The sequence below is a fragment of the Thalia democratica genome, chromosome 6 (genome assembly GCF_965202585.1).
Source record: "Thalia democratica chromosome 6, ktThaDemo2.hap1.1, whole genome shotgun sequence".
Classification (NCBI taxonomy): domain Eukaryota; kingdom Metazoa; phylum Chordata; class Thaliacea; order Salpida; family Salpidae; genus Thalia; species Thalia democratica.
In genome coordinates, this window is record NC_139170.1 from 31,516,113 (window position 1) to 31,660,291 (window position 144,179).

Below are 144,179 nucleotides of genomic sequence, written 5' to 3' on the forward strand. Positions count from 1 at the left end.
CCTGCATTAAAAAATCTTTTTGCAATTATTACAAAAAGAAAAAAGCATGGTTACAATACAAGCTAAAACAAACTAAATCAACATTAAAGAATGAGTATAACAAATTAGTTAAGAAGTACCAAACGATTTTAAACACAATATTAACTCTTTCAAAAAAAACTCAAAATAAAAATGCTACTAAATATATGTTGGCAACTCAAAAAGAAGAAAACTTGTGAAGTTTTAAAATAATAAGTTGTACTTTTATAGCAAGTTATTAAAAATGTTATTGGTAAAGCATTTTTGGTACTTTGTATATAGAGTTATAATAGCGGTGGGCAACATAAATAATTGACGGGCCGGATCTAAAATAAATTAGTCCTCAGCGGGCCGGAGCATTTAGAGTAAGTGATCTACCGGATTCAGATGAAACTTTTTTTATATCCGGATCCTAATTTTAAAATATTATTCATATCCGGCTAAATACTATTTATAGACAAAGATCCGGATCTGAATGGTAACTAATTTCAAAAGATTTGGATCCGGCTGGATGCTAGTTGATCGGGTATTTCAGAATTTTGAATTAATTTCTTAATTACCAAGGTTCTCAAGTATGAAATATTATGTTAATTTTTATTAAGTATTTATAATTCTATATCTATTATAACTCTGGACCGAATTAATACTAGTTAGTCTTATAAAAACAATAATTTGCCTACTAAAAGTTACTCGACCCTAAAATTTCAATATAAAACATTAAAAAATTGTTAACTATTCGAAATTGTCTAATGTTGGCAATCTTTGGCTGGAGTTTACATTAATAATATTTTTCAGAAGTTAACTAACATTACAATATTAAACTACTACCTTTTAACTTAAATAAATTAATAAAGATTCATGACATAGTTTTGCACGTATAAAAGAAACTAAACAAGAAATAATTTCGAAACAATAAACAGTTTTACCATAAAAAGCAAAACAAAAATATTAAAATATGCCGATGAAGTTTTTAAGGTTGATAAATATATAAAAATTGGTTAAATCTAGTTGCATGACGGTCTGGGAAAATCTGCAAGTGCACTGGGCTACCGATTAGGTTTGAAATTAGCTCCTTGTTAATGTTTATGGTCAGAAATGTTTGTTTGCAAACGTATGAAGTCTATAACAAAACAACTAGTTTCATGGTCATCTTTTGAACTTGACAAACTTTGGCTTGTTCAATAGTACATAAAATATATCTAAAAATCTACTAAAACCAATGAAATTTATATGCTTGATTTATTTCTTTATAACAACTTATTTACAAAACAGTTAAACCTAGATAACAAAATGATTTGGCTTTAAATTTTAACACTTCTACTTTCAAAATATCAAACAGTTATGAACAACTTATGTAATTTAAGTAAGTTCTGTACTTTAAAAATAATGTTATCAAACATTGCATTTAAAATACTTTTACAAAATTACCAACATAAAAAAAAGAAATATTAAAATAAAAAATAGGTTAATTAAGAATTAATTTAGAAAACAGATAAGCCGTACTCCGGGGTCCAGAAAAAAAATCCAATTAACTACTGTTTCAGACTAAGCTATACTAAAATTTTCAAATACAAAAAAGCTATAAAATAGCCTTAAAATAGTTGTCTAAAGAAACATAAACCAAAACACTAATTGCAAAGCTGTTCTCATTGAGATGGCGAAAAAAAGTTTTAACTTTAGTCTAAATGTCTCTACTACAAAGTATAGTTCATAGGCAAAAGTATCTTTCCCCAGCAGTTTGGCATTTAGCTCGTTCATATGCCCAAATAAGTCAATCATGAATACAAAATCTGAAAGTCATTCCGTATGTTCGAACTGAAGAAAATTCTTTTGCTTACCTTTTATCTCTAAAAAAGTTTGCGGTTTTAATTTCAAAATGCGGTCCAAAACTTTACCTATAATCAACCAGCGTACAGCTGTAAGATAAAGAGTATCATTGTGGTCAGAGTCAGAATTTCGAGAAGCGTTTTAAACTGCCTGTGTTTAAGATTTTGGGTCTGATAACTATCTTTACAACTGGATTTACTGTATGTTGCATATTAATAAGTTATCTACATAACACCTCCTGGTGTATTATGCAGTGTAAAAGATTCAATTCCTTCCGCAACCAACATCTGCAACTTTGTCACCAAGTCTTTTTTGCAAACCAACATTTTTTCCTGTTAATGCTGAACAGCCATTAGTAGTAACACTTACCATATTCTCCCTTGATAAGTTAATTTTACAACTTGCATTAACAACAAATTGGTAAATATCTTTACCAATAGTTGTGCCTTTCATCAACTCCATTGACAGCAATTCTTCTGTGATTTCAAAATTGTTTAAAATAGTTTGCACAAAGACAAGCAGCTGTGCAGTGTCGCCACTGTCTGTACTTTCATCTGATGCCAATGAAAAATGCCGGAATGAAGGTACATGCATTTTAAATTGTAGTGCAGTGAAGGTCTTTACCAATACGATACGACGAGCAACTGTTCGTCTTGACAACCAACTCCTTCAAACTTCTTTCTGAACTGGGGACAGACTTGATCAGCCACATCGAGATTTTTTTAAAAACTCACCATCATTAAATGGTTTACAGTGTTTAGCAATGTTGTATGAAACCAAAAAGCTGGCGTGAGTGTAAGCTTCCTCAGCTGATTTACTTTTTAAAAACATTCTGCTGTGTGGCTAGTCTTTGTCAAGATCTACTGCTCTAGCTTATAATTCAAAAGAGGTTTTGTACAAGTTTTGTATAGTTTACATTGGCTATTCGGATTTCATCTAAATTTTGAAAATGCTTAGCGGGCCGGATCATCCACTCGCGGGCCGGATTCCATTAAAATTTAAAAAAGACTTGGGAGCCGGTCAATTTCACTCCGCGGGCCGTACGTTGCCCACCCCTAAGTTATAACTTACTTTAAATTTAGTATTAAACAGCATTGAAATGCAAAAATTTGAATACTTCTCATTACAGATAGCTTATATTAGAATTAAATTGTAAAATAAAATTGAAAATGTTTGACCTTTCACTTTTAATAAGCCTTGAAAGCTTAAAGAAATAATCTTAGTTTTCACATAAAAATTCACGAAGGGTTCTCTCGTCATAATCCCATAGCTTTCCGATACCTTGAGGGCCTAACGTCGGATGGCTTCTAACTCTCATGTAGTTCAAATTTCTGTTACCATGACCAGGATACCAAATGAAGTCCAGGGGAGGAGTTATGGTGGAACCATCAACTCTCACCCAACGACCATTGACTCTTCTGATGCCAATGGCGAAGTCCTGAACCTTCATATTGAACTGTGCAGCCAACTTTTTTCTAGCAGCGATTGTCTCTAGACCGTAGCTAGCGAGATTTTCTTGGTATACATCAGCACAATATTTTTGAGATTTTAGCCAAGGCATCAACTTGTTAACAAAGTGGTTAGTCGGCTTTTTACAAACGACATTAGTTAAATCGACGAAACCGTCTTGACAGTAGACATTTTGAGAGTTAACTGGCATATAGCCTGGATCACACGTAATCAACGCTTTTTCCCCGTGGACCAAGGGCAATTGCACTGTGCCTCTGTCAAAGTTTTGGTCGACAGAAGTGCAATCGGCGCGGCAAACGAGAGGCTCTTCTTTAAAAGACGGAGCAATTTCGCTGCCTCGACAAGTTCTTTCAACGACATCGCTCGTCGTGTAGCCGGCGTCGCACGAGTAAGTGATCGAGCTGTTAGATTTTACATGGGTTCCCTGGGAGGCGTCTGAAGAGGTGTGATTGATACTAGTTACCAAGCAACCTTGTATACATACCAACGGGTAAAGATATAATGAAGGGACCAATCTTCCCATGAAGCACCGTCTTGTTTTGACGCTTTCAGTGAAGTAACCGGAAACGCATTCATACGTCACAGCTTCGTTATGACGTATTAAAGACGAAACGTTGTGGTTGGCGTTTTTTACTTGTTCGATTAGGCAACTGGAAAGCTGCATAATTTGCTCTTCGAACTCGGCAGTTTTGGCGAGATAGTCGTGGGCGGTGCAGCTTGTCCCAGGCTCCCCTTTTTGACCGGGGAGACCTTTGGGACCGGCTTTTCCGATGGGGAGCGGTCTGTTGTCGCCATGGTTGCTGGGAAACGATGAAGGTTGCTTGTCACCATCGCATCGCACTTCAAGTCGACACTGGTTTTCTGAATCCTAATCAGATGGTGTCGCTCTTGAAGTAACGAAAACTAATGGTAACAAGAACAACAATTTTAATCGAATTTTGTTTATAAACATTTCTTAAACCTAAACTATAACTACAAGGTTTAGATTTTTTTTTTTACTTTCATTATAAGTATGTTAAGTAAAAAAAGTAATAAAGTTGTCGTTATTTTAATTTTCTACATCGTAATCATAATATGTTGATTTTTCAGTGCTGACTAAGGTCGATAAGCAACAACATATTAGTACCGGTAACCACTTTATTTCGTACTAAAAAACAATAAGTTTTATGTTTGACTTTTTTAATAGAGTTTATAAAATATGTTTCTAATATGTTTTATTTATTAATGTTTCAATAAACTTTAAATTTTTGTTGATGATAGTAACATCTCATTATCTACTAGAGGTACATATTAGTAAAGCAACTCATAAGCAAATGTATGCAAAAACTTTCCTAGGTAAATAACTCAAGCTAAATATAAACCTTAAAGTTCTTATCCTTTTAACACGTTATAATTTGACTATGGACTTAGAAAAATTGAAATACTTACAAAAACAAAAATATGTTTGTATCTCATTTATCTGTAGTTGTAATATTATATCTTTAGCTGTGCTTAAATACATCTAAGCCTTAAACTATTTTTTATTTCACCTTTATTCACTTTTAGACCTTTGTTAGTCTCACAAAACAGTTTGACTGCAGATTTCTAAAATTATAAACAAAAATTCTTAAATTCATCAATAATTATATAACCTTAATCTCTTTAAACTTTTTATACTTACCAGTTTGGTTTAAATTTCAAAACCATCAAGTAGTGTTTGCTCAAAAACATTTCAAATGATATATTTAACACTAATTTTTATCAAAGTTTATCTTTAAACTTCTACTTACCCTTAGTCTTAAATTTAAAAAAACTAAAAGTCTTAACATTGGTTGTTATCAAACAAGCCATTCGAAGTTATGAATAAACTTTATAACAAAAGTAGCTAAAGGGTAGCACTTGATTTTTTTGTTATTAAAAAGCAAACATATACTTGCTTTGTGCGAACAGTGTTATATTTTTTATACAAATTAAAATTTCTTTTATGATTTTTTGTATAGCGCAAAGGAGTGTTTTAACAAATACTAATGACTAAACAATTTTTATTTAATTTACAATTTATCTTAAACAATAAAGTTTAAATGTTGAAAAATGTTGGCACTGGTTTCATATGTTTACTAAAGAAGTAATTTCTCTTGAAGAAAAACAGAAAAAACGCCATTGATAAAAATAAGTGTTTGCATACTAATTTATAAAAGGCTACATGATATTTAAAACAAATTATACTATAAGTGTTTTAGATGTTTTTATAGTTATTACTTTTTATGTATTGAGTATTTAAGTTATAAAGTATTGGTTGAAAAATATCATTGCCAAGTTTAAAGTTTAGCGCGTAAATTTGTAGAATTGTGTTTGAACCCTACAAAAATTTTCAATAAAATTTTAGAAGAAATCTCAATTTTAGCATTGAAATTTGTCCTCTACTAAATTTCATAATTACGTCACCGTGCAATTCACTCATCTTCTTTGAAATATAATTTGTTGCATATATTGCTGGTTTTTATATTGTGTTATACTAGTTAAATTGTTAGTTTATAACTTTTATTGACAAAAGTAGAAAGTAAATTTCCAGTTAAACTTATTCTGAGTAAGCTCATAGTAGAAAAATCTTCCCATACTTTGTATGCACTTTTTTTGGGAACAGGTCACTTTTGCACGAGGGGACAATTTTGCATGAAGACACTTTTGCACTAGGGTCAGTTTAGCACGAGGGGACGCTTTTGCACGGCGACTCTTTTGCAAAAGCGTCACTTTAAACAAGGGGCACATTTGCACGGCGTCACTTTTGTACGGAGGGTCACTTTTGCACGAGGGGACGCTTTTGCACGGCGACTCTTTTGCAAGGGCGTCACTTTAAACGAGGGGCACATTTGCACGGCGTCACATTTGAACGAAGGGTCTCATTTTCACAAAGCGACACTTTTGCACGGTGACATTTTTCATAAAGACAATTTTTCACAGCAGCATCACTATGGCAAGCAGGCCGATTAAATCGTTTTTTAGCTAGTACTAAATCTGTACCATAAAAAAAAACTGAAAAGTAAAACTTTATAACAGACACATATCTAAGGCAAAAAATCAAAGAATAAAAATTATAAACAGTAAAAATTAATGTGAGAAACAACTTAACTAAAAGATAAAATAATTTATAAAAGATCATAACAGAAACAAAAATTTTTAATTTATTAAGAAACAAAGATAAAAAAAATACTTTAAGTTTAAGCAAATTATTTTAGTTTATTTTGAACATATTGTATTAATTAACAACTATGTCTTTTTATACATTTTACTTTAACATTTTTTTAATTAACAAATTTTATAAAAAAGCATTTTAAGAAAATTACTTTAATGTTTTATTTATAATGTATTTAATAAGTTTTATTTTATTAATGCTTTTTTACAAATGAGAGTTGTATATTGGTATGCTGCAATTTTCTGTAGAAATAACTAAAAAGTATGAATTTGGGGCTATAATATAAATAAAAGAGTTTAATGATATTATGTTTTTGTATAGTAAAAACATTTTTGTTTGAATCCTTTTGGATATCTTCAGAATGAGAAAAACAACCTTAATGTACAAAATTAGTTATTAGAACTATATTGTAAATTTGTACTATTTGGCCTTATTTCGGAATTAGGAATTTAAGAATAAGGCGAGATAGTACAAAGTAATAACAGTTGGAAAAAAAAATCTTGTACAGAATTTATTCACTAATAAATATGAAAATTAAAAAAAAAAATGTTTCTTTTTTTTTTATTAAATTCGAGCTTAGTAAAAATTGATAACAAAACTCATTTTTTCTAAGGGGCCCCACACTAAAAGTCAAACCCCAATCCAATAGATTTTTTATTAAAGACAAAGGACCGTTCTCTAAAATAAAAATATTTAGCTATTAAGATAATGAAAACAATAAGGTCTAAAGTTTGGACATTTTTAAAAAATTCTTGAAAAACGTTACCAAGCTAACTTCACACTCGTAAGATTATTTATCTTAAAAAAAAATCCTTTTGCCGGGAATTTTTTGATAGTGAATTATTTGACTTGCACTGTTTTTGACCGTCTTTAGTTGTGATGTTTCAAAACTTTTTTGATATATAAGAAAAGCTTTATTTTTTTTTTTAATAAACCGTAAAAAAAAGTTTTAAACTATTTACAGTTCTGATTTGACAACCTAATTAAATTGTTATAATAATATAAAGATTGTGATAGGTTACAATTTTACACGCTTAAATCCTTATAAAAACTACGTATAGTCCTTGTTCTATAAACTTTCGAAGTATGGATAATTTGTTATCAATAATAATAAATTGTGTTAGAATAATAGTATTTAAAAAAATCTTTTCATATTAATTAAATTAGAAAAATCAATAGCTGGAATCTTAACAAAAAATATATGTGTATATAAATCGGCATAGTCTAACAAAACGTTACAAAACTAAAACTTAATATGATGTACAAATAATAAAAAAAATAAAAATTTCTAAAACAATTCTATTTATTTCATAAAACAAGTTTTTCAAAGAGTTCATCTGACGTGTTACTTGGTAAAACCTTAATTAAGTTTAAACAAAATAGTAGTTCATCAAAAACTATTACAAAACTTTTACATTGTTTACATGGGTAAAAAAAATTTAAACTAGAAACACAATAACAACTGTAATGTAAATTACAACAAGAATTTCGAACTACATATCAACAATTTATGAATCTAAATATTATCGTTATTTCTTAAAATAAACCCTGAGAGTTTCTAAATGATCAACTTGTATCAATATAGATTATTAGAAAATATTTATTAATAACTATCAACGGTTGTTAAATTTCAATCTTGTCGTAACGATTTGTTTACTAAAAATATTGCGGTGTTATACAATTAAGTAAATTAAGTTAATACAAAGTCAGCTTAGGAATTACAGTAAACTTGTTTACGCTGTTTGCTGTGTGAGTACCTGATTCTGTTGTCCATTCATCCCTATCCACGTTGTAACACAAATATGTTGCACGATCTCTGTAAAACAAAAGAATTTTGTTGTCCGTAAATACAGCTCCACATACGAACCGAAGTGGGGAAAACTGAACACTTACAAACTTTTTGCAAGTTGAATCGTAAACTTCAAAACCTTGATCCCATTGTCCGATTGCAAACAGTTTGTTCTTTACAGCTAGTAAATAAAGATCATATCTTTCCTTTGTTATACTTGGCATGCACGACCATTCATCAGCTATGTAGTCGTATGATTCAACAGTGTTTAATTGACTATTATTATTAATTCCTCCACACACAACAATTCTTCCTTCAAATGCCGTGCAGGCCGCACCTGATCTCGCTTCCTTCATGCTTGCCGCGTCTCCCCACGTGCAGTTGTTTGTATCAAAGTACCTACAAGCTGCTGTTACTTCAAAGTGCATGCAGCCACCGATGAAATAAATTTTGTCAATGAAGCCACAGACGCAAAAATATCGACGATCTTTGAACATGTCTCCTACAACTTCTAGGGAATCCGCTGCAATTGAGTATTTTTCAATCTTAATTAAATTCTTATAACCACTATACAGACAACCTAAGATATAAACGTGTCCTTTCAAGTAAACAGGTGGTGGACCATCAAATTGAAAATGATGATTTTTTGTAAGTGAATGAACTTTTCTACATCTTATTAAATTTCTACCATCAACTTTGTTTGCGAATCTTATGTAACCATCACCATACTCGTCCATAGAATCTTCAATTACGCCACAGTGCAAAATGTCAAGATTGTTTCCGCTGCAATATCTGGGACAATTCTTTGCATTTTTAAATTCATTATTTTGCGTGATCATTTCACACTGTTTTATGGCTTCATTTATTATAGCTTGGCATTCAATAAAATTTTTAAACGACGAATTCTTGTGTAAAATATGTTTTAATGCGTGCCTAGACAGTAAAGATAGGCGAACTGTTATTAGGATATCTTTTAAATGTTTTTTTCTTTCACTAAGTTTGTATCTTATCCAAGCATCTGCAAAATTAAAAACTTCGATTTCTGAAAATATGTGAATGTTAGAACTCGATAGAACTTTCTTAACTATATCAATATCTAACTCTAAAAAGTTGTTAGTTTCAGCAACTGTTGTGAACCAACAATGAATGTAAGCTTCTGTTTCTTTTGAAAGATTATTAAAACTGAAGAGCTTAGAGAGACGATAGTAGGTAGCAGCATTTTGTGGAGTTATTATGGTTTTTATAAGATTGTACATTTCAGTTTCTACATCTTTATTCAGCTTTATCTGATTTAACTTCAAACTTACAACTATTTTTTTGACTTCATCAGGAAGGTTACCTAGAAAATAAAATTAATTATTTCAAAACTATTGGTTGTACTTTGTAAATTAATTAGAATACTCGTATTTTTTTACTAACCAGTTAAATATAGATCAAATTTATGTATAGATTTTTTATCATTTGAAACTATTGCCAGAAAAAAAGAGTTTAAATACCAACTTTAAAAATAAAAACTTCTATTTGCTGCAGTTACGAAACTTAAAACTATTTTTATGTACTTTCAAGTTACGATTGTAACTAAAATTATTTTACCAGATTGCGCAATTTGATCGAAAGTTTTCAAGTCATCATCTTTTATGCTTTTCGTAGCATTATTTTGACAAACATCCAAGAAAGTCTTTTTGCTTGTGCGAGTCGCATATAAACTGTTTAGTTTTACTGGAATCTTTTTATTTTTTCTCTCACTTTTGTTTTTGTAGAACTTTTGCATTGCATTTATATTATTTTATATATCAAACTGAAAACCTAAAGTTATTAACAAAAAAAAACGTTTTTTTAACTTATCATTAAAACAATATATAGACACAGAAACTTAAACAATTTTTTACTAGAGTACTTGTTTAGAATCATTTAAAAAAAGTTAGATTATTTTAATTAGCTCTAAAAAGTCTTTTTTAATTATTTTAGTTTTTTAAATTATTAATGTTATTTAAACAAAAACGTATTAAATGTATGTCGTATGTTAATAAACTGTTAAAGAAACGCTTAAAAAATTGAGGTTTAACAAATAAATGCATAAAATCACAATTCAACTATTCTAATAAAGTTAATATTAGTAAGTTAGTTAACAACTTATTTCTGATCTTACTTGGTTCAACACTACAATCAGAATTGCTTCAAACAGCCTTCGTATCTGGACAAATTTATTAAAAAGATATATAGAAATAGTAATGGATTGGTCTTAATAACTTTAACCTAGTCTAGTAAAAATCAAAAAGTTATCTACTTCTAATAATAAACAGAACAAAACTGACAATCAGCTTAAACTACAAAAAAGTTTGTATGCTCATGTAGGTCGAGGTTTACCAAAGAAGAAAATATATAGTAAGTCAGTTTAATAGTAAGGTACTAACAAAGAGCTTACACTAGATCATTGATTCTAAATATGAGATAAACTCATTTGTTTTACGGAATTAGTTTTCTTGATTACGCATTATGCCAATTCATTTTATTAATTTCTCTCTCATTTTATATGTTAATATCTAACTGCAATTTTCATAAAACTAAATAACATCTATAAACTACACGATATTTTATGTTTAGGAAGCTTTAGTTTAATATAAAGTTTTTTTATAAAGATTCAGCACTATTTTTTATATTTGGGGTTAATTTGGTAATTACCTTTCAAAAAGAGGTAAACAATAAAAAAAAATTAAGAACCGTCGCACTAGATATTCTAGAGTTTGTATTGAACAGTAAAAGTAATTGGAGGATTACAAATACTTGAGGGCCATAACTATTAAGGCTGCAAAATCTAATCTACACTAGATACTTTAGGCTTTTGGGGTTTGTATTAAATAATAAAAAGGTCATTACAGGGTTGAAAAATGTTTCAAGAAAATTTTCTCAAGATATTAAAATTTTCTTTAGGTTTTTAAAGGTACACTTTTTTGAATTTTTTTATGGTTTAAAGTCAAATTAAAAGTAAAAAACTGTTTAAAATATTATAAAAATATTGAAAAGATACTTTAAATATGATTTTTAATAAAAATTTTTTTATGACGACAATTTATTTTTATCTATGTGATAAATACTTTGTTTCAAATTGAAATTTTACTGCTTGACACGTAAAAATTGTTTAAAATTCCAGGTTTCTCCAGGCTTTTTATTGATTTTTATCCGAAATTCCACGTTTTTTAGCCTAAATTTTAAAGTTCTAGGTTTTTTGAGATTTCCAGCTTTTTGCAACCCTGTCATTACATATTTTTAAATTTTTAATAGAGGATGGAAGGAACATATTTCTAAAAATAAGCCAATATGAAAAATGTTTTTGGGAAACCTTGTTATAGGTAGTATAATAGATTTTATCAAAAAACTTTTAAGAAAACCATAACAGATTTAAACTGACTAATAATTTTAGACAGTAAACTTTTTAAAACTAAACTAAGCAAAAATCTCAAGGTTACATTTCTTTATTATTTTTTCAACCTAAATTTATTTATTATTTTTTAGTAAAACCATAAATACTATATTTAAACAGATAGATTAATACAAATAAAATAAAACTAAGAAGTCTTTAATCTTTTTAAGTCAGATTAATTCAACTCTATATCTATAAAAAAACATTTTTTTTTACTAAATTTATACTTTTAAGTTCAATGTACTTTACCTTTTTTATTTTTGTTTTTTTTTATGGTTACTTTTTCATAAGTTTAAAAAAAACATGTTTGTATATATAATAATTAATTTTATTAAGTTCTTAAGTAAAGTAGAATAAAAGAGAATATGGCTTTTTATATAATTATTAATACTTGTTTATAATTTTTCCGTGAATTCTTCTTAATTAAGCTTTGAGAATATGATAAAATGACTTAATAAAAATAACAATAAATTTAAAATGTAGCAGTAGTATAAACACTAAAATTTGTTTCAAAGTTATTTATTATTGTGTTTAACAGATGTTTAAAACACTTTTACAGGGTTTTCAAAGGATTTTAAAAATTTACAACTTATTTAATTTTCTTCCAGGTTTTTTAAAGTTAAAGTTCATTGCCTCTTATGGTATAAAAGTTTTGAAAAGATTATTTATGCTACTTGAAATGTACTTTATGATAAATTAAAACAAAAGTTAAAAAAAAAACATTATGTATTATACTTTTACGTGTAGAATAGGTTTTTTTATTTTATATGCAAAAACTGTTTAAATTACAGGTTTTTTAAGTTTTTCCAAAATTTTCTCAAACTCCAGGTTTCTCCGGGTTATTTTTGCCTAAATTAGAAAATTTCTAGATATCAAGATTTTTCTTGGTTTGCAGTTTTTTTGGCAACTCTGCTATAACAGCAAAATATATATTTAACTATAAGTAAATTCACATAACTTAAAAAGTATAAAAATCTAAAACAAAAGCTAGTCTGAGAAGTAAAACTAAAATCTGAAGCATGAAAGGAAAAATAAAGTTTTCTATATAAATAATTTGTAGAAATAATTAATCTAAGTTCGAATATTTTTATTTAGTTAAGGTCTAAAAAACATAACAAAGTATAATGCATGTAAACTAAATTTTATCAAACCAATATATATTTTCAATGTTTTCTAAATAATATTTGTATGATTGTAACTGTGTTGAACTTTCTTTCTTTTACAATCAAATAAAAAACAACACAAATGTAAACTTAATTTACTAAGCAACAATTTTATAACATTTGAGTATTCAAAAGTAAGAAACATAACTAGAGAAATAGTCAAAGTGTTGAACAAATTACTTGCAACTAAAATACTTGTAATCTATTATGTGCAATTTTATGAAATTTTACACTTCTGCTCAAACACTTTAGTTAAATTTTCTCTGTATAATTTGTTTTCATAGGATTTTTTTATTAAAGTTTTATAGAAATTCATATATTTTTTTTTTCTAAAGTTAATAAAATCAGTGTTTTATTATATTGTACTATCATCTAAAAATTTTTCTGAAAACTCTGTTTAAACATTATTAAGTTTAAACGCAACTTGATTTTATTGCAAAATTAAATTGAAACATTTATTGAAGTCAAAATATTTTAAATCAAAACTTTTTATTTTATCTAAATTTATAAAGTTCGTTGTATATTGGCTAAAATATAGCATTAAAAGCAAATGAATTCATTATAAAAATAATTAAAAATATTTTAAGATTTTTGAAACGATTCAAATTGTTTATTAAAAATGTTTTACTATAGTTTTCTGAGGTATGAATTTGTTACTGTTTATATAAAAATGATGTAGTTGCCAGATTTCTGTCTGCTAGTAGCCGCATAATTACTCATGCGTTACAATTTGAATAAATTTAAACAGTATTTTGAGTAATATATTTGTTTAATTATGAAAGTTATGCTAAAGGGCGCAAGTTTTATGCAACGTGCTGTTTTGTGAATTTTCAAAATTAAACATTTATTACATGCGTTAAAATATGTTTTTAAGGGTGAAATACTGTACAACAACTTAATAATTTTCAAACTAAATAAATGCCTTCATAAAACTCATTGATTTACCTTCTACTTTATCATGTTTTTACTTTATAAAAAATTCTCTTAATTTTTCTACTAAGTATTTGTACCTAACCTTATGTAATGAGATTGTTTTTAGTTTTAGAAAAATTGTTATAGTTTGTTAACTGTTTGTGATTGTTTTCATCAACAACTAAATTATTAAAATTTTAAAAGGAGAAAATATATATATATGGTTTATTTTTATGAAGTAAATATCTTTTTTTTGTTTAATATCAAAACATAAATTTCTTTGGTTGTTTCAGTACATTATAATATTAACTTGTTGCACTATTCTTTCAACTTTTCAATACACACTGAGTTATCTTGACTAGATGTAGTTAATATAGAAAAATAGGTCTTGGAAACAATAAAACTTATTTTATAATAAATTTTGATGCAAAATTTCAATACTTTTTTTTCTATCATTTCTAATCAAAGGGAAAGATTTTAACACTATTATTAAATTTTATAATTGTAAGTATAGTGATTTTTTTTGCTTTTAGATAGTTGATTGGATATATCTAATATTAGACATAAAATAATTAATTTCAATTTTCAACGGTATTTTAATAATTTATATTTTGATTAAAGAAGTACAATTAATACGATGTTAAACTTTAAGATACTGTGAAAAATTATAGATTGTAGATACTGTAAAAGTATTTAGTACAATATTATTAAAAAGATGTTTTTATCTAGTTACTTACTTTTTTTCAAGACTAACAGTTTAAATTTAAAAGAGTTTAGGAAAAAAATTTCAATTCATTCTAAAACTACATTTTATAATGCAGTTTTGGAACTGCTTATATATAAAGTGCATATATCATTGATATAACATTGAATCATTGATAACAAATTTACACAAAATTCTTAATTAGTTTCAGTTAAAAAATAAATAATTAATTCTCAAGTTTCTAATTGTTCAGCAGCCACTAAATAATGAAACGTTCGTAGAAAATTTAAGACAATTGCCTACATTTGCTATTTGTTATTTTTTGAACAAACACATGATGGTTATAAAAATACTTACTATTTGATATTTTAAGAAATAAAATGTTTTTTTACTTGACAAATACTATGCATTTATAACTTGTATTTACTTTTTTTTGATCATTACTCAGAACAAAAAAGCACAAAAAAAGCAGTTTGAAAATTTGAGTTCATTGAAAGCTGTATTTCCTGTTCATTTTTTCTCAAAACTTGCGCCCACACCTTGGTCTGTTTACTTGATGCTGCAGTGGTATGATAGTTTTTAATCCATTTTATAAATTTCAGGTGTTAAAGCTATTGCTTTTAGTAACAAATCTTCTATTAGCTTAAAAGTAACAAATGTTTAACTAATTAATTTTGAATGTTATTATTAAATATAAATTTACATTTTAAGTACTTTTAATTAATCAAAAACAGAGAACACAACAAAACAAAGTAGAAAGAATGAAAAAGCTGCTTTAAAAAGCTTTAAACATAAGTATAGTGTGCAACTTTTTAGTAAATGTAAAAGTACACTTATTTTACACACTTTTTAATCTCCTTATTAAAAAAATATATATTTTTGTATAATAAAATTACCAAATTTCCCAGTAACTAAAAAAATATATAAGTTAAAAACAGTAACTACTTACAGACTTAACACATTCTAAAGCAAAAAGTTCTAATAACAAAACTAAATAGAAAAGGGTTGCCTGTTATTTTTGGCATTTTTCTTCAGGTTTTCAAAATACTTCAAGGTTTTTAATAATAGTTGTCTTTGGGTCTATATTTAGTTCAAATTAATCTAAAGGTAAAAAACTGTGTTAGATAGTATAACATTCAAAAAATACTGTAAAGCTACTTTTAATCTGTTTTTTAATTAAACAAAAATTGATGATGATAAAAATTCTTTACCTATATGATAATTTTTTTGTGTCGTATTGAAAATTAACTACTTAACATGTAAAAATTGTTTAAAACTCTAGGTTTTTAAGTTATTTTTGTTCAAAACTCTATGTTTTTTTAAGATTTTAATTCAACATCTCTAAAATTTAAGTTTTAAAGCTAAATTGTCAAATTCCAGCTTTTGTGACAACCCTGATAGAAGTCTTAGTCATACTTAGACTATTATTTCGAAACAAAAATCTAAAAATTAAAAAGTGTACGGTAAAATAAGCTACCTATAACTAAGATACTATTGTTAACACCAAATTACTAAGCATTGAGTAAATATATTATCTTTAAATAAAAACTGAAAATCAAAAAAAATACCCCGACATACGTTGAGTTTTGCAACTGAACTTCAAACAAGCTTGTGTTGAGTTGAGATAGCTAGTTAACTTCTATACGAGCATAAAGTTAATTTTATAGACAAATTTATAAACTTTTTCAAAAAAACATAAAACTTTAATGTCAATTATTTTCCTTATGTTAAAAGCTATTTAAAAAATTTTTTTTATCTTAGAGAACGCACCTTTTTCTTTAATTTAAGAAAAAAAAAATTGGTTTAGGGTTTGAACTATTTCATGGGGTCCCTCCAAAAATAAAGTTTTTTTTTTCTTTTTTTCATTCATATTGCCTTATAACCAAAAATAATTTTTTTTTTAAATTTTTTTTTTGATTTCCCTTAGTTTGCATGTTATTTAAACTCTTAAATAGTTATTTTATAAATAATGTTAATATCTTTTACGATTTGGCTCCAAAACAAAATGATGTATATTACACTATCATTTGCCTTGGCCATTTCCTAGATAAAAAAATTGATAAAAGGAAAAAACGATTAATAAGAATGTGAATTACAACAAATTAAATTAAATTATTATAGTTTAATTAAATTTGTTGTAATTTACATTCCTATAAATCGTTTTTTTCCTTTTATCAATTTTTTATCTAGGAAATGGCCAAGGCAAATGATAGTGTAATATACATCATTTTGTTTTGGAGTTGAGTTTAGTGAGAGCTCTACTAATATGAGACAACAGTTAACAAAGCAGAATTTTATACTTAACGTTTGTTAAAATGCACATAGTTTTATTCGCTAGGCCAGGGTTCGACATCTTTTAATCAGTCGGTAGTGAATTTTTCAAGCAAAAGTTTCCTCTTAAAAAAAAAAACTCTTCAAAGATGCTATAAATTATAAAAAAAAACCTCTTGCTCTTAAAATGTTATAATTGTGTAATAAAAAGGCATGAGTAATTTAAAATATTAATTTAGAGCTCAACTATAGTTTTTAACAAGATCTTTTTTTTTGTTGAAAGGTATATTTTTGGCCGTAAGTTTTTATATCTACCCTAGACTTCATTCTGCGGACTTGTAGTAAATGGTAAAAAAATATATTTGTTTTAAACTTTAATATACTAATTTCACTATAGCATTTTGACGCTTATTTACTTTCCCACAATTAATTTAAACTTAGCAAAAACTCAAGGTAATACTGAAAACCAAAAATATAAAAGATTTAAACTTACAAATAGCTGACCATAGAAAATAATAATACATACATTAATCAAATATTTATATATCAATCAAAAAAGTTAATAGATATTTCTTATGTAAAACCTAAATCGAATATTACGTCAACTTTATGTGTGTGTTAAAAACAGATTGTTATAAAAGTTTATAAAGTATCGAATAAACAGATAACAGGTATATAAGCTACTTAAAAGAAGAAGGTTAAAAAGAAAACTAAACATGGGAATGTAGAAAAATGTGCCAAACCTAAAAAAATCTTCAGGCCAAAGGCGAGATTAACTAAAAACAAAATAAAAGTAAATTTTAAAGTAAACAACTTGTATAACGACAGTGATTAATAATCTCCTTTAAATTAGACTAAAAAAAGAAGATAAAAAACGTTGACTTCAAAAGAAACATGAAGAGCTTGAAAATTCCCAGCAAAGTAGAGTAAGAAAACACTAAAAAATAGGAAAAAAAATCTTTTCTTTATAAAAATGATATCTTTAGCAACGGAGCATAGAAGCCAAATGTAGCCGAAACTCGGAAATTTTGTTAAAAAATGAGCTATTTTCCACAACAGCTGTTAGCTTAGCATAAACCTCTTTTAACCTAAATTTTGATTTTTATAGCAGAACGGCCTCAAGGGGCGTCACGTAAACCTAAAAGGGAATCTCGTTGTACAAAACATTTTGAAAAGTAATTTATCAAAGTTTATAAACTTTAGTAACAATGCTTGTAACTACAAGTTGTAAGGTTTAAAATAATAAATTTAAACTGTGACAAGCTAAAACATTATAAAAGAATCTAAAGGAACACTGCTCTTCAAATAAATTAAATTTGGAAATATTTAAAAAATGCTCATGCTTATAACTTTTATAAAAAAAATCATCAGTATTAAAAAGCCAATTTTTAGTATGTTTTAAAATTTCAATTAGATATATATTGTTTTCATTTTTTCAGGTAGAAAATTAAATAATTTATTTAAATGTTAATTTAAACTTATCTAAACTTTTTTATATTGTTTAACGAAAATAAGACGAAATTTTGTTGTTTTTCTGCTTGAAGTACTTAAGAAGTTATGTAAGTTTAAATCCAACTAGTTTTTGCCTATACAGTTTGAAAACTACTCCGAATTCTTAATAGTTTTGACAAAATTTTCTTGCAGAATGTTAGAAAAAAATTTCTGTAAGACTAATTAAGAGAAACTTTTTTGCATTTTTCTTAAACTTTGTTGAAATAGTATTGGAAAATACAATAAGTTATTTAAAAACTTAAAATTTTCAACTTAATATTATTTATTTGATATATTTTCAAAAAAAAAAGTGCAAATAGGCATCAGGATGTTGCTTGTATAAACCTAAAATTAGTTAATTTCCTAATGATTGTTTTATTTTGTAAAATTGTACATAAAATTTATATCATATTTGCTAAAAAAAAAATGAAGATATTTCAGCACCAAGCAGTTGAAATATTCTCTTTTAGAAATACTTTGTAGTATATTACCATAAGTCATCAATGAAATTTTCAAAAGATTATAAGTTTTAAATTGAGAAAATATACACTTTTTTTTCAATTTTTCAAAGAATTCTGACATTTTTAAACACTAAATCAAAGAAATCAAAAACCTAAAAAAGTTTTTATATAAAAGTTTTTAAGGTATTTTTAAGCAGTTGATGTTGGCCTTAATTTTGATAAAAATTTTAGGTTTTTTCAACTTATTTTTCTTTTTTTAAAAAGGAAAAATTTGCTACATTTAAGCTTACATAATTTAATTTTATTCAAAGGCCAAATATGAGATATTTATATAACAATACTTTTATAATTTTTTTTACTGAGAGATTGTTTCTTCCAAAGTATTATAGTCCACAGTTTTCATTTTATAAAAATGTCTAATATTGAAGAATAATATACTACACTTACATTTTTTTGCATATAAAAGCAATTTAAATCTAATTAAATTATATTCGAACATTTTATAAACATGATAAAAGTATTATCAGTAAATATACAATTATTTCTAGTAATCTATTAAGTTTGATAAAGTGTATTTGTATCAAAGTTGTTTTTTATTTTTGTTTAACTTTTTAATTGAAATATTTGTACAAGTTGATCAATTTTTAATGTTTTATACTTAAACAAATTTTATAGCTTTCTACTTTTAATGATATTTTTTGTTTAGTATTAAATGTGTTTGTACTAGTTCAACCTATTTTAAAAAACTTTTTTGACTTAACAGGAATTCATATCACTTGAAGCACTGATTTTAGTAAAGCCAACCGCAAAAAGTTAGTTAAGATTTCGAGAGAATGTTTCAATTTGATAGTGCCTGTTTAAGTTGTAAAACAAGTAGGATTTTAATTGTCCCAGGAGCACTCATCTTTTTAAGTTAGTTTTTGTTTTAATATTTCATTTATTCTAAATAACTCATCAGTGTTTGTAGTTTATCTATTTATTTATTTTTAAACCATCTTTCCTAATTAAAAAGATACTTTGGTCTTTAAGTTAGTTTAAAAAAAAAGTTTTTTACCTTTCTAAATTTTTTTTTTCAAATTAAATAAAAGTATGATTCTAATTTTTCCACTTCATAATATCTATATTGTTTTTCTAACTCTCAGTTTTAAAATGTATAATAATATTATATTTAAATACGATTGATTTTCAAATATTTTAAAAATTATTTTTGAGTGATAAACAAGTTTTTGAAATTCTACTTCTCTGTAAAAAGTTTCAAATACAAACATATGTAAAACGAAGCTTTTGTAGTAATATTTAAAAATTTTAACTAATTTACACAACTTTTCTTATGTTCTTAAACAAAAAACCTTGAATTTTTTAAATATTTTTTTTTGAAATGAAGAAAAACATAAAATTATCAATTAAACTTAGATATAAATTTACTCAAAAATCAACAAATTTTAAAACTTTTGTATAAAGATTTTAATTAGAATGCTAATCCAAGTTTAAGTAAACATTAGAGAATAAAAATACTCAAAGTGCTTTATTTTTGTTATAATTTGCTCTTGCTTTATGTCATGTTATACAACTTTCTGATCAAAAGAACTGTAATTTTTATTTTTGGTTAACTTTAGTATTACTTCATGAATACTGTATCAGTTGAATTGAAGTTTAATAGATGCTAAAGAATTTTAAAACAATGTATAGCTCGATCTTACTTTGTAGATTTTTAAATTAATTTTATGTAGTTTATTTACTGTTTATTTAATTTATTAAACAAAATTTGAAATATAACTGTTTAAAATTGAGAGCACAATAATTTTTAAAATATTTAACAAATTTTAAATTTACAATGATAAAAAATAAAATGATTTAGATAAACATTTGAACTAGAAGAAAAATTTTAAATTAGTTTTAAATATATATATATATATAAAGGTATATGTTTTGTAACTATAAATAGATAAATCTTTGTTATATGCCAGTTATTTCATTTCGTAATTGTTTGAAATTTTACCTATAATACATTAAAAATAACATACTTCACTGCTAGGGTAACTTGAAGTAATTTGTTCTAAATGTTTTTTCAGATAAACTCTAAGATAATAAATTTTTTTAACCTTTTTAATTTTTAATTAGTTCAGTACATATTTATTATTTTATTACTAACAGTTTTATGAAACAAACTTTGCACTTAAATAAATTTAGTTGTGTTCTAAATGTTCACAAAATGTTGTTCTTGTGTTTTTGAAGTTATAGAACTAATAGTTTTATCACTAACTGTTTTGTGAAACAACTTAAGTAATTATATAAACTACTTATTTTTAAATTAAAGTGTGTTCAAAAAATATTTTTTTGTTTTATTAGATCTTTTAAATTTATTTAGTTTTGAACAAAAAAAAATTCTGGTTATTATTTAAAGTCATGTTTATTAAAAGATCTAACATTTTAAAAATTATATACTGTAGCAATTAACTTTTTAAAGTGATGTATATTAAAATATTAATAGTTTCAATAAAAAAATCTTCCTTGTATGGTTTTTTTTTACAATTTGGCGTTATTTTTTAGACAAAAAAATTAATTAAGTGCCTTGAAAATAAAAAGCAGTTACTGTTTAAAGCAATTTGTTTTAATTGCTTTGGCGTTTCTTTATATTTTAAGCCAACTTTAAATCTACAATGTTATTACTGATGTTTTTTCTACTTATTTTTATTAGTTAAGAGTTTATTTAGTTTTAGTCTATCTAAACTATTTTTTACATTAAATGTAAAATTTTACTAACTTAGTATACAAACTTTTAAAAAAAAATTTAAAATAGTAAACAGTTTTTTATTCAGTGTTTCAACTTATGAATTGTTGGTTTTGTTAAAACTTATTTGTCTTGTTGATTTCTGATTTACTAGTTTTTTAGAAATGCTTAAACAAATCAGTTGTATAAACCAAGCTCATGTAACATTTTAAAGTTTTTTTAAATTCATATTGTATTTTTATTAAACCTCTATTTTCGTTTAGATGTTTAAAAATAATTGAATGCTTAAAACTAAGTTAAATTTTTACCTAGTACCTTGGAAGTTTTTTTTTAATAGAACATTTTGGTATTTGGTATTTTTGATCTTAAAATGCACTTTAAGCTGTGTCTTTTTTATAGAGTTTTTTCATACTTAATTTAAAGTTATTCATAATTTTTTTATCACAGAATCTTTTATAGAAATGAAATGTTGAAGCTACAAATGTAAGCTCTACTTTTTATGAGAAAACTACCTTTTAGAAAAAAATAGTGTAGAATTTTTTTGAATCTATTTGATTAGTCTTTTTAATTTTACAGTAGATTATTTGATGTTTTTTGACCTTTTTCTTATTAATTTTTCAAATTAATATTTAAAATAATGACATAAAACATTTAGTTATGAAGCATAAATAGTATTACCTATTATTTTTTTGGTTTAGTTTTAAGAAGTACCAATAGAAGCAATTTAATTCTAATAGCTTTAATCCATTTGTTTTTCATTATTATGTTGAACAAAAAAGATTAAAAGACCAGCTAAAAATTTAAAATAAATTCTTCTAGGTGTTTATATTGTAAAATAAGTTTTACTGTTTATAAGATGTGTTTTTTAGTTATGTTAATAGTTTTGCAGGATTTTAGACAGTGAACTATTACAATTTCTGCAATTAATATTTCTGCAATTACTTTGATTTGTTTTTATTATTTGTATTTTTTATATGTTGACTATGATAAAGCTTTAGTTTTTAATATATTCTTTTTAGCTAGTTTATCGCAAATTTTTTTCAACAAGTTACTTAATATATATAAAGTATTGGAAAAAATACTTAAATTAGCTACAAAAATTTAACTTTAAGCTAATGAATTTTTTACATTTAAAAGTTTTCTGTATCCTAAAGGTAAATGTTCTGAATTTGTATACGTCTAATTATTAAAAAAGATATCTTTTTTTTTTTAAGTTTTTCCAAAAATTCTGTTCACTGTAGGAATAAGTACAAACTGAATAAACTAAAGAGTTTTTTGTTTATAAAATTTGTTATAAAACTGATAAATAACCTTTTCATTAAATACACTTACTAAACTTCACTTAGTATTCAAAATAAAAGTCTAAAACTACGTAAATATTACAGTTCAATACTAAATTAATATATTTTTTAAATTACTCTATTAATAACAAAAAAAATCTTTTATCCAATATTATCGTTAAAATTTAAGCCAACATTTATTACAAAAAGGTTACATACTTTGAAGTTACTGTAAATTAAAAAAAAAAAAATCATAGTCTAAACATTAGGCACAATTTCATTTGCAGATTTTTAAAAGAATCGTTTTTTAATATAAATAAAAAAACAATCTTATAATTTACTTTTTTTCAAAAAAAAGGGTTTATTACTGCTATTTTGAGACTTAATTTACAGAAATATAAAACTAAAGTACTCAATTAAGAAATGAATTGTTTGATTAGAATATTTAGACATTTAAAATACGTTTCGTTTTTCTTTAGTTTTCTAATGTTTTTATATATTTATTTAAATAAATTAGAAAAAAATTACTCATTTAATAATAATATTTTGAAGCAAATATTAAACTTAAATTCACTTAACTTAAAATTGAAAAAATTACATAGTAAGCAATTTTTTTAAATTTTAAATCCAAACTTAAACAGCAGTGCGAACTCAATATTTGCAAATTTAACCGACTGTGCGAATTCAAAAAACGCGAACCTAACTGATAGACTTCTGATTTGAAAATTTTAAATATGAACAAAAACCTGCAAGCAACTTTTTAATCAGCAAAAAAATGATACCGGAATTTTGTACTTTTAGTTTGCAATAATTATTCTTTTAGTATAAAGAAGTTAATTTCAGTAAACTTAAAGTTAATAAGACCAGCACTATAATATAGTGTTTCATTTGTACCCTAATTCATTTACTGAAATTCAAAAAAAGCCAAACTTAGCTCTTGGGCGATACTTAACGGTTAAAAGTTTATATATGTCAATTTTCCTATAGAAGTTTAATGAGGGCAAAAATAGCCGAAAAATTCTGGCAACTATGCAACGGAGTCTCAAAAATACAGCTGACACAAGTGCTTTATAGGAAAGTAACTAAACAAATAAAAATGAAAATTGTCATTCAGAGGACGAAGCTAAAATTCGGAACGGAGTTAGTAAATATTTTATTCGAAGTTTGCCGGAATGTAAAGTTGTGGGCGCTTTTTCGTAAACAAAAAAAAAAACAAAGGTTGTGGATTGAAAGGTTATTTGAGATGTTGAAAAGTTTAGACAGTTTTTTAGCAAAAGAAAAGAAGGTTTCAAGCTGAGGCATCGTTTTGCAACGAAAGTTGTTGATGTCCTTAGTGTAGACAATTCTGAAGATTTAGCAAAACTTAAACGAGCCAACAAACTAGCTGTCGATCAAAGTGAGCACATAGAAAATAAAAGCTCACTTGAAAAGCGAATAAAGTATGAAGGCAACTTAAGGACTCAGTAAAAAAGTTTATGGGAAATATTTGTCTAACAAAGTTTAAAATTACAAAAGAGAAGCTAGTCGAAACCAGTCTTTAAAAAAAGTTGAATGTTGTAATTAAAAGGTAGAAAGACAGTAGCTGAAAAATATGTAGCAAAGCCTGAAGGAGAGAACAAGAATAAATTAGCGGAAATTTTGTCATAAGACATCAGCTTCTAATAGAAAAAAAAACAATAAGTTAAACTATTTTGAAGGAGTATTGTTTAAGAAGGTATCAGAAAAATAACTGATTACTTGTTAGAAGATATCAAACAAAATTTAAAAGAAAAGATTAAGGAAATATCTTTAAATACAAAAGACAAACCTGATAAAACAACTGTATAATTCATGCAGCAAACTCTACTGGCAAAACAGATTAATTTATGTAATTGTGTTTTTTTTAGTTTGGCAACGACTATGTTTAGCAGCATCGAAATAAAAATATAATCCATTATTACCCATCTTTTATTCACTCAAAAAGAATCAAACTTAGTTCCAAACAAGTAAATCATAAAAATAATATTCATAATTCATTAACTAAAAAAAAATTATACAGCAACCTTCCTCTATTGTACCAACATATGTTTCTGTGTGTTAAAGAATCAACACACTTCAATTGGGTTCTGTAAAAAAATTGTTACAGTAATGTAGAAATAGAAGCATAGAATATAGTAGGTGTATACATGTTTTCATTAAAATTAAAATAAAATAATTTCTACATATTTTACAAGTTATGTTAATAATAAATAAAATAATTAATATTAAATCCTAACCCACTTTACCGAAAGTTAGAATTAGAAGTTAGATTTAGAAGTTAACCAAAACTTTCTTTTTTATCTTTGTTTACTGACTAAGCTTTGTTTCAGCTCAGACTAATATTTAAGTATACTAGCCCTTACATTTGATTCGGCAACTTCACTAAAACTAAAACTTTCGATTACAGCTTAAAAACTTCCCTGCCTTAAAAACATTCATTGATATAAGATATGAAATACAACAGAAACTTGAATTACTATAACAAACAAATATCAAAAGTTTATTCAACATTGCTGACACTGTTTCACCTAAATAGATTTTTAGGGCTTTAAGTAACAAACTTAAATAAACTTTTGATAGTTAAGCTCCATACTATTGAGCACTTAAATCCATACATTTTTTTAAACTTATGTAACAAATAAAAAATTTGTTCTTATGATAATCATATTTCATAATTTCCTGTAGGGCTGAAATATTGTTAAACTTAGGTAAATACTTGATGGAAATACTACAAACTTCTAGACCACAAGGATGCTCAAAATGTTTGGTTCTAGGATCTAGTGCACAAACAACCTTTTGGTTATCAAGTCGCACACCACAGATACCTTTTGACTTCTTGTCCAAGACTTTATTACCTTTAAGTTACCCTGAACTTAAAAAGTGTACAACTTATTAGAAGTATTTAAATTATCAACCACTGGGTTTTGATTTTGCAATGTTCAACTCACATAGCTTTCAAAGCTGTTTTCAGAACCTCTATGCCATCAAGCAACAATTTCTATTTTCAAGATTGGTGTTCATTTAAAAAAAGTTATTTTAACATGGTGTAGCAAAAAAAAAAAAAAAAATTACAGTTAAATAGTTTCCACCTTATGAAATAATTTGGTCTGGTTTTGCCTAAAGTCATTATTGTAGTCATTTTGTTGTTAGACATTTCTGGAGTCAGGTTAAGGGTCTTCATGCACTTTGCACAAAGAAAAATGAAAGACTTTGTTTATAAAAAATTATAGTTATTGTAATAAACTTTAAGAAAATTGCATTGTTTATGTATATAAAAAGATAAAAAAAAAAAAACAATGTGTTTATCAAATTATTACAGAATAAATAATATTTGCTAACTCTTACATAAATCTCTAAGTAGAGAATTAAGAAACAAAGAAAGAAAAATGTAAATGTTCACAATTATAGTCAATAAATTGGTGTGGAAAGAGTTCTTTTGGTTATCAAGCTGAACACTATTTGCTTGTTATTAATACTTTGAGCTAATTTTAAAACAATAATGAAAAATTAGAATAAATACAAAAAAATTTTAAGCAGTTGTATGTAATTTTTTTCAGAAAGACTATTTAAGTTATAAATTTTTTTTTAATGATAAGCACCCTTTTTTAACCCATTACGGCTAATATTGACAATGAAAACCATAATCTACCATGGGTTCCACACTGCCTCCTCACTAAATTTAACTTTTTATGATCATTTACATTCACCAGGGTTGGCAAAAAGTCAGGAAATTAGGAAAAACTAAAAAAACAAGGTAAGGAAAAAATGGGGGTTTTTCAAAAAAAGTCAGGAAATTTGACAAAACTAAAAAAAAAAGTCAGATTTTGTCAGTTGAAATTTAAAAAATTCCTTATTTTCTAAAGCCTCCAGATGGTAAAATATTAATTAAAAATCCTTTAAAGTCAGATTTATATTGCAAAATTTTCCTAGAAATTAACAAAATTATTTATTTTCCAGTGCCTTCATATAACTAATATGATATCCTTTATAAAACTGCAAAATTTTTCTTTTATTATATTGAGCAACTACTCTACTTGAACAAGCAGTTTTTGTAAGCTTTTTAGTATTGATGATCTGTAGCAAGCACTTTTCCGTAGTGAAACTCCAATTGTGATATGTACACAAAAGTTTATCTGGGATATTTTAGAATCAAAGTGTTTTTTGTTCAAGTTAAAATTGAGGCACCAAAATTGGAGGTAAAAATAAATGAGTGCAAAAAGAAAAGGAATAAAGCCCACAAATTGTGGCTAGATTTAGAGAAAAGATTCTCTTCGACAAGTGTAGAGGCAGCATATGAGAACAATTTAAATAAAATGAGGCAAAAGGTTTTAATTGTCAAGAAATAGAAGCGGGATGCAGACCAGATGAAGGAAACCATATCTTCATTAGATGAAGAGGTTGAAGTGCTAATAAAGAAACGAAGAAAATAAATTTTAGTACATATAATTAAAAAACAGTGTTTGATTAAGTTCTTTATTCTTTTTAATTTCTAAGTTTTTAATTGTAAAAGTTGGTTAATAATTTTAGGTCTTAGTAGGTAAAAGTTCTTTATATATTGTTTTGTTTATTTAGAAACATTTACGTTAGGAATTGCTAAAAAAATTGTGTATTTTTTCAGATAAGTTGTGTTTATAAGGTAATAATACAAGTATTTTGCTGATAGAGCTGTTTATTGCAAATACGTCAACCATACACAGATGGTTCAAGTGATGTATTAGAAGTTTGATAATTGAATTCAGCAAAAGAATTGTTTTTTTTTTGAGTTTTATTTACTTTTAAGTAAATTATCTCTCAGCTCAAACTTAAATTCTCCAAGATAGTTCTGATCTCAATTTTCTGGGCGATTCTTCCCATAGTTTACAATTAAAAAAGGATAATGACTAAAGACAATTTAGACTATTTACTCTGTAAAATTAGTTTGTTTCTGATTATTTTTTTGATAGTTACGTATTTTATAAGTGATAGGAAAGATAAAATTTAACTGGAAATATACCTCTTTTGAATTTGTGTATAAAAGTTTTTAAGTTATATTTTTACATATTATCAATTTCTAAAGTTTTTTTTTTAATTTTTTTTTAATTTTTTTTTTGTTTAAATTTTCTTTCTTATTTTTAAACAAGACTACATTTTTTTGATCTGTTAGTCTCATCAATTTTACCTTTATAAGCCGTACCCCAGCATGGCAAACCACACCTTCTGCGGCCTACAAAAAGTAAATAAAGATATAATACAAAGATTTTTCATTTGAACAATATCTTGTTATATATCGAATAGCTTTTGATTTTAGTAATTTAGTTTTTAAACTCTCTATTTGTTCAGTCCAATTTAAATTACCATCCATTGTAACTTATAACTGTTTACCTTATTTAGAAATGAATTATCTATCTTAATATCTTAAGTTATGTTTTCCAATAGTCTGTTTTAGTTGAATGAAATAACATGCATCTTGTTTTATCAGTACAGTGCTTATTCACTTATCCGGACAGTTTCAGTCAGAAGAATGTTTAAAAATTTTTCAATATTAAACTCAAACATTTTTGTATGATACAAATATTTAAGCTCTTTTGCTGTAAAAAATTTTAGAGTGATTTTATAAATTATACAATTTTGTTCATTATTATGACGTAATAATACAACTAAAGATTACATTCTATCTTTGTTCAAATCTAGCTTAGTTATCATTAATCTGTAAGCAAGTAAGGTAATTCAGTTTAGAAATTTTTAATTTAGTTTATTAATTATTTAATTTATATTTTCTATTAAATTTATTTTTCAAAATTAATAGATAGGGCAGTTGGAATTACAAATGATAAATTTTACTTGCTTGACCCTCAAAAAAATGTATATTGTTGCAGAGCGTTAGTAAGTCTTCTGTTTTTCTACTTAAAAAAATTTAATTAATTAATCTGAAAATTAAATTTTATTATTTATCATTTTATTACATATTACTCAGAATTACTATGTATTTGTTTTTATTATAATACTTTTATTATGCATTGCATTATATAGGGCAGATATATTATTAATGAAAAAGTTGATTTTTTGTATTTATCCGGATTATTGGTTATCTGGACATGTTTACAGAAAAATCTTGCCCAACGTGTCCAGATAAGTGAATAAGCACTGTATTTAGTTTAAGCCTATTATCCTTTATTAGTTTTGATATATTATCTAGTTCTGAATTTAGGTATGCACTATGCAGTGTCTGTATTTGTAATTAATTTTTTTTAAAGTGGTATATAATTTTATACTTTAGACTGATGATGTTTTGTAGACCATTTACATATATCAAAAAGTTTAGTGGTTACAACACTGAAGCCTGTGGCACTCTCACTTCTATACCCTCAAAGTTCAGTTAATTATTTTCAATAGTTTATTCTTTTTTCCATTTATTCCAATATATTCTAACTTGTCTAACAAAATCTTCCTATCTACACATTCAAAGACCTTGCTCAGATCTAACAAAACAGCACAAACTGCATTTCCCTTGTCAATATAGGATAATTCACTTTCCACAAACTCTGACAGATAATATAAAATCATGAAATCTAGCGTGCTTTACTTTGTAAAATTTTTAACTGTTGATTAAAAAAGTTTTTAATGTTTTATTTTTTGCTTATTTAAAACAGTTGCATATTTCAAAAGTATACTTTACTGCTTATGCTGTACTTGACGTTTGAAATATAAAATATGCAGAGTGTTTAAAAAGGTTTTGTATTTTAGCTATAACTTTAAAAGTTGCTTGACTCAAACAAATTTTTTACAAGTTGATCAATAGCAAAAATGATGTCATAGGGGTGCAGATCAACTTGAACTACCTAGATTGTTGTTTTATATAAAATATGCTGTTATGTTGAAACTATGAATCATATGTTGAAAAATTTTGAAACAGAATTTTACAATAAAAACTGTTGATTTTATTAGATCAATACATTAGACATAAGGATAGCTTAACGCTTAAAAAAGGCAGAGATTTATCCTAAGATACAAATAAACTATAGTTTTTAGTTTTAGTAAAGACCATTACTGTATTTTAGAGTAACTAGATAAATAAATAAGATTTAGTTTAATGTAGTTGTACTTTTAATGTAGCAAAATCATGTCTTTTGTGATAACACTTTGTAGTATATTTTGTCATCTTTAAAATATCCAAAAGTAAATTTTGTGGTTCTGGTTTTTTCATAAGTTATTCAAAGTTAGTAGTAGTATAAAAACAACATACTTTGTTCTAATTTATTGTAAAAAGAAAAGCAACATAAAAAAAAAATGTTGATGTTTTTTCAAAACCTGAAAAACAAATTATAAATAGTTATTTTTCAATGCAAGTTATTGTTATTGATTTAAAAAAATTGAGAAAAGGTCTGTATATAGTAAGCAATTTAGTTTACATGATTAGTTTGTAAGTTGTAAACATTAAATACATAATTTTAGATCAAAACATAACTTATTAAAATTATGTTCTGGAGAACTAAGTTGAGGAAAAATGTATTAGCATCAGTTGCAAGTAAAAATTTGTTTACTTCTGAAAAGTTCTACTCTACTAAAATTTTATCCACATTAGATGGCAAACTTGATGATCTTCATAAACATGTAAGAGAAATAAATAAAGAAAATATGAAAAAGCTCACAAAAAAGTACAACTTACTGATGAAACAAACTCTGGAAGGAGGAGGTAAAAAAGGTGTTGAGAGACACATTGTGAGGAACAAAAAGATGCTGGCCAGAGATCGGATAAGCCTGCTACTTGATAAAGACTCCACAACATTAGAACTGTCCGCTTTTGCTGGTTTAAAGATGAAGTACGGTGAAATCCCTTGTGCCGGGCTTGTAACCGTCATAGGAAAAGTCCATGGGGTATGGTGCTTGATATGTGCAAATGATGCAACTGTGAAGGGAGGCTCTATGTTTCCTATTGGGGTGAAGAAACAGCTGAGGGTGCAGCAAATAGCCGAAGAAAACAACCTCCCAGTGATCTACCTCATTGACAGCGGAGGTGCTTACTTGCCTTTGCAGGCAGAGATTTTCAACGAAGGCGGCAAGTCTTTTTACAACCAGGCCATAATGTCCAGCAAGGGAATCTCCCAAATAGCTCTGGTGTGCGGGTCTTGCACGGCAGGTGCTGCTTACATTCCCACCATGGCTGATGAAGCAGTGATAATACACAAGACTGGAACAGTGTTTTTGGGTGGACCACCTCTTGTGCTGGCAGCAACAGGTGAAAGAGTGACAAGTGAGCAGCTGGGTGGCGCGACTGTCCACTGCACTCAGAGCGGATGCACTGACCATTTTTCATTGTCGGAAGAAGCAGCTATAAATAAAGTAAGAGACATTGTTGCCACCTTGAACATTGAAAATGCTTTGTCAGGTTTGGAAAATGGTAGTGATGTGAGTCCTCCGAAATTCAAAGAGCTTGAACTGAATGAACTGATGCCTGCTGAGCACAAATTCCATCAGCTGGATGTCAGGCTCATACTGTCCAGGCTTGTGGATGGCAGCAAGTTTCATGAGTTCAAAGCCAGCTTTGCCACCACAATAGTCTGCGGCTTTGCCAGCATAAACAACAGTCTGGTTGGTATAGTGGCAAGCAACGGCAGGCTGACCGGCTCCGCTTGTTTGAAAGCAACCCACTTTGTGCAGATCTGCTCTCAAAGACAAACTCCGATCGTTTATCTGCAGCATTTTGAAGGTCAGGAGCAAGTTAAAAGCAGTGTAGAGCTGAACGACTCAACAATCAAGAACAGGGCTCAGCTTTTGCATGCAACCTGCTGTGCAAGCGTGCCGTCGATATGTGTGAGTTACGGAGGCGTAACTGGCAGCCCAGAGTCTTGCGCCCTGGGATCCCTTTCAACTGGCTCCAGGTTCCATTTCATTTTCCCAAACGTCTCGGTTGGGCTCAGCAATCCTGAGTCACTCTGCCTGCAGGTTGCAGAATTAGATAAAATTTCTGACATGGAAGAATTGTATCAAAAGTTTAAAGTTGAAACTGAGTCGTTTTATGCTGCTTATAACAATTTAAATGATGGGGTGATTCTTCCCCAGCATTTGAGAAAAACTTTAAGTACTTGCTTGTCAATATTTAAACAATCAAATATAGTAAAATCATTGAACTGTGTTCCTGAGCAGCCTTTTATTCGTATGTAATTTGTCTTTATTATTTTAAAAACGTTTTATAAATGCAATAAAAATCAACCATTTTAATTTAAAATAGATTAATTTTTGTTATTTAATAATGTTTTAATATTTACAAAATAAAAAGAGTGAAATTATTTTACTAATTAGCTAAGGGTTAAAATAGTTTTTAATAGTTACATTTTAGTTTTGTAGCTCTCTTACATAAATGTTTCAAAAATCTTGCTTTTAAAATGTTAATTGAAGTAATTTTCTTGTGTTTTATATATCAATAAAAAAGTTTTAAAATGCTTTGAAAAACAACTGCTAGTTTTGATCCTATGCTTTAATGAGATTATGCAATTTTTATCTCAAATATGTGTAGTTGTTGTATTTTAAAACAAAACTTTTATAACTAAGATCTTTCTAGTTAGTAAATTTTATCATACATTTATATGCAATACTAATACTTCTTAAACATATTTTTAGTTGTTTATACTAATAGATGTTTAATAAAGCTGTCAAATGTTTTAAGCTCTTTTAATAGCTATTAGTATTAGTGTGTTATTCAACCAATTTATATTTTTTAATCATAGTATCTGTATGAATATTTGTTTGTAGAACTTTGTTTTTTTTTAAATAATATTAACTATAAAAGTTATCATTGTGCATTAGATTGACTTCGGAAAAAATTAAAAGTGTTTTAAGTATATTTAATTTTAGTGGTAGTTTTATTTGTATCTTATTAATTAAATAAGTCAGCATATTGTTGATTGCAATAAGTTTTAGTTAGTTTTCTACAATAAACACTATCATAATTTTAAATTACTACAGAATTACAACACACTACTTTTTTTGTTTTATATGGAGCTCAAGTTATAAATTACTAATGGTTGACCAATCAAGGTAAGTTGTTGATAGAAAACTTAATTTGAGTTTGTATTTATCAATGCTATACAATGTAATACTATATCATTATAGTTCAATGTTTAGTTATTTAAATTGAAGTTTTTTATTTAGATTATTTTTACAGTTTTCAAAGCTTTTCAGAAATACTAGAAGTATTCAGGGCAACAAAAGAGAGTAAAATCAATACATTTTTTAAATAATAATCATATACTGCCTAAGAAAAATTCATTTTGTTTTAAAATTAAAATAATCGTTTTTTGATTTAAAAAACTAGCTGGTATTATTTTTTTGTATTATTTAATAGCTCTAATATTTAAAAAATTACAAAAAAGTTCCTGAAAAGTTTGAGATTACTTAAAAACTATAGTATGAGAAAAATCTGTATTTGGTTTTAAGACTTCTTTATTATAAGATTGTTATTATAACTTATCTAAGTTTACCCAACTTAAAAAAAAATTGTTAGTGGTTTACAGAACACCTGTTATGGCTCGCATGTAAGAATATATGTTAGTTTCTGCAAAATTTTTGAGCAAACAATTAATTTATGGTTAAAATTTTTTAATAAGGTTCTGTGTTAAAGTTGCAAAATAACTTTTACTTAACAACACAAAAAAATAAAAAAATTTTTAGGTTAGAAACCACTTTTTTAGGTTAGAAAGTCAGTAAGTATTTTCATTATAACACCCTACATTTAATAGTGATTGGGACATAGTGAGGGCGACACAGTGTGGTAAATAACATTTATATTTTTTTTTAAATAAAATTTTAAGTGTCACATTTCAACCTTTTTAAACTATTAGCTATACCATTGGTGAAGTATAAGTTTACACAAATACTTGAAAAAAAATATTATAAATCAAAAGCTTAATATTTTGCTGTTTACACAGTGATTGGGACATTGTGCGGGCGACACAGTATGGTAATTACAAGAGGTGCGAGGAACTGGTGATGGGGGAAGGGGTGGACGTGAGGAAGCCTGACAAGGACAACATAACAGTACTTCATTGGGCCGCCATCAACAACCGACTGGAAATTGCCAGGTATTTAATATATGTTTTTAAGTTTTAGAAGCATTTAACGTTGACTACATGTTTGTGGTTTTTTTCATATTTTTTATACTTGCTAACAAATTAAAATTTATTATCTTTATAAAAACTACCAGGTCAAAATAGAGTTGTTATATTTTTAGAATTTATAAATGTTTTTGAAATTGCAAGGTATTGTTTAACAACTTGTTATATTCACACAATTTGTTATGGCTTTCTAAATAGCTACATCAAATTAAAATAGCAAAGTGTTGCATAGGAGAAAAAAAAAACCTTAAACTGAGCTATGCTTTTAAGTTTTAAAATTTAAATTTATTTTATAGTGTTTAAAAATTATCTGACTTTAAAAAAATACACTGTTTTAACTTTCAAAAAAAAAAACACAACGATAAAATTAAATTTGATTGTAGTTGAATTACATACTTGTCTAAAACTTATCACATGCAGTAGTTTGTGATATTTATACATGTTAAACAGGAATTTATATAAAGTATCTATTTCTTTTTGATATTTTGTCTTCACTATATTTGGTTATATTTCTACAAGTATAAATAATTATTTTTATTATTATAAAGATATTTTTGCATCTCCTACAACTATAGTGTACGATAATGAAGCACTTTTTTAGTTTACAACAATTGAATCTGTTTTTACAATGAAATCATGGCTTAATTTTATTGTTAATAAAAAATAAATGAAGTTGTGGTTACTATAATATAAAAAATAACATTATTAAGAAGTTTGATGATTAATATTATTTTTAAGTTTGTCTATGAACTAGTTTGTATCGCATAAATTTAAAGTACATTTTTCACTGTAGTTTTACTACTTAAGGTACTTAAAGCTGTAAATTATGTTCTTAATTTTTAGAACCTATTTAATTTAAACATTGATTACGCTTTATTACAAGGTTGTCTTAAATTTCTTCTGAATTTCTTAAAAAACGCCATCATAATTCTTGAGCTAATCTAAACTTAATTAATAGAACAGTTTTTAAGCGAATTTAATATTAAAGGACTATAAACTAATTATTTTGATGCAAAACTAACTAATTAAATTTTACATAAATAAATTAGATATTTGTTGCTATTTTTTAAGTTTCATTTGTATCTTATTTTCATTGCTAAACAACAAACTTTTACTTTCTTTTATCGCAAAGAACTATTATTATTACTACTTTTACTATGCCTTTTTTTATTAATTTCCCGCGCAACTACATTAAACATTACCAACATATTTGTTACATTCAGTTTTGTTCACTCGCAGGTTCTTCATAACTCAAGGAGCGGTGATAGACGCGTTGGGTGGAGACCTGGTGGCCACGCCCCTCCACTGGGCCATCAGGGAGGGACACCTGCAGATGGTCGTACTACTCATGCAAAACGGGTTGGTTTGTTATGAAAATAGTTAATGTGCTTTTTTTGTTTGAGAAACTTGTTCAAGTAAACGAAATGCACCAGTGGCTGCTTGCAAGTTGAGCTGTGTATGAAAGTCAATCTAAAACTTTCGTTTGTTTCAAGTTAACTTTCAAGTATTTCCCAAAGCTGGACATAAAACGAACTGCAATTGCTTATGTATTAATGCAGCAATTTAGCTTGCTTTTTATTTCCCTGTTTTGCATAATAACCACAAACTGTAAATTAAAATGGTTTGAAATGTAAAACTTGCCTCTGTTGTACCACGTTTTTCAAACAAACAACTTCAACCAACGCAGTGCTGACCCGGGGGTGCGGGACAGCGACGGGTGCGCGGCAGTTCACGTGGCGGTTTCGTGCGGCTACTCCAACATCGTGTCCTACCTGATTGCCAAGGGCACGGACTCCAACCTGTTCGATGCCAACGGGAAGACGCCGTTGATGTGGTCAGCCTGGAGGACTTTCGGGTTTGTTTTTATTTGAACGTTGCAAAGTATAACACAGTTAAAAATTTTTATTATATTTACAACTTCCTTTTTTAACAGTTTTACTGTTGTTTGTTATGTATTGTTCGAAAACAGGAGGTATTTTTGATTTTTCACAATGTAGTACACAATTTTTAAGTTATTTTAGTTGCTTAAAGTTTTGTATAAATTTCTTATTAGTGTAGACAAATTTAATCTTGATTCGTATACAACCATTAAATTTTTTTATGAGTCTGTGATAGCTTATGTTTGACTGAGATGTAAATATTAAAAGTTCTTACATTACTACAAGTTAAAAGTTTTTATAACTTTTCTAATTGATAACTTACTTTTGTTTGCTACTCAACCAAGTCAACTCAAACTGTTTTTTTTTTCATAAATCAGACTAGTTTAAATTTTCACGTAAAAGTCAAGTAAGTTTTTATTTTACTTTTACTTAAATTTATTTCCTCGACATTTTTTATTAATCACAGTTCTTTAGACTGATTTTGGTTTTCACTGTTGAGTTTAACTAGTTCATTTAGTTTAAGTTTTCAACTATTTCATGGCAACAAGTTTATAAATTTTCGTATAGGCAAGTACTTTTTTTTTTCATTTTAAAGTGTCTCCAAACTATACACAATACAAATCACTTATTTTACAATGCTAAACTTTATTACAGTGTGTCCACTTAACCTGAAATTTGACAATTTAGGCTAAAAAAACTTAGAATTTTGAAAAAAATCACTAAAAAAACGGGAAAAAACTCGAATTTTAAACAATTTTTACATATTAAGTAGTAAATTTTTGATTTGAAACGAAGTATCTATTATATAGATTTTAAAAATTTGTTATCATCACATTTTAAAGACACAAAAACGTGCACTTTCAGAATCCTGGAAAAAATTCAGAAAACCAGTTGCCATGTTCCTTTAATAAAACACGTTTCCTGTCAAACACAATTGTTTTGATTTTCAAACAGGCTTCGCTTCTGCGAATCTCCAGCGTTTCAATGAGTTGTAGCTGGTGATAATTTATCAACGCATTATATTAACAGCGTCGATCCGACGAGATCGCTGATATCGCTGCACGCTTCGGTCAACCAGAAGGACCTGCAGTACAGGAACACGCCGTTGCACTGGGCCTGCATGTCCCAGAACACCAACGTCATCGGAATACTGCTGAGGGCGGGCGCCGACATCGAAGCCACCAACTCCGCCGTTTGTTACATTATCGTTCAATTTATGTATTGTCTTAAAACATGTCTGAAACAACAATAGTTAAAAATCTATAATTTTTTAATAAAGTTAAAGCTAAAATATCTGCGGTTCGTATAGTTTTTAAGTGCAGAGTCGATGTCAAAGCCACCAACCCCGCCGTTTGTATAAGTGTTGATTTATTATTAAATTTTTCATGTCGTATCTTAAGAATCTAAAAGTAAAGTACAAATAAGAAGAATTTCATCTACTGTGTTTAATAAAATTAAAACTAAAAGCTCCGCAGTTAGTATATGTTGATTTGAAGTTTGGTTTTTGTTGTTAGGGTTGCCAAAAATTTTGCAAACCTGAAATTTGAGAACTTTTGAAAAAAAACTGAAAAAACCTCAACTTTTGAACAAAAATATTTAAAAAGCGTGGAAAAACCAGGAATTTTAAACAATTTTTACTTGTAAAGTACAAAAACTTTGATTTAACACAAAAAATCTACGATAAAAATAAAAACATTTTCTCTTCATCAATTTTTTTTTTATTAACAAACATATTTAAAGTATTTTTTCAATGTTTTTATGCAATTTGACACAGTTTTTTACCTTAGACTTGACTTTAAACTACATTGACCCAAATATGATGTAATATAGACCCAAAAATGTGTAATTTTAATAACCTTGAGGAAATTTTGAAAACCTGCAGAAAATTTGCTAACAAAAATTTGGCAACCCTGTGTTGTGAACAAGTTTGAAACTAATTTCGAAATAAAAGAAGGATATAGTCTGTTCAATAGTACTAAATTTATAAATAAGTTCTATCAATGTTTGTAATAAATAAGTTTTATAAAACTAGATCGAAAGACTTTGAGATTTGTTAAATTGTTTGATTCTTATTTAATTAGTTTTTAAAGTATGACGTCTTTAGAATAAAGTTTAGTTGTTCATCAATATGAAAGTAATAAAATTTGTATATATTATGCAGTAAAATGAGTCTTAACCTAAAACTTTTATGATAGGAGTATTCCACAAACTTAGTATTACTACAATTTAAATATTTTATTTACATTGCATGCATACATATTTATCGAAATATTTTAAGCAACTGCTTAAAACTTTTTCATTTTAAAGAAAAGTTGAAGAATTTTTGATAGTAAAGTAAATAGTGAAATAATTTTTTATACCACTTTACAATAAAGAAGATCAATTAAAAGTTAGTACATTGTTATATTAATGTATATTATACAAAGCATAAAGAAAAAGAATATTATAAACATACCTTTTTTTTGATATAAGTAGTATTTTTGTATGTCCAAATTTAAACTGTACCATGAAGCGTAGTATAGTATTTTAATTTTCTGGTGCTTGTATACTCAGAACGCAGAAGAAACTTGTTTTTACTAGTTGAAAAATTTACAACGAAAAAAATTCACCAAGTTCAGAAAATAGTCATCAAACGTACTTTTTAAACTCTTTGTAATAAATTCTTCAAACCCGCAATAACATTCACATTGTTGTTTAAGTATACAGTAACAATTAGTTTATTCCAGCTATATTAATATTCATTTATTAACTGTAGGGAGAAACGGCACTGGATATAGCCAATCAGAAGGGAAATAAATGGATAGCAGGCAGACTCATTGGTGCGAGAAGGGAGATGGGGTTGGAAGTAAGGGGAGAAAATAAAATATGGAGATATGTGAAGAACAAAAAAGTTGGTTTTCTTGGTTCTTATAATGAAATTATGGGAACACTTGACTTTATTTCGTTTCATTACTTGAATATGAAATTGTTAGCTAGTATTTGCATAAGTTTAAATGTTTAAGTATTTTAAATATTTGTTTATTGTCTGTAACTTAAACAGAAAGTGTTTAGCTGAGAGTTAAGTGTGTTATATTAAAAACAGTTTTTAATACTGTTCTTAGGTTCTAATCATTTACTATAGTATGCAACGATTTTTTGTGAAGTTATGCTTGATAATTATTTTATTTAAATTTTTAATTTTGTTAATTTGTTTCTTATAGTTTAAAGTTATAATAAAACCATTTAATTGAGGCAAAGAACATTTTATTAGTGGATTAAATTTTGTATAAAAATTAAACTTACTTACTTTTTTTATAGTTTGTTCATAGAGTTTGATAGTTGAATTTTAACAACATTTCTAAACAGACAAACAAAAAGATACTGATGTGTTTGCCCTTTATCGCCATATTTTTTGTCGGATATATTTTATCTTCCAGTATCCAGTCGTGGATGCTCAAAATTGTCATTCTTATTTTGTTTTTCGTTTGCACACGCATTTTTTATAAGTGAGTTTTGTTTTTATGTGCTTATGCTTAAGGAGTACCAGTAGTATTTTGTTATAATTAGTATTGGGTCTTATATAAACAATTTCTTATTTTAAATGCTTTACTCTTTGATGTTTAAGTGGAAATTTGAAAATGTATACTTTAATTGTTAACACATATATTAAAGCTTTACGTTGCACAAGTATCAAATTAAACTTGTAACACTTTTTTTTCTTAAAGAGCTTTTGTATTTAAGTTTGTATTTAGCCTTCTTGTTTTTTATTTTAGGAATAGTTTTTCAAATACATAAAGTATTTTTTCAGTTAATTTTTGATTTTTTCTATTTTTTCACCAGTAAATTACACCACAAAACTTTTTTTTTTACATTTTAGAGACTTTCATGTATCCATGCTTTATTGTAAATTATGGTTTATACCAAAAAAAGCAAATTATAACTTTACACTTTAAAGTTCTTTTAATCACTCCATAAATTACATACTAAAATATTTTTTATTTATTAGTCAAATTACGAAGTCTTTTTCTTGCAGCATCTGCACAATACAGAACGAGACCCAATCCTCCGTTCCCTTTTCAATCTCCCTCGCCACAAAGTTCTGGACTTTCTTCACCTCCTTCTACTTCTACCTACCGGTGACCTACTCCCTTTACACACAACTCGCGTACATATTCGTGTCTCCCTGCATGTTCTACTACTTCTACAAGGTGGTCACCGCCGATCCCGGCTTCATTTGCGTTCCCGATGAGGAAAAGAAGCAGGTTTGAACTTTGTTGTGTTGGATGTACTGTTTTAATTGTTTATTTTGAGTGTAAAAAAATTACTGGTCGGTTTCTTGAAAACTTCTTGAGCCAGCGTTTTTTTATGTTAAAAAGTTTGTTGAATCTAGAACTTGATCTCTTTGAAGTGTATGCTTATGTATTAAAGTGTTTTTAATAGTTTATTAATATTATTATGTGTTATTATATAAAATTCTTTACACCTTTTTGAATTTAAAAAAATTGGTACAGTTTTTAAACTTAAATTATGTTTTTATGCTAAATAGATTTAAATAGATTTTGACTATTTTTTGTAAAATTTTGCAGCTGTAAACATTAGCTACTCTTATTTTTTAATAATTCATTATTTGCAGACAATAGTCCACATGGCAGAAACGAACAATTTTAAAATGGAAAACATTTGTACTACTTGCTTGGTTGGTTCACAACTTTTTTTTGAAATTGTTTCCATTTTCTGATACTGTACAAATCCTATTTTTAAAAATTAAAATTTAAATACCTCTCAGGTTTAGTATTCATTAGATATTAGAAATAGATATTCAAGTGTATATGTGGGTTGTGCTTTAAAAATTTTATATGCATCTTATGAAAGAATTCATTAGAATGACCAAATGTGACTTAAACTACTTATTAATCAATAACAACAAAAATCATCTTCTGCTGCTTAAAAGTAATCTTCACAATCAACTAATCTTATTTATTTTAGATATTTAGTATAACAAAATAGCATCATCGAAAAGGTTTTAAAATAGTGAAGTCAATTTTAAAGTATCAAAGTTTTATTTAGTTTATATTTTATTTCCAAACAAATTGACGATAAAAAACAAATCTAATTAAATTTTATACTAAATTACTAATTTTAATTAATCTAGTATAGTTTAATTTTTCATGTTGATATACACATTTTTTAACTCTTTTTTTAACTTCTTACCTTAATTTTTTTCATAATTATTAATTTATAACTACTGAAATTCATGGGTTGAATTACTAAGAACGCGTTAGCATCTCAATGAAAGTGCCAAAAGTATAAACTTGACTACCAATTTTCTTCCTAATCGAATTCAACCTTTAATGGTCAATATCCATCTAAGTTTGCTTATTTAAAAAATTAAATATAATAACAATTTTAGTTGTATGTAAAAATACCATACCTTTAATATTTATAATTGAGTTAGAGAGGCAAATATTCTCGTAGGGTGCATCGTAGGAGATTAGACATACTTAGATAATGAACAGCAGTGTTAACAAAAGGAATTTTGTCTAAAATTAAATTTGAAAATCTTACTTAAGTTGTCAGCTTCAAACAAAAGATGGCAGCCATATAACACAACGAATTAAATAAAATGTTGTATTGAAGCGTATGATACAAACACAACAAACAAATGCTCTTATAAGTTTTTTATAGATTTAGGTGTCTTGTGATAAACTGACTGTTTATGAAGTTTTTATAAGTATTGATCATTATTTGTTAGTTTTTGTTTCATTTAAAAATCTGTTTTAATTTTAAAAACGTTTTAGTTATGTATATTGTTTTTTTTTTTGCAATGTTTTTTTTTTCTGTAAGTAAACATACAAACTTGTAAGTCTAATTGTAAGTTAAATGTCTAAATTTTATTTAATGATATTTGTCCAAAACTTCTGGGTCTTTATTTTTCAGCCAGAACATATTTTTTTACTAATTTACCAAGTAATAAATTTTATACAATTTAATTTCACTGTCTATAACTAATAATTACAAACTTTTTCACAGTTGTTTTGTTAAAAAATCAATTACAACGGCTCATTCAAAAAAATTATACATTTATTAAACAGTAGGGTGCTTATAAATACAGTTTGCGTTGGGGTGGTTTTCAGATAATCGAATATAGCCAGCATGAAAGTTTCTTCAAATCATCTAAAGTTTTGCACGGGGTGTTTCTGTAGTATTTGCCAAATATCAAAACTGTTTTAGCTGAAAACTCGAAGGTCGCCATATCTACAAGCAACAATCTTGTTGTTTAAGTTTGATCGATAATTAACTTCGTTTTTAATTTGTATCCATCTGTTCGACAGATCCAAAAACCGTTGAGAAGTAAGCACTGCGCGGTGTGCAACAAGTGCGTGGCGCGGTACGACCACTACTGCCCGTGGGTGGTGAACGCCATAGGTGCGGGGAACCACCACTACTTCATCTACTACCTAGGGTCGTTGCTTGGAGTGCTGTGGTGGCACATATTCGCCGCTTTCAATTGTTAGTTGTTTGTTTGTTTACAACGTAATTGTTTTAGCATAACTAATAATTTGATACTTGTAGTGTGGTTTTATGCAGTTTGTATGTATACTGCTTTCAACTTTTAGTTTTATTAGAGAAGATAAAAATGTAGTATAAAGTTATAATATTTAATAACAAGCTCAATATAACTTGTTACAGGGTTGCCACTTAACCTGGAAACCTGGAAAAACCTGGAATTTGACAATTTAGGCAAAATAACCTGGAAAAACCTGGAATTTGAGAAATTATTTTAAAAAAACTGGAAAAACCTGGAATTTTTAATAATTTTAACATTTTTGATATTAAAATCTCAATTTGACACAAAAAATCTATCATATAAATAAGATTTTTTTGTCATCATCAAATTTTTTTTTATTTCAAAACACATTTAAAGTAACTTTACTATGTTCTTTTACTATACATCTTTTCAATGTTTTTATACTATTTAAGACAGTTTCTTATATAGAAATTAGCTTAAAACTAAAAATAGACCCAAAAATGTGTACTTTTAAAAACCTGGAAGAAATTTACAAAATCTGGAAAAAAAATTGAAAAAACGAGTGGCAACCCTGTTGTTAGACAAATCACCAATCTTATAGTCTTAAGACCGCGGTTTTAAAGCACTAAACTAAACATTATTTTTTTTACTGATATACAGTGTACAGTGTATATGTACAGATTGGAGCACGGTGAGTTCTGCGCCCGATGAAGTGACGATGGTGTTGTTGAGAATGTGGCACGTGATGAGCCATTCTCCCTGGGTCACGTGGATATTCATTAACTCCTGCCTGCATGTTTTGTGGGTGTCAGTACTGCTGTTCTCACAGCTTTACAATGTTTGTTATGATCATTTATATCTTATCTTTTGAGAGTAATGTATGTATTTTATTTGGAACCTTTATGTCCATAAACTACTAAAACTATTAGAAACAGAATTGAAAGGTATCTTTTAATAGCTAAGCCTAGCTTCAAAACTACTAAAAACTCAGGATACTTTGAATTTTTTATATAAACCTTTTTTTTATAGTATCGTTTAAACGCTTGTTCACTTAAATATCAAAGTTTATTTGTTGTTTTATACTACTTTACTTTAAAGGACTTGTAAATCTCATTTGTTTACGTTTAGATATGACTGTGTGAGTTTTTTATCAACTAAATACTTAAGATTAACTTTTTCAAAGTTTTTTTATCTTACATATCAGTAGTTGAAAGTAAATTATGTAGTGTTTTGATTCATTACTTTTGGTAATAAAGGTTTTAAGACCTTTGCTGTTTATAATAATAGATTTATACAGTACATTAGAATAACCCAAGGTGTAAAGCAAACAGTTTTGAGATATTATGTTATGTTTCACAACTTAGTGTTAGAAAAAAAATCAAGAATTATATAACTAATATGTTCAAAATAAGAAGGTATTTATTGATAATATTGTTTGGAAAACTGGGCTAGTTATAATTAAAATATATACAGAATGCTAATAAACAAGTATGTAGTAAGTATTGTATATTTAGTCAAATAAACGTTTTTATACTCAAATATCTTTAAAGCTTCTAATTTATTAATTTTATGTAAGTTATAGCAACAAGTAATATAAAAGTATGCTAATTTATGGAGAAATGTTTTCAATTCACTCAGGTGTTTATATTTGTTCAAAATTTACTTATTTGTTCAATTATAATTTCAGATGGTGTACAAAGGAATCACAACAAATGAACAAATAAATGCCTACAGGTACAACCACTTCAAAAATAACTGTCAAGGAAAAAGTCCTTTTGAGTGAGTTTTTTATAAAAAAGCTATAGTTTACCTTTTACAAAATTTAAGATTACCTAAGAGTGTTTTGAATGCTGAGTGTCAAGCTTTCAAGTAATTTTCAGAAATTTAGTTTTTAAGTTTTTTTTTTTTTTTGTTTTCTAAGAAAACAATTAATAAACATATATCCCCTACATCACTTGTGCAGTGTGTAAAAACAAAAAAATTGAAAAGAATGTGCTTTGATAAAATTTTATTTTGACTTTTGAATTAGTTTAAAGTTTTTTTTAAGAAGTTACGAATAATCACTTATTTCTCAGATAATACAAGTAGAACTTAATAAATTTTGTTAACCTGTTTTAAAAGCCAGTATGAAAACAATTTTTTATTTGACCTTTTTTATCAATATACAGAGGCAATCCCTAAGCTTAAAGTTAACTCATAATTTGTAGATTTTCATCCTTGCTTCAGTTTTATAAGTTTAGTAAATTCGATTTTTTTTATTTAAAACATAAATGTTCTTTTAATGAGGGTATTTTAAATATATATACTTATCTCCTTGTTTTTGGTAAACAAATTTGTTGAAGAATTAAGTAGTTTTATTAGTTATCTTAATAAATTAAAAAATATGTATTAATTTATATTTACCTTTATATGTTCTGAAAAAGCTTGTTTCTGTACTCATTTTATTCAAATAGCCGAGGGATTGCGAAGAACGCAGCCGATTTGTTCAGGTTGTTCGGCAGGTCTGGGCACATAAACTGGAAGACAAAGATGAACTTCCCGCCAGAATTCAATACGCCCTGCACATCAGGTAGTGGTTGCGAGAAGAATTTCTACTGATTATATGCAATGTAGTACGTTTTCATTTATTTCATAGTTAGCGGTTTGTTTTAAAGATTTCACAAACTACATGATGTACAATTGTTTTCTAGACATGTTTTCTTTTTTATTTTGCAAAACTTAAAAGGACGTGTTTTAATAAAACAAGTTTTAAGATAACAATTATAGTCGTTGGTTCTAATGCAAAGTATTCACTTTGATTTATATGAAATACTTTTTGTTCAAATAACGTTAAATATTTTTAATATTGGTCTTAAATAGTTGAAAATATTTTTGATTAGTTTTGATAAAGTTTTCCGTGCTTTTTTATTTTCAGTTAGATTGCAGTAACACAATTGTTGTTTTCTTTTCACATTTATATTTTGGTTGTAAACTGAAGTTTATCTTTTTTAAATTATGTATGTTTGTTACTTGTGCAAGGTGTTTTTATACTTAAAGTTTAATGTTTTTTACAAAATATTATAGTTTTATAGTTATAATAGTTTTAAAATAAGTTTTTTAAGGTTTAAAAGACACTGACTAGGTAAGTTTCGAGAAAAAAGTAATTTTCAAGAGATACCCACTTGATATAATTTACAAGTTAAATACTTAAAAAAAAATTTAAAGTATCTTCTTGCAATATGCTACCTAAGATTTTAATTTCTACTTCAGAACAAGTTTTATTTGTATTTGTTCGTTTTTCCTGTGGACATACAATGTAGCTTGTTAAAAAAAGTTGTTTTTCTGACAAGTGCAAATAGTTTAATATTTTTTAGTTGTAAGAAATCTTTTCAGACCAACTTTTAAAGTAAGTTTGCAAAGAATGGGTTTTCTTTTTCTATCTCGCAAAATACTCTATCATGTGCATGTTGTTCTTTAGATTTTTTTTTTCTTCTACTGACCATTTTCTGGTAATTAACAATGTGATTATTTATGAAATTCCACATCAAATTAACCTCTTTGATACTTTAAAATGTTTAAAAAATTTAAAACTTAGACGAAGCAAACTTTTAGCCGTAACTTTCCTTTTTTTCTGTTAGCGTGACACTTTAACACAACTTCGTACTAACGCTTCTACTTATTTTTTTAAATAATTTTTAGTAGAGTTAAAATTAAGTTAAAATTTTGTTCAAGTATGATAATTTAGTATAGTTATTGTTAAGAGCACTAGCATGTAAAATTATTGATAACAATTATTTTGTTTGTAACTTTCAATGTTTATCGCTGTGTATTTAAAAGTCAGTGTCATCAGGTTATTGTTAATAAAAAAATAAAATGTAAATAAAATTTATGTTAGTGTTTTCTAATTTTGTTTTTACTATACATATTTGTGAAGTTTGTATATGCTAAACATGTTCACAATACAAAATATAGAGTTTTTGATTGGTTTTATTATCTTTGTAGCAAGTAATCATTGAAACTTATAATTTTATAACATATACAATCTAAAAATAAATTATTCAAATAAAAGGTTCTAGTTACAATACTAAACCTTTTCCTGAGCTAATTAAGTTTGAAAATCTAAAAAAAAAATCGAACTAGACTATAGTTTAAGTTTTTTAATTAATCTTTTTTCCAGAATTTTCTGCTAGTGAACAGAATAGTTTATTTTTACAAACTAAGTTAAGAATTATTCTTATGGAAAAGTATGTTAGTTTGGTATAAAAACTAGACTTAAATCAAGAGTTTTAAATTGATAGATAACACAAAAAAGAATTGGTGAATAAAACCAGTGATCGATTAATATTTTCGTAAAACTTAAAAATTTAGTTAAAACAAGAAAACGTCAAAATCATTTATGAATTAATTGCTCTTATATATTTTGATTTTTCGAAAACTAATAAAAAGATCTCAACTTCTAGAGGATAAATTATATTTATTAAATTTTATTAAGATATTTTAAAGCACACTTAGTTTCGATCAAAGACCTCTTCTGTGTTTATTAAAAAAATCTTATTCAAATAGAATCAATTATTTTCTTAAATAAGCACTGAAGAGGTCTTTGACCGAAACTGAGTCTGCTTTAAAATATCTTGAATGAATTTAATAAATTAATTACTTGAGAAATCCATTACTTTGCGCGTTCTTATTTTTAATTTAAGAAATCTTCAGCAACAAATGTTAAACGAGAACTATTAACTTAAAATTGTTTAATACCCACATAAACTAAGTAGTATAGTTTGCTTTTACAACCATTTTAAACTGCTATTGCTTAAACTGTTTTTTCATAAAATTAATCAAGTTTTGTTAATATATTTGTTGCAGTTATCAAAAAAAAATATTTTTTTTTAGTTTGTATAAACTTAAAATTTTTTTTTGTATATATAAAACTATGTTTATCAATAGTTATGTTTCACCTTCTAGCAATATTGCCAGTTACAAAATAACTAGTCAAAATATAAATTATACTCGGCAGTTACAAAATATATGTTTAATGAAAAAAAAGTTTTACTATTTATCACTAAAAAGTGCGTCTCAAATGTTTGAGTATATAAATCAACGAACTTTGCTTAGTACTTCTATTAATTGACAAACTATCTTGAAGTAAGTGCTTAAGTTATTTATTAAGCAAATAAGTATTACTACAATTGTGATTTTTTCATTTAAATTATAAACATTAAGGAAGTACATACAACTTTGACAATTTATACTTTTTACATGTACATTTAATGTTTTATAAGCGAAAAAAGAAATTTGTTTCAATTGACGACTTTAAAAATAATGAAAGTAATTTTCCATAAGTTAAGTAAAATACAAATTTAATTGAATAAAGTGGTATATCTTGATCCTTACTTTACATACCTGTTAGGTTAATTAAAACCATTAATTTAGCCTTTGTTTTTTTAGGACTAGAGTTTAAGCTTTATAAATTTTCAGACACTATTTAACTTTTAAAATGTTAATGGTAATAAAATAAAGCAATTAAAGTATTTTAGTAAAAATTAATTTTTACAAAAAAAAAACAATGCTTTTTCAAGTATCTTAACCTTGAAGCTTTTATAACATGTCGAACTGTGTACTTCATTTTTATAAGAACTCAGAAGACATTTTTTTAACGAAAATAATTTGAAATGAATTACATAATTTTTGACCGTTTTATACGCCTTTTTGACATTAATAATAAGAATTTTGCCATGCATAGTTTCACAAACTTTACGATTAAGCAATGTTTACTGTTGTTGTGAAGAACTTCTCGCTAAAAATTGTTCGAGCATGAAACTGTAAGTTTAAGCAAACAAACATTGCTTAACTCAATTTAGTAAAAAATCTATTGTTTGTAAATTGTAGTTATTTTAGTGTTTATATATATATGTATATATTATTTATTGAACTATAAAAAAAGCGCTCAAAAAGTTTGGTCTGAGGACCTGGTGTACGAAGGAACCTTTCGGTTATTGAGTCGCTCACCACATGCTTATAAAGTTTCTCACGAGCTATTAAACATCTTTTTTTTTTATATTTAAAAAATTAGTAATAAAACAATCAATTAAATGAAAGAAAAGAAAATTAAACGAAAATTAAGTGAATTTTGTGTATAAAAATGTACTTAAAAACTTGTGCAAGCTCATAAGTTCTGCTTTTTTAAAACCAATTAGAACTTTTATGACTATTACTGACTCAATCAATTTAGCCACAAACCCGAAGGCCACATAAGCGAAAACAAGTATAAATGGGTGGCATTTGGTATGTGGCTAAATTGAATGAGTCATAAAAATTTAAATTGGTTTCAAAAGAGCAGAACTTATGAGCTCGCATCAAGACCTCGAAGAACTATTTAGAACATTTGCAACCTTTGTTCGTAGCAAAGCAAAACTTGTGATTTCACAACAGCCAGTGAGTGTGAGTTCAGAAATGAGTGAAAAGTTATACGGAAGACGCAACAAACGACGTGATGCTTGCAGGTGTAGGTGACGATGACATAAAGAGAAGTTCTTAGCAGTGAAGATAGCTTGTCTAGATCAATGTTTGAAATGTTGTTTTTATTCGTATTAAAAGCAAGTAAGTAGGCAGACATGAAACGGAGATCTCTCGTACTGTATCTGCGGTATCTTCCTCTTCAATGTCAGAAAAAGCAAAACTTCGGTGTAGGAGATAAAGTAAACAGTTATTCTGTTCATTTAAAGAAAAATGAAATTGTTATGTAAAACCTTTCAGACATTGCTTATCTTGTTTGCACAGTCAGTCAAAGGAGTTTAATGCTGTTCAAACCCAAAATTATAGTTCTTGTTTTATGCAACAGGATACCCAGAAAGTGTCATTACACGCTAACGAGCGAATATGTGAAAGAAAATTATATGTGACAGGAAAACATTATGTGAAGCCGTATCTTTCGAGCATTTACGTGCATACAAAAAGAAAAACTTAAGTAGACATCTTAAATTAAAACTAATAGTAGGAAAACTTTTTGTTGAGAAAACATAGAACTTAAAATTAAACTTTTTTAATGTGGCTTATAGTTTCTAAAGTAAACTTTAGTAGGTAACTTTATAAAACCAATTTTTTAAAGTTCGTAAAAATTACAATTTTGTAGCTTTAATTTCTTAAAGACAACGTTAGAACTAAATCCTTTAGATTAAAAAAGTATCTTTTGTCAAAAAGTTTAAAATAGAATTGTTTTAAAATTATACAGTTTACTAAAACAGTGTTTTTATTAAAATAAATGTACAAAATAATTTAATACATAAAATATTCGTAAAAAAGTTTAATTCTTTTAAGTATTTTTATTAACATCAATGAATTTTATATGAGGTTTATTTGATAAAAAAGTACTGTGTTCGTTTGCAACTTAAAACTTTCGATTAAAAAGTACATCTAACGGGTTAACAACTTAGCATTTAAATTACAAAGATAGTTTATTTCTATGATTTTCATTTTTAAATAATCGATAACAGTTATCTTTACAAAATACTTTTTTGTAAACGTATTCGTTATAACTTTGAGCACTTTAAAGAATGTGTTTTTTATCTTCTTTTAAATAAAGATGTGCAAATTAAATATTTTATTTACTACCAGGTTTCGGTGGCGAAAAATTCCGCCCTTTTCAAGTATAACAAGATAGTAAACTGCCTATCTATAATAGATATTTTTAAACAGATCACTTACTTATCTTTTTTTATATTTAAGTTATAATTTAGTTATTTTATGTCTTAACTCGATATTTCATAAACCTTCGAAGTTAGAAAAAGTATTTAAACTATGCGATTTTTCAAATAACATATGTTTTTTTAATACAATAATTTTAGTAGTAGATAAAAATGGTAATGTTTAGCTATTTACTTTTTATTTTAGAATAGTAGCTTAAATTAACGCAATAAACTAATTTGTTTTTCCAATTTCATAAAATGTTGTCGTAAACTTTAAATCAGGGTTGCTACAAAACCTGAAGTCCTGGAAAAATCTGGAATTTGACAACTTAGGCTAAAAAACATGGAATTTTGAAAAAATATCACTAAAAAACCTGGAAATCAGGAATCTAAAAAATCAGGAATTCTTAAGAACTTAACGTATAATAGTAAAATTTCGATTTGACAAAAAATATTTATCATATAAATAACACTTTTTTGTGATCAATATTTTTTTTATCAAAAAGGTATTTAAAATAAGTATTATTTTAATGTTATCAAACTATTCAACACAGTTTTTAACCTTAAACATAACTTTAAACTAAAAATAGGCCCAAAATCGTGTACTTTTAAAAACCTGGAAAAATTTTTCCACAAACCAGTGGCAACCCTGTTTAAATGTAAGTAATTACAATAAATTCTAAAAGTATGCTTTTAACTTTTTAATATAACTTTATTACATATAATATAAAATTATATTATGTGTTAGTTTAGTAGTAAATAAATCAGGAGTTGGCAAACTGTGGCCGACCCGCGGGCCAAAAACGACCCTAAAAGTAAAAATTTGCAGCCTGCGTTGTACTTTTAAAGTAAAAACAAACTGTTTTCAATTTATAAAAAGTTTTTATCGTATAAACTTACAAGTAGGCTCTTACTTAATGGTTAATAATTATTAATATTTTAATAGTGTATTTTCATAATAAATACTACAGTTATTTTAGAAAAAATTTCTACTCAAAAAGCTTTCATATCAATATTATAACTTGTGATAACGTTTTTAAGGAAATTGAGCCGATTCTTATAAGTGGCTGCCGAATGCCGAGGCCAAATACTTAATTAGAAAAACAGTTTTTTAAGTAGTTTAATGGTAGTTTGTTAAATTGGGCTATCAACAACAAACTTTAGAATTTTGTTGCTATTTTTTTTGTGATAAAGCATTTGCTTATTAAACAAATTGGTTTAGTTCAGCGTGTTTTCTAATTTTATTTGTATCTAACCAAACCCAGTTTTTTCTAATTTACATTTAAACACGTTTCAAAACAGTAAAAAACGTCAAATTAAAAATAGTATATATATTTTAGAACTTTTAAACTTAAAATTTAAAGTTTAAACACATTTTTGTAGAAAATGAAATGTGAATAAAAATACTATAATAAAATACTCTTTGTGTTGTGTAGCCTGTAGAGTCTACCACTCTACACTCTACTCTACACTGCAGACAAAATAAAGTTACTTTGTTTGTTTAACCACAGTAAAACTTACAAGGATCATACTTCCATAATTTCAAGAACATACAGTCAAAATGCATTAATTAACTTTACAGGAATACTTTACTCACCTAAAACTTTTAATAACTAACTACTGAACTATGTTTAAGTTGTGGTAGACCTAATCGAGTAGTATTCGATTTAATTTTATTTTCAAACTGAAAACTGTAATTTCTCATATTTTTCTTAAATAATCATATTAAGTTAAAAAATCAACGTAAGTTTAGTCTTTAAAAACTAAAAGCGGTGAAGATAAACTTCAATAAACTGCAATAACTCCAGAAAAAGTACTTTAGTAGTTATACCACCACCATGCTTTTACCAGAATGTTTCAGATATTTTAGGAATATTGTGAAAGTCGAGCATATAAAAAATTTAAGCCTTATCAATATTTACAATGAATTCAATGAAAACAATGCTTTCAGTTCTTCCTTAAATTTCTCAATAACTAAATAATAGTTGAGTTTGTTTTTTGTTCTAGTAGTTTATATCAATATATTAATTATAATATTAAAACTAGAGTTAATATCTATTCTATTAGAAATAAAGACTTAAGGTATTATTATATTAATTAGTTAAATTTCCAGTAATTTAAGATATCATTTTCAAAACAATGTTTCACTCAAAAAAATAAATCATCAATATACAATAAAATCTTTTTCAAATAGAATTCTTTTGATATAGTTAAGTAATAATGTTATTATTAAAGGGCATAAATAAGAGTTTTAAATTAAGGTCCATAGCTTAATAAACATTTGGGAAATTATTAGTTTTTAGTCAAACATCTTGGAGTTTATTACAATTGCTGTAGTTATTTCTAACTAGATAAGTATAAGTAAAACTTGTTCTGCAAAGATAACAGTCTAGTAGTTTTATTAATAATATATACAAATATTCGATGGTTTTCATATTAATATAGCTTTGTAATAATAAATTAAGTTTTAAAATCTTAAATTCTGATTTCATCCCTCTAAATTTTTTTTTTCTTTGCTTATTATGAACAAAAACTTTATTTTTTTCTAAAGTTTATATGTAAATAAAATATTTATTTTACTGGTCAAAGAAAAATATTTAAGTTCAAATACTAATAAATTAAGTGACAAAAACTTTTTGATCTCTATTCGTGGTGTACTACTCATATGCAAAAGGTTTTTTTGTACACCAGGTCCTTGTGCCAACATTTTTGAGCAATTTTTTTGTTGACATTCAATAAACAAAATGTTCTTTTTATTAGTTTTTGAATAATGCAAATATTGTTTCTTTTCCTTCAAAAACTATTCTTTAAAAACTTTACATTAAAAAAAGTCATTTTTTGTATGTGAAAAATAATTTGTGTGTAAATATTTGTTTTACAAATTTATGCAAAATCGGAATTGTCATTTAAATTTCTCTATTGTGAAATGACCTTTAATAACAAATAATTTCAGGTTTTAAGTATGAGTAGACTGAGAACTACAACTAAAGAATAAGGTAATGGAAACAAAATTAAAACCTGAAGATGACAAAATAAAGTGGAAGTTAGTTGAGAATACTATTTAGAATAGCATAAATAAATTTATTGTTTAACTGGTTACTAGTTTAGTTTTAATAAAAACACTTTAAACTAATAATGATAGTCAGTTTGTATTGTAAAGGACACTTTATCTTGAAACAGTTGTTTTGATCAATTGTCTTGAAAACATTTATAGAAAAACAAGTCTTGTTTTTGTTTATTTTTTCAAAACTTTCTAAACTATTATTTTTCAATTAATAATATAAGCATGTTTATTACTTACATAGGCTATCTTAGACTATTTTGAATGTTTTCTTATAAATCTCTGTTTGTATTTTTATTATTTGTTTTATCAATTTTCAATAAATAATGATTTCCTTCATAGAGAATTAAATTTTTAAATTTGGATTTTTTTTTATAAGTTATTAAAGCTTAGTTATTATTTTTAATTTAACCTTGTAATGCCTGCTTACTTTTTCATAACTATCTTTTAGCTCTACCCATAAACCTTAGCCATTCCATGTTAACTCAGGATATATATGTTTTTAATATATAAGCAAACCTGCATCAGAAATATAATAGTTGAAAAATAAATTAATTTCTATAAATATAAAAGAAATAAGTTATTTTAGTTCTATATTTTTTTTGGTTAAAAGTGTATTTTACTTATGTCTGTTTAACTAGTTGAATTCAAATTTGTACTAAATATCAAACACTTTTTTATAACAAACTGCCTTGGTCACACTTAGATTTATTTTTAAAGATATTGAACTATAGCTAGTAGTCAGTTTTTTGACATAAAAACTGCTTATCAGTTTTGTGCATGCATTTCAAAGTGTATACCTAAAATTGTATAGGTGTAGTTTTGGTAAAGTTTTGATCCATCTAAATAATCAAAAAGTTTGTTTAGAAAAATAGTTTAACAAAACCATCTTTTATTAACAAATATAAATCATACCAACTTTTTATATAAGAGCAGTATTTATATTTTTGTGTAAGTATAAATTTAACTACAAAGTGTCAGAAGTTGAAACTAAACACAGTACATGATAATTTCAACTAAAAAATAAAACATACTTTGTTATATTTTATCCCTACACACTGATGCCCTTCAGGCTAGTTTAGTATCAAAATTATTATAACAAAAAGTCTACTTAAGTTATTAAAAATTAAGTATTTTTGTTGTTATTATGATTTTTTACTATTAAAGCTTCATTAACAGTAATTTTGTTCAGTTTTTAGCTACTTTTACTTCTTCTATTTTATCACTAACTCAACCTTGGTTTTACCACTTAGGCTTGCTTTTTGCTAAAATGTGCAGCAATCATAAAGAAGATCATTTTGTTAATAAAATTATGATTTTGTTAAAGTGTTCAAGCTTGATAAACCGTAAATTTATTCAGTATTTTGCTACAAGCATATATTTTTTTAATTGACTCACAAACTTGTGTTGATTCAGACTAGTTTTTAGTTTCTCAGGCTGGCATTTTCGTTTAAAGAGTGGCAATTCTGTTTCTTTGTTATCCTTTCCCTTAAAATTCTATAGAAGTATCAATATAAAGTTCTTGTCTACTAGCTAATAAAATAAAAAACTATATGGGCTTTAAAAAACAAGATTATAACTACATCCTAAGCTTTATTAAAATTACATTTAGCTATTTTTTGAAATTAAGGTTAAGACTTAATAAATTAATAGCTGTTAGAGTTTTCTAACACTTTAAACTTATTTATTTTTTTAAGGATGATAATCAACAAGATGATTTAAGACTTAATAAAAACGAATATGCTAATTAAAATTTATGTTATATGTTAACAACCTTATGGTTTTTTCATTATAAACTAATAAAATGATACTTTGTTAATTTTTTCCAATTAAACTTCTAACAACTTTTTTAAATGTTTTCTAGTCAGTTTTTTAATTTATTATTTTCCTTTTATTTTTAAGACCAGATTTATAACTTAAACTTTGAAAACTGTTTTAACTCATTTTAACTTTTGTTTCAAAAGCTAAAAACATAGTTTGCACATTTTAAATGCTGTAAGTTTTAAACCCCAAGCTCTAAACCTTTTTTATCTAAAAGTATTTAACTTCTTTAATGCTTTAAACTTCTATTTTAAAAGAGACAGCCAGTTGTTTGGTTGGATTTCTATTAATTTATTAGTTAAAAATATAGTTTGCTTATATACCTGCTAAAATTTAAATATTAAACATTTAAATTTGTCTTATAAAAATTTGAACCAACAAAAAGTAAATTTAAAACTTCTATTTCAAATCAGTGTGTTTTATCACAATTAAAATTTAAAATCCATTCACAGGGACAGACCAGTTGTTTGGGTCGACGGGACAGTGATGGAGAGGCTGGAGGATGGTTGGATTCCCTGCATGGGAAACGGTCATTCCAAAGTGGCCATTTACGAAAGTTGTACCGGCATCCACTACAAGCTGTTTGCCTATCGCCCGCAAGACCAAATGGTGGGTTTCAATTTTTTTTAATAAAAATCTTGAAAAGAAAAGATAGAGCTCATTTAATGTTTTTAAAGTTCTTAAAAGAGATTAGAATAGAATATATTTTAAGTTTTTCAAGTTAAAAACTGCACATATCATTTTTCAAACTTTTAGTAGTTAAGGTATGTATTGAAAATAATAAAAGAGTGTTTATTATTTTAAGATTATTAAAGTTCAATAGTTTATACCTTGTTTGTGGAGGAAAAACAAACATTGTTATTAGACTTGTCTTTTTGTAATATTAAAATTTTAAAAATTTTCTATTCTGTTGAAGATAATTTTAAATATATAAAATAAAATTCTTAAATCAGCCCTGGGTACAGTTAAAGTATTTTTTTAATCTGTCATCAAATAAATACTCAATCAAGAGATTCTTGTTAAAAAAAAAATTTTCTGCAGATCGTATTTAAAAACGTCTAATTAACTATTGATACTGTTTGTTATTTTTTCTAATGTTTTACCTACCTATTATACCATATTAAAGTATTATGACTGTTTAAAATTAAATAGAAAATTATAAAATGAACTTTAATATTCAAAATTTTAACTTAATATTTTTATTGTTTCTGTAAACTTTAATAAATAATTTAAAATGTGTAACTTTGAATTCTTTTAGCTTACTGTCTTGCATACTTTTTAATATTAAAAACTTCAGAGACTACAAACTAATTTTTTCACACCAGTCAACTCTGAATGACCTCATACCAAAGTTTTTAAAACGCTTTTAATGTGTACATTTGACATTTTCTTGCATATATTTCTGCAACTTATCAATAATAAACACTTGTAAGATCAATAATAAATTTCAAGGTAACTCTGAACGACCTCATCCCTCCCAAGATGCCCTTCTTCAGGGGCAACGATATCTTCCAACACTGGCAGATCGGTGTGAAAAGGCTGGGACTGGCGTTCAACGGGACAGCTGATGCCAGGTCCTTTGACAGGGGCATCAGAGTGGCCCTCGAAAATATCGGGAGAGGTTTTTTGCGTGTTTAATTATGCTATTTGGTATTAATTGAATATTTTCTGATGAAACCTCTAACTGTTTACTTACTCAGAATTTAATTTTTAAATTAGTTGCTAACAAAAGTTATTGATAAGTGTTAGCTGAAATCGATTTTACTTGTTTGTTTAATAAAATTGTTTATGAAAGAATCATGTCTTAAGTATCTGTTTAAAATTATTAATTTTTAAATGGGAATCTTTCAATAGACGGCACTTATATGTATAAATTTGTTTGAAATTAAATTATTAAAACAGCTAAAATAAATAAAGAGGAAGATGTTTTTAAGTGTTATAACATTTAAATTTTAAATAACTTATAAGTAGATGTCCTATGTTTTTATCTAAGTGTGTTTTGAAAAATTAACATAAGTTGTTTAAAAACTACAAGTAGAAGTTTGTTTTATAGTAGTTCGAGTAAGAGTGGCTCTTGAAAATATCGGAAGAGGGTTTTTGCAGTTTTTTAATTAATAGAATATACTTTTGTACAGATATTGCTTGTTTATTTTAATGTGTTGGAAAAATTAACTTAAGTAGTTATTGAAAATCAAGTCAAGCAGAAGTTTATCTTGCAACAGTTTGAATTAAAAATGCTGTTTACTAAAGTATAAGTAGTTTTTTGTTCTACTTTTAATATTAAAGTGACAAAATTTTTGCTAACAAGCCTAATGATTAAATAAATGTACATTGTTTAAAAAGTCTTATAAATATGAAATCAAATTTTAGTTGTAAGTTGCTTAGAGAAAAAAGGGTTGAAGTTTATAACAAACTTCAAGTATTATAATCTGACTACAAGTTTTCAATTGAGTGAATTAAATGTTTTGTTACTTTTGTTAGTTATTATAAATCATTAATGAGATGTTTTAAGTATTAAGTTTCTTTTGAAAATTAAATTCAAAGTGGTCTTTACGTATAATCACTTAATTATCTTTATAATACTTCATATAACCAATTAAAAACCTTCATATTTAATTTTTTTTTTTTTTTTCAGTAAGTTCAAGTAAGCAGTATAAGTTAATATTTTCAACAAATGAAGACTTGAAATAAGCTGTAATAAATAACATTTGATAAGTTAACTGACCCAAATGTCTTGAATGTAAGCTTATTTCAAACTACTTGTCAGAACTTAAGTTAATTAAGTTTTTTTATCCTACAACTTTTGTGTTTTATCTAAATTGTCATAAATTAATATGTTAAAAACCAATAAGTCAGTTACAATAAGCTTTAAGTTTTACTATTATACTTGATAATTTTAAAAGGAAGCCCTTTATTTATTTTTAAAACTAAGAAATTGAACATTTGTATCAAGTTAAACTGTTTATATCAAAGATAGAAAGTTTTCAAGTATAAGTTTTTACACATTAATTTATTCCTGTTTATTTTTAAGTTCTTACAAAGATAAGTTTTGTTAGTATCAAGGTTGTATGAGTTGTTATGACTAATAATTAGTACATGAAAAATTACCTACCTATAATTTAAAAGGATACAAAAGCATATGATTCACTCTCTATTTTCCACTTTAATTTCAAAAAAAAAATTCAAATATAATTTACAAAAGTGTTGTGAAGTTGGTGACTCATTTTTTTACTAAAATTGATTTAGTTAAAAAAAAATAACTCTCAAGTTGTTAATGATTGCTATTGAAAATAGTATAATGCATTTTGTGAATAACTTAAGTCCCACTAACTAAAATTTTCTTTTAATTATTTATACTTATTTAAATAATAAGACTAATAAATTTATTTTTTTAGTTCTTTAACTTAATGTAACTAAAGCTTATTCGCTGTTTAAAAAAAATTTAAAATAAAGAAAATTAAAAGAGGTGAATGTTGTTTACAACTTGACTTATACACATTATAGTTTTTTATTGATATATTAAAATTTAATTTTGAAGTAAACTTTTCTTACTAAATTTTTATATATTACATGCAGTTTATTTTAATATTGTTTTTCATGAATTTAAATAGTCAAACATAAAAAAAGCTGAAAAACACTGATTATTAATCATTTCCGTTTTATTAAAACAAACTTTCAACCAGATTTGACCTAAATTATATCGGAAGTGAAAGTTTAATAAGTTTTTTTTTTCTAAAACAAATCAAATAAAATAAGTTTTTTGTAAGAATTTGTTTTTGATTGAAATAAAATACTCACAACACGTCTTTGTGAAATAAGCAAAAATCAACAACCATCATAAAAAGTTTTTTTGTGACAACAAAAAAAAATCACTTTTGTTCCAAAAAACAGCACCATTGTGTTCGAGCTCGAGGAAACATAATCCGTCTACTTTTTCGGTATTTATGACGTCACTATCGCGCCGGAAACGCCACTTCCGGTTCTTCTTTCCGGCTCTCGCATCACCAGTTCAAATCGCCATTTTCAACCGCTCGCAAGCGCGCAAAAATTTTCTCACAAATATTTTCACCACTCAAACTCGCGCTCGCTCGCTCCCGTAGTATTTCTTTCATGCTGCTTGTAGTTCATTCAGAAAAAACGCGCAGCATTTGTGTTTGCGTGCACGAGAATTCGTGTTACAATGATATGTTTTTTACTTCTCATCTGTTGAATACGTTTTGCTTGTTTCAAGGAATTTATTTTATTTACAAGTTTTATTTATTGAAATTAATTAGTTAAGAAACTTTTAATTAAACTCTAATTAAACTAACAAATAATTAAATAGGATTTGTTGTGTACATTTGTAATAATTACAACTTGAGTATTTTACTGCAATTAAAGAACTTTAATCAAATGTCATTTATTTAAAATAAACTATTTTTTATCGTGTAAAAGTTACTTCTTATAAATAAGTAGTTGATTAGTTCATCAAAAAACAAATTTGCTTTTTATTTAAACCCACAAATACTTAAGTATTGTTTTCCACATTGTTAACACTAAAGCTTTGTGCTAAAAATACCTTCACAACAAGTCATGTTTATAACAGTAAAAACTAAATTTTCTACTTAATTTTATTTGTACTACAAAAATAAATTAATAAAAGGTGAAAGTTTTATGGAAATAGGTAATAAAAAAAAATTAATTATTGGTTAATTCATTTCCATTAAATTATATGAAAGCTTTGTAGTTGCACACATCAAATTGCCTTAGAATAACATGTCTAGTTTATCGGTAATGTCTAGTTTTTTTATTTTTATAATGTTTTTTATCTTAGCTTGATGTCGTTATTTATACATACTAAAAATTTGAACTTATTTTACATCAAGGAAGTAAATTTGGAAATTTTGTTTTTACCTTGTTAACTAGAACAAAAGAAAACAATAATCAATAACATTTTTCTTTTTGTTTCAATAAATGTCTGAGGCGTTTCTTTTTTTAAACAAATTTATGGAGAAAAACGAATAAAATTTTATTAAAAGCAAGTCTTAATATAAATTTTTTAATCACCACTTAAGTTAGCCACTGTCTAATCAAAAAACTGAAGGTCTAGTTTTTACTTAAGCAATGTTAAGTTTTGATTTTAATCTAAATTTTAGGAGTTCTTTGTAATATAATCAGAAAAATATAGAATAGACATTATTTGAATCTGTCACCTAACCCTTTTCAAATTTCAAACAAAGATCAGTAAAATGCCTGGAATTTTGAACTAAAATCAATTATAAACCTGAAGATACCTTGAATTTTAAACAATTTTTACATGTTAAGTAGTAAAATTTTGATTTTATTTGACACAAAAAATCTATCATAAAGTTAAAAAAAATGTCATCATTTTTTATTTTATTAATCAACACATTTAAAGTAGCTTTACAGTATCATTTCAATGTTGCTATGCTACATCACACTGTTTTAACCTTAAATTTAACTTTAAACTAAAAATAGACCCAAAAACGTGTACTTTCAAAAACCTGGAAGAAGTTCATAAAACCAGGAAAAAGTTTCTCAAAACCAGTGGTAACTCTGTCAAAGAGAGTTATATAGAGTTTTTAGCCGGAAAATTAATTAAACACAAAATCTTAATCACCACCACATTTTAAATTATTATAGATTTAAACACTAAACTTTTTTTTCTTAATAACTAATTACAAAAAGTATTTTCTCAAGATAAAATCAAAATTAACTGTGTTTAGCATGTTCAACTTCAAACTTTTTACAATAAAATATAAGTAAGATTTATTGCATTTTATTTCATAAAAAGTCAAGAACAAACAAGTTTACTAATACTTTTTTTTTGAGATTTATAACCAATTAGAAGCGTTAATTCACTTAATTTTGCAGTTGGTATGGGTATTCCAATACTTAAGAAAATATGTGATAAAGTTTGCAAGATATTTGAATTACACTTTTTATTATATTATACTTGATTTAAGCTACTTAACATTTAAAAAGTTAAAATTGTTATCACATTTTAAACCTTATTTTTTTTTTTAACAAAACATAAGTTAGCTTTATTGCCTCTTACGCCATAAAATTTACAACAAACTGTCTGAATTATATTTGATTTTGCAACGAAACAGCTACAACAATTAAACAAGTTTTACAGTTCATATAAATATACGCAGGTCGAAACTTATAAGAAGTATGGGGAAAAGTTCACAATAATAAATAATAAAAAAAAATAGTGTGTATGAAATTATATTTGACAAAATTTCAGCTCGCTACCAAAGGAGAAGCAAGCCTCTCGGCAGCAGCTCAAGCGGAGGCCACAACTCGGACGAAACTCTCAGCAGCATTTCTGTTGGTTATGTTTCAATTGTATCAAAAAAAAAATTATGATTTTGAATTTATTGCAACAATGGTCGTAATAATTTAGCACTCTTTATATTTTTCTGACAACGTAACTTTAAATCCATTTATTACTAGGTGAAATAGCATGATAAAAGTATTTCTGTTTCTCGTAAATTATTATTAGTAGTTTTTATGATTCTGTAATATGTTTTAGTTATGGTTGTGTAGTTAGTCTACTTTAAACATAGTTAAAGAAAATATATCTACAGTGTTACTTTGTTGTAATTATCACTTGAAAATCGTTTTAAGTTTTCGCCAAAAATCTTTGTATAAAAATTTTTGAACGAGTAGGTTTTCTTAAATATATTAAGTTGCAAATAGTATATGAGCACAATAAAACCTTCCTGCAGTAAAAATAATTAAGTTTTAAAACTCTAGTTGACACGTTAATAAAACATGTTAAAGAAGTAAGTTGAAATATTTGACTATAAAAGTTTGCGGATTGTTTGTATAAAGTCACATGGTTTTTATTGTGAATTTTTGTTTCTAATATTTTAGTTTACAATAACACTGATTATTAAAAAGTTTTTATTGCTTGTGTGTTTGTTAAGTTACTACTTAAATGTTTAAAAAAAAACTTTTTATTAGATATCTTACTAAAAACAAACGAAATTTAGTACTTATGCTTTTGTTAAAGTTTTTACTCACTGTCATTGTCCCAGTAAACCAAACAAAAAGGCACTTTTAAGATAAAAATATATATTTCTCAAATTGACTATGTTAAATTCGAACGAAGCTTACTTTACACTTTTCAAGATTTGAATAAAGAGGTTTAAATAAGGTCAAGGATAGGAAAAATAAATATTTTGTTTGTGTACTGCTCAGTACAAAAATTGAGTAAACAAGTATTTTTTATTGTGTACAAATAATGTCATTAGCACTTTAGTCTGAGTTCACACTCTCATAAATTAATTTTTGAACATTCTTCAAGTCACGTATAATATAATGATATTTCAAAATGTATAACTTAAAAAAGAACTGTATGCAAAATATATAATAATATAAGAATGTTCTTTAAAACAAGTAAATCTTAAATACCCTAAAAAGTCTTTTGAGGAATCTTCTTTTTAAACCAATTTTTGAAAATCTATGTTTCATCAAAATAAAGTCACCGTACACAAACAAAACAACCTTAAATATCTGAAAATTATTTGCCTTTTAAACATTGTGATAAATACGTTTTATGCTATTTTTTAAAGCTATTTTCTGACTCAAATGTTCTTTCAGGAGTCACCAAATGCCACCTCCAATTTGCCTCAAAAACCATCCACTCTGTACTCCCAACCAAAGAACCGCTTCCACCAGAGCTCCACCTCCAGCGAGAACTCTTCAACGTCGCTGCGCCACAGCAAGGCCCACCCCTTGCCCAATCACAAGCAGGAACACCAGAAACCGGCCAATCAGAAGCCGGACTACAAGAAGCTGGCCAATCAGAAGTCGCAGATGCCGGTGATTCAGATTCCGTCAAAGTTCAACTACGACGTGCCGGTGAGCGACTGGAGCTTCCACAACTCGCAAGGATTAGAAGTGGGTTGTTGTTTTTCAGTTTTAAAATTTTTAATATATTTTTCTAAAAGTCAAGCAGTTGTTTAGTTGCTATTTAGAAAGCCTTGTTTGAAACTTTTTTTTCACAATTAAAGATTGGAGGTGGGTTCGAATGTATTGATAATACTTAGGAAACAAGTTTAATTTTCAATGTTAATTTTGTTTCATTATTAGGTAGGAAAAATTTAGTTTAAACATTTATTGTAAGTTCGTATACGTAGATGAGTATAGTAATAATTAAACTAGTATAAATTTGAAGTTTTAAGTAAATTTTTTATTAGGAAATTTATGTGAAGTTGTTTTTTTTTTGTTTTTTTAAAGATTTTTAGTTAGTTGTATAGTTGAAAGCGAAATAAAAATATAAAACTCAAGAGTAGCCCCCTCTGAAAATCAGCTATAATTTGGAATATTTTACTTCAATTACCTATATTTTAGTGTTCAAAACGAGTTTAGAAGAGATTAAGAAATAGTTAAGATTAAAAAATTTTTTGAACGTGTATACTATGCTTCACAAATAATAACTTATAAGTAAAAGAATATTGCTAAACAATTTTTATTCTATTTTATAAAATGTTCCACTGTAAAACTAGATAGTGTGTTAAACATCAAAAGTTTTGTATACCAATTCTCAAAAAAACAACAGTACAAAATGACAATTAGTCGTTTACATCATAAGTAATTTTTTTATGATCAAAAATAAACAGGAGGAAATCAAGTGCGGGAGCAGCAACATGCCAAAAAATCCCCTTAACCAAGACAAATTTGCCGTTGAAAACGAGAGCTCCTCCCCTCGAACGCCCAGCGACCCCAGAACGAAGCCGCCAAAACCCACCAAACCTTCGCACCGGTCCAAAAACTTCTTCGGCAGGGAGCACAAAAAGTCCCTGAACTGCAACTCCATGAAGCTGAACAGGTCGGACCCGCACTCAACCCTGAAGAAACTCAACGACGCCAGGGTGCAGCACCCGATGACCAAGCACAACTCGTACGTGCAGATTAACAACCGGGGCACAAGTCAGCCCAGGGTGCCTGCGTCATCAGCCGGAACCGACTACAGGTATAAATATAAAATTAGTTTTTTTTTTGTTTTTTCATTCTTGAAATCTAAACAAACACAATTGTGTGGTAAACGCCAAATTTTGGAGATTAATTTTATAAGTTAAATAAATACAAACCTTAATTGTTAGGTTCTGCGTGGGTGGTCAGATGGAGAAGCAGGGCGACTTTCTCCTCAAAAACTCCTCACTGAAAGTGTTAAAGAAGAAGAGCACGGACCTGGGCGAGAGGGTGCGGTGCCGCAACTGCCAGAAGTACTACAGCCACGACAAGAACCACCCGGGCTCGTGCAGCGAGGCGCCCACCGACAAGTGGTTCAGCATATTCGAGCATCTGTCGTGCTACACGTGCGCCAACAGCGTCATTTACAACTGCTTCAAGGACTCCGACGGGGATTACCGGGAATACGCCACTTTGGGCAGCCTGAAATCCCCCGAAGGGAAACGGCACTTGCTGCTGAGGATCGGCCTGTTCTGCTGCATGCCCCTGCTGGTGTTCTACCCGCTCTTCTGGGGTCTGTACAAGTGCGCCATCAAGTGCAGGTGCTGCGGGGGCCGGCATATGCCCCCGTCGCCCTCCCTGCTCAAGGAAGACCCCGTGTAAGTGTTTGGGGAATTTTCCCTAATGAAAGAAACATTTTGAGGTTTTAAAGTTTGGAGGTAAGTTAGTGTTACTGTATAAATGGAAACGTTGCTGAGTAGACTGTTTCTGATAAAAAATCTGCCAACGACTGAACCGAGTTACTGTAGAAAATATTTAGTGAAAACCACTAAGACTTTTTGTTTCATAAAACAATTTTTAAAAACACTCTGATGATTGGCTATAAACACTAAAAGATTTATTGTTTTTTTTTGCATTGTAACAATTTAGAATTTACAAATTTAAACTTTTGTAGTCTATTAAAATAAAAGAAGTGTTTTTATTTAATCTTTCCTACTGACTTGCATGAGTTTTTAAGATAGTATAATAACTTAATGTTATTTATATTGACTTTTAGAAATTAAATTTTATAGTAAATATATAACTATAAAATAAATAAAATTGTTGTTCATTTTAGATCTAGCAGTTTTTTTTCTTGAAACTTGAATAAACACAGATGTGTGCTAAAAGGAAAATCGTTAAAAATAGTTTTAGAAGTTTAATTAATATGTGCCATAGTTGTTTAAAAAAAAAATTCTTTTTCTTTTATTTCGACTGAAATAACTTTAGATATATGTCATTCAGTTGTAATACTAAGAATAGTTCATTTCATTGATTAAGTTAACACAAAAAAACTAGAGTTAACTAATTACAGTTTAAATTTAGTTAGCATTGGTTATAAAAGCATCAAAACCTTATTAAAATAACTGATTTTTTGTTTAAAAAGACTAATGATAATTATTTTTGTTTTGTATTAATCAAAAAATTCATAATTTCCTAAAAGCTTAAAATGTATGTGTTAGATTTAATATTAACACACTTCTAATTTAAAAAAGGTCTAAGTTAAAAAGTTTATTTTTTTTGCCGAAACTAATTGAAACTTGATTTAAGCAGATATTTTAATTTACTTTAAAAGCGTAATTAAAATAAAATTAAAAAGTATGCTAGATGTTCTCTTATATTAAAAGAAAGTCAAGTTCTAAGTTGGATATAAGTTTTTATAACATTCAAAGTTTTACGGTTTTAAGTGTCATTGGTTTTCTTGAATTTTATCATCTTATAGTGTAGCTTATTCAAACAGTCTTACCTCCACATTTCATTTTAATTTTACCATCTAATCATGTTAATCTACTTTGTATTTTAATGCAAGTTTTAATTTTGACAAGCAAAGTTTACACTTAAGTCGATAGTAATCTAGTTATAACGATGAAGTAAATTTGTGCTTGTTGTTCAATTTTATAACAAATAAAATAAACTTTATTTGTACATAACTAAACTTTAAATTAAGCAGTACTGTTTAGTTTTTTTTTTGTACTTAAAATTACTGCTGTTTATTCTTGTTTGTATTTCTTTGTTTTTATGTTTGTACTTTGAAGTAGTCATGTTTCCCGTTTTAGCTAAAATAGTTTGCAATAAAATAATTAAAAGCTAGAAAGTACTTTTTATAACTTTTTCTTTCGAACGTTTACTGAAACTTAAAGGTGCTAGAATTTTTATTTTATGTTTGTGATTCAAAATATGTTTTTAAAAATTCTTTTTCGTATAAAAATTTGGTTGAAAGTGAACTTTTTTTAACTAACGGTTTTTACTAACTTGATATAGATAAACTTTTTTTTATCTTAGTTATTTAACAAAAAGCTTTTTGAGATTGTTTTGTATTATTTTTTTAAATAATAGTTTTCCAAGCCTATAAATGAAACTCTAAATTTAAATATATGTTAATAAATATTTAATGAAACTGTAAGTAAAGGGGCATCTTTACGAAATTACTTTTTAACATAAACATTTACGAATGTCTGTAAAACTACTTAACTTCAAGCAAATAATAAGAAACCGGAAAAAAGTTGTATGTTTTTTAAAATGTTTTAAATGTCAAGTTTTTAATTTTTAACAATGAAACCAAAAGCAGCAATGTTTAAGGATAATTTGTTAAGAAAATATTTACTGAATAGGGTTACCAGTTAAGTTATTTAATTAACAACTCTTAATTCAAACTTTATTTTAAACACCCAACAGTTTTCTGACAGCTTTTGTGTGTAACTGCCTGCTGTTTTAGTTTTAGCAAATTACGACTTTTGTAGACTTACACAAGTAATTCAAAGATTAAGATCATTAAACATGTTTTTACAGAAGTTGTATTTCAATTCATTCAAATAGAGTGCTCATAAACTGTTTGAAATTGGTTGAAACGGTTTTGTTACGGAATTAATTTTGTTGATGCACCCCTATAAAAACATTTTAATAAAGTTTGTCGAGAACGTATTTAAAACAGTATTGCAATTGTGTACTTTTAACAATACTGAGTAGTTTAATTTGTTTAAAATAAAAATTGTTATAAATGGTTATTGTTTTTCAATTTAAAATTTCTACTGTAAACGTGTACTTATCATATATAAAGAGCTTTAGTAGATTTTATTTTGTTTTTTCAAAACGCTTAAGTAGGTGTTAGATTCAAATTTTGTTCACTAAACTTGAATACCCTATTGAAACATGAAAGTATTTCAATTTATTTATACACAAAATATTCTTTACTGCTCATTTTACTCTTTGACCAGGACTTTTTAAATTAATTATTTAAACCAACTTTGATGATAGTTTAAAGCTAGTTTTAGAAATTGATGAAAATATTTTCAACCTAGTTATTTTTGAACTAAACTTATTAATTTTTTGCCACATCAAATTATTTTTTGGTTTGTGGTTGCTTTCTTAATAAGAAACAATTTTTTATACTTGAAGATAATATTATCTTTAAATAGAGTTGTCTTTTATGTTTTGTTGAAGTTGTTGTTCTCTTAGCTATACCTCTGAATATCTCTTTGTACTGATGATTTTATTGTCTTTAATTGTTATAATAAACAGTAAACTCTAATAATATGGTTAAAGTTTTAGTTAAAAACGGTAAATAATTTTTAATTAACAACAAAAATATTTATTATACAAAACAAATTCAAACAAGTAAATTAATGTTAAAGTATTTCTACACATTTGTCTTGAATGTCTCACATGTACATTGTTCAATTTGCATTTTCGCGTTTATACTCGTTCGTTGAATGTTGCACAAAACTGTTTTTTTTTTTCAGAAACACAAATAATTTCAATAAAACATTTTCGCACAACATGAGCGAATGGGAGTACATAATGAGGAACCAGCAGAGGTCGTACGGGTCCTGCGTCAGGTTTGTGGAACGACTGTAGCTCATTTTATAACAATGTTTGTACGTGTTAATATTTACACTTGTTATTGTTTCATTGTTTTTATAAAGTACTTAAAATTTCAAGGCTGAGGAGCAACGACCTCTGCCAGCACGTCGACTACAAGGAGCACGTGGTGACGGAGGAGGACACGCTGCAGGGGATCTCCCTGAAGTACGGGGTGACCATCGAGGAGCTGCGGAGGGTCAACAAGTTGTTCGGTGACTCCATCCACTTGAGGGAGTCGCTGCTCGTTCCGTTGCGGACCTCGGCGAACGAAAATCAGGGCGAAGCGTTGTCCGAAAAGAAAGTCACCAAAGAAGACGACTGCAGTGAGTTTACGGTTGAAGCAAATACAAAAGGCAAGAAATTTGTTGAAACAAATACAAAAAGCAAGAAATTTGTTGAAACAAATACAAAAAGCAAGAAATTTGTTGAAACAATTACAAAAAGCAAGAAAGTTATTGAAAATAGTAAGCCTGAAAAAAAGTGTCTGGAAAAAAATTTGAGCGTGGATAGAAATTTAAGCGCGCTCAACTTTTTGCAAAAAATAGACTCGACGATATCGGAAAGCAAAAAAGCCGTAAACTCATTTTGCAGTAAAAAGCAAGGCGGTGTTTAACATTGCATTTAATAAACATAATTTAATAGTCTAGTCACTATAAACAATTTCGATTTTGTTACTGGATGTTGACTGTATGACTAGGCAGTAAAATATTTCCTTTAAACTAATCACAATTTAAAAACTGTTTTATAGCTGTCTTTTATACTGGAGGTGTTTTTTTTTAAACATATTTTGCGCATGTGTATTTTTTTAAGCTTAACATCATAACAACTTACCTAAACATATCACAATCAGCTTAAAGCTAAGTCAACAAAAAATGCCACCTAAAACAATGAAAAAACTTAAAAATATTAATTAATATTGTTTTTATACTGTTAAATTGGTTGTTTAAAGAAAACTATGTTGTCTTTACAATCTTAGTCATAACTCTTAGCTGCAATTTTTACCTTTATTTTTTTATCTACTACAATTGTGTTAATTAGTTTTACTTCTCCAAGTTGATTTCAGTTTCAGTTTAAAATGGAAAGTAAAAATTAAGAAAAGTGTCTAAATTTTTAGTTATGAATTTTTATCTACTACACAATTTAAATATTCAAATATTATAAGAAACTAAGGTTATACTGAACAAAATGTCATTTTTAAAAATATTATAAAAAAATTAAAAATAGGTGTTGGTTAAGTTGATTATGTTTACTTTGCAGCGCCTGTTTAAATTATTTAAGTTAGATTTTTAAGAAGTTTAAGAGCATTTTTAGGTATTAAAATGTTAAGCTTTTGGTTTTTAATCAATAGAATGCTTCAGAATAAGTTTTAATCCTAAAAATAATAATTATAGATAACTTGCAAGGTAATTAATTTAAATTTTACTGCTTAAGTGTACCATGTTTAAGTCTGGTCAACCAAAATTGAAAAATTACTAGACAACAGTCTAAAAAAACAATTTGTTACCTACCCATTTATAAGAGTTGATTTTCAGAACATTTAGACTATTTTAAATCTTTTGTTGAAAATTTTCTACTAATAAAAAAACGTTAGACATTGTTTATAAAAAGTTGACGGTAAAAATAGCTTCGAAGTATTAAGTATCGTGGTAGTGCATTACATGTACTTCTCTATAGGGTATAAGTGCAAAATATTGGTTGGAAAACTTTCCTTGCTCAAAATCAAAATTCATTTGTACTAATAATGCTGCAGTTTTTTATTGTAAAGATTCTGTTACTATGAGAAAATGGCAACACAAGGTAAGCGGTATATAAGTCGATTTTTCTGCCGAGTATATACCTGTTCTAATTACTATGCATTGTTATTTTCCGTTTTTCTGCTACTTTCTTGTTTCAAGATATGATCTTTTTAAATACTAACATTTATGTGAAAAACAACATCATATAACTTAAATTAGAAATTTAGACATTTTACTTTCTAGTCATTTAGTAGTAGGTCTGGAATTTCTTTCATTAATTATTATGGCTCATTTTTTTTATGATCATTTTTTCCTAAAAGTTTTAAATTGCGTAAATTTTGTTTAAAACAGGGTTGCCACTTTATCTTGAAAAACCTGGAATTTAACAATTTAGGCTAAAATAACCTGGAAAAACCTGGAATTTTGATCAAAAAACCTGGAATTTTTAATAATTTTAACATTTTCAGCTGTAAAATTTCGATTTGACACAAAAAATCTATTATATAGTTAAGTTTTTTTGTCATCATCAAAACATTTTTTAATAAAAAACACATTTAAAGTAACTTTACAGTATCTTTTCAATGTTTTTATACTACTTAACACAGTTTCTTAAATATAAATTAACTTAAAACTAAAAATAGACCCAAAAATGTGTTCTTTTAGAAACCTGGAATAAATTTGGAAAACATGGAAAAAAAATTTAAAAAACGAGTGGCAATCCTGTTAAAATGTCTTTGAATTGTGACTTGCATTTCAAAATTGTTGTTTACTTATTAAAGGTTTCAAAGCCTGGTTTCTTGCAAGTTTTTGGTCTACTTTTCAAGTCAGTCTGTAATAGTTGCAAAAATAAAATTCAAGTGTTAATTAGTTTTAAAAGTTTAAGTTAATTTTTTTCTTATAACAGTTGACCAACAATTATGTTTTCTAGTAATAAGTGATTTTTTTATTAAAAATTTAAACTTTATTTTATGTGTTTCAAAATGGTTTATTCCTTATTGAAACCTGGTTTCTGTTTTTAAAGTTTCCAATTACACCCTTGTAAATTTGTATTAAAAAAAGTCGATTGACTTTGAACTCTTGGTGCTGTGAATATTATTTAAAGTTAGTTATTTTATAGTTTTTCAAAAAAATATTTTTGTCTTTTATCATTCAAAATAACAGTTTCAAGTTTAAGCTGTGACTTCATATGGTTGCATAATTTACAAATTACAGTAATAGCCTTTATTAAATTAGTATTTTCTCCTCAATTTAGTTTTATCGATTTCTAATTTAAACAACATTTGACGAATATGTAAATAAATATTCAGTTCATTAAAATAATGTGATCGTGTTATTTGTTTTGTTTGATGATTTAAAAAAAATACATGGTTTGTTTATGTAGCAAGAAATAAGTTTTTAATTGTAAAGTAACGTCTTGGGAGTTGAATTTTAATTATAAGTAGGCATTTTTTCAATAGTATCAAATTAATGTTATTCAACTTGTATCGAAAAATTATTGAATTCATAAAAATCAGAATGGATTAAATAGTTTTCGCGAAAAAACCTCTTTTTTTGCAGAGAGTTCTTTTTAGATCTACATATTTAGACAAGTTTTTTGAATTCAATTATTTTTGAACTGTTTCTTTTTACGAAAATCGTATTTTACAATTACAAGTGTGTTATACTGCTAATAAACTATATATTTCCACATATTGAACATTATGTTTTTACGTTGTAAAACAAGGTTGTCAAGTTAAAGCCACTATAACTTTTTTAAAGTTTATGCCTACCTTTAATCTCAAACTGAAAAAACTATGATAAAATAGTTTCCGTTTTTTTTATGTTTAAGGCGTACCGATAGCTTTAGTTGTTGTTTTGATTCTACCGACAGTGTTACATAGTCTTTATTTTACAAAAATATCAAGTTTTATATATAGTTGGTGAGTCTTTATTTTAATTGCTAATAATTTTGTGATTTTTTATTGTTTTTTGTGAATGAAAAAATCTAAAGATACAGACTTAAAATTAAGAAATAAAGACTTTTTCTTAACTAAGTTTTTTAATTAAATTCAAAAGTGATTAGTATAGATATTATATTTTTTCAACTTTTTATTGAACATTGGATAATGTTTAAAATTTTTTTTTTCTTGGCTTCAAGATGGCTATAGTCCATAAAATATATAGTATAGTCCTTTTAAGTTAATAAACTTAAATTTAAAAAAGACACTTTTCAGCAAATTAAAATTAATAAAATTTAATTGTTAAGCAGAAAGTTTAAGTTTAATAATAGACTTTTATAGATTTAAAGCATATTTGTATCTATAATGCCAATTTGTAGCAAAATTTCAGATGATTTAAATATTTTGTTACCAATGTTTTTTATTAAGAAAAGTTGAAAACTAAACTTTATAAGAAAAATTTTGTTTGAATAAAAAGTAATAATAAATCATTTAATAAAATATTCTGTTATAGAATGTATCCACTCCTAAATTTTAAGCAACAACTGATTTTTTGTGTAAGTTTAAAAACCATTCTTTTTTTTTAATTTCCCTAAACTATGTTTTTCAACTGATTTTACTTATACGTTCTAAAATAAATTTATTATTTAAAATAAAATAAGGAGAATTGTTTTTTAAGAAAAAAATTTCAATCAATAAGTTTTTATAAATATAATTCCCTTTTCTTCTTAGTTTCAGTAAAATTATTTTTAAGATGTTTATAAAAACGTAATGATTGTTCTTCTCTTTAATTAATAAAAGCTATTGATTATTTATTCTTTATTTTATAGAGCAAGGTTGTCACAAAACATGGATTTCGACAGTTTAGGCTAAAAAACCTGGAATTTGAGAAATTAAAAAATAAAACTGATTTTTCACAAAAAATCACTAAAAAACCTAGATTTTTAAACAATTTTCACATGTTTAAGTAATAAAGTTTTGATTCGACACGAAAAATATATCATAAAGATTAAAAGAAAATTTATCATCAGTTTTTTTTTTACTAAATAACTTATTTATATAGTTTTACAGTATCTTTTAGATGTTATTATACTACAAACACAGTTTTTAAACTTAACTTTATTCTAAAAATAGACACAAAAACGAGTACCTTCAAAAACCTGGAAGAAATTTCTAAAAACCAGTGAAAACCCTGATATAGTGTTAAAGTAAACAACAAGTTGCACTAAAAAATGTTTACTTTATTTCAAGTATTTTGACTTTTAAACTAAATCAATCTTAGCCAGTGTCTTGTATGTTTCATAAATAGATTTTAATTGGTAAGTATTTGAGTTACAAACATAAGTCTTAAAAAAAGACTTACATTTAGTCGTTATGACTTTTTTATTTAATATTATAGTTTATTAAAAAATCTAAAACACAACATTTATTGTTTTGATGTTTTCTAGCATAAATAAAGACTCTTTAAGGACTTTACTATAAAATTCTGCCTTTTTATATTCAAAATACAAGATTAATAAACAAAAAAATTTAGTTTGATCATCCTCTTTAACAAAATCAAAACAAAAATTATCTTAAAATACTTGCGTTCATGATAAAACAATATGTAGTTTTAGCATTATATTAGTATTTAAACTAATGTAAAGTTAAGATATTTTTTTGATTGCCAAAAAAATATCTAGTTTAAACTCCAGCCTCTTAATAAGTTTATGTAGCTGACTGTTCTAAAAACTGTTCTCCTTTGATTTATGAAAAATAAGTTAAATAATTTATACTCAGAAAAAATAACCTTGATTAACTTTAAACTAGTAAGTTTCACACTTTTAGTGCTCAACATCTAGTGAAGTTTATTAGTTATAGCTTATATTTAGGTATAATGCAATCTGATTTCTTAAATTTTCGCTGATAGTCTATATAAAGTAACAGCAAGTTTTCAAGTTAAATGTTATTTATCTATTGAAAATGTTACCTTTTAAAATAAAAAATATTTTATGAGTTTTGCAGTCACTATTATACAGTTAGAGCAACTTTCACTGTAAAAAATAGTATTCTTTAATCCTAAAGACCAGGGGATCCCAAATTCATTCTAATAAACACTTCCTTAATAGAAATTAAAAAATAATCGCCAAAAACTATAAAATATTGCTACTTTAAAAGTTAATTACCAGTTTACTTTTTTCTGCCCTACTAATTAACGACCCTGATAGCCAATATCGTCCCAAAAGGAAAAATAATGCTAAATTTGGAAAAACCTAAAACGAAATCATCTTAAATTGAATAAATCATAAATAAATCTTCAGGGCTTATAAAGCGAAAAAGTTTTACTCAAAAGTAATACAATTTTTTCTGCTTACTAAAACTTGCAACTTTTATTTAACCATAGTAGTCTGATAAAATAACAAGTCGTTAAATTTTAAAATTACACAAGTGCAGAATTCTTATATGGTACATGAGTAGTAACAAACAAAGATCAAAAAATATCTTATATATTTGTTATGTTTTTCAAAAAAACTTTTTAAAGTATAGTTTTCTTACTTAATAAGTTTCCAATATAATATTGTTTTATCATTAGTGTATCTTTTTTTAACATTACTAAAAACAAATCTTCAACTAGTTTATGTTTGCCTCGATATAATCTCTGTAAAATCTTTCGCAGTTTATATGACAAATTAAACCTGTTCCCTCCTTAGAAAAAGTAAACCAAAGAACTGATATTAAGAATATAGAAAGAACAGATAAAATACCAAAAAAAATGTTTTGACGAATATGTTATGTTTAGTAAAATAAAGTAAAAAAATAGTTTAGGCTAATAACGTACATATATTGTTTACTAAAACTTAAATGCAATAAAAAGCCGTACACTATTTTTCATTTTATAAAATGGTACCTAAATTGCTTTACAAGGCATTTTATATTCATTAAAATCTAACTTGACATAACTTTATATCCATTTTAGTTTTTTCATTGTGAATACATTTCTTATAAGTAGCTAAACTTATACTTTTTTTTAAGTTGTTAAATGTACAAGAGTTCAACTGTTATTTGTTTTCAGCAATTAAAAAAAATCTTATACTAAGATTTTTTCTGATAGGTATTGAGTTAAACTACTCAGAGGCACTTAAAAGTCTATGGTATTTAATATATATTTATTTTGCATTATCTAGAACAATAGATAAAACCTTTTTGGATTTTAAACTAGTGTAACAACCTTTGCACGAATAAATTTTTTGAAAATATTGTTAAAAGTATTAATTAGATGTTATTAAAAGTATTGTACACAGTTTTTTATACTTTTTAGTCTGTAAAATTTTTCTTTTAGATTTTTGATGTTTTTATTCGAAGCTCTTTTTTTACATATCATCTAAAGTTTTTGGATTTAATAAAAATTATACGTTTTTTTGAACATTTTTACAGTTACTTATTTTCTTGAAAAAATGGGTTATTAATTTACAACTACTTTAAAAGATAAAACATAGTTTGGTTATTAACAATAAAAAGTATTAAAGAAAACTTTATAAAGAAAGTACTTTCTAGCTAAAACTTGCTATAAAAAACCTTTAACGTTGAAAAATATGTTTTTTAATCAAGCATTTTATCATTTTGAAAATAATCCTATGAAAAAGTTTTTACGGCCAAGTTTTTTACTTTAATTATACAAACTAACATGTGTAAGCCTAAAAGATTCTGAGAATAAGTTTAGGTGAATATTTATAAAAGTAAACTTTTATTGTAAAAGATATATGTTTTTTACTTTTTGGATACTCAAAGTTTCAGAGGTTATTTTTAGTATATAAAGTTAGCAGCAAACTCTTTCTTCTCTAAAATAAGTATTGTTTTTTTATTTGTTAACAAACTAATTTATGACTATGATTTATTCTACTTATATAGTTTTGTTTTGTGCCAACAAAAAAAATGATAATAAAAAGTTCATTTATAAAACAAAAGTTTTGCTGGTTCTAAGTTAGAAACTGTTTCTTAAAAAAAATTTTGAGAAAATCTAAGACTTTATGTTTTAGTCAAGTCTAATATAAGCTGTTTTTTATTAATGTTATAAATAATAAATGTACTAGACTTTATAAATGCATACTAAGCAATAACAGTTATACTGTTTTTTTTCTATCAATTTACAAATGATACAAAAACATTTAAATTTATAAAGCTAGAGTAAAAACTAAACTTTTTAACTGCTTTTTTAAGCTTATTACTTGTAAGATAATATTGGAGTAAACAACAAGTTTTTAATTTTATATTCTTTTAAACGTTTAAAAAACGTATAGATTTAAATTATATCTTAAAAGTATATTTAAAAAAATAAATAAATCTACTAAAATACACTAGAATAAGCTATTCTTTTAATTTTAAACGTAAAGTAGTGTTATTGTTTTTATACAAAAACATTTATAAAATAAAGTAAAATGTCAACAGCTTATCATCTAATTATATTTAGTTTAGTTTAATAAATTAGAGTACAAAAGGACTCATTATTTAACTTAAGTATATTAAGTAAATCAAAGAACGTAAAGTTTTGAGATGGAGTTTATTCTAGGTTCACTTCAAAACTATAGCAAGTATACAAACAGTCACCTACCGGATCCGAAAATTGTATCCAGCCCAATACGTAAAATTAATTTTCAAAAGCTATAATACTAAATTAATAATATACAGTTTTTAGTTGTTTATTGTCTATAATAATGGTAGGGAACACATTACGGTCGATGGGCCAGATCCACAATGAAAGCCTTTGGCGGGAATACCAAATAGTAATTTTGCTTAATTATCGAAAATCATATTTTATATGTTTTTAACAATTTTTCACGCAAAGTTATTTTGGAACCATCATTTTATAAGCACGCTTTTAGTACAGAAAATCAAATTAAAAAGCACATTTGAAAAAAACTGTTGAAAAAAGAACAGTTTGAGTTGTTTTGCAAATATAAGATTTATGTGGCGCACCAGAGTTAAAAGCTTGGCAAGCCTAACCCTGCCTGCATTCCGTACGTTGCTCATCATTTAGCTATTGTAATGCTCTAATTATTAACTAAATTAAATTAGATAACAATTTTATAGTTTGTTAATTTTCAGTTCAATCGATTTCGTCATAGACATGCGGTCTTTAGATTTTGGCCCGTGACTAAACTTTAAATGATAAAACTTTGTTGCAATCAAAAACTAAATAAAAGTTATAAAGCATTATATAATTTTCATTGAAAACAAAACGACCCACGATAGGCTCTTTTGAGTCATATATCTATGAACAAACAGCTTTCACATCTAGCCTAATCCTGTTATAAAACATTTTGAAAGTAAACAGAGATTAATTGAATTAAAGTTAAAAAGCTTATTTAGATTTAAAACAGACTTTGTTACAACTTTTTTTTTTTTATAAAGTTTACAGTATAAATCAGTTTTGTTTCTACAAAAAAAAATACTCTTGCTCTTTTCAATCAATTGGATTCTTAACCAATGATCACTCTAACAACCTAATAAGATTTATGATGCAGATTTTTGAAAACAAAAACACGAACGTAGTAGGAATAGCAAAACAAAACCACAGCTCACATTTTGCCTTCATTTGAAAATTTTTACTTGTGAAAATTTCATCTCGTATTCGTAAGGAAAATTTGTTTCTAATTCGATAAGAAAAAATTTAGTTTCAATTTATCTTAAGCTTCATAACAAACCTAACTATAGATATAAAGCTACTACAGTAATCTACCGCGTAACTTCGCATGATAATCCAGGTTAAAATGCGAAGATGTGCGGCAGGTGCAAAAAAAAACGGGCAGTTTAAAACTTGGGCTTCAAACTTAATGTGACAAGCTTATTCATCATCAATTGTATGTAGAACTTTAATTAAAGAACTAAGCAGTCAAAATGAATATTTAAAAAATGTATATAAAAAATATTACTTGTAAGTTTTGCTAGTAATAGTTTACGAATAGTTTTTTACATAAATAGTGTAACAGTTGTTGACTGTAACAAAAATGAATTAATCGCAAAAAAATTGAGAATTTAAGTTTATTTGTTAGTGAACATTATAAAAAATTACTTAACCAAAGAACAGCTTTAAGCATTAAAAGCACATAAAAAGAACATGAAAAAAGATCGTTTTTTTTTCTTACTGGTTTATATTGTACAAGTGGTTCTATTCTTAAAAAACTAAAAAAAAAATTATATTTTTAGAAACGTTTTTTAACTTTAAAGTTTCTAAAACTTAATTTCTAAAAGCACATCGTTTAAAAACCTAGACTGTCAAGTAGGAACTACAATGAATTTATTCTCGTAGATCAGTAATATAGTGAAAATAATAGCCAGGTTATAAGGCAAAACTTTCAAAATATTCAGTTTGACTTAAAATAGGCGAGAACAATAAGAATGTTGAAAACGAAATAAGCTAAAAAACACTTTGAAACTAAGTTTAACATATAGGAATAACAATTTACTAAAATTATACTTTTAAAATGATAATCGTATAGTAATGTATAGTATAAATGTAAATTTGTTTAATGGTTTTTAAATTTTTTATAAACTAAACTTTAACAGTTTTTAAGTTTAAGCTTGTTATTAAAAACTGTTTATTTAAAAAAAAAAGTTTTGGTAATGCAATTAGTTTATCAAAAAATCATTTGTAGTTTATTAATGTTTTGCAATTTAGAATGGTATTTTGCATAGATGTTTAAAGTATAGTATATTAAAAATTAAATTACCTATAAAAAGATTGAAAATTAAAGTTAACTTGGGTATAAAATTAATGGCTAGCGAAACATAAACCCAAAAAAATAAGTTGAAAATTTAACTTAGTAGATAATTTTACGTGTTAACAGAATCTGTCCTTTTTTCTGTTTTCTTCTCCGTCTGTCAGCTGCATCTCTCCCACCGAACGTGAAGCTTCTTCGACCTCGCTGTCCTCCTCAACAACTGGTCCTTGCCCTCCGCCTACTTCTTGCACAGAACGTTGTACCACTTCATCCTGGCTCGCCTGGATCGGATCGCAACTCAAGCTCGGCTCCACTTTGCAAGCTGCCTCGTAAAGTGCCATAAACAGCTCTTTTTGAGAGTTTTCCACCATCACCGCTACAAAATTGTAGAAGTACTTTAGATCGTGACGAAATACTTCATCCAAAAGCTTGAAAGTTACGTAATAGTCACTTTTTTCTCTCAGCATTCTCTCTAGAGGCTGGTATTGTCGAGTTTTGAAGCCAATGCTAGTGATGTAGTGGCTAGGATCAAGATTTTCACGAAAGTCATTCATGATTTGTTTGTGCGAATCTTGATCACTTTCAAGCAGAATGTTTTTGCAAACTTCTTTAAACTTTCCCTTGCGGCTATTAGAGGTTTTTAAAACATCAATGATTCTTTTGCATTCTTGTTGCAAATTCTCATCATCCATTTCAAGTTAATTTTGCTAAGTAAAAAGATTTAAATACTCTAAAAGTTTTAAAGTTAATAACTCCAGAAAAAAAATTACAAGACAAACTTACTTCATTTACGAGTACATTTAAGGTAATATAATTTTTGTTTTAAAAAAGTATTAATATGATAAAAGTTTTATTTAAGTAAAGTTTTAAGTTTAAAATATTAAATAGTTTTGAAGTAATAAAAGACATTTATTCAAATTTATACGTGAAAATAGTTTAAGTATAAAATTAAAGTCTTAGGTCTAAGCAATTATTGTAAGTTTCATACATGTTATGAGTCACTTTTTAAAGTAGCTATTCTTTAGCTGCATTATATATGTCAGTAAAAAACTGAAAAAGAGTCAAAAAGTCTTACATAAATTCACCTAAATAATGACATTTTCTATTAACTATAATAAGTTAAATTTTGGTTATAAGCTTTAATCTTACTTGGTAATAATTGAATAAAAAAAAGAACTTAACAACTTAATTTAAAATTCTTTTTTCTTGAGAAACAAAGTATAAAGAATATAATAATAATGTTTAATATAAACAAATATTTTTATTAGTACAAATAATTACAGCACTTAACAGCATTAATAATATTAAACAAAAAAATAAAAAACAAATATTTTATAAAAAGTGCTTTTGTTCGTGAAACAAATTTTTGCTTCTATACACCCAGGATTAAAAAAAATTAATGAACTGGAACAACATATTATTTTGTGAAAAACTCTGTACTCATTAAACCTTTATGCTTGCAACTACATTGATAAAAACTACTGTTATTGTGTTTGAAAGTCCCTACTGATGCAAAATTGTTGCTAAATTTTGTCAAACAATCAAAAATAGAGTTTCAACAAACATAAAACACGAAACTTTGGTTTTTCTTTTAAAATCAGTATTTTTCATTACACAGTAAAATTCTTTTAGTTAAAATCGTCAGTGTCAAACGATTCAACTACAATTTCAGAATGTTCTAAAGGTTCCCTTTGCTGATGAGTTCTTCCAGATCTCTTCTGCTGAAGCTGCCTGTGAAAGTTCTGAAGGCTGCCAAAGTATTCAGTCACGTCTCTCGTCAGTTCCTGAAAATCTCTCAACAGCTCTTTGTCAGCGGTGTTGGCTACGGAGAAGTTGTTGGTGCTGCTCGGGTAAGATGTCCGCATGTTTCTATCAACACCCTGTTGAGTTGACAACCCACTGCTGAGGGCAGTGTTTTCAACCGTTGAAGGAAATGCATGTTGGTCAACACTATGAGGAAGCGAAGAGTTGTTGAAGTGTGAATTGCTACGTGAGGATTGGCCCGTTCTTGCCGAAGAATCTACCGGCTGCCCATCGGAAAGAAAACTTGTCGTCGGTAAACTTGAAGCTGGAAAGCCCGGATTGAGCCTGTTGTTTGGTAAACTGATAAAACTAAACGGTACGGGGCGGCGACTTTTTATTTCTTCTGCGAGCTTCACCACCAAATCACCTTGGTTGTTAATTATCAAGTTGTAAAGAAACTGGTAGAACGTGCTTCTTTCATACTTGAAAACTTCATCCAAAAGCCTGATTGTTCCGCGCATGTTGCCGTGGTTCACACAGATGCGCTCTATTTCTTGCCGAGCCAGTTTCGGAATGCTGAGCATGTTCACGATGACGTCGTTAGCGTTCACAGAGTCCCTGAACACTCTCTGTATGGTGGTGAGGTTATCTACGAGCAAAATGCGAGCTTCATTTGAAAACAGCAATGCGTATTGAGAGCGTTGAATGCTGTTCAGCAACTGCTTCTCTTGTGATATTTTTTCCATAAACTTGAATTTTTTTTTGATATTTAAGTTTAAAGTGTTTCCTAAAACAGTTATAGTTTTAAAAAATTTTAGCAAATTTCAATGTTAATTTTGAACAATCAAGTTTAGAAAGTTTATAAATATAAAAATACTTTTACCACAAGAAAGTGAGATGTAAATTACTTATAAACATTATATTTATGTTTAATTTAAGTGAAAATACATTAAATCCGTATATTTAGTAACAAATGAAAAGTAGTTAAAGGTATATTTAAAATAATTGCAATGAAAACACCGAGTAAAAAAAACATATTTTTGCAATTCAAGTTATTAAGTGAAAAAAAAATTTTAAAATTAGTCTACGTGGATGTGTTTAAAGTTTTGATTACTTATTATTTTCATCGTAATCATTACAGCTAATAATTTTTAGGAATAACATCTTATTAAAATCCAAATAAAGTAGTTATAAATATAATTCTAATGTAAAGTTTGTTAAATAACTATGTTAATTAATTCTTTTGCATAGTTAAGAAAGATTTGTTTTAAACTTTAAAGTCAGTTGTAACTTCTAGCATTGCTAGTTTTAATTTTATATTTTACAAACTAATTATTTTACCTGATTTAGACCATTTCTAACTAGCTTAAGAATTTAATAAATAGCTAGAGGCATGAAGATTGTATAACGTTAGTAAAGTTAGTTGACTTAAAACCTAAAAGTACTTTGTAAAACTAGAATCATCTTTAAAGCTAAAATCTATCTTATTTGTGATTTAAAAACTTGCAAACTCAGTAGATAATTAACAGAGAGTAAGAGTTTTAAATTGTATGTAAATATCAGGTGTTAATAAAATCTTTAAAAAATAATTTTTTTAGTTATATGTTGAACAAAAAACTACACACAAAGATTCATTGTTGGTCATTATCAAAGTCAAATGAATTAAAAGCTCTTGGTTGGATTGGATCATCAACATTTTCTCGGACAGTTCTGTCAGGCGAACCATAGAAGTTTTCTACGCTTCCAAAACGCTCTACAACACGCCTGCGAAGGTTTCTCAGCTCGTACAACTCGTTTATGTCAAAATCAGCTGGTAACCTGTTAGATAAGTCTGATTGAGGTCCTGAAACATGCATGTTAGCAGGGCCTTGACCAGCGTTTTGCATCATATGATCTGCGGGTTGTCCTCTTGAAAGATACCTTGGTTGTGATATTTGAGAAGGACTTGTTGAGGATGAGTAGGAATCAACGGGATGATCCACCAATAAGAGGCTTCTGTCAGCTTGGTTTGCGAGTGATTGTATATCTTGATTGTTGCTAGTACCTAAGGTATTAAAGTGACTCTGTATTGATGAGCTTTGTATTGAGTCATCTGCCCGTAGCATTCTAGAAAGATACCTTGGCTGAGATCTATCAGTAGGGCTAGTAGATGTGCCGTAAGAATCAACCGGATGGTCCACTAAAATCCTGTTAGCCTGGTTTTGCTGAGAGAATTCGCTTCCTGAAGGTAAAGACGAGTTAGTTGGGCCTGCGAAACGAAATGCTGAAAACTTTTGATTTCGTTGCTGAACAACAGAAAACAAGTTTGTAAATAAATCAGACTGGCTGTTGTTTATAACTAGCTCCATAAACTCATAAAAAACGTTCTTTTCGTAGCGAAAAACCACTTCCAAAAGCTTTTTCGACCCAGCAATATCTCCTTTGTTTTTGCAAATCCTCTCTATTTCCTGTGTTGCTATCCTCGGAACACTTTTTATGTCACTCAGATAGTCATTTGGACTGAGCCTCTCGACGAATTCTCTTTTTATTTCGCTTGCAGTACGCCCTAAAACTTTTTTTGCCTCACTCGCAAACAGCTGCGCATCACGGGAAGATCTTAAAGAGTTTAAAAGAGACCTAGCGTCATTTCTCGAATCCACCATATTTGTTGTTTAAGTCATTTAAACTAATCAAGTTCTGTAAAATTTTGTTTCTTAAACCTTAGGTATTTTTAACATATTTTTAGACTGTATATTTTTAATTTATGCTTTTTAATATTAAAAATAAGTTAACAAGTGTTTTTAAAGTCAAAGTTGTATGTTTTATATCTTTGTTTTTAAATTATTTTAAGGTTTTTTTTCCGTTTGTTAAATTTTATTAGTGTAAAAACTTGTTTTAATAAACTAAATAGGATTGCTTACAAAATATACAAAAAGACTTCAACTTTAAAAACCAATCATAAAATTGTAAAATACTCGTGAAAAATTTTACTAATATTATCTTGGTTACATTTTTTGTACGACTAATTTTTATTTCAAAGGTAGTTTAAAGTTTTTTAAACAACTGACAAAAACAAGGTTTTTTTTATGACTGAAATAATAATTTTCTTATTAAACTACACCAAATAAAGTTTTATATCACTCATGTTTCGATAAAATAAAAATGTTTGTAATAAAAAAAACTATCTGTAGTAGAAATTATATCTTATTTTTATATGATTTTTAACAGCTCTCATTTTTAGTATTGTAATGTGGATTGTTTAAAAGAAGTTAAAACATTTTACATTATGGTAATAAGCTCAAAACAATGTTATTATTTTATTTTTTTATTAAAACTTTGAATATAAAGAAAGAATTATTCTATAATTTTTTTATTACATATATACGTTTTTAACTCTAAACAATTTCATTGCAACCTTATATAAACTTTGTTTGTGGTTCTTATACAGTTTGTTGCTGTATAATATGTCAATCCAAATTAAAAAAAAACATTTGTTGTTGATAAAATAATCTTAAGCTTCGACTTTAAGTTAATAGAACAATATAAGTAATTTACTGTTAAAAAAAGCTGCTACAATATGCTTCTAACACTACTTTTAAAATTTATTACTTTTTCAACAAAATGTTCTGTTTCGTTAAACTTTTTGTACACGTTTTGATGTATCCTAAGTCTTAGCCAGATTGCCAATATTTATTTTAGCTATAGATATCAGATAATTACTGATGTTTATTACCTTTAAAACTTTCTATTGTAGTTCTATTTATAATAACTCCAAAAATGTATGCAGTACTACAGACATTGTTGTACTACTAACAAACCTTGGTTAAGTTCTGTATGACTTATTATTGCTTAGGATAGAAAAATTATAAAAGAAAGCTAGATTTGTTAAATGTTTTGTATCAACTTTTATACACCTTTTCAAAAACTTATATTGTTGATTAGTGTTTTTTTTATATATACAACACAAATGTATAACTTTGAAAGGTATGCTAAAAAAGATAAAAAACCAAATCCGTTACAAATTACAGCAAATTGTTTACTTATAGCAAAAGTTACAAGTTTATTGTAACATTGGTAGCAACTACATAAACTTAAATTTAAACGATAACAAAATTTGTCTGAGAAACAAAAAGACAAAACTAAGAAAAAACAACTTTCAAACTAAACTTAACAAAGCTTCAAGTTCAACAACTAATGTGTAACTAAAATGAAGAAAATTAAATTTTAGTGAATACAATTTTGATACTAGTTAATAATTAACCATTTTGATGAGTAGTATAGTAGATGTTTGAACAAGCTATTTTTAGCATAGTTTACAACAAAAAAAAACTTAACTACTCTAATGAACTACAACAAAATTTACAACTAAACTAAAACTAACTAACATTTACGAATTGAAAGATTGTAAGAAAATTTGTGGAGTAACACTGCTCTAAAGGCGAAATGTTTACTCAAGCTTAAAGCCTTAAACAAATAGTAGATATTGAAGCTATAATTTTGCAATCATCTAAAAAACAATTTTTATTGTGTTTGTTATATCAAAAGTTTCGCCTTACGTATTATTTTTTAAAAAAGTTATTATTAAATATTTTTTTCAAATAAATGCTGACTAAAACAAATGTTAATAAAACTGTTTCAATAAAAAGAAACAAGACGTTTAAGCTTATAAAAAGTATTTTAATTTAAAACTACTACAATCTTTAATCAAAAATAAATATAAATTTGAGGAAAATCATATACTCGAGCTAAAAATATACTTGAAATAAAAAAATCCAAACTTTTTGTTTAATCTCGCTTCGAATTAAGCTTATTATATTGCTTAAACATAAATACTTAAAATTTTAGCATTTTGTTATAAACTGTTTTATAAAAATGTTAATAATATCAAATAACTTTAAATTTTTCAATGCCAAAAATATATTATATTACTAAGTCTTATATAAGTTTGATAACTGATTTTTCACTTAATATTTTTAATTGAAACGGTAGTTAATTTTTAGCTACAATATTTCTAATTTGTTTTAATATACCAATATAAAGAAAGCTATTTGTTAAACAGCGTAACTACTGTTTGAAACATAACTTAGTAAAGCAATGTACAAAGGTACTGTAAGATAAAGCTGTAAAAGCTGCTACTAAAATTATTACTTTAAAAATAAGAAACGATTTTTTTTTGAGCAATACGATTAGATAACAAAACAACTAATAATTTTTAGCTTAAAATTTTTTATTATAAAATGTAGCTAAATAATATAAACTAAACAATAAAAACAAAAAAAACTACACTTTCTAAAAAGTTATCATTTTATCAAGTGCATTGAGTAAAAATAAAGCTGTTAATAAACTTGTGTCTTATTCTTAACAAAAAAATTTGAAAAAATTGTTTAAATGTTTTCTAAAATGCTGGTTCCTGTATTTACATAAACTTGGTTTTTACATTTTATCAATAGAAAAATTACATGATAAGCTTCTACATGAGTCACTAGCTTTAAACTATTTGATCAATGTAAACTAAATAAAATAGTAGAAAAAATTGTTTGTATTGTTTTTCCTTGTTTTAAACCTTAACGTAACATTACTTTATAGGATTCACTTTAAAAACAAAAAATCAACCTCTAGCTAGATCTTTTTGATTAAAGTATTTAAAATGCTTTAATCTATCTAAACCTTTTACTTTTCAACATACAATGCATCTTACTCAAAGTTCAACAATAACCTTTAAAACTTCAAGGTAATATAAATTGTTAGAACGCTACAAAGTAAATACTACTACTATTCGTCATGCTTTTAGCGCTAAATGAGTTTACTGAAGCATATAAACCCCTTCTTTATCTAGAAACAATTCGAAATTATTGAAATAGATGTAAACAAAAGTTATTATTTTTACAAAGATTTTTATTTATACAAATTCAAGTAAATATGTTTTTGCAATGTATTAGCTATACATTTGTTTTAAACATTCATTTTCAAAACCGTTTGTAGAGTGGAAGTTTAGTTTTGAGTAGCTCTACCTTAATAAGCAAATATTCGCAGTAGAATGAAAGCTTTTTATGCAACAACGCACACTCTAAGCTTGCTTCTGAAAAAAGAATATTTTCTTTTAGCTGAATACAAAAGAAGGGATATGCAAAGTAAGTTACCTTGCAAAGCAAATACCATAAAGCTTTAATATAGCACTAGTCCCTATTAAAGCAAAATAAGTAAATACCTACAACTAAAACTAAAATATTACCCTGAAACTTTTATTGCTGAACAAGTTAACTAAAGACTACTATTTATCAAAATGTGCATCTTTGCACAGTAGTGTGCTTAGAAACTGATTTGCTGTGCAAAAAAAGTGATACGTAACAAAAATTATTTAATGTTTTGTTTTGGTTTGATTTTTAAAGTCTTTTTCAACTTTTATAACTTTTTATTCAAAAAGTTTTAATACTTCCTGTAACAAATGTTTAAAATAAGTTTAAACTTAATCTAAATTACTTACACCTTTTTTAGATAAAAACATGGTATCAAAAAGCAGAAACGTTAATTATTTTTTAAATTTAAGTTTGCTTACGTAAAGCATTGAGAAACTAGAATTAGAGATTGTTTAAACAATGCAAAACTTCTACAAAAAAAAAATTATGCTTTTTATTGTGCTTTACTTTAAAACTTTTTTAGTTAATAAAATTAGCGATGACAGTTTTAATAATCGTACGACAGTACAAACATAAGCCTATGATTTCATTTTTTGAACATTAAATCTATTTAACGTTTTTGAATTTTTCTTAAGGATTATAAAATTGTTTTGCAAAGTCAAAGGACAAACATATTTTGATTTTAGGTATACTGCTAATAACAGTTTAGATTTTTTATGTCCACTTAAACACATTATGGTGAAACTTTAACATAAACATGAACATGTTTTAGTAGGGTAGCTGTCAAATTTGCACGAAGGCACGAAATTGCACGAAGATAAAATTGCACGAAAAAACTTTTGCACAAGCAGACAATTTTGCATGGAGACATTTTTGCACGGGTTGAATTTTATAATTTCTTTATCTTATAATATTTTTATTTACTTAATTTTTTTTTACTGTCACTGTTACCCCTAACCCTTACCCTCGGTCGGTAACTTATTTTTTTATTAATAATTATTGTTTCAATTATCTTTTTTTACTATCACTCTTACCCCTTACCCTCGATCGGTAGCTTTTTTTTTATCATTTTTAATTTTTTTTTATCAATATTATTTTTTTTTACTAACACTATTACCCATAACCCTCGATCGGTAGCTTTTTTTTCTTTATAGTTTTTTTTCTGTTTTTTTTATACTCTCGTGCAAATTTGTCTTCGTGCAATTTTGTCGCCTCGTGCAATTTTTTCCCCTCATGCAAATTTGTCTTCGTGCAAAGTATCTTCGTGCAATTTAGTAACCTCGTGCGATTTGTCTTCGTGCAATTTTAACCCGTTCCCGTGTTGGTGTGCATCTTTAAACTGTATAATAGTATAGAAAACATTAAACAATTAATATTCATTAAAGTAAAATTCTACAGCACTAACAAAAACTTAATTTTGATTTTCGCCTTTTTAGACTATGTATGTTTACATAGGATAAATAATTTTTAGTGAGTTTATATCTTTACAAACCGTGTTTTTTCGTGTTTTAACACGATAATCGCATATTCAAAAACCAGCTAACTTCTGTAATAACCGTGTCTAAACACGTGAAACAGTAAAAAAGTTTTTGTTTTTATCTATACTGGTTCCAGCTCATATAAAATAGTTCTTCTTTTTAAATGTCCTTAAACTTTATTTCTGTTTTTTTAGTTAAAAAATTCTGAAACTAACTAAACAATATAATCCAAGTTTAAATATGATAAACGCTTCGAAAGTTTTTTTTTTCGCAATTTAATATAAGTGTTATGTAAATAGCAAAACCATTTTAAACAGAGCTTCATTTAAAGAAGCTTATTTAACCTAATTGTAAAGCTATTTTAGTCAAGCGACTATAAATATTTTGTTTAAAAGCTATTTTTTAATAAATTTTCATAAAGAAAAAAACGTAGTAGTTTTGCGGCGAAAATACTGAGTTTTAAATTGTATTCCTAAAACTTATTTTATAATCTAACGAACTACTTAAAGGGCTTAAAAGTTTGTATTTGAGTATTGCAACTAGTTTATTATCCTTTCTGGGTAGTATTAAATAGTTATGATACCTATTTAGATTTCGAAAAAACTAAAATCCTTGTAAGCTGTTCTCTAAAGTCAGAAAGGGATGAAAATACCATTTTTTCAAGTGTTAAAGCTTTATAAAACTTTAAAATTTCAAACAACTTAGAATTTATAAAGTTATTTATATTTTTTTATGATGTTTCTAATAACAAATACAATGTACTCTTAGTTAAAGAAAGCTTTTGAAGATTAAATCACACATTTCTTACAACAGCTTTTAATTGAATTTTAGAAACTTGCAAATTTTTTAGGTTAAAAAAAAAAATTGTCCGCTAGCAGGCAATATTGTTAAAAATTTCATGTTAAACAAAATCAACTTGATAAGTATTTCTATAGCTCTACTTTCACTACCTTCAACACTTGGTTTTTAAATATTTTTTAGTATGTGATCTACAATTTAATACACTAACTTTGTATATTTAATTAAAAATTTAAGAATGCTTCACGATTTTGCGTGAAATCTTTTCGCATAAGTAATCTTCTGTGTTTTGGTGTCATACCAGTATAAGCAGAAAGTAAACCATTTGAAGATGGTAAATTTACGGTTACAACCAGTATGTTGTGATTGTTTGCGCGCTAGTAGCTCTTAACACTTTGTTACGAGATAGCTCTTTTTTGACCAGAACTCTGTTTGAAGTTGTACTTCGTGGTGACTAAAGAATTTTTAGAAACTACTGTTCATTAAGTATAGACAAAATTTTGTTGAAATAGCCATTCAGTAAGCATTAGTTGCACTTAAAACTGACTAAGAAAAAAAAAATTATGAATAACTCATAATTTATAAGTAGTTTTGCGAAACCTTTTTTTAAGTTAAAAAACGTCAAGGGTTAGATTTTTTTCTCTTAGCGAACCACCCCAAAAACTAAATCATGTCGTATTCGACAAAAACCCACTTAAGTCTCTCTTCCTGTTTAAAACGTTACCAACTGAAAACCTCGCAAGCTTTTAGTTGTTAGCCTTTAAAGATACTTACCTTTTACACTAAACGAAAGTAAGTTTTTTTTTAAACAATCGTTTCATTTTTCTGCTAAAGTAAGTGTTAGCTAAATTTCTTTTAACTGTTTTAGACTGTTAAATAAAGTTGTCCGTAACGTTGTTTAAAAATAACAGTTTTTTGTTGTGTTTTTATTACTTACTTGTTCGTTTATGATCAAATCCAACAATACTTTATTTCTATGTTTATGTCTTTAATTTGTTAGATTTGCATAGACCGTGTATAGGGTTTTTTTTAAGTATTACGGTACCTTACAAATAAAACACTAGTTTTAAAACCAATATTATGAATTCTTGTTCGTTTTTTGTAATGGAAAAACAAGCTGTTGTTTCGTAGTTTATATAAAAAATAAAAGTTTTCACAGAAAATAATTATCAGAAAAATTTAAGACTGCTATTTCTGCTAAGATACTTTTTAACAAGTATGATTTTTTAACTGTAGTGTAGTTCTACAAGCGAAATTAAGCTATCAGTAATGTGTATATTTTGAAATTATTTTTGTACGTCAAATGTGACATAAATATTCTTCATTCATATTGTTTTGACAAAAAAAAATCAAATTTTAAGCTAAACTAATTATTTTCTTAAAACGCTAATATTTAAAAACAAGTAGAATATATTATTTTTAAAGAAATTTTGTGATTATGACGTCGAAAAGGACTTGTTATTGGTATAAAGTTACACTGTGAGCAGCTTAATTGCCAACTTAAGACTTAATGATCTTACAACTTAGTATAGATGGTTTGTTGAGACTAACTAAGTTATATTCGAAAAAAAAGACCTTAAAGTTACAAGGAGAGCATGATTGTTTTAATATAAATGAGGTATTAGTTTTTATAATCCTCTTAAACTGATTCAAATTTAAATTTATTAAAATCCATTTCTATTAGAACTAGCGAAGTTTGTGTAAAAAGTTTTTATTTTAATACTATCATACTGTACAGTCTTGTATTTGAATATCAGTCATCTTCAATAAAAGTATGCACTTTAAACTTGCAAAACCAATTGTTTGTAAATATGTAACGTCAAAAAAATAGTTTAAAATATAATCAAATAATGTGATTTATCAAAAAATTTCAAAAACTTTTAATTGTTCAACTAAATTTACAAAAACTGTTAAAAAATTTAATATAGTTACTTTTTAGTTTTCACAAGTTTAATATAATGAATTGATTTACTTATCTATAAAAACTCTTTTGACGAAAATACCTGAAAATTATAAACTTTAGCAGTAATTAAAAATAAACAATATTAAACTTTAGTATATGATCGTACAAAAAATAACTTAAAATTTAAAATTATCGACGTACTACATAATGACACTCAAATATCAAGCTGTTCAGAACCTGAACATACGAAATTGTTAACATAACTTTTCGTGAAATCACAAATTATATTTGAAGAATTGCGTTAAAACACAATCCTATATAATAAGATTCGTTTAGAATGTTTGCTACGAATTTTATTCTTAGATTAAATTTAAATGTATTTACCAAACTTTGTACAAAAATCAAAATGTAAATATCATTACAACAAAGCACCTACAATGTTAATTAAGGAAAGTTCTACAATGGGTATGCGCGACTTTCCAAAATCGGACAATTCAAGTTCTTTTAAAAAATATTTAGGAGGATATATCTCAAAAAATTATATATATTCGAAAAAATTCTGTTGTGACTTAATTAGTAACAAAATATTTTTTTACAAAAATTTAAGTATTTTTAAGAATGGCTAAATTAAGTTTTAGAAAATATTAATTTCTAGTAATTTAGAAAGTCCTGTTTAAATAAATATGTATTCCAGTATTTCTTACTATCATCATCTTTTTTAAATCTAAAAGAGATTTTTTTTAATTTACATTACCTTTCGAGTTGTTGCGCTTTAAATATTTTTGAATAACTTAAATTTTCATGTAACCTCTACAAACAGATATGAAACTTTGGTTTGATATCTTTCAATATATCCTACAAAGTTATTTTATATTTCCTATAGGTGGTGCAATTGCGTAATTTCGAAGCTTTTAATTTTATATGTGTTTGTATTAAAATAAACAGTTATCAATTGTTTTTTTTACTATTAATCTGTGTAGTTACTAATAAACTCTACGTTTTAACTAATCTTTAATTTTTCTCTTTATGAAACACTGTTGCTATCTTAGCTATTTTTAATTTAATATCAGGTACTTAATTCAAGTAAATTTGTGCTCAAGAAAATATCTTTTGTAATCAAAATTTTAGTCAAACGAGTAAAAATATGCTTGAAAACTTATTTTATTTTACTAGTTATACAACATAAACTATTTATCTTTACAAGAAAATGTGATATTATTTAGGTAGGAAGCTAAATAATATTAAACTTAAGTTTACTTTTACAATAAAAAATTAATCGATTTAAAGTTAAATGTATTAAAGGTTTTGTATTTCTATAACGAGAATATTTTGTGTTTATGCAAGCATTTTTTATAATATCATACTAAAAAAAAACCTTAACAAGTACTATTAACTTTTCAATGTTTTGTAGATATTGCTTAAAAACTCCTAAAAAGCATTTTAACTAAAACATTTACTTTAAATTTTATACAATAAATTCGTAGCTTTAAATATTATGTTCCGATAAGTATTTTAATAACTCTTTTGTTTTATGCGCTTCTTTTATAATCGATGTATCAAATTACGTTTGAAACACGAAACTGTTTTGATACTGTCGTTTTAAATTTGTTATCAAACTTTAATATATGATACCTGTCAAAATTTTGAATGATTAAAAGTATCAAAAAACGAAGTTATCCATACTGTACAAAAATTTATACTAAATTTGAAAACAAGTAATTCGTAGAATTTACTAAATTAAAAAGTTGAATTGACAAAATTAAAAATTTATCGTATGGTGAACGTCAGATGTGGAGAGTTGAAATTCAACTTCAATGAAATTTAATTTAAAGGTTAACTTATCAAAGTGCAAAGCGTACTTAGCATAACAACAATTGCTTTAAATTGAAATTAACGTTCGTTTTCAAAAAGCCACACGGTAAGGCATTGTGAAAACATAACCATTTTATAGTTGACACAACTTAATAAGTATTAAGTTTAGCATATACAGTGTACTTCATATTAACGGGTTACGCTTTTCAAATTTTATTTGTTTCTTTATATCTAAAAAGTTTTAACAACTTTTAATGTTAAACTTTCCGGAAGTTTTTGTAAATTTTGGTGTTTTCTGTAAAAAAACTTATTTCTTTACTTAAAAATATAAAAATATCGACATTATACTTAATAAAGTATTTCTTAAAATGAAATTAAAACTTTAATTGACTGTAAAATTAAATTTACAATCTTAAAAGTGCTAACTTTGCTTTAAAATGCCAAAGATATTTTCTAAGCGTACTTTTAACAGAGTATTTCTCATTAGATGTAGATTTTCAAATGTGTACAGCAAACTTTCTATCTAAAGTTTCAAAAACTACGTTTTGAGTTATTATTTAAGTAAATGTTACTATAACTTAAGTTATCATTTTATTAGTTAACGATTTTTAAAAACATAATTTACTTAAGAACTTTTACGCTGGCTAAAAGTTAATAGTAATATATTTCATAGATATTTATCAGTTTTTTAAATTAGATATTTACAATTATAACACTTCAAGCTTAACTGGTACTCTTTAGAAATTTTTACCTTTGAATCTTGTCAAAAAGAACGTTGTATCTACAAAATTTTTCTTAAGCATAAACATCAAGAAAAAAATAACAACAATAGTTCGAAAAAAAAAATTTAATTTTCACTAAAACTCAAACTCATGATTATCACAAAACCAAATTTGAACTAAAACGCAAAATAAACAACAGTTCCGCTCCAAAACACGTTTTCTCGAAGTGGGCGAATTTAGCTTTAGAGGGGTAAAATTAAGCGGCTAAATAACTAGTAAATGGGCGATAATAAAGTAAGCGAATACGAAAAATAATGGAAATATTGTTCCAAACAAACTTTTGGCGGGAAAGATCATCAAGTAGAACACCCAAAGCATACCAAACAACAGTTTCCCAAAAGAAAACAATCTATTGGCGGGAAAAGCTTAGTTCTTCTTGAACAGTTTTGTGAATCCCTCCCTAAAAGTCTGGTCCCTCACCTGGTAGATGAAAAAGTTCCACAGGTTGTTGTACACGTAGATGACATTGAAGATGAACTGCAACAACACCTCCTTCCCGCCGTAGAAGTTGACCAGGCGGCGGTTGAAGCCTGGAGGCTGGGGGTATCCCCCGTAAGTGATGAAGTAGAACTGGTAGGAGACGTAGGGCAGGTAGCTGATGGTGTACACTATGAGCATGAGGAGTAAGGTCTTGGCGGCTTTCGCCACCATCTACAAAAATTATTAAGTAAAAATAATAAAAAACGTTAAAATCGCGAAAGATAAGACTTGAAATAAAACGCTGATTTTTCAAAACATTTTGTTGGTCAAACACGGAACTTACTCATTTTTAAATCTAAAAACTCCTGCTAAAACAGTCAATGCGTCAGTGGCTTAATATATATCATAACCGTTTTCTACGCTTCAACGCTAAAGATAAACTAATGGCTAAAATTTAAATAAATTAAGCAATTAAAACAAAATAATTTAATATTTATTCCACAACTTTCTCAAAACCTTGTCCTGCTTGGCCCTTATGGCTACCTGTCGCTGCTGAGCCACCGTCCTCAGCTCGAACCCGCTCCTCTTCTGCTTGCTGCTCTTCATCTTGTTCCTCCTGATGAACACCACGGTGGTGATCGAGACCACCCAGCACAGGAACACCGGCAGGTAGAACAGCAGATCGAGTATGAGCTCCCTGCTTTTTCAATTTGGTGTTACACGTTGAGTGTTGTGTTAGAAAAACTAAACTTGTTCTTGACCATACTTTAATGAATTATATAAGTAATGTTTTGCGTTTTTTTACACAGGATAAGCTCCCTGAGTAACAAAATGCATTTTATGTTCTTGAAATAGAGTTTTTACAGTGATGTGTTGTGTGGCTCTCTTTTTATAAAAGACACGTTGCTGTACTGTCTGGTATATATAAAGTAGATCAAAATAGCATCTGGTATTTGTAAGATAAGTAACTAAAAAAGTTAGCATTTATTTATAAGTAGCAGTACTAGTCAGTCAAGCAGTCAATCTCTGCGTAACCTGTCCCCGTGGTAGTACACCACGTAGTTGGAGTGGACGAAGTAGACCAGGCCCCCGTCGAAGATCGGCCACAAGGTGACGCCGACGAGGAAGACCCACATGAACGAGCAGATGAGCACCGCCTTGGTGCGAGTGAAGTAGACCTTGTACCTGTTGGTTTGAGTTTGGTACATGGTTATTGAGTATGATCACTTTTAAATGTAACAACAGTGATTTTGGGTTTGTCTTTTTGAGCGTTAATTGCTATTTTTGTAAAGGCATTTTCGTATAAAAAAGTATTTTGAACAGCTGTTCGAATTTTAAAATAAATCTAGAACTAATTACTTGTCACTCTAAAAAAGTACTTGCTTTTAAATAACTTTTTTTAGTAGTGTTTTATTAAAATTTTTTAAGTAACATTTTTTTTTGAAAACCTTTCGGTATACAAAAAGTTTTCTTCATCAAGACTTGTATAAAAAAAACTGGTTCAAAATTACTTTAATCTCAGGTTCAACTTTATAAAAACTGCTAAAACAAAAATTGAAACGAAACGATTTCACTCACTTGAACGGTATGGCCACCGCACACAACCTATCAATACTGGCGATGAGGTAGGCGAATATGGAGGCCGCCCCGAACGTGAGGAACATGCAGCCGAACAGGTTCAGTACCCGCTGGTACGGAACCACCAAGTGCAGGTGGCCCAGGATCTTTCCCGCCGTTTCGTTGTAAAATGGCGGGAATTCTCCTTGGCGGGAATCGTAGAAGGAATCGACCGTTTTCGTCAGGTTGCGGTCTTCGGGGCGGAACTGGCGCGGCGTGAAGATAATCATTTGCATTAAGATCTGGGATTTTTCAATACAGTTTTGGTTTATTTTTAAAACTAACTTAAACTGAGTGTTTTTGATGAAAAAGAAAGCGGAGTCTTTACCGTATTTTATATTTATATCTAATTTGTGTATACTTTCAAAAAGTACAAAACTTATTACAAATGTATTTACGTTATTAGTAGGGCATTTAAAATTTTGTTCTCCAACAAGTTAAAATCTAAATGTTGGTTAAATTTAACTACAAAGAAATGCTAAACACGCATAGATTAAAAAAACTATTCACTGTAGCTTGTACGAAGTACATTGTGGAAAGGAAATCAGATAGGGCCAGATTGGTTCGAAAAACCCCGGCAATAGTTCGCAGAGGTTTGTGCTTGTTGAGCACAATTAATGACATAAGATTGAGAAAAAACATGCAGAATGCAGAAACCCCGAAAAACGTGTAAACGAAAGTGTACTTTTGCCGGCACCTGTTTGGATTAAAAATGAGTTAAATAATTTTGATTTTAATAAATTAAATATTTTAAATGTTGTTTTACTTTTACAAAAACTTAAAATTTTGTGTTTTTTTTAACTCTTGGTAGAAAGTTTTAAACTACAAAATAATGTTTAAAAACAAGTACGTTATAAATATTTTGATTGAAAGTAACAAACATTAAAAGTTGGTTTGTTTCAACAAAAATAAAACAATTTAGGTTTAACAAGATGTTAGCTAATCGTTTTCAAACAAAGAAATCGTGTTTAAAAATTACTTTTTAATTAAAAAAATTCTTTTTTAATTTCATAAGTTCTAAGTTCCTGAAATTACAAACAGTGAAACACTTAACAAGTTTCTAACTCGACTTCGTGTTGCTCATTGAAGCAGAACTGAGGAGAAAGCAAATGTTTGTATTCGTCGCTCACCCCACACCAAGACTTTTCGCACAGTGCAATGTCCAAGCACCTTACTTCGTGAAATCTACAATTAAAACGTATTTAATTGGAAAGCTAGTTTGCTGTTCAAGTAAGAAACAAAGATAGTTAATGGAGCTTGGTTGTTTTTGTAAAAGTCTGAAGTAGCCTTTTTACTATAGTTTAGAATTTAGATCAAACTATTTTAAAAAGTAGCTTTCAAAACTTCACTCAAGTCTTTCTGTCCACAAAATGTTATAGACGTTTTCAAGTTTGCATATATTAAAAATTTAAATACGCTTTAGTTGGCTGTGCTTAAAACGTGTTGAATTTATAAATGGTTTACATTTAATTGACATACTTTCTATAAATTCCGTATTTTGCATTTATATTAGTTTATTTATTTCCAATCACAAAAAGCAAAGTTGTTTTCAAGCTGATTAATCAAAAAAACACTTCGCACAAAATTAACTTTAACATTTTAGCAAAAAAACTGTATGACTTTTATTGTTTTTTGCAAATTTTTTCTATAATTTAGGCATCCTTTACATCTTTAAACAGCTAGTTTTTTTAAAGACGTTATCTATTTTAAACAAATGTTCTGCTAATGACGTGCTTGTAACAAAACAGTTTAAAATTTAAGATAAACTTAATCATAGAAGCGGGCAAGCTTACAAATACAGCGGAAACTTGAAAGCGTTTACGTGTGTTGAGCGTTTATTCATGTTGATTCCACTAAAGTTTTAGATAAAAATCACATTAAGATAGTAACAAACTTGTGCTTCATTCTTATTTCTAAACTTTAAAAATGAATATATAACAATAACTACTCAAAATATAAACTCAAGCGTTGGCTAATTAAGATACTAGTAAAGAAAGTTCACTAGAACATATAACAATAACAAATTTAAACAGTATTCTTTCTTTATTACACTAACACATGTTTCTGTGTCTTATGGGTTAACACACTTCAACGGAGCATAGTAAAAAAATAAATGCTGTAAAGAAATTAAAAACTAAAATAAATACTATTTATTATGCATTTTATAGTATTTTTATTTTACAGAGCTCCGTTGAAACCCGTTAACACACAAAAACATGTGTTAGTGTATTAAAGAAAATATACTTTTTAAATTGGTTATTATTTTATTTTCTAGTGAATTTGCTTTACAAGTATCTTTATTAGAAAACGCTTGAATTTATATTTTGAGTAGTTATAATATATATACAACTTTAAATTTTTCAATATAAACTTTAAAAATGCTTTAGATTTTACAGCAAGTCAACTCGAAGTCTAAGTTTTTGTATCTGTACCTAGTTGGAATAAACTTTTTTTTAGTGCTTATTATTTATTTTCTCATTTATCTAACTAAACCACAACCTGCCAAAGCTGTTGTTGTGCTTCGAAAGAACAAAATCGTACATGAGTATTTGAACGCAGTGGTTTTTAGTCTGTGTGAATGTGAGATTGTTGAGTGGAAGTTGAGTTAGTTCGTTCCATGTACTGTTGATATTACCCACACCGACCATCGTTACGTTGTTCAGGCATTTGCTAATCATCGAGTCTCTGTTTTGTTAGCTGATTATATCAAGTTCTTTCTAAGAGTATTGTATTTTAGTGTTTTTTCAATGTTTAACGTATGTGCACATGAGGTCAGTTAAGAAAAAAACTGTTTAAAATAACACTATTAATACTTAAAACCATTAGCACTTATAACATTTGTTAACAGTATTATTACTTGTGTAGAACACACCTAATAATAATCTTTTAACAAGAATATATAAATTTTTCGACTCTAACTATAAACTAATGCCAGTATAACAGCATAAGAAGTTCATAGAAAAACAGTAGTACAACGTTTTTTTGTAAATGCTCAAACAACATCTGTATCTATTGTAGTTTTCATACTTTTACTTTTATCCTTTAAAACACTTCATACTTGTTTAAAATGTTAAAAGTTTATCACAAACATCTAAAAGTATAAAATCTAGGACGTATTTATAGTATAATAAAATTATAAAACTTTGTAAATCTAGATTTTATTTTTCTTTTTGCTACATATATTACGCTGTTTTTGTAACATAAAAAAAATAGCGAAAAGAAGGTTTAAAACTTTTTAAACGTCAAATGCACTTATCAAATAATGCAGTAAAAAAACATAACTAACCTGTCGCAGTGTCTATCGTACAAGAGGTCGGTGAACTCGGTGTAGTTCGCGTATCTGTTACTGCATTCATCTTCCAGTTCGTTTGTGCAGTTCAACTTTGTGAGCAACTGCAAGTAGTTTGAAAGGTAGAGCTTCTCCGATATGAAGTCCACGTAAAACCTGCCTTGCACGTCTTTGCAAGTGTTCAGCGGCCCTGGTTGGAAACTTTTTTACAACGTTTTGGTAAACGGTTGTTCGAAGTACAGAACGTTAAATTATTTAAATAAAACTTGATTAGAAAACTTCCAAAGGTTAAGTTTTTGCTTTTGTTTCGAAAATGTTGTTTACAATCCGTAAATTAAATTGAAGATTAGATTTCAAATGTATTTCAAAACACTCAGCTTTCTTTTAACTTTCAAAACTGTACAGCACTTTTTTTCCAAAATTTTGAGTTATTTTATGTGTTGAGTATTTTTTATTTAAACTTTATCGAGTAAATTTATACTGATATTTCATAAAACTTTTTAACTTTATGCTAAAACTAAATAAAACAATAAATATAAATAACTGGTTTCGTTTACAATTTTAGTATAAAAAAAATTCATCAAATTGTAGGGAAACAAGTATTAAGTAAAATAAAATAAAAATCGCAGTCAAAATAACTTTACGAACATCGCATGTGAAGGCGCAGCGATAATTTCAAAATGAGTTAACAGACCGTGAAAAAAATTGCGAAATTGTGGGGTTTTTGCAGATGCGGCAACGGGTATTCCAAGTTCATGTGTTGTTCTAACGTTTTGTTTGTTTTTTGCTCTTTTAATTAATTACTTTTACTTAAATTATTTGGCTAACTTGATTACTTTTAAATATTTTATTATGGTCCCAAAAACTGGATTTGCATCATAAAAGAGTTTGCTTGGGATGTTGAACTTAAACACTCACTAAAAGTTTTGGCAGCTTTTCAAATCAAACATGCAATTTTTAGATTTGAATTTAAACTTGAACGAAAAAAGTAGAGACTTGTATTTTTACTTAACAAAGCACTGTAATACAAATAATTTTGATAAATTACTAGTAAAACTTTGATAAACTATTTTAGAGTTTAATACAAATAAATATTTGTTATAAAACAGTCTTACCTACCATAATTTTGTAGTGCTACCATTTCTTCTATAGTACTAATTTGAATAGATTCTACTTCTTGACTATGCATAAGTTTCAGTCTGCTTGATAACAACAAAATAATGTAGAAAGTTCCATGCATACTGTGTCTTAATTTTTTAAAGCTGTTTTTGAAAAAAAAAATTGTTAGATATTTTACATACATTGTAATTGGCTTTTTTTTACATTTGTATAAGTTGTGTTTTTTTTTTTCTACTAAATATCTATTTATTTCAACTTCTTATTTTTCACAAAGCTTTTCCATGCAAGCTTTCTAGGCTTATCAAGTGAAAATTAAAATAAAGCTGTAATCTAGTATATTTTTTAATGATACAAAATTAGTATCGAAAAGCTTTAGAAACTTAAAAATTAAAAAGCTTGAAAATAAGCTTTTTTTAAGTTTTAAAGATAATCAAACAGTAAAGTAATTATCATTATTTTCATTTTCTGTTTTTACTAACAATGTTAATAACTATGTAAGAAAATTTATAAGATAGAAAATCACCAGATCACTAAACAATACTTAAAGTATTAGCTATTTAAAGCAAAATGAATAATGATTTGTGTTTCCTTAAACATTTCTTTAAACTTTATTTTTATGTCATATATAGACTATTTTTTTCAAAATAATTAAAAAAAACAAGTGCATAATTTCATTGTGAAATTACAAAATTTAATTAAGTAAAAATAAAATATTTCGTTAATATATTTTTGCTAGGTATGGCATATAATATGGTTTCTGACATTTTTTTACTTAATTTTTTTTAAACTAAAAAAATACCTTGCCAGTTTTTATCAAAACTTTTAACTCATTCATTTCAACTCTTAAAAAAAAGTTTTCGTAGTCCTAAAAACAATACAAATTTTGAAATAAATAGCTTGCTAAACCAAGTAACAATATCTAAAAATATTATCTGAAATACATACCAACTAAAAACAACGCAAAAAGACTTTCAAATAGAAGTTTCTCAAAAATTTAAACCTCATTTGCTTAATAGAAAAAAATTAAAACTTTTTTCAGCTTTAATTGTAGAGCAACTTTTCAAACCCACTTCGAGCTAAATGAAGTGAGTGTAAATCATATCAGCTTAAAACCATTGCCAGGAGGCGTTATAAGAGAAAGTAAAGTTGTTCGATTAAAAAATGCTTAAAAGTTGTACTGTAAAACAAATGTTATATTTTGTGATAAACACAATTTTTTGAGTACTTATCATATTTAAACATTGTTTTAAATAAAGGTAAAAACTATTAAATTCATATAAATTTTTTTGGGTCAAAGTTGTTTGTTTTTAAGTTTTTGGAAGTCTTAATTTAAACGATTTTGAAAAGAATAAGTTTTTTTTCTAATAATGTGGTGTGCGACTCGATAATCGAAAGGTTCTTCGTGCACCAGGTCCGAGAACCAAATATATTGAGCGTTTTTTTTTTTTGTCTTTCAATAAACTAATAATAACAATAATGAAGCTATAATGATATTATTAGCTAACTTTTCAAAACTTGATGACTAAAGAGTTTATTTAATGTTTCAGTAGTAAAAATAAGTTAAATAGCTTTTTGGTCGACTAATATATTTGTTAAGACGTTACTGAATTATTTTTATTTTTAAGTATGCAGCAAACTTCAACTTATAAAACTTAAAAACACATACTTTTTTTTTTTGATATTTACCAACAAAAAGATTATTACTTTAAACTAGACTACAGTCTTTTATTCACCGAGACTTGAACAAGTTGAACATACTCTTTTTGTTCAGTGTTTTATTAATCCACTAGGGCTTATAATTACCAACAGTTTGTAACGATATTTTTATATAAATTAGTGTGATACCTTTACAGAATATTAAACGTTATAGAAACTATTTCGTGTAGTAAATTCACTATTGATAACGCCAAACAATTTTTTAGCACAAGTGTGCATGTTTTCGAGTTAAAAAAAAGTTTTAAAATTCAATTATTCTGCATTCCTTTACGTAGACTTCAATTTTTTTCCATAATACTAAACTTCTTCTTTAATACAAAAAGTTTTATACAAAGGGTTACTTGTGAGAAAATAAGCAAACTTTTTTTTTTTAACTCAAAGTCATTTTTTAAGCCGCTATATAAAACCAAGCTACGTATTAATGTATTTAACTTTCTTATTTGGTTGTGAATTTGCATAACGTTTTTAATCAAAACTTCTTTGGTTTTTAAAGTTTTGTGGGATAGCTTCGTATATTTAAAACATTTTTTGTAAACTATACTTTAAAATAAAATATGTTTTAAGTACGCTATAAAGTTATCAGATCATAATATTTTTGCTTTTTTTTAAACGGAGGTTTCTGGGAATGCTGTAAATCAATACTGTTTACTTCTTCTTACATATTCACCTTTTTGTATCAGCTTTACAATAAAAATTTTAAATTAGATCTAGTTAAAGTAACAATTTTTTTTAAACAAAACAGCATTAAAGTGTGCTAGTTTTTCAAAGGTTTATTTTAGCTATTCAAATAAACCTAAATCATAATTAGCCACTAGTAAAAATAAAAATTTACAGCAAGCACAAAGGATATTGGATTACAAAATCCGCTTAATTAAGTCTATATTTGTATTTGCTGATGAAACTGTCAGTTTATATTTCACTTAATTAGGCATAAAAAGCGTTGAACTGTGCAGTACTTCTTGAAAAATTTGAAATCGCTGCTTTACGATTTTTAAAAGCTTAAAGGGAAATAAAAACAGAAAGGTAATGTTTGATATGTGTTAACTACAGGAAAGCGTTGAAGTTTTGTCAATGTAAGCATTTTTTTGTGACAATCAAAAAAACAAATGTTGTTTAGTTACTTGTTAAGTACTTTCAGGTAAAATTAAAATGAGTTAAACTAATCATTTATGAGTGCTATTTTCATTTGCTAAAATAAAATATTCTGTTTGAACATCTTGTTAATTGATATTTAAAAATAAGTGAAAACTAAAAATTAATTTTTCATAAAACAAATAATTAGTTTTTATATTATCTTACAAAAGGTATGAACCAAAAGTGTACACTCTTTTTTTTTTAATCTGTACCTGACTTATAGATTTTAAAATTTGCCTATTTATAAAGTTTAAAAACTGCGTTTACTTTAAAAACGTGTATTTTTTCATTTACTCACGAAAGTGATGTACATGATAAACTCTTCAGCTGATTTAATTTGTCTACTTATTTATATAATCAAATAATACAAAAATAAAATTAATTATAAAAACTAATGATTAATGTGTAAGCAAACACTCAAAAAAATTCTAAAAACTAAATAATTTTTTTTGTACATGATCAGGTTTTAAAATCCTAGTTAAAAACAGCTTAAAATAGTTTTTATTCAAAAACTATTAAAGTTTATGTGTATAACGATTATAAAAACTGTTCAACTTTGTACTACGTGTTTATATACTGTTAAACATTAAAAAAAAAGATATAAAATAAACATTTAACTGAGATTAGGTCTTAAAATTGTCAGTATAAACAATTTTTCATAAACGTGTAAACAGTTTCTAAATGAAAGCATTTCGTTTATTATGCAAATTCAGTTTGCTGAGCTTTCTACTGAAAAGAATAAACTTCGAAATGGACTTGGGCAAAAATTAGACTATAATAAAAGGTGATGCGTTTAACTAATTAATAATTTTCGTTCAATCTCCACTTTGAGCTCACCTTTTTGAATGTGGCATTGTGCGGGCTTGAACTCAAACAGTGGGTTGAACCAGGAAAATACCAAAAAAAAAATGTGCTTAGTGATTTTGATGAAAGTTTCTAGAAACAAAGTGCTATTTTTTATTTTACTGTTTAAAAAATAAATTTAGTACGTACGCCTTCTAAAAAACAACTACTTTGTTAAAGAATTAGTTAGTACTTACATAACTCAATCGAGAAGCATTTAAACTACTTTCAAAAGATGGTTATCAAAGCTTACTCAATACTTAACTATTTCTTAATGTTTACAGTTGTCAAACGAACAGGTTACCAATATTGTGGAACAAAGATATGTAACAAAATTAACTTGAATTTTTTCAAAGGTTTACTTAATCTTTGTGTACACAACACAATGAAAATGAATAAACATTTCTTGAAAATGTTTGTAATTCTACTCAAATTTTAAGCTATATCTAATGTTTATTGAACGTCAATAAAATAGCGCTTAAAACAATTAGTCTTAGCAACTGGTGTACGTAAAAACCTTTCGGTAAGTATTTATCTTCAAATAATTAATTAAACATCAATAGAGTATTAGCGTTTTGATGTAAAAATCAGAAATTACTTTGCTCATATTTCGTTATATATTATATAAAATTGTTATTTTTAACTTGTGTATTTTATTAGTTTCTATTAAACTCTTGGAACATATTGATTGTAAGTTACTAGTGGTAGTTTTGCTACTATAAAAACTCAGCTTTTAAAACTTAACAAAGTTTTAGAGATACTACGCTTATAATCAGTAGTAATTACTACAACGAAAATAAATTATTAAAAACACAAACAAATAGCAATAAGCTCGAACTGATAAATTTGTCAACTTTAACTAAAATCTATGTATAAACAAAAAAAAAGTACATTATATTGTACAACAATTTTGTATAAAACTTTTTGTTAGAGTAAATTAATACGTCAGTTTAAATTCACTTGTTTCTAACCAAATTCACCTGTAAATTTTTACATAACACGAGTCAATTAACTTTTTAGTAAAATCTTACTTAACCATATTCCATTTATCTTAAACAACATCATACAAACATATAGTAGTTTCTGTACGTACTTCATTACAGTTATGAAAAACAACAATATTATTTCCAATGCAAAATGCATCAGACCACCGAAACTTTATACCAGATTTAATTATTGTAAATTTTCTTGAGAAACCATCAAATACTTCACAGCTTGTAGTACTAATTCCGCCAACAACAAAAATTTTATTACCCATGCTAACTGCAGCATGAAAGTATCTTCTTTCAATCATATCAGGTAAATATTTCCATTTTTTTTCATAATAGTCATATGTTTCTACTGATTTTAAAATTTGGGTACCACTACATCCACCAGCAACAATAATTCTACCTTCAAAAACTGTACAAGCAGCTGAGTATCTCTTTTCATTTAAGTTAGATATTCTATTTCATATATTGTTTTTAATATCGTAAGTATAACACGTACTAAGACTAGTGCCACCGCTTTCTATCAATCCACCGATTATATACAATTTACTCATGAACGAACAAACAAAATAATCAATTCGTTCATCAAACTCTACATGTTGATGAGTCCAAGTTTCAATGTTTTCAGATTAATTTCAACAAATAAAATTGACTTACCTAAGTTTTTATCTAATTCTGCATTGTCACCAATAGCGACTATGCTAGATTTAATTGTAGATAACTCAAAAATATAATGTGGTTTAACCATAGAAGGAAATTTGTTTACTTCAAAAGTAAGTATTTTTAATTCTAAAACGTCGTTTGTAACTTTACCATTTCTGTCTTTTCCTCCACAAACTAAAATACTGAAGCCCTCTTGGTTACAATACCTATTCTCATATAATATATTTGGTACATGAAAATAAGTCGATTAGTTTTCATCAAATATCATAGAAATTTAGTAAAAAAAGGTATATATGAAATCTAAATATTTAAAATAAAGTAAATTTAGATAAATGAAATCAAAAAAAAACGGCAAATCAGAAAAAAACATTTACTTTTTTAAAATTAGTTTTATATAAATAGCTTAAGTTTAAAACAACGATATTGAAAGTTAAATCTGTATTAAAAATAATATTTTTTTAAATATCTGACTATACATTGCTAATTTTTTTTTGTATAAACCTTAAAAAGTTTTCTAGATACCAAAATAGGTAGGTGTCAGAAAAGCAGAGCGTTTATTTAGCACGGCTCGTCATTTTAGTACAGAGTGACGCTTTAGCACAGTTTTTAAAAAAATGTAACTTTTGCATGTACTTACATTTAAGCACGGTCGATACTTTTTAGTTAAAAATTTAAATAATAATTAGGATTATATTAAATAAAGCATTAAAAACTGAACTTAATTGAGTCAGCATCCTGTTGAAATGCATTTTAGGAGTATTTCAAAGTTGGTATTTAAGGTAAAGAACACTTACTAACGTTATTTATTGAAATTAAAACTTTTCATGTTACTTAGTAAACTATTACGCTTAACACATTAAAAACAAAGTTATAATAAATATGTATTATTTAATAACAATACAATTGCATTAGAAGTCAAATACTTATACTAGCGTTTTGTATTTTTCGGTGTCCAAAACTAGATTGCACTAATTGTTTAGACAGAAAACAATAGTTGCGAAAAGAGCTACATCGGTCAGACTTCATGGCACTTAAAAAACCAGGATAAAAGAACATCTACCTGCTTGTGTTTTGAAATTCATTGAAAAAGTACCTGAAATTAAGACAACGGCAACAAAAAACGCAGCAAAAAGATCTTCAGTTGCAGAATATCTAATAAATAATAGAGATGGAAATATGACATATCCAGATTTAGAATAATCCATCATTGCAATAGTGTATTTGATCTCGTGAAGTTGGAGGCTATCTCCATATTTTTGGAGAAACCAGAGCTGTGCAAACCAAAGGAATTCGACTACAAAGTGTATTTATTTACTTAATTTATCCATTTTTCATCCGTTAGTAGTATTTGAGTTTAATCATTAATTACCTTACACTTGTAATTTATTGCGCTTATTACTTTGTTAGTTTTACTATTAAATTTTTGTTTTGTGTAAAAACTATTCATAACTTTAAATTTGTTCTACTGTTAAGTTCTGACGAAAAGTAGTGTAATACGTATAAACTATCACAGAAAAACTTGGGAGAGTGTTTTATATATCTGTTATGCATTTAAACAAAGGTTTTATTAAAAAATAAATTAAGAATAATTAATTCACTGTATTTTTTTTTTAATTATTCGACTTTTTTTTATTAAGATTCTTTAAGTGCAAACGGCTTTTTTTTTCACTTTACATATTTTTAAGCAAATAAGTTTTTTTTTTGTTTTTTTGTTAGTTTAGGGTCAAAAATCGAGTAGTACTTTCTACAATCGAATAGTACAAAAAGCTTATCATATAGCTGAGACTATTTTGTCATTATCAAAAATATAATTATTAAAACACAGTTTACATTTCAAGTATACTAAATTAAAATAACTGCTATAATAACCCGGGCCCGACCAACAAAAATCGCACCTAAACTACAATATCAACCGCTTTTGGAAACCCTTGGAAACCAATTTCTAAGCAAGAATGATACTTCTAAGTTTTAAAATGCAAGATTGTTTTTTTAAACAAAAAAACTTTAGCGTTTCAAATTGATAAGCTTAACTTAAACCTATGCAAGCCCATCAGCACTAAATTATTTGCAGAAATAGCTTGTTTCAGATTTTATTGCTAAAAACATCAGCGTATAAATCAGCACAACAAATTGAAAATCGACTCGATTGGCCCAAAAGTTTTTGTCAAGATCATTAATAAAAAGCAATTTTTTTTTTAATTTCTAAAGTTTTATTAATAAAAAATTAGTAAAACTGAAATTTTAATCCGATAAGGGTACATACTTATTTATGGCTTATTGTCCTGACAAAACGTTAAAAGGTATCCAATAAGCGGGCGTCTGGATAACCGAAAAGTTTTTTCACCAGGTCCTAGAACCAACTGTTTTGAGTGGTTTTTTTTTTGTCGTTCAGTAAACAATAATATAGCAGCAACAAAATCTAGTCCTGCAGCCGTTACTTTTAGTTTAAAGTACAGAAAAGTTAAATTTTTCACATTATAAATATCTTAGCAACTTATGTAGCTAAAGATGATTTAAAAAAAACTTAATAGAATAATTAACCAACTTTTAATATATATTTAAAAGGGATAAACAAATAACTGATAATATTTATCTGGATAAAAAAGTCAAGTTCAAATTTAATTTTGTACTGAAGTAAGAAAATATTGATAATTTGTTTATATATTACAAAAACTAGAACAAGTTCAGTTTAAAAATAAAACTGGGACATGCTATTGAAAGAACATGTCTTTAAACTACAACAACCAACTACTTTCAATAAATAATTTAAGGAGAGTTTGAAAACTAATTTAAAATTTATTAACTGTAGTATTGATAATAGAAAAACTAACTATAATTAAGTTTTAATCTGTTTTATCACAAAGCTTAATATTTGTTTTAGAAGCAATTAAACTACAATACACTTTTAACACAATATAAAGTTTTTCAAAATAAAATGATTATTTAAATTTTGAGATATATTAATTTTTGTAAAAAGTTTTGGATACAAAAATAGACCTAGCATTTTTTATTGTCAATTTTATTTTAATTTAAAATTTTACAAAATTTCTATCATTTCTTTCATTATTTAAGACTAAGACCTCGTTTTTAAAAAAAAAATCCTTTTATAATTAAATGGGTTATAAGTGTTAAAGTGTTAAATAGTATCAAAATAAATATAAAGAAAAGTTAGAAAAAATAGTTTTATTTTTTCATTAAATTAAAAACTTTAATATTAGTAATAAACATACTGTAAAAAATTGTAGAATGTTGGTTAGAAAAAAAGAAGAAAGTAAATTTAGATAAAAAAGATATTTTTTGAATAGTGCTATTTATAATAACCTATTAAACTCACTGAATTTGAAGGCTTATACTAGGATAGCTACTTTGAATTGTGTCATGTTAAAAGCTTCTGACAACTAATATAAAACTTTAAAAACAAGGTCAATTTTAAGAAAATAAGTTGGACCCTCTACAGTAGGGTTTCCCAAACTTTTTTTCAAGTTGTTCCCTTTAAGAAATTTAAAAGGTTATTTCCCACTCCAACAAAGCTACTCAAAAAACTATTATTTAAAACACCTAAGACTTTTTTTTTGCTCTTTATCTGCAACTCAAGAAGATCTAGTGTAAATTTAAAAAATTTTAATTGTTCAAAATTTTTAAATCCCCCCCTTTCACGCCTTTACTAATTATTGACCCCTAAGTACTTAAATCGTCTCCAGGGGGCGATATCAACCACTTTGGATATAGATTTTTTTTTTATTTACTCAATTATACAAAGTTGCTCAGTATAAAACTCAGGATTTTTATACCACTTAAATTTATTGGATTTTTATTTAATTGATGTTTTTTTGTTTTTGTTAGAATTATTTTAAAGTTATCTTTTCTTGATTAAGTTTTATAAATTATAGGTTTTTTATAGTAAAAAAGAATAGTTTTTGTTTATTTTATTTAAGTTTTTGCTACTACCACTTATTAAAGTTATTTTATTTTACTTTTACTAATAAACTCAAGATACTTAATGTGGTAGTTCTTTTTTTATGTACTAAACTAATTTATACATTAAACAATTTTATTTTCAATGTATGCTGCTTACATTACATAACTTTTTTAAGTTAATTTTGAACTTTTCAATTAAATCAGTGTTTCATTTTTTCATTCCAATATATTTCGTCAAATTCTATTAATTCAAAAATATTTTTTTTTAAATTTGAGTTTTTTTTTATTCATTAAAAAAATATAAAATTAAGTCTGATGTTTAAATTAAAATTATTATTAATATTAATAGATATTAATTTTTTAATTTAAAATTTTTGTTTTATATGGTGAGCAATAAATATTTATAAAAATAAGCATTTATTTTTATTAGTTTTTTAGTTATAGAAAGTGCAGAATGAAAATGAATATTTAAAAAACAGCTAGATTATATTATTGAAGTTTTAAAAAAAAAAAAGAGAACTAGCTAACAAATCAGGCTGATCATAAATATTTGTGTGATTGTTACACTTTATTTAAATAATTAACAATTTTGTTTACGTTTTTCAATTGGTTTTTAAAGGAAACACTGTACAACTTTGTCCTTGTTTTACTTTTTTATTGTTGGTATATAACCGTATTTAACTTGCAGAAACAAAATGTATCAATAAGCTGGTAATGATTAAATTTGTAAATATTATTTTCATTTTGAAATATAATTAACAATAAGTTGAAAAACTGTTTTTAAAAAGTTCAATCTAGTTTTTTACAACTTTAAAAAAACTGTTGTATGTGTTATAAAGTTATGACAAAAATAAAAATGAAAAGTCTTTTAATTTTAACTGCACGTATATATACAATTAATAGGTTTTGAAAATATAAATTTTGTCAACATGAAATAAAACTTTATAAAATTAGAAGTTTTTTTCTTGCAATTTTGTAAGCATTTTTTAAACTTTTTCAATGGTTTTGAAACACCTAATAGTCTTTTTTCACAAAAAAAATATTTTTTAGATAATTAAAATACATTTTTTAATCAAAGTTATATATAAACAGGGTATGAAAAATCAAGACTATTAAAAAGCTAGAATTTCCAGAATACCTTGTCATATTTTATATTCAATAATTGTTTTTTAATTAAGGTTTTTTGTTTGTTACAGTTTAAGTTTTTGTAAGTATAACATAGTTTTTTAGGTTGTAGTATTATTAATTTTTAATAAACTCTTAAAAGTTTATTTTTAGTATCTTGTAAAACTAGAAGCGTAGCTAAAGTGCTTTATTTTTACTTATTTTTCTTTCTGTATCACTGGTAGTTTTATTTAATAAACTTTTAATGCTGCTTATCAATAACTATTTTAAGAGAATATTATAAATAAAAAGTTTAATAGTTTTTTAAAACCTTACAATGACTTTTTTATAACCTAAAAGTAATATTTTGTTAGCAGTAAAATTAAAAAATACTTAAGAAATTTAGTTTTATAAACTGTTCTTTAATTATTATAAATCTAAGTATACTGATTTAAATATCATTACCAAAAGGTTAACTACTTATTTTTCTTTAAATACTGTTTTTTACATTCTTTTTTAAAGCTTATTTTTTAAACTTTAATATATACTTTATTTATCACATAAAATTATTGAACTTAAATCATAATTATGTGAAAAATAGTTTTGTTCTTGTGTGAACAACTAAAAGTTATAACTTTATTTCTATTTGGTAAACAGCTTAAAGCAAAGGTTTTTAAGATTTTGTGATAAAAATTTAAACTAAAAAAGGCTGTAAATGGTTATACTTATTATTCTTCCTTTTTTCAGTTTGTTGTTTTTTATTTTGTTTTATTGACATCTAATTCTATATCTTGGTCATGCTTAACAATATATTTTGGTATAATTTACATCATACATCTATTCTATTGCTGGAAGTATTTTAAGTTGTAAAATTATAATTTAATAATTAAAATTTGAAGTATATAAAGTTAGTTCTTAAATGAAATAAAATACTCTGTGTTTTATTTTTATCAGAAAAAGCAATTTGTTGTGTAGGTATGGCGAAAATTATACAGCAGTGTGTAAAAAGTTATAGAAATTATTTTCTTTACCAGAAAAAAAAAATCCATATTTTTAATTTCCCAAAAATTTATTTGACCTCTACTATTTATCAATTTATAAATTTTTTAAAAGTGTTGTCTGTTTTCTTATAATTTCTGCTTGTGGTTTCAAGTATTTTGTTTAGTAAACTATTTCAATAGTTTAAGTTATTAAATTTTACTTATAACACCTTATTCATTAATTTTTTTTAAGTTTAACCATCAAGTACAAAGAGATTTTAAATTAGTTTTAACAAATATAAACTTAATTAAATATGTATAAGTCTATATATTTTGTTCACAAAAAGCTACAATTAAAATAAAAATGTTATAATGTTTGCATTAATAGAAGAATATAGTTGAACAAATGTTAATTATTTATAACTTTTTAGGTTGCTAGCTGGATGCTTAGGGGTGAGTTTTCTTAATGAATATCTATTTATAAGTTATTAGAAAAAACTTTTTTTATTTTACTAATATCATCAGTAAATTTCTGTAAGATGAATTTTTTAAACAACTAAATCTTAAAACTATAAGTGTTTTTACAACAATAGTTTCAAACTAGAATGTTGCATTGTAATAAAAAACTACACTTTATAGTATTTTCATTAATATATCTTTTGTTTCTGACTTTCTCAAACAGAAATCTTCTGCACTAAGATAAAAAAAACATAACAACAACTTAAACTATACAACAACAATAAAACTAGTTTAAAACTTTCTCCAAAATATTTATACAGGTCTACTTGTCTACAGTTTCAATTTAAAAAATATTCTCATTCTTCTGATAAAACTTTCGTTTAAATAGAAACAATTAAAATCAGTTTCAGATATTTTTACTGTTTATCTAGTTTCAACCTTCATTTAAACTTGTAAACATATATAGTTTTATCTGAAAGTAGTAAATAAAAATACCATTGAAGTTTGTAATTTAGATAAAATTGACAACATTTTGACAAAAGTTATAAGTTTTTAGCAATTACAGGTTCCTTTTAGACCTTCGCAAAGTTTTGACTTTTTTGTATGCAAGTAACCTTAATTGTTTTTATCATCATTATACCTTAAATCTAATGAATAACTGCACTATCTTAATAGTTTGTCATAACACATAGGCCTTAATTCCTGAACTATTTTACTTTAACCCTTTAACTTAAAGTTAAGATAAATCTCCTTAATCATGAATTTAATCAATAAATACTTTTTTACTTTATTTTTTTAGTATTTAATATCCAAACTGTAACAGTAAACTAAAGCATAACTTAGCCTCAATATGTAAAATATACAAAAATAAGATCTTATGAGAAAGTTTAATTTATGAAAAAAAATAAACTATGTGACTAACCTATATAGTTCGATAGTTAAGTAGCTTAATCAAAATATGCATCATAGTGAAAAATTTTCCAAAATTAGAAACAATCCTATTCCCTAAAAATGTATTTACAATTTGCTAGTGTATATTATTATCTGTTTTTGTACTTTTTTCGGGCTAAACAATTAGTTTTAAGTTACATAAAATTGTCTCAGTTTTGATAGATCCAAAAAATTTTATTATTTAAACAAACTGAAATTCAATTAACCTCATCAAGTTATTTTTTTTTAATTTAAGTTTTTTTAAATGCAACTATAACCTTTGAATAAGTTAAAAATTTTGTCTTGAACAAATCTTCAAAGATTTTCTTTTTAAAAAACCAACTGTTTATTTATTTTAAAAAACAATGATGCTACCCGTCGTTCAAAATATTCATTTGTATAACAATCTCAACACACTAGTTTTTAAAAATTATCTCGTTTAGCCTAGAACATTTATTGTTTTATATATTTAAGTTGAATAACAAAATTAGAAAACAAAGTTTGCAGTGCTCGTAAGTACTTTTAAACTCATTTAACCCTATGAGTAAAAAAGTAAACTACTTTTTTAAATCTCCTGTCTGTGAGTGTTTTTGTTTGTAATAATAAACAGTAAGGAGCAAACTAACATATTTTGATTATCTACTCATAAAACATTTTTTTGTAGTTTCCTAGGGACTTGGTACAAAGCACAGTTCCTAATCATGTTTTTTCAAACCAGTCAATTTCTATAAAGGTAAGTTTTTTATTTTGTAACAAATTTTGTTTTTTGTATAAATCATACTAAAACAATACAGTTACATTACAACTGAGTTTTATTAAGTATGTAAACTTGTGAAAAAATTAAACAACATTTTACCAAAAATTAAATTTTGGTATTAACAAGTAAAGTGTTTTTTAAATTAAAGCTACACAAAAATCAGTTATTTAATTTTAACTAGAAAAATAGGAGCAATTTAATTTAATCAAAAACTAAAAGTAAACAAGTAAAGGTTTTTAAAGTTAACGTTATTACTACTATAAAGTATACAACTAGAATATTTTACTTAAATTTTTTAAGTTTTAAAAACCTAAGACTGTCTTTTGACTATCATATTAAAAAGTATTTTTATATAGTTTAGTTATATTCAGATTAAAAATAAATTGTTTTTTAACTAATTCTACTTATGATTATATGTAACTAGTTATAAGTTTATTTTTTATAGAGTTGACATCAATGTCTAAAATATTTTTCACTGTTTTTAAACTTTATCAAGTATTTCTTAAAATTTGCCATACATAAAGAACAATACATTAAAGTTATGCATCATAATTTTATTTCAAATCAAAGTACATTGCTTAAAAACTAAGCATAGAAGATGATAAGTAGAGTAAGGCATTATATAAAAAGAAAGTTAAAATTATTAATAACAGTTTATTTTTGTTTATTAAAGATTTATCGTAGTTGTTCCTTTAACTTAAACTATAATTAAAATTAAAATGTTTAAGATAATAACCTAATAAAGCAGGTAACATGATATATTTGAGTTTTCAAAGTTTTTTTTTCCAAATAATAGTATCAAAAAAACTTGAAAATTCAAATATATCATCTTATCTGCTTCATTAGGTTATTATCTTAAATACTTTAATTTTGAATAAGTTACAATAAAAAATTTTTGAATCATTTTAGTATAACTGCCAAAAACTTGTAGTTTTTATCTTATAAGATGTGAAAAAAAAGTTAAAAATTATTTTGTTTAGTTTACTTTCAGCAATTCACCTTACAATAAAAAGTTTTATATTTTTTCACTTTTAAATTTGTAAACGTTATAGAGCTGTTTCATATTTATTTTTTATTAAAGGTCCAAGGTATTTATCTTTAATGCTAATTAAAATACCATTCAAACAAAGGACTTGTGCCATTATTCCGATGAGGGGTTTTTCACTCAAAAGTTGCATTTAACCTGCAACACGAAAACAGGAACTTACAATAGCAAGGTGTTTGCTAAATGTGCCCAGCTCTTGTCAAAAGCTGTTTTAACGTGAGTTTCTTGCTTCCAATTCTGTGATGTTAAGTTAACAACTTATATGTTTCAATTAGATAGATGTTTTGATAAACAGAATACAACTCAATTCAATCTTTTCAAGTTATGAATAAAAAAACTGATTTTAAACTTTTTTATCTTGAAAAAACAGTAAAAGTAATTGTAACAATCTCTAGCTGTTAAGTCGAACCTTCAAAAAAGTATGAGCTACAATAATGATCTTTTTAACAAATAATTAAACATGTATAACAACATCAGAATCGAAGAAATACGAGACATAAGGATGATTTTCGAAGCTTTCGAAGAGTTTGACCAGAAGGGAATGCTTATAAACCAGGGAGATAAAATTTTGAAAACTTTGAAGATTGCCGGCTGGGTCATTGCGCCTGACAAGCTGGTGAAAAAAGTAACTTGCTTTCATTCATAAATATCTTTTTCAAGAGTATTTTGTTTTAGTGGATTTTTTATAAACTGTATTTATAAGGATAGCAATTTAAGTTATGCGAAACCGTGTAAAGTCTGTTTTATGAAGCTGGTTTGATAAAGCTGAAAGGCAAAATGTTTTACTTTGAAAACTTTAGACGTTTTGGAAAAAGTGTTTTTACTTTATAATGTTTTCAATTTATATACTTGGTTTGTTCTATTTTTCATGTAAATTTATAATCACTAAAAGATAAGTGAAACTTTTTTTTCTTGTTCTACCACTCAATTTTAAGTATATAATTTTTTAACTAAATAAAGTTGATTAATTTTGTAAACTTTGTATATGTATTGAGAAAGTTAGTTATATTAAAACATTATTATTTAGACACAAATAATAAAGATGATAATAAAAGTAACAAACCTGAGTATTTTCTAGAATTCATTTATTTATATACTTTTTTCATAAAATAGGCTCTATTATTGTAACCATGTCAGTTAAGTTATTTTTTCAATTAAATCTGCTTTAAAATTCATTTCAAAAAAGTATATCAAGATTAATTAGTATAAACAAACTTTTTTATTTACTAAATTTGTCTATGTATTAGTTATCAATACTTTTTTTTTGCAAATTTGATGATGTTAAAGAATTTTTAAATTGATATTATACTGCAATGAAATATTTGTTGTAATAAATTCATTCAAACTGATCAAGCAGTTTTGTCTACTTTAAGAAACTTTGTATAGTATTAAAACTATTTAGAACAATTTCTAAGTTTATATTAAACTGCTTTTTAATGATAATAACTTGAGCCACTATACTAAAACAATATATAAAAAAAATATTATTATGAGTGTCCGTAGAATAATTAGAATATAGCTCATTTTAGTGTTTATGTTTATACTTGTTTCATTTCATTTCAGATTTTACATTGTTAATAAATTATTAAACTAAATTGACAAGGAGTTATTTATTCTTCATGTAAAATCTTTCTTTGTCAATAACTCCTTGTCAATTTAGTTTAATAATTTATTAACAATGTAAAATCTGAAATAAAACGCACTAAATAAATCCAAAACAATTCAAATTCATGCATTCCACGCTGAATCCTCCTACAAACCCTTTTGAAAAAATAAATAAAAACTGCAATAAAACGCATTAAATAAATCCAAAACAATTCAAATTCATGCAATTCCACGCTGAATCCTTCCTGACTCAGCAATTATCACTATCAGCAGCAATTGAACACTCAGCACCAACTGTTGTATAAACAGGAACAAACAGACTTCACTTACGGTGATTTCTACTTTGGAGTACTCCACTCTCAAGCTTCCCTGAAGTATTGAAGTCTTTCAACCTACGCAAAGCAAGCGGCACCTTTTTTTTTGGGAACCATAGGAGCAGGAATGTACTCTTCCTCAACCTCTTCATGATCCGCTTCAACCTTACTGGTTTTACCAGTATTGGCACCGTTGAAATCCTCTGTAACCTTTACAGAAGAATCAGGACGTTGATGATCAACATTGCACTCATGTGAGCTTGGTAGATTACTGCTCCAACCTTGGAAAGTTTTTGCTTCAATGCTTGTTGAGACTGGGTTGTACATCCTTAAAAACTTTCTGTTCCTCTGAGTAAGTCTCCGTGAACCATCAACTCTGACTACATACTGATCATGTGGAAGCACCTCCACTACCACTCCGCTTCTGTCCCATTTACGTGGATGAGTCCCACTCTGGTTCTGTAGTAGACACCTACTGCCAACATAGAGAGGTCGCAAATCCCTGGCTCGCTGGTTAAGTACTTCGGAGTTCTTAACAAATCTTGTACGGAGCGCCTCTTGTTTAAGCTTCCATGCTTTTCTCCACATGGGTCGCACATTAGGATTGGAGAATTTGTCAAGTTTGTTCAAGAATGAGAAGCGGAGTGGTAATGTCAAGAATGTTTTTATTTATTTTTTTGTTCGTCAAATAAATCCCTTGTTTAAGTTAATTGAGCTTTGTTAATGCATAAAATTTAGTTTCATCTTAGTAAAATATTTTTGTTACTTATTTAAATCCCCTCTTGACGAGCTATGTCATTGCCTTAAACTTTATGTTTATACTTGTTTCATTTCATTTCAGATTTTACATTGTTAATAAATTATTAAACTAAATTGACAAGAGAGCTATTCTTCAGTGTCATTAAAAGTTTAGTTATAAAAGTTTTTTGATTTTTACTTTAATTGTTGAATATTTTACAAAATTCATCACTTGTCAAAACTAATTTCTCTAAACTAATATCAGTATAATAAATAAACAGTAGTAAACAGTAATAGCAGTAATAAACAGTACTTCGTACTTAAGCCCGCTTGGTTAGATCACAACAGCGGTTTCTCGCGACTGTTTCTGCCTGATGAGTCCTAATTAGGACGAAACCGGTCGTAGGATTGTCTCAGATGCTGTTGTTGTTGATCGTGCGGTGAAGTTCATTGTTTATATCTAAACTAGTAAAAGATATATGTATAGTTTCTATCGATTTTCTACATTTCTATGAAGTTATGTAATGTACACAAAACCTTTTAAAGCTTATTTCTCAGTAAATATTCTATACCTAACTGTTGATTACTTTTTATGAAGGTTAGATGTCAATCTAAAACTCTTTTTAAACATCTTACAGCTTCGCCATGTAAAAGTGTCGTACGATGAAAAAGAAAGAATCCAGTTGTACGAATTTCTCGACCTCATACCATTGTAAGCGTTATAAAATACTATAAATTTTGTTTTTGATTGTTGTTAACATCTTTTATTTTTGATTTAGGTGTGAAAAACTTCCTATTCCCTTAAAACAAGTTCATAAACATTTGGGAGATGAAAAAACAAAAAGAAGTGTTTACAAGGTTAATTAAACTTAAAACTATTGGTTTTTTGAGTCATTTAAACAATAATCAAATAAAACAGTTTTTGTTTTTTTTTTCTCGAATAACCAAAAAAGCATGTAAAGCTCTACAAGCTGAAATGTTTTTTTGTTTTATGTAAAGTTACTTTCCACTTGAGTACTGAATTTGAACACAGATTTTATTGATAAAAAAAGCGTTACTAAAAGGAGGTGCGTCCTTAAATGGAAGAAGCTTATTTGTGTTATATAAAATTATAAAAAAAAGTGTTTACTGTACTAGTTTTTTTAATCTAATATTAACACAAAAACTGTATACAAACTCCAGATAGACGCGCTGAGAGAAGTGTTGAAAACAGAGGACAGCAGAATGTACGGATATTTGAATCACCTGTACGAGATGCAGCAATTACCACTCGATTATCCGGCCTTTGTATCCGATAAAGATTACGACCCGAAACTCAACTTAGATTGTTTTGAAGATCAAGTGAGTTTTGATTAACTTTTTATTTTAAAATTTGAAAGTTTTTTAAACATAAATAACAACTTGTGGTGTATTTGAATATTTTTTTAAAACTTAACTTGGATTGTTTTGAGGTTCAAGTTAGTGATTTTATTTTTTTTTGAAAAACTTTGCAATTTTTTTTACTGTAACACTACTTTTGAATTTTTCGATTACTTATTATTGATTTTTTTAATGTCTTGTTTCTATAACTACTCTTTGCTTCTGGCAATACTTCAAGTTTTAACTATTAAGTTAAAAGTTCTGAATATTTTTTTTAAACCTAAGCAACTACTTTTGGAATTTTAAGTATTTTATAATTGTTGATGTATTTGAGTTTTCTGAATGTTTGAAACTATGGTCTCTCTTTGCTTTTTTATAAGACTTAAGATTCTATTACATTTTTATCAAAAATTGTCATATGATTTTTGCTGATTAGCTTACCAAAACCATCTGTTTTTAAATTTATTCTATCATTGTAATATGTGTACAAAAGGTTATAGTTTAATAAAAACAAAATATATAAACTTTATGAAGAGATATCAAAAAATTTGAAAAAAAAATTTAGTTATTTAATTAAGCTGTATTTTTATTCTCATCATGTCAAAGCATTAAAGGTATTAAAAAAAAACTTTTAGAGTAATTTATTTAAAGATTAGTTGTTAGTTCTTAAAGTTTTGGTTAAACATAAAAAACTTAGTTTAGCTTAGTCTTACAAAACTTGCAAATAATTGTCGTAGAACTTTTTTTGGTTCATTGAAAACTTTAAAGTTTATATGGATCGTTCTAAATTTATTGTTAAGCATCAAAATTTAGTTTAATTAAACCTAAAACTATTGGTTTAATTACGATTAAATAAATAATCTTAACGATTAATGTTATACAAACAATCTTTTTTTTTATAGAAACTAAATAAAATGCTTGAGACAAGTGCTAGTACTTTATATGACACTTTTGAATTTCTTTTGCGCACAGTGATCTATCGCGAGTCCATGCTCTTTTTTAGTTACACATTTTATAATTATCAAAAAATTAAAATTTAAAATCTTTAGTATTGTACAAACTAAATTTATTGTACATATTGAATTAACAAAATATTTTTTTACCTATTAAAATGCTAACTCACCTCTCTACTTCTGTTTCTATTCAAATACTTTATCAGAAAACCGCCAGAAGTAGGTATATTTGCTAGCTTTCGTTTTAACACGCATTTTTGCTATGGACGCAATATGCGTAGATTCGCGAGATGTTATTGTTTAATTTTTTCAAAACAATTACTTTCTTGTTTTATTTACAAAACATATTTATAATGAACTCAAAATAACTGTTTGTAAATAAATTTGAAATGTAATTATGCTTAAAACAAATTGTACCCAATTCTAATCCCTTACTTTATATTAAGTAATAATTCGATTTGTACTTATTTTTTTATTAGTTATTTTCTTAGAAGCGTTTACTTATATTTAAATAAGGTTTTTTTTTTAATTCAACGTATTGAAACTTAGTTAACATTACATTAAAAACTTTACAGCTTAAAAAAAGTGCAGAAAGTAAAACATTGATAAAAAAAGAAGTTCAAAAAAATGATAAGCAAGTAAGTTTGATTTTATAAACTTTAAGCCTAATTTAAAACTTATAACCGATTGCTAAAATTTCAGTTGAGAATTTTGAAAAACAACACGTCATTCGGATCAAACACCAGCAAGTTTTCACAAAACTTATCAGGTAAAAATAAACTGAGAGTTTAAAAAAAGAAAAAAATTAATCTTTGTCATGTTTTAGTTTTTATTTAAGTTTGCTTTATTGAGAACTTTCTTGACTGGCCTAAACAAATTTAATTTTAAAAATATGAGCGTGATATAAATTTAAATATCATGTAAATTTTTTAGTTCTTAAGTTTTTTTCACTGACACGTTAATTTTTTTTATACATCATTAATACTGTTATAAGTATTGACTATTTTGTTAAATATCAGTTATAGTTATAAGACCTTTTAACCTAAATCAGCAAGTTTGTAAATTTAAATTTAATCTGTTATTCCTACTTATTAGCAATTAAATGTTAGAATTACTAATCGAATTCTTTTTTGTTGTAAAACGTTTTTGAACAACTTAAAAAAAGTTTTTGTAATTTATAAAAATATAAGACTGTATAGTTGACGTCTTTAATTGTAATATAAGTTTTATCACTTAACTTCTATCTTTACAATATTTTTTAATAATTAAAGTTCTCTTACTGTGATTTTAAAGACCGTGTACAATTTTCAATGGATTTACAGTCTTTAAATAAGTTTTCATAACATTCTAGAAATAAACTAATAAAACTTAATACAAAATATATTTCCACTAAAAAATTGTGTTTAATCATTTTACTTTGAACATTATTTATTTACAGAAAGAACGTTTAAAAAGGTTTTTGAAAAAAAACAAAGAAAAACTAAAACTGTTAATCTTTCAACTAAAAAAAATGAAAAAAAGTGAGTAGTTTAGAAAAACCGTTTTTAAATTGACATTACTTCAAAATAATTGTAAAATCATCTATGAAGATTAGTACAACCAGTTTTGCTTAGATATTGTGCTTTTTTCTAATTGTTATATTGATGTAAAGCATAATAATGATAGTGACTATTTTACATCAATAAAAACAGTTTTAATTTGCTTGGACAATAATAAAATGCTTGAATTACTAAAAACTGAAAAGTTTACATATGTACAAAATCAATGGTTTTTGTTTCATTTTAGTAGAGTTACACACAGTCATTACATTTTAAATTCTGTGCGCACTCGGCAATAAATAAACAAATTTTTAAACACACTATTTTTTTTTTTGCTACGAAATACAATAAATCTAACAAAATACAAGAGCTATCAAAAACTGACTTTCAAAAAGAAATACTATACGGTATATACCTTATTGTAATATTTTTGACTACTTATAAAAATTTATGTTAGAATAAAATTAGTTTATGTGCACACTTTGAAAAAGACTGTTCTTAAATGTAACAAGATTTTGTTTCACTACTGAACAGTTTTAAAAAGTTTTTTTCAGACCTTTTAAATTGATTAAATACAACAATAGATTGATTTTATGCAAGTAAAATAAATTTATACGATTTCTTTAGAATAAGACTTAGTTTGTTTATAATTTTGTTAAATTTGTTTAATACTTGTTGAATTTGTATTCTTAAACTTATGTATTTAATTTATTTTTATTTTTCAGCAAGACCCACATAACAGAAAAAATATTGGGTAGAAAATCCGGTCTACCAACACAAAATACAAAAAATGTAAAGTTTTAGTAAAGTTCAAACTAAAATAACACAATGTATCATAAAAATTTCCAAGTTAAAACAAGTTTTTTTTTTGCCTCATATCTATATGCACTATTTACTTTTAATTAAAACCATACTCTTTAGCTAATTTATACAGTTATAGCTTAAAAAATGTTATCTTTGGAAAACATTTAGTTAAACTAACGGCGTTTTTCTGCTCATTAATTATGAACAGCTCAACATATTTTGTAAAAATTAACGTACATTAGAAACAAAATGAGCGAAATTTTGTGTGAAACTTGTTTTTATGTAATAGGTTACTATAAACATATACTAATAAGTTATAAATACAAACAAGATATAGAAATTTATCTAAAGTAAACCTATATTTATACATTATAAAATAAGATTGAGTTAGGAATAACCATTTAACTGTATAATGTGAACTTCAAAACAGTTCTAATTGATTAGTTTTTCGAATTAAAACAGAGCTACAAAAAAGAGAAGCACCAAAGTATTGAAAAAGAATCTGGTTCAAAAATATTAGATGAAGCAAAATACTCAAATAAAGACCAAAAAAGCTTGTTGATCAAAAACACTGCTACTACATCACAAAATGACAAGTAACTACAGTTTTTTTAAAAATAATAAGCTATTTTAGAATTGTTTTAAATTACACTTAAAAGTTTACTAAAACAAAAATTAATGTGTTTTTAACTCAATTATTTATATTGTTTAACATACTGTATACCTTTTTATTTTTGCATATAATTTTTAAATATTTACAAAAACAATTATTTTTTTAGTATCGAGGCCGGAGAAAATAATACAATTTATTCTATGGATACAATTATTTCTGAACATAAAGTAAGACCACACAAAGATTTCAAAAAGAAAAGCACATTTGAGGTAAATAGAAATGTTCATTCATTATGCGAATTAAATTACTTATTTAATAAATACAAGCTGATCAAAAATTTCGACATAATATATTTTAGCTGATTAGATATAAGTATAAACAAAATTCAAAACTTAAGCTTCACTATTTTCAAAACTGTTTTTGTTTCAACAAATTGCTTTTTATCAAAGTCACTGCTAGTTTGTATTCCAAATATATTTACTTGAATATCATTTTTATCTTTAAAACTTAATTTTGTTACACCTTCCTGAAAATAAAAAAGTTTTTGATAGAATGCTTTAATTGAACAGCTGTTATGATGCAATGATCAGTTGTGTTAGCTTTATTTAGTTATCTTAAATTTTCTTAAACACACTACAAATGTTACATGTTATAAAAAAAATATTATCAATTTTATAAATTGTTTTATTCAAGCTTCAAGTTTACTTAGCAACTGAAGTATTACTTTTTGTATTTGTTTTGATTTACTTGACTCATTTTACTACTTATTTTCTAGGCGTTTATATCACTTCAACGTACCAACCTCACTTACTTCATATTTTAAAATGTATCAAAACAGCTTTACAGAAAAATATTTTCCAGTCAAATTCAATATCTCGAAGAGCAAGGGTGTTAGGTGAATACAAAAGAGACCAGGCGACCCAAACTACTGAAAACACAGCTTTCGACAACTACCTGAGTCAGGAATTCAGGTTTATTATTAGTTTTTATTTAAGTTTTTAAACTAAAAGTGTATTTTTGAAATTATTTCTATAAAGTTTTAATTTTTAATGTTAATTATAACTGATTTTAAAACTGAATAATTTGCGACTGTTTAGAAAATATAAAGTTTCAAAAACAAATTGATAGTTTGTGATTATTTGAGTGAAATTTCTTTAACAAATCAAGTACATATGACTTTTAATTAACAAGGTATAATTTAATAAAGACTGAATTTAAAATGTAACGTATTCATTTTATACTAAGTTTGCTTTTTTTAAGCTTTTTACTTTTTAGTGTTAAAAAAAAAAAATTTTGTTTCAGTAGCATAATTTCATAACTTGAGTAAAAACAAGTACAGTTTTCAATATAAACATCATTTTGTTATTCTTAACTTTTTTCTTTTGAACCTACATTTTCAAGTATTTAATTATGGTAGTTTTGTTTGCATTATATTTAAACTTAATCAAATAACTTGATATAGTACTATATTTTTTTTTTCATAATTTAAAAATACGTAAGTTTAAGCTGTGTAATCTTGCATAAATTACAGAGTCAACCGAAGTTTGTGTTATCTAAATAGCTATAATGAATTTAATTATACAACTAATAGGAGTTTTCGAATACTTACTTCAAAGAGGACTTATATAAGGGATAAAGTTATTTTCTTACATTTGTTTTAAAAAACCTTTTTTAAGTTTATTTGTTTTGATTTTTTTATCCAAAAGTTCAATTATCGTAAATAAGATAAAAATATGGCTCAAATAAAATTTTCTAGTTGACTTTTAAACTTTTATTATTGTCATTATTATAGCCTGTAAAATTTCTATTAAGTTGCCATGAAACCTGGAAATACTTTAAATTTCACAATTTAGGAAAAAAACTAGAAAAACCTTGAACTTGAGAAATTTTTATAAAAACCTTGAAAAACCTGGAACTTAAAAAAAAGCTTTTATATGTTAAGTAACGAAATTTATATTGAATACGAAAAATCTATCATATACAATACTTTTTTGAATTATGTAAAATTGTATATATTATGAAACTGGTTTAAAGTGGCATTACAGTACCTTTTCAACATTTTTTTACTACTTAAGACAGTTGTGTACCATAATTTCACTTTTATATTTAAAATGGCAAAACTATTGTACTTTCAAAACTCTGGAAGAAATTCAAAAACCTGAAAAGTTTTTCAAAAAAAACATGGCAATAATTATTTGTTTAAAATCAATTGATAAGGTTATTAGATTTAACAATATTTTTTAAACTTTACTCAAGTTTCTAAAAATTAAGAAATGTATTTTCAAACTAACAGCCTTGAAGATTGCCGACATAGTAATGAAATAAACTTATCGTATGCTTTGAATAAAGAGATTTGTCATCGCAAGCAAATAAACAGGTTGGTTATTTTTATTTATTGTTGAAATAAATTTTGATATGCTATCAGATAAATTGTTATTTTCAAGTTTAAACAGTTATGATTTTAAAAGTTTTTTCTTCAAAAATTGTTGATAACTTCGTCTAGTTCAAAAAGCTTTTTCTCTGAAGGTTGTTAATGTTTAGTCATAAGTTTTAGTTGTCACTGCAAGTTTGACAAAAATTTTACAATGTTTTAGAAAATAAAAAAGTATTTATATAATGTAATGATACTCAAAAGAAAATGTTTGCATTCTGAGTATTTAAGTAAGTTAAGTATCCCTGTTAGCTTTTTAATAAACGAAAGATCTCATCAAAGCGTTTGTATAAGACTGAGACTGACTTTTTTGATGGTTCTAACCATGTTTTGTTTTTGTTAGCTTTTTATGCTCACTTTAGCTGTAGTTTTTAAGCTAAGCTATAAACATTTGATTTTTTTACTTTATTTTAAAGTTAATGTATCCAATTTTTAATTACATACTAAACTTGGTATTGAAATTTCGTAAACTATTTGTTACTAGCTCTTTTTTCTTACTAATTTAATTGAGGCACAAAAATTCAAAAACGTATTATTGTTTGTTGTTCAAATCAAAAATATATGTACTTCAAAAAAAAAGCTTCAATTTTTTTATCATAGAATTTATTACTATGTTTATTTTGAGAGTAAAAAATTACCAAGTAAACATATTAAATGTAACTATGAATAAGATTATTAACAATGTCAGGAATAATCCTATTTAGAAATGATTTCAAACTTTATTATATACTTTTCAACAGAATTGTCAAGAGACTATGGGACTCAAAAGAAGTTTCTTGCAAAAAACAAACAAACAAATTCATATATCAAAAATCAGATATGTTTGTTGCAAACATTGAATCATTGATTGTTTAATTTTATTATTTAAAATTTAAAAACTAAATATAAGAGTTAAAATGAATCTTTGTTAAGAAGCAACTAATAGTATAAACTTTTTTGTTTTTTTTTTATTATTGTACCTAATAATCTTAATTACAACTTTTTCTAAAACTTTTTCAACCAAAAAAACAATTAATTTAATTCTTAAAAAATGTTTTAGTAGCAAATTATGTCATTTATTTTTATTAAATCATTTTTACGTGTTATGTTTGCAGTAAAAAATATTTCTTAAATCATTTTTAAAAATTGATAAAATCACTTTTGTGTTTTAATGCAGAAAATTACTTAAATTTTTTTTTTTTTTTTTTTTGTCCTCAATTTTGTATTCTGAAACCGATTAAAAAAGTTTATTTTTTTAGTTATGTGCAAGTTTATATACATTTTCTAATGACACCAATAACTTTTTTGTTTGTTCTCAGTTTTATAAAATATAACTAAAATGTAACAGTAATTTTTTTACATTGATATATATGAAAACAAATTATACAGTAATCTTCCTTTATTCTACCAACATATGTTTCTGTGTGTCAACGACAACGACGACAACGAGTAATTTTTAAAGACCTACAACTGTCAATTTAAGAATTGCGTTTTTTTTATGATTTCAATATTTATTTTTTAAGTCACGATTTATTACATACACTAAGCTTTTAAAATAATTTTGAATTTTTTTTTGACTAAAACGACTTATACACACACCAAGCCCTTATGTTTATTATCAGAAATTAAAGTAAGTAGTGTTTTCATTTTTATAAGTGTTTTATATAATAACAAGAAGTTTGTTATTTATACTATTAAATACCTTTCCACAAATTAAGTTTTTTTAAACTTACGAAAAATGATATTTTTTATTGTCACAAGCTTTCAGTCACTTATTCAGCAACTTATTTTAAATTTTACAGACAAGTTTTTTATAAGAAAACCCGCAAATGTTTTTTAAAATTTAAAGCAGTCCGGCCCCTAGTATGAAAATTTGGCCAGTTATACTAAACTTTGAAACTTACATTAGATGTTCTTGGTTTTGCAATGAATAGCAAAAAAAAAGGTCTCAGGTACAATTAACAGGAAGTTTTAAACTTCCACTAAATATTCTTAAAAAAGGGTTTATAGAATTTATATACCATTTGCAATTTAATATCAATAGATTATTCATTTCGTTTTTTATATTTTATTACACAAAGCTATTAATACACATACCTTTAGTTTTAATTACTGAATCTTTATTTTTTGTGTTTGTTTTAATTTATTCATACGTCATAATTTAAAGTTATTTTTTAAGCTATTCACTTAACAAATTTTTTTCAAATTTCATTTAAAATTTATCACTTGACAAAGAAACGTGTATGGTTTTGAAAAGCTTTGTGTAATAAAATATAAAAAACAAAATGAACAATCTATTGATATTAAGTTGCAAATGGTATATAAATACGTTCAAAAACCTTCCTATAATAGTAGTTATTAGAATTAATATTAATTTTCATAGAATCAATGTTTTGTTTTAATTGAGTAATTTTCGTGATTTTTATAAAAATGTTATGCTCCGGCCCACCAAGGACTAAAACTTTCCACATCTAGATCGCTAGCTGAAAACTTTACCAACCCCTATTATAAGGTTTAAAAGGCAACAACAACGGAAGTATATACATATAAAACGTTTGGCACTAGGGGTGGACAATGATTTAATCGGCATGTCAGATATAGAATAGCTTAGTTCTTGTCGGATTAGAGCATTTCAGTTTCATTTAAATCACGAAAATTACTCAATTGACCAGTTCATTTTGACAATAAACTATTGTTACCCAAAATAGGAGCCTCACTGATTTCCTTCGAAATTGCCTCGGTCTCAGGCTCGACAATCTCATCAGATTCCAGGTTAGCAGTAGTCTCGGAACAGCTTATTTCGGTGCGAGACTGGGTTTGTGGTGCTTTCAAGACTAATGCCTTTTTTAAGGGTTTTAAGGACATAATTATATAATTTATTTAACTAAATATAATGAAACTAAGTAATGTTGGTTTATTATGTACAAATAAACGCAATGACAGCTCACAATAAGTATAGACACTTAAAGTTAACAATTAAAAGGAAAACGTGCTCTGGATTCCCTCCTTGACGTGTCACTGGTCTCCAGTCGCTCAGCTTCTGGCACTCGACGTTGGTCTGTCTCGTTTACAGAGCCTTGATGAACGTTGCGTGGTCTGTTTTCCTTTCCGTAATCGGAGCGTGGTGATAAAATACGATATTAAATAGGCACGATGATATAAATATGTATAAATATTACAATACAAGTACAATAGTGAATAAATGCGATAATATAAATATGTATAAATATTACAATGCAAATACAATAGTGAGTAAATATGATAATATGAATATGTATAAACACTACGATAGAATTAAACAGTACGAAAACAACTTGTTCGTAGAAGTGTAGCTAAGGTTGACGCCCAGTCTGTGTGGGTTTACTTGCTAAGATGATCTTTTTTGTTTTGAAATAAATTGTTTTTTTGGTAATAAAATGTCACGATTTAACTGAAAATGCCGCCCGCGAATATTTTTATTTTCGAAATTTGGCCTGCGACTATTAAATGCCTGCCAAACCCATGAATTAGTTGTTACAATTCTATCAAAAATAATAAATAATATTCTAAAAATTAATACTGTAGTAATACTTGTGTAAATTTAAGAAAAATTGCATTAAAAAGTTACATAAAATAATTAAATGTATTTGAAAAAGTTTGCAAAATAAACTAAATATGACGTAAAGTTGAGACATTTATAGTCAGTTACTTTTTGTTATAATAAGTCGTTTTGTTTAAAATATAAATTTTTTGATTGGTAGTTGGACCAAAAAACTGCAACTTAGTAAAAAGTCAAGAATTTTTAAATAGAAAGGATAGAGAAATTTAAAGATGAAGAAATTGAAAGCAGAAACCAAGTAAGTATTTTGCTTTATTTATCAAATTACAAATCTTATATACAAATTCTTTTTTTCTTACATACCGTTTTACACTCATTAATTGTTTTAAAGAAGCAAGTAGATTTTAGCTTGCACAAAGCCAATTTTAGTCTAGCTTTTTGTACATTTTACAGTTTTAAATTGCACTAAAAAATTGATTTACCAAAAAAAAGTTTGAAAAATCCTAGTTGTGCAGAAAACTGTAGTAAAGGTTGATCACATGTTTGTGTTGAGTTTATAGTAGTGAAATTAAAGATGAGTTAGTAAAATTAGTGTAAAGATATATAAAGTGTCAAAAAAGAATTATAAGCAAGGAATGTTAAATAATTTGAATTAAAAATTTGAGAAAATTTCGTATGTAGGTAAGACTTATAAACTTTGGTTCAAACAAAGTGTCTGATTTAGAACTAGGAAAAACATTTAAGGTAAAATATTGTAGTTATGAAGCTTTTATAAGATTTGAAAAGGCTAAAAGACTTAGCACTGGAAAACAAGAAAAGAAAACAGAAGCGTGAAAAAGTGAGAAAAACGAAATGATCTTGAAGCATATTTAAGAAAATAAAAAATTAAAACATTAAAGTTTCACGAGCAGTTACTTTTGCACGGAAGCTCAATTCTGCATGAGTGACATGTTTTCACTTGTGTCACTTTTTCACGAATCGTCATTTTTGCACTGTTGACTTATTTGATTTAACATTCCTCAACCGTCGCTCACCAAGTCGGCAGAAGGAACCGCTTAACGACTAAGAATAAGGGGTAACAGTCAAAGCAAAAAAATAATGAAAAAGATTAAAGTACAATATAGAAAGATAATACAAAGTAAAATAATACCGACAAAGGTTAATTTTTGGGGATAACAGAGAGAGTAAAAAAAAACGAAAATATAAGAAAATTTTAATAATTCTATTAACTTAAAATGAAGTTTTTAAATAGTGCAAAAGTGACCCTTCGTACATTTCTTACTTCACCTACCTTTTTGTAACCTTTGTAGTTGTTGTTTCGCCAAAAGTTTTTTTTTTGTTACCTTGTATTACAATCTTTTGATATATACATATTAAAAAGTACTAATTGTTTAAAATATCAAAGAGAGAAAAAATCCGAGGCATTTGAATATAAAAGCTTGTCCTTGTTTAAATTCTGAAATACTATCTGAGTCTATAATTTTTTACAGTATATACTGTTGTTTCAATTTTTTTGCAGTATGTAGTTTGGTAAAGCTTTTTATTCACTTAATTACAAAGATATGATGTTAAAAAAGATGTAGTGCATTTGGAGAATACTTTAAGCTCTTACTTCGTAACATTTACCAAAACGTTTAAATAAAGTAGTAAAAAGAAGTTTACAGAATAATTATCAAAAAGAATAAACTTATCTAAAAAAAGATATTAAAATTGTGAGAGATTATAATTTATTGAACGATAAAAAAGACGCTCAAAATATTTAGTCCTAGGACCTAGAGAAACTAAAGAAAATAATAATTTTTCAGTTTTGACAAAACATTTTAAAAAGATCAGACATGGATTGTTAAAAAATTTAAATAACAAACAAGTAAAGCTTCTGTGTTTCCTGAAAGGAGTTAGATATTTTGATTTTGACCAAATATTTGAACTATCTGGAACATACAGATCGAAAAAAAATCAAGTTTTTGAAAGCTTGAAAGTTCTAAAAACTACAATTGGATAGATCGTAGTTAAGTAAAAAATGGAAAGGTTAAATATTGGGTAAAAAACGAAAAAATAATCTACTCTTAAACCTGTTTACGCAAAAAACAAAAAATTATATGTTGATTGACAAAAATTTTACAGAAAAACGGAAAAAGGTTAGTTATTGTTGTATTGCATATCGAAATGTTTTTTGTGGAACTACTGATAGATTAAAGAGATAATAACTTTTTTATCCACGATGTAGAATTTAAAGCAACATTATAAATGTTTTGTTTTTACCTACTCAAATTATGCTTACCATTTTAAAACAACAGACTTTCCTAAACAATTTTCTAATTGCAGTACTCAAAAAAATAAAGAATACAGTGACTATGCTTATCAGAAATATTACAAATGAAAAAAAGTTTGTTACAATTAATTTTATTTACAAAGAAAAGATGAACCACAAAAATGGAAAACCCAAAAAAAGTTAGTTATTTTTCAGTTTATTATATTTTCTAATTTTAACAAGCAGCTGTTTGATGGTTACGTGTAATGTTTACGCTAAAAATAGTTTTTGTGAATGCTTTGTATCTACAATAAACAAATAATAGTTTGTTGAACAAAAACTAAATAACAACGAAAAAATGCGGAAAAGTTTTTTGGTTAAAGGACCTGGGTACACAAAAACCCTCTCGGTCATCGTGTTGGAATCTTTAAACTTTCTTTTCAGATTAAATCTAACTTTCAATTTTATACATCATAGTTTAAATTTCAGATAAATTAAGTGCAAAGTTTTTTATTTTGAGTTTTTAAGACTTTTGAAATTCATGGTAAAGTTTAGACAAATCTTCCTTAAACTTTGACTCTGTAACATTTAAGTTCTTGTTTTTGTAAAAATCATCCTAGTTTTTTAGTTTCAATTTTTTTCAGACATAAACTTTCTGAATTGATTTTAGTGGTGTATTAGGTTATTTAAAAAATATATACATGTAGATTGTAGGGTATTATCAATATTAATGATTACCATTGATTGGTTGCTCGTCAGAAAACTTTTTACTTTTTATTCGACTTATGATATCATTAAAAACTGTTTTAAAATGGTTTAACTTCGAAGTTTTCTATGTTGGTAGAGTATTTCTTTTGAATGTATCCACACGGAAATTCATAAATCATCATTTTAACAAAAAATAAGTTACGGTTTATCAAAAAATTGTACACCCCTAAATAAGTTTCGTGTACCCTAAAAATTTCGTGAACCCAAAAACGAACTTTGAATTAAGCTGCACACCGTGAAGATCACTGTCCTATATAATATCCCGTAAATTGTACAAAAGACCTTTTTTTTGCTGTTTATTTCAAAACCCAGAACATCAAATGTAAGTTTGTTTCAGAATTTGGTTTAAGCGCCAGCTCAGTATGCTAGCGGGCAGGTTTCCACTTACATTTTGTAAATATTGGCGGACCGGTGACTTTTACTCCGTCCGCAGACCGTACGTCACCTAGCCCTACTTTACGTTACCAACAAAAATTAGAATAGTTAAGTTTTTTTAAAGAATTTTGTGGTTATTTTTATCCACAAATGAGTAAACTAATCTAAGTAAATAAAATAACGCAATCTGTAAAAAAAAAAATTAAAAAACATCGCTTAAAGTACAATTGAAACCATCCAACTAACCATTGAAAACGTCTTGCGTAAAAAAAAAATGATGCATCCTCTATCTAAAATATACACGTTGAGTTGTGCTCTTAACTTTAATGCACAGTAATTTTTATTGAGTGAAAAAGTCATCACAGTTTTAATTTTAAATACATAGATACTTTCTATAGCCTAGTTTTCCAAATTATACAGCTCACAATGGTTTTTTTACCACAAGTCCGGTCCACGATAGGTTTTTTTATAAATCTGACCATCTAAATTAAAATGTTTCCACTCAAAGACTTAGAGTTTACAGTACTCTAAATATTTTTTTTTAATTTTAGAGTTTATTATTGAATAAAGAGCTTAATACTAAAATTCACACTAAGTTTAACGCTTAGAAAGAAGTCATAGAGATTTGTTTTAAATTGACCAAAGTATTACTACCTCTAAGTTTTCTTTTTTTTCATACTTATTATCACAACTTTAAAAACTTTTTCATGCCATAAATTTCATGCCATATTCTGTATTATCTGTTTCAAAATAGTTGAATCTGTTATTAATTGTTTTTTCACTTAATGTAGCATGTTTTTTTTCTCTTGGGAAATGTGCTGAGTTACGTAGATTGGTTTCGTGTTCATGTTTATTTATAACCTTTTGTTATCGTCATTGTTAGTGTTATTAAAGGTTTCATGTCTTACATGTTCGTTATTTTTTGCAAATAATATTTTCTTCACAGCTTCGTAAGCTTTTTATAGTTTTGTGAAAAATTAAAGTTTAGATGTATGTTATTTCCGCTAATTTTTCAATTTTATATTTGTATTATTTTGAAAGAATAATTTAACGCTACAGTTTTTCGAACTCAATTTGTTCACTTAATTGTCAATGTTGGACGTTACTTTGGTGCCATCACTGAGTTTGGTAAAGCTTTAAGCTCAAAACTATTTAAATATAATCTATAAAAGCTCAAACTTACTTTACTATTTGGAAAACATATATTTATTTTACTGCACTTTTTTCTTCTGAGACAGAATTTTTTTATAATATGCTTTTTCCTAGAACACTCAATTTAATTTTGTTTAGAAGTCTATATTTAATAGCTGTTTTTTTTTTTTTTTTTGCTTGTTGTACATAATTAACTTTTGAAATTCAACTTTGTTACATCATAATAAAATGTATTGCTAGTTGAAAACATCCCTTAAAGTCACAGAACACCTTCAAGTTCTGAGTTTTCAACTTTAAGAATTTTAGGATTATATTAATTCCTAGGCAATTTTCAAAATACTCTATATCACACTCTTAACTTTTTCCTTGCATAATTTAAATTTTTTTTCAATTTAATTATATTTGTTTCATTAGCAAAACTTTTTACATGGTTTTTTATTCTCATATTTTCACTAAACTGAAAATTAAGTGAAGAAACCATTTAATTTTTCTGAGAAGTTTTTTTTATTGTCAATAACGTTGTAGATAGTTTGGAGTAAACTTGTATGTAAGTATATTTTCGATTGTTTTTAAAACAGAATATTATCAAGCCGAAAAACTACAAAAAATTTTTTTTACAGTTCAAAATAAGTATAAAAGAAACAAAAAATTTTTCACAAAAAAATTAAAATATATTAGTGTGGACTTAGTAAATTGTGCTGATTTTCCTTAAATTATATTAGATACAGGGTTGCCACTCGTTTTTTCAAAAACTATTTTAACCGGGTTTTTAAAAGTACACATTTTTGAGTTTATTTTTAGTTTGAGGTAAGAAACTGTGTTAAGTAGTATAAAAACATTGAACAGATACTGTAAAGCTACTTTAAATGTATTTTTTAATAAATAAAATGTTTGATGATGACAAAATTTTCTTATTTATATGATAGGTTTTTTGAGTCAAATCGAAACTTTACTACTGAACATTCATACTAACTACTGAACTTTACCACTGAAAATTCTAGATTTCTTAGTGATTTTTGTTCAAAATTCCAGGTTTTTTTCATAATTTCTCGAATTCAAGGTTTTTTGCCTAAATTGTCAAAATCCAGGTATAGTGGCAACCCTGTAGATATTTAGCATAAGTATATCTTTTAGAATAATAATTTATTCTAAACTGAAGAGTTCTTTCTCGTTAAGATTGTCTTATAATATTGAACTGTTTATCTAATTTCCAATAATTTGTGAAGCTCATAACGATTTTTCGCTGTTTCTGTCAGAAAACTTGTGTTCTTGAAAGCTTTTAAGAACTTTTTTTTGTGGGTCCTTTGTATGACCACATATAAACATAGACTACTAAATTAAGTTAGCATTATGGATAGCTCAAGAAAAAGTATGTTCTGTACGCTGTAACAATAAAGATAAGACACAATATCTAAAGATTTACAGCCTGGTAATCTTTACGGCATGGTGAAAATTTGTTAACTACATTGTCCAATTGGTCCGTTAAAAACAATAATGAACTTACTTAATTCTTGGAAAATAAACTTAAATTACTTTTAGAATGTTTAGTGTAGTTAATATTTGATATTACTAAAAACTCGTAATTCTTGCTCACAGCAAAAACTGTTTAAAGTATTGAATATGCAAGGTATTTATTTATATTTTATATAGCATGCGTATGGTTTCGTTCTCACAAGGACTGATCAGGCAGATCTAGCCACGATGAACAACTGTATCAGAATTAGTCCAAAGTACTTTTGCACTGAAGCGTTCATATATGGTGATTAAGTTAGCCTGATAAGGACGAAACCAGGTTGCAAAATGTCACATGGACTGTTTTTGATGATCGTGCTTATTGCAGTCTAGTGCTTATGGATGGAAAAAACATTTCAGCCTTACTGGAGATAGCCAAAACACTAATAATAGTATTTAAGCTAAGGAAATTAAATTGAAAATAAAGTTAACAAAACATAAGATAATACTTTTATTCGTATAAGTAGAAAATATGATTCAAAAAACGATGAACGCTAACAATAACTGTAAGTAAAAACTGTAACAAAAAACTAGAAAACAAAAAAATAACTTAGTAACAAAACTTAAAACAAGAACAAAATATAAGATTTATTAACATTTTTGAGCTGAATTCAATTTCCACAAAACTATGGAGTCCAGGCTATGTCTGTAAAATAGTATTAATATTTTTACAAATTGCCTTTTCTGAAAAAAAATTATTGTCTAAATTTAAGTTTTATGTAGTAAATTTTAAGCCTTTATATTTTGTTTGACAAGTATAACTAGCCTTAGTAAACAAAATTTATCTTAAAATTTAACTAGTTTTATAAAAAGTAGTTTCCTTTAAAATATAAGTTTAACTTTTTTAGGTTGTTTAACTTAAACTTTTTTGACTTTAAATGCTCATTTGTTATTGTTTATATTTTTACTTCTTCATTTAAATTTTTTAACTAAAAAATAAATTTTATGTACTAAAAAAAGTTATATAATAAAATTAGGGAGCATAAACTAACTTAAATAAACTAAAATAAAAACTTAAGTTACAAAGTGTTCAAACAAACAAACTTAAAAAGTAGAAGTTATACGATTTTCAATCATATAACTTTGTTGTAAAAGACTTAATAAACTAACCATTTGATTGCAGTAAAAAGGATTTGTATATGGGTATTGAGGATTTGTATAAGAAGATTCATTGGTAGAAATTTGCTGTAAAATTAACTTTGGTAAAAACTTTTTATTAAAAGGCTAATTACAGTGGAAAATTCACTAATAAATTTAAACTTGACTTTATTATATTATAAAATTTTAATAAAAACTAATTTACATTAATGATTATTTTTCAAGTCATTTTGTGCCAAAATTTCTAAAATTTTTCCTATTAAAACATTTATGTACCATTGTAACCCAAAAAAAATTATTGCAACTATTTTATTTAAAAGTAAGATCAGTTAAGAAAATAAATAAAAATTTTTGTTTAATTAAGTTTAATTTTTTTTTAATGTTAGAACTTTATCAAATAGTTACAAAATTGTAAATATATTTAAAAAAAAACAATAAATCTTGACACATTAAACCAAACACATAGCTTTACTTAAGATAAACTAGTATATAAGTCTTAAATTTTATATGCAAAATCCTTTAGAACTAAACTTTTGTATAACTCTTTAGTCATATATAATTAACTAAACTTTAAGATACATAACTCATAGTTATTTATCTCAATATATTAACTAAGTATTTCTTAGAAGACTTTTATTGTAATGAATAAATTTATTGGAAAAACTTAAAAATTCACTTCTACCGAGAGATTTCAAGAAACTAATGTTTAGTTTTTAAAACAACTTTAAAAAAACACATTACATTAGACATACCTGGGGAGGCCATATATAAACAAAATTGTTTTGTTGATAATATCGATGTGGACTTGATGGGCCTTGTTCCTGAAAAAACACAAATTTTAAGTTTTGAATTATTCTTTGCCGGTTAGTTTCAATCAAGAGTACAAAGTAGGTTTCCGTAAGTTTTTATTCTATTAATGACTTTAATTAAACTTGTTCGCGGGTTCTGAAGCAATCAATATTTTATTTTAGAATTAAAAAACTAATTCTCGATGAGAGTCAAGGACAAGTAATGTAATGAGTTTAAAGTTGTTTGCAGATTTTGATTCATACAATCTTACAAATTTAAACTAAGTTCTGCATAGTAAATGCATTATTGTGAAACTTCAGTTTTATCTAAAATCACCATCACAGTCGTTTTTTGTTAACTTCTTTGAATGTAGGTCATTTTTATAGTCGATCTACTCAAAAAGTCTCAATTTTTAGTTCTACAGCTATAGTTCACCATTACACATATTCTTTACTATAAAGAGCTAATAAAAAGCAAAAATGGTGTCGATTTTATGAATAAATAATTTTATAATTAATTGTACAGTACTTACTGTACTTACCACTTACAGTACTTACGTTAAAGATTATTAAAGTATTTTATATAACAATTTTATGAAACAAGAGCTTTAGTTATGTGATATTAGCCGTATGTTTCCCACTTATAAGTGTTGTAAGTATGTAGTTTTCTTCACACACATTTATTCACTTTAACAGCTTAGCTTAGTGATGATGCAAAAATTTTCCATAACTTTGATAAAAGTACAGATAAAAGTTGTTAAAAATTTTTATAAATATTTTTGATATAATTGACAAAGCAATTTTGTCATGGAAATGCTGTAACAGCTAAGTTAACTACATATACGCTTATTACACTTCAACACATATGCTGCTTACTATATCCACTATTTAAACTTTGTAGGAAGTAAAGTATTTTTCTAAAAAGTACTATGTAGAAAAATCAAAATCTTTACAAAAATTTATTGATCGAGAGCTTGAAAATGTATGAATTATATAAAGATTCATAAGTTTAACATTTCTTCTTTTTTTTAATTGTATGTTTGCTGACTTAATTGAAGATCTTCATACACATGCTCTACTCGATGAATAATTAGGGTAAGTCAATACAACCACTAATGAGTTATTATATTAATTAGTAACTTTTAGCAAATTTAGAGCTTTGTAAAACTATGAACACAACTTTGAGTAAAACACGTTTTTGAAACAGAGCTACGAATAAAAATAAAACCAACTAACAATATTGCTATCAGATGAACACGAAAATGATCTTTCTGATGACCTCGTCGAATTCAAATCAACTCGCTGCAAGCTGTCTGCCAGATCATCGACTGAAAAAATTACTAAATAAACAAAATGTATTAAAAGTTACTTAACTAACAAAATATTCCAATAAAAAAATAATATCTTAAGTAAGAAATGTATATAAAAATAACATAAACAATATATTTTTTATTCTAAAATAGCTACTCAAATGAACATTGGTTCTACTCATTTCAGTTTCAAATCTAACAGTTTTATGGAAGAAATAATCAATCAAAACTATATGCATATAAGAAGTCCATTAAATATTTAATACATTTAAATTAATATCTAATCTTTGATGTTTTTATATTTTTTTATCATAACTCACCTGACTGCTGCTTGACGATTTGCTGTTTCCTCTTGGCTTGATCGAAAACCAGAAGGTTGCCGTTCAAATACATTCGCTTCTAAGAAATAAGAAGAAATAAGAAAACATTTATTATAAAAACTAAAACAACAACAAACGTAAACTAATTTATACACTAGGAATAAGAATTTTGCTGACATAACAACACTTTGAATCAATTAATTTTTTCGTATGTTTATTATATCGTTTTAAAGTTTACGATACTTTATTCAACCTTAAAAGTAACCTGGTTTTATTAGTGAAAAACTAGATTAAGTTTAAAAAAAAGCTAACTAAGACATCTCTTAAAGTGATATATTCACCTAATAATTATCTTATGGTTAAAACGTATGCTTGTACTATACTTGTACCCAAACTTATATAAAAGTTATAAAATAAGTAAAACTTTTACTAATGTTAAGTATTTTTTTAAACTAACTTTTTTCAACAGTTCCTGAGCTGGAACTACTTTCTGGTAAGTGACAAAGGCGTACCTAAAAATACAAATTTACTTTTTATATTTTGTTACACATTTCCTCATATTTCTTTAATAGTATAAGTATTTTATCTGTTTTAAAACTAATCAAACACTTAGATTATTTCTTTTCTATTAAAAACTAAATAATAAATTCGAATAAATTTTACAGTTGGAAATTTCTAGTATGTAGTAGACAATTAAACTGTAGTGATAAACATTTCTTTACAAAAAATAAGTTTTTTTAGTAAAAAAGAAAGTTATAAAATTTTTTGACTATGAATTTATAAAATAAACAATTAAGTTCTTCATAATTCTGTAGTTCAAAAGTCATACTCATTCAGGTGTTTTTTTTGTTTAAATAAAACATAATTATCAAATACTTGATAACAATCAATGTTTTGAAGATATAAAAATTAGCTATCAGCAAAAAAATTATCAGTATATTTAAAACCTAGAAACAAAAACAAATAGTTATTTAAAAACGTAATAGTCACAAACTAGATGTTAATTTATTTTTTGCTAGTGAAACAGATTACTTTAATTACCTTCTTTTTGAACCAATCTTATTTTTTATAATTCTCAAATCAGAAATCTGACCAAAATCAATCAGAACTTGAAAAAGATCATCATATGTTGTCTGTAAAAAGTGTTATAGGAATTAAGTATTGATATACTACTAATACATCTTAGACTTAAAATATAACTTTGCTTACATGTAGTATACTATCTATTTTAATTAAAATAAATGCTTATTGTGTAGGTCATTTTTCAGTTTTTAAAAACTTCAATGTTTTATTTAGCAAAAGCACAGTTAGACTGATAGGTTAAACTGATACTTAAATCATTTAGCTTTCGTATTTGAAATAAATTACAGTAACCTTGAATAAATTAATAATGTCAAAGTTCAACTATAAAAACTATAAAAACATTTTTATAATAACTTAAATTTTTTGTAAGAGAAAAATTATATTACAATATTCTATTATTAAAATTCTATACATACAAAACAATATGATTAGAAATTAATATTTGTTTTTTTTTTCTACAAAAGTAGAAAATGTTATAAAATCTTAAAATTGAGAAAGATAACTTTGACAAAAAACAAATATATAAAAGTATTAAACCTTCAATTAGTAAAGGTGAATTTAATTTTTCAAAATTTTTCTATAAACACTGCTTTTTTTATAAAACTATTGATAAAAATGATATAAAACTTTTGATGATATAAAATTTTTGATAAAATCTAAATTATCAAAATCAATTTTGGAAAAATTTTTGAATAAATATGTAAAACTATCTTTTTTGATTAAGTATATGTTACAATAAAATTCTTAGATCAAAGCTTTTTACATATACTAGACTTTAGTATTAGAATAAATTTTATCCACATTTAATAATAAAGTATTATAAAAACCTTGTTATTAATGTTTCCTACAAAAACACGATTTGTTTGTCTTGTTAAGTAAACATAAGAAGTCTCGTCCATTTTACCTGCAAAATAAATTTATATCTTTTCAATAAAAAAGCTGCTTGAATCAAAGCATAAACTATATGTTGGATTATATAAAGATAAAAAATATAGTTATAATCTTGAACAAAACATACAAATTAAAGATAAAACATGAAAAATACAATTATAAACTAATATCAATATTCTTATGAAATTTATTACAAATATAAAAGGTCTTAAATATGGCGAAGACAAAGTGATTGTATGTTTCTGATAATTGAAATAGTATTTACTAGAAAATCATTAACAAACACAATACTAAAATAAGGTTATATAACCTTGGCATGAAAGTTTAGAGTTTATACTAAAAGATACTTTTAAAAAACAAAAATTTTAATTAGTTTTTGAGATACAACCAGCTTTGTAAAAAAATTCGATACAACTGTAGAAAACCAAAGATTATCTGCAATTTTTTTTTTGAATTTATCATTTCTTTGAAAACTTTTTTTTTTTTAGTTTTAAACCTTATCTTCAAATTTTCAGAAATTTTATTTTTAATGATACAAACAACTTGTCCTAGCAGATTTTTGAAAAAACAAATTAGTATTTTATGACAAAAAATTAAATTTTTTGTTTATTTTAATTTCAAAATATGTTGTTTACAAGTTGTTTAAAATTTACTAAGAAAATTTGAAAACTATTGCTCAAAAACTGAAGAAGAAAGACTTTTAGTGAAATAGTACATATACTTTAAGGCCATAGGGGGAGTCCAACATTTTTTTTTACAAAAATTAACTTTGTCTTTTATATGAAAGCTTTAAATACAATCTACAAGCCTGTTTTTATAGAATTCAAAAATATCATTTAACTTTTGAGATATTTTATTTTTTATAAAAAGTTTCCAATACAAACGTATGGACCGCAAATTTTTAGGGATCAATTTTCTTGGAAATTTAAAAATTCACTAAAAATCTATCTCCTCCTTCATTTTTCAAGCAATCTTCTTCAAATTTTCAGTTAATGTTCCTTATATTAAAAGGAAAAAAGGTTACTTTAGAATTTTAATAATGTAAAAAAATTAAGATTTTATCACAAAAATTAGAAAAAAAAGTGTTTTTTTTTAAATAATATTTATACAATTTTTTTTTTAATTCCAAAGTAACGTTTTTTTGTTATTGTATAAAGATTAGACTGTGAAAGTTTGAAGAAGATTGCTAGAAAAATGTAGGAAGAGATAGATTTTAAATAAAATAGTCTTTTTTTGCTGTTTTAATTTTCCCTTTCCATAGGGAACCTATTATGCGGCCCGACTTTGACTAGTCATATCTCAAAAAATAATTTGAATTTCTAAAATATTAAAAGCATCTTCAAGCTTAGAAAAAACTCTTTAAAATAAGATCAACTTTAAAAACATGGTTAACCCCCCCCCCCCCCCTATGGCATTAATATTCTTAAGAATTGAAATCAACAGTATAAATTTTAAGTTAATTGTAAATTATAAATACACTAAAACACTTAACAATCTGAATCAACTGCATTTCACTTAAATTTTTTTAAAGAAAAGTATCTCAAATGAATTACTATATTGTAGTCTGAAATTTTTTAGAGCCTCAAAAAAGTTCAACATATTTCTAATTGGTCATAGTTAATTAAAATTCCAATCCGGTCAGAAAGTGTGGCAGCCTTGTTTTAAAACAATTTAGTAAATTGAAGTTGTTCAGTCAGTTTGTGCCTATTTGTGTTTCATACTATTTATTCAAAATGTACACAGAAACTAGTTTTCAGGCCATTGGGGTGTAAATTTGATCATGTTTTGTATAGTCTTCACTAAGCTCCAAACTGCTTTTTACAAATTTTAATATTCAAACAAGTTTTTGAAATATAACTGTTTAAAATCAGAGAATACAACAGGTTCCTTATGCCAGACACAAACTGAAAAGGGGAAAAAAGACTAATACACTAAAAATCTATCTTCTACTATGTTGTTTGAGATAAACACCTCAAATTTTTAGGAAATGTTTTTCGCAATACTCTGAGTATTTATTACAATTTTATTTTACTGAAAATTAAGTTTTATGAACAAAGCACCAAAAAAAATTTAAAAATATATTTGTTTATTTTTGAAATAAATAAAAAATAGTCAAAATTCAACAACTCCTAACAAGATGATTTTCTAAATATATCAACAACTAAACAAAATGCAATAATAAAGGACTGCTACAGTAAAAAAAATAACTTTGTATTAAAAAGAAACTTCATTATTTTTTTGGTTTATATATTAGTTAAAATGTTATTGTGTGCTATATAAAATAGCTTGTAAAATAAAAATTCAACTTTATTCTTAAAATGTACTTTTTAAACAAACATTTTAATTTTTCTAGTTAATTTTAAATATATACATATGTTGTGTAAATTCTTAGTTCATAGGTAAAAGACTTGATTGATATATTCTTACTTTTTCACTAAAACATAATAAATAGTACCCTTTTATATATTTGTATAAAAACTTATGACAACAGAAAAACTTCATCTTCAAAATTGGTTGTAACTTTTTTACATGCAGATAGACACATAATTAAAATATTTACTTAAAATTTAGTCTTATAAGTTTTTTTTTTTGCCTCAAATATTCCAAGATAGACTTTAATATATCTTCACATCAAATAAATAGTTCATATAAATTATAACTAATATAAATTATAAGTAAAATATACAAACAAGCTTTATTAAAAATTTTTATTTACTACCTTCAGAGTTGCCAAATGTTTTTGGAAAATGTTCTCCAGGTTTTCAAAACTTACTTCAGGTTTTTTAAAGTACACATTTTTAAATCTATTTTAGTTTAAAGTTAATTTTAAGGTAAGTAACTGTGTTGTATAAAAACATTGAAAAGAATTTGAAAAGCTACTTTACATGTGCTTTTTAGTAAAATACAAAATTTTGATGATGACAAAAAAAATTATTTATAGGATAAATTTTTGGTGTCAAACTGAAATTTTACTACTTAACATGTTAAAATTGTTATAAATTCCAGGTTTTTTTTTGCAAAATTTCTCAAATATTATAGCCTGAATTGTCAAATTCCTTGTTTTTCCAGGTTGTCTGGCACCCTGCATCTTTTATAATATCAGTTTTTGTATTTTTCTACAAAGCTTTTAACTCTATTTAGGCCACCTCAACTTTTTACAAATTAATGTTATAATGTGGAGTTATTTTACTAGCTTTCAGATAGTTTTACCACTTAACAGTATTCAAATTAAATTTTGAGACATAAGGGTTCAAATATTGAGCTTTAAGGTTTCATTGTGAAAGGCACAGACCAAAGATTTTTTTATTAAAACATTATATTCTTCTTGACTTTCAAACCATCTTTTCAAATTATTCAGTTATTCCATTACTAAAAAAAACAAAGTAATATCTCAAAAAATATTGAGAAGAATTTTTTTAATATTGTACTTATTAAGGGCATAGGGGGGGTAAATACCCTTTTTTGGTTTTTGATCCTATTTTATAAAGTCTTTACTAAGCTACAAGATGCTTTTTACAGATTTAAAAAATTCAAAATAATTTTTGAGATATAGTTGGTCAAAGTCGGAGTCGACAATAGGTTCCTTATGGGAGGCGCAAACTAAAACGGCAAATAACTAAAAATCACTAAAAACCTATCTCCTCCTACGTTTTTAGAGATAACTACCTGAAATTTTCAGGAAATGTTCCTTGCAGTATTTAGAAAATTCTGTCGGAAGGAATTTAAAAAAAATTATTTAAAAAAAAATTTATTATAAAAAAACAAAAAAAAATGTTTTTTTTTTGTTTTTTTTTTTTTTTAAATTCCTTCCAAGAGAATTTTCTAAATATATCAAGGAACATTTCCTGAAAGTTTGAGGTAGTTATCTCAAAAAACGTAGGAGAAGATAGATTTTTAGTGAAATAGTCTATTTTTGCTGTTTTAGTTTGTGCCTCCCATAAGGAACCTATTGTTGGCTCCAACTTTGATCGGCTATATCTCAAAAATGTTTTTGAATTTTTTAAATCTGTAAAAAGCATCTTGTAGCTTAGTAAAAACTATATAAAATAGGATCAAAAACCAAAAAAGGGTTTGTACCCCCCCCCCCCCTATGCCCTTAATAAACCTCTCTTTTTATCTAAAATTAACTTGTTTTTATATTGTAATTTCCTTCAAACTATTTGAAGAATGTTTCCTAAACATAGGTCAATAGCTAAAAAAATAAAATATAGATAGATTACTTTAACCGTTTTAAATTCAAAGAATAGCCTTTAAAAACTTCCACTGAACCCTTGGTACCTGAAATTTTTTGCATAACTGAAATTATCTAAAAGTTAATTTAGTTTTAAATTTGACAAGTTTATATTTTAAACTTCAATATAACAGCCCATGTAGATCATCACAATACAAGAAGACCACCAGTTTTAATATAAATTTCTTACACAGGGTTGCCACTCCTTTTTTCAAATTTTTTTCCAGGTTTTTCAAACTTCTTCTTTTTGAAAGTACACATTTTTGGGTCATTTTTAGTTAAAATTAAGTTCAAGGTAAGAAACTGTGTTAAATGATATAGAAACATAGAAATAATACTGTAAAGATACTTAAATATGTTTTTTTATAAAAAACCTTGAATGATGACAAATTTTTTTTTACCTATATGGTAGATTTTTTGAGTCAAATTGAAATTTTACTAATGAACATGTGAAAATTGTTAGATTTGCAGGTTTTTTTTCAAAATTTCCTAATTTCAAGGTTTTTTCAGGTTTTTTTAACCTAAATTGTCAGATTCCAGGTTTTTCCAGGATTAAAAGTTAAGTGGCAACCCTGTTACAGGTATTCTTTTATGTATTTAAAGTAAAAGCTTCCTTATCCCTTTTTAGTAGAAAACTATATTAAAGGTAAACAACTGTTTGAAACCTAAATTTTCTTTTTAACATGTATATCTTTTTTTAAACCTCAGATTTTTTGCCCAAATTTTCAAGTTTTAGAGTTTTCAATGTATCTAAAAAAAAACTACCCTGCTCTTATAGCATAAAAGTTTAACATTTAAGGCTAAAAGGGGCTCAAACACTTAATTTAGAAAAAAACATTTGCTTATTTATCAAAGCTTTTAGTATTAACAACAAGCCAGCTTTTATTGAATTTAAAATGTTTATTCAAGTTTTAAGATATCATCATTTTTGTAAAAAGTTCTCAATACAAAAATATGGACTGCATTTTT

The 144,179-nt window shown here is 26.2% G+C and overlaps 5 protein-coding genes and 1 pseudogene across 7 annotated transcripts; 5 read left to right on the forward strand and 1 right to left on the reverse strand.

Moving 5' to 3' along the window:
• Nucleotides 1–30,164: 30,164 nt before the first annotated feature.
• Nucleotides 30,165–32,281, forward strand: LOC145838336 (methylcrotonoyl-CoA carboxylase beta chain, mitochondrial pseudogene; annotated as a pseudogene).
• A 392-nt stretch (nt 32,282–32,673) lies between these two features.
• Nucleotides 32,674–45,969, forward strand: LOC145837757 (palmitoyltransferase ZDHHC17-like). The gene is made up of 13 exons (XM_082945194.1): nt 32,674–32,741; nt 33,632–33,784; nt 35,057–35,176; nt 35,505–35,672; nt 36,727–36,889; nt 38,453–38,587; nt 39,043–39,182; nt 39,710–39,938; nt 40,310–40,372; nt 42,009–42,186; nt 42,886–43,043; nt 43,893–43,984; nt 44,659–45,969. The coding sequence occupies exons 1-13, from the start codon at nt 32,725–32,727 to the stop codon at nt 44,801–44,803; spliced, it is 1,761 nt and encodes a 586-aa protein (XP_082801320.1). The 5' UTR covers nt 32,674–32,724; the 3' UTR covers nt 44,804–45,969.
• A 6,848-nt stretch (nt 45,970–52,817) lies between these two features.
• On the forward strand, nt 52,818–64,580 carry LOC145839595 (sprouty-related, EVH1 domain-containing protein 1-like). The gene is made up of 7 exons (XM_082947215.1): nt 52,818–52,909; nt 55,201–55,357; nt 56,201–56,369; nt 60,999–61,081; nt 62,360–62,659; nt 63,382–63,734; nt 63,865–64,580. Exons 1-7 carry the CDS (start codon nt 52,866–52,868, stop codon nt 64,334–64,336), a joined length of 1,578 nt encoding a protein of 525 aa, XP_082803341.1. The 5' UTR covers nt 52,818–52,865; the 3' UTR covers nt 64,337–64,580.
• On the forward strand, nt 64,282–68,702 carry LOC145839596 (uncharacterized). Of its 2 annotated transcripts, none has more exons than XM_082947216.1 (3): nt 64,282–64,392; nt 67,453–67,583; nt 67,652–68,702. In XM_082947216.1, the coding sequence occupies exons 2-3, from the start codon at nt 67,498–67,500 to the stop codon at nt 68,184–68,186; spliced, it is 621 nt and encodes a 206-aa protein (XP_082803342.1). In that variant the 5' UTR covers nt 64,282–64,392; nt 67,453–67,497; the 3' UTR covers nt 68,187–68,702. The 2 variants fall into 2 exon arrangements, with proteins under 2 accessions (XP_082803342.1, XP_082803343.1); XM_082947217.1 differs by having other exon boundaries at nt 67,453–67,548.
• Nucleotides 68,703–94,570: 25,868 nt separating this feature from the next.
• On the reverse strand, nt 94,571–99,151 carry LOC145838982 (uncharacterized). The gene is made up of 6 exons (XM_082946598.1): nt 99,022–99,151; nt 97,900–98,092; nt 97,113–97,298; nt 95,679–95,798; nt 95,124–95,310; nt 94,571–94,855 (listed from the first exon to the last, which is right to left on the reverse strand). The coding sequence occupies exons 1-6, from the start codon at nt 99,140–99,142 to the stop codon at nt 94,571–94,573; spliced, it is 1,092 nt and encodes a 363-aa protein (XP_082802724.1). The 5' UTR covers nt 99,143–99,151.
• An 11,573-nt stretch (nt 99,152–110,724) lies between these two features.
• On the forward strand, nt 110,725–124,909 carry LOC145838543 (uncharacterized). Of its 2 annotated transcripts, none has more exons than XM_082946157.1 (16): nt 110,725–110,821; nt 112,422–112,490; nt 113,596–113,775; nt 114,037–114,184; nt 116,855–116,928; nt 116,996–117,074; nt 117,399–117,557; nt 119,104–119,166; nt 119,231–119,297; nt 119,967–120,048; nt 120,792–120,858; nt 121,333–121,466; nt 121,650–121,752; nt 122,345–122,454; nt 123,777–123,860; nt 124,655–124,909. In XM_082946157.1, exons 4-16 carry the CDS (start codon nt 114,062–114,064, stop codon nt 124,767–124,769), a joined length of 1,260 nt encoding a protein of 419 aa, XP_082802283.1. In that variant the 5' UTR covers nt 110,725–110,821; nt 112,422–112,490; nt 113,596–113,775; nt 114,037–114,061; the 3' UTR covers nt 124,770–124,909. The 2 variants fall into 2 exon arrangements, with proteins under 2 accessions (XP_082802283.1, XP_082802282.1); XM_082946156.1 differs by having other exon boundaries at nt 113,645–113,775.
• Nucleotides 124,910–144,179: the final 19,270 nt, after the last annotated feature.

Coding starts and splice junctions, on each gene's coding strand:
- LOC145838982 (XM_082946598.1), bottom strand. CDS start 99,142: ATGCATGGAACTTTCTACATTATTTTGTTGTTATCAAGCAGACTGAAA. Junction 97,299..97,899: donor TACGATAGACACTGCGACAG/GTTAGTTATGTT, acceptor CTAACAAAACAG/AGACTCGATGATTAGCAAAT. Junction 95,311..95,678: donor AATGAGCAACACGAAGTCGA/GTTAGAAACTTG, acceptor TAATCCAAACAG/GTGCCGGCAAAAGTACACTT.
- LOC145838543 (XM_082946157.1), top strand. CDS start 114,062: ATGATTTTCGAAGCTTTCGAAGAGTTTGACCAGAAGGGAATGCTTATA. Junction 121,467..121,649: donor ACTACATCACAAAATGACAA/GTAACTACAGTT, acceptor TTATTTTTTTAG/TATCGAGGCCGGAGAAAATA. Junction 123,861..124,654: donor CATCGCAAGCAAATAAACAG/GTTGGTTATTTT, acceptor ACTTTTCAACAG/AATTGTCAAGAGACTATGGG.
- LOC145839595 (XM_082947215.1), top strand. CDS start 52,866: ATGGAAACAAAATTAAAACCTGAAGATGACAAAATAAAGTGGAA. Junction 55,358..56,200: donor ATCGCCCGCAAGACCAAATG/GTGGGTTTCAAT, acceptor ATAAATTTCAAG/GTAACTCTGAACGACCTCAT. Junction 61,082..62,359: donor AAACTCTCAGCAGCATTTCT/GTTGGTTATGTT, acceptor ATGTTCTTTCAG/GAGTCACCAAATGCCACCTC.
- LOC145839596 (XM_082947216.1), top strand. CDS start 67,498: ATGGGAGTACATAATGAGGAACCAGCAGAGGTCGTACGGGTCCTGCGT. Junction 67,584..67,651: donor GTAGCTCATTTTATAACAAT/GTTTGTACGTGT, acceptor TAAAATTTCAAG/GCTGAGGAGCAACGACCTCT.
- LOC145837757 (XM_082945194.1), top strand. Junction 36,890..38,452: donor TCGAAGCCACCAACTCCGCC/GTTTGTTACATT, acceptor TATTAACTGTAG/GGAGAAACGGCACTGGATAT. Junction 40,373..42,008: donor ACATTTGTACTACTTGCTTG/GTTGGTTCACAA, acceptor TCTGTTCGACAG/ATCCAAAAACCGTTGAGAAG.